The sequence below is a fragment of the Pelobates fuscus genome, chromosome 9 (genome assembly GCF_036172605.1).
Source record: "Pelobates fuscus isolate aPelFus1 chromosome 9, aPelFus1.pri, whole genome shotgun sequence".
NCBI lineage: Eukaryota > Metazoa > Chordata > Amphibia > Anura > Pelobatidae > Pelobates > Pelobates fuscus.
In genome coordinates, this window is record NC_086325.1 from 22878007 (window position 1) to 23022185 (window position 144179).

At 41.0% G+C, this 144179-nt stretch overlaps 2 protein-coding genes across 2 annotated transcripts; one reads left to right on the top strand and one right to left on the bottom strand.

Annotated features, from left to right (window-relative positions):
- The first annotated feature begins 22176 nt into the window (after window positions 1-22176).
- On the top strand, window positions 22177-108687 carry LOC134572499 (tenascin-X-like). The gene is made up of 28 exons (XM_063431498.1): window positions 22177-22589; window positions 30778-31005; window positions 62676-65051; window positions 66368-66492; window positions 70087-70237; window positions 70666-70929; window positions 72240-74783; window positions 76715-76807; window positions 78096-78386; window positions 83446-83730; window positions 84037-84309; window positions 84512-84784; window positions 88739-89023; window positions 89330-89602; window positions 89805-90077; window positions 92561-92869; window positions 93106-93408; window positions 93584-93706; window positions 93933-94070; window positions 95577-95696; window positions 96159-96302; window positions 96609-96739; window positions 97115-97247; window positions 100196-100347; window positions 106809-106905; window positions 107093-107254; window positions 107513-107676; window positions 107763-108687. The coding sequence occupies exons 2-28, from the start codon at window positions 30807-30809 to the stop codon at window positions 107859-107861; spliced, it is 9780 nt and encodes a 3259-aa protein (XP_063287568.1). The 5' UTR covers window positions 22177-22589; window positions 30778-30806; the 3' UTR covers window positions 107862-108687.
- A 14506-nt stretch (window positions 108688-123193) lies between these two features.
- Window positions 123194-144044, bottom strand: LOC134573506 (steroid 21-hydroxylase). The gene is made up of 10 exons (XM_063433279.1): window positions 143810-144044; window positions 141803-141892; window positions 132343-132497; window positions 131752-131847; window positions 131295-131405; window positions 129965-130051; window positions 129609-129818; window positions 125985-126154; window positions 123750-123853; window positions 123194-123486 (listed from the first exon to the last, which is right to left on the bottom strand). Exons 1-10 carry the CDS (start codon window positions 144042-144044, stop codon window positions 123215-123217), a joined length of 1530 nt encoding a protein of 509 aa, XP_063289349.1. The 3' UTR covers window positions 123194-123214.
- Between the last annotated feature and the right edge of the window lie 135 nt (window positions 144045-144179).

Here is a 144179-nt window from a genome sequence, read left to right on the forward strand (position 1 = left end):
AAGTGTCTTTGAAGATCCTAAACATTGACACTGGAGCATCACGTGTGCTGGTGCCATCTTCAGAATTTTATACTTAGTTTCGTAGCTCATGATTGGTATTAGACTTGTATTCTGTAGACTTCTCTTTAGTTATTTAATGTACAAAACACTGCTATATATTTATCCCCATGTTTTATGTCCCTGCCCAAAGACAGCTGACAAATCTCCTTCTTGGCATTGACACTTTCCATACAGTGAATCACACAGCCCATGGGACATAGTGGCCAACACCAGAAGCATGGGTCCTGCTATACCAGGCATGAGAATGAAGTCAGACACTACTGTTCGGCAAGTAACAGGGAACCAGAAGTTACAGAAGTTTGGATGAAATTCATATGATGACTCTGCTGCACACATGGTGTCACAAACACAGTAACGGTCACGCTATGTCTCGCATGCACAATGCGTCAAACCCTCCTGGAAACTACTATAAACTTTTAATAAGGCTAGACTAGTTGGATGGGAGGAAGAGAAAAACAAGCAGGAAATATGGGCAAGAAGATCACCAGCGATGAGGAGAAGAAAGCAAATATAGGACAAAATGAGAAGAATGGACTAGAGATTTAAAAAAAAAAAAAAGAAAACTTGAAGAATGGAGACAACAAAAAAAGGAACAAATAAATCAATTGAGATGTAGTTGAAAATGCTGGTAGATTAGTAGAAAACTCAAATGGATTCTGAGCTAAATAGAAAAATGTGAGATTTTTGACATGGATGGAACTCCTGAGGGATTTTTCTGGTGGGAGAGGGGTGAAGGCCTGGCAGGGGCTGAAATGCCGAGTTGGGATTCTGAAAAGCACCGGATCTAATTTTTGGCACAATTTTACTGCTAGCCCAAAGTCCCATGTAATACCGAGAGAGAAACGATTATATAATTTGTTACAGTGTCACTTTAATGTTTAATTTTGAAATGAATTATACATCACAGTGTGGGGATATTGCTGTGGATTCTGAGGTTTAAGGCAAAGGGTGCAAGGGTTATTACAGCCAGTCTTGAAATTACTATAGCAGGTGTGGATTGAAAATAATATGGGTTTATGTAATACCCTGAATTTTGTCACAATGTGATGTGGAACACATTAAGGATAACAGTCGGACTCAGGACATTATATAAGGTTTTATGAAGTGCTTAAAGCAACATTGTCACAGTCTGGGCACTTTGCCAAATTCACAAAGTCCCCCAACGTTGACATCACCGCCAATGGTCCGGTGCCTGCGGGGGACAAGTGAAGGTGCGATTACTGATCTGAGTCGTCCCTTGCCGACGCAGATACCTTTCTCGCTCTGCTCTCCTTTAAGTCGATGTCACTGCTGTACTCTTGCGCAAGCACGAGAGTATAGCAAGCACGAGAGTATAGCAAGCACGAGAGTATAGCATTGAGGTCTGTAGGGGATCCGTCAAGACTGTGGGATCCACCATAGACAGAGCCAATGCCTGGTGATGGCTGTCAAGATTGACACTTAGACTCCGCCTTGATTCTAAGAAAGTCAGGTGGAGGAGAAATACAGAGACAAAGGAGTCCCTACTTTGTCTCTATATATCTCTTGACTGGGTTGGACTTTCAGTGAAATGTCAACACAGCCATACTGAGTATTCCATAAAGATTCTATCTTTATGAAATGCTAATTGTTCAGGTAGAGAAGGATGGGGGGGGGGGGTGACATAACATAATAGGAAAAAGAGAAGAATAGAAATGAAAGACAAGATAAGAAAAGAATAAAGCAAAGAGGTAGAATAACAGACAGAACTGTATAGTGTGAGGAGAGAAAAAATGAAAAAAAGAGAAAATAAAGAGAGTAATTTAGGAAAATAATGAGAAAAAGGAAATAAAAAGAATTACGACAGAGAGAAAGAATGATAAAGAGAAAAGAAATGAGAGGGCGTAAGAAGGGGAGGAGATGCGATGTTAAAGAGGAAAAATAAAACAAATTAGAGGAAAAAAGAGAGAGAAAAAATAAAAAATAATGATGCGAAAGAAGAGAGGTGATAAAAGGGAACAGAGGAGAAGGAATAAAAGAATGTTAAATAATAGTTTGGAAAACTGTTTTATAGGATTACGCTGAGGATCGAGGCACACAGAGCACGGGGAGGATGGGATGAGAGGAAGGAATGTATTAGGGAGGGGTGAGGAATGAGTGAATATATCAGCTCTGCAGAGTGATGGAGCCAGCCAGAGACACACAATCTGCCACCCTGCATGCCAAGGGCTGGCGTGTACCTCGCTCATACTATTTTCATATGTGTCAGTTCCCTAAAAAACTCATTCTTTCTAGTCATCTGTCCTTCCACCTATCTGTCCGTCTATCCATCTGTCATGCGTTCATCCATCTGTCTATCCATTGATTCATCCATCTGTCCATCCATTCAACTGCCCATCAGTCAATCTGTCTATCAATCGATTCGTCCATGCATCCATTGGTCGATTTATCTGTCTGTCTATCCCTATGTTTATAAAGGGTACTCAGCCGACCTGCTTTGCTTTGATTTTCTTTTTTTTTCCTTTCTCCCTTATGTTTGCCCTCCCTTTGACCTTTTTCGCTCATCAGCTACTTTTCGGGGATCATGACTTTTCCTTCTGTTGTAATAAAACTTCCCTATTGCTGTAAATCTCCCCCTGCCTATCACCTCTGTATTATCACCCCCTCTCCCCCTTCTATATCTCCATCCCCACTCACTGTCTCTCCCCTTATTACTCCCTCTATGTCTCTCTCACTCCCCCTGCCTTACGGATGGATTTTATTAGGTGTGATAGAAAAACTATTATTATGAAATCATGTTTTATAGCCAGGTTTTTTAACCGTGTCTTTCTGCACATTAAATTGGACTGAATTATCTAAAAAAGGCTGTTTATATAGATCCAGTCCGATGTTATCCAACCTGGGGCTCATTTCTATGTGGATGGACATTAACAGTGCAGAGTGTGTGGCACAGGAATAGCAGAGTGGGCTGCAAGAACAGTACAGGAATAGCAGAGTGGGCTGTAAAAACAGTACAGGAATAGCAGAGTGGGCTGCAAGAACAGTACAGGAATAGCAGAGTGGGCTGCAAGAACAGTACAGGAATAGCAGAGTGGGCTGCAAGAACAGTACAGGAATAGCAGAGTGGGCTGCAAGAACAGTACAGAAATAGCTGAGTGGGCTGCAAGAACAGTACAGGAATAGCAGAGTGGACTGCAAGAACAGTACAGGAATAGCAGAGTGGTCTGTAAAAACAGTACAGGAATAGCAGAGTGGGCTGCAAGAACAGTACAGGAATAGCAGAGTGGGCTGCAAGAACAGTACAGGAATAGCAGAGTGGGCTGCAAGAACAGTACAGGAATAGCAGAGTGGGCTGCAAGAACAGTACAGAAATAGCTGAGTGGGCTGCAAGAACAGTACAGGAATAGCAGAGTGGACTGCAAGAACAGTACAGGAATAGCAGAGTGGTCTGCAAGGCATTGTGCATGTGATATAACACCAGAGTGCAACAGGAAAGGGTGAATGTTCAATAACAATGTGTGTGTGTGTGTGTGTATGTGGTCAGTGCAGGGATAGTAGAGTGTGCTACAGGACAGGGTGAATGTCCGCAATATCGGTCTACAAGATATTGCTCTCTCCTTGTGCTACTCCTACTTTTCCCAGCGCTCTTTCAGTGTTTCTTTCTCTGGCTCTGCTTCTTCTCCCCAACTCCTCTCTGTTGGTGTCCCCCAAGGTTCAGTCCTTGGTCCCCTACTGTTCTCCATCTATACTGCCTCCCTTGGTAAACTCATTAACTCCTTTGGCTTCCAATATCATTTCTAGGCAGATGACACACAAATCTACCTGTCCTCTCCTGATCTCTCCCCGTCCCTCTTAACTAGTGTGTCTGACTGCCGCTCTGCTGTTTCTAACTGGATGGCTGCCCATTTCCTTAAACTAAACTTGACCAAAACTGAAATTCTGGTCTTTCCTCCCTCAAGTGTTGTTACTCCTGTGTCTGTCTCCCTCCAAGTCAACGGTGCTACCATCAGCTCCACCACGCAGGCTCGCTACCTAGGTGTTCTCTTTTACGCCGACCTCTCCTTCAAGCCTCATGTTCAATCTGTCGCCAAATCCTGTCATTTCCATCTCAAAAACTGGGCGCACATCCGCCCCTACTTAACGCCAGATGCGACTAAGGTGTTGGTCCATTCCACTGTCCTTTCTCGCCTTGACTACTGTAATCCGCTTCTCAGTGGTCTTACGTGCTCCCAACTTGCGCCGTTACAGTCCATAATGAATGCGCAGCTAGGCTCATCTTCCTGTCCGCCCGCACCTCCCATGCCTCACCCTTCTGTCAGTCCCTACATTGGCTTCCTATAAAATATAGAGCTAAATTTAAAATTCTGGTTCTTGCTTTCAAATCTCTACATAATGCTGCTCCCACCTATCTATCCTCCCTTATACACAAGTATGTCCCGTCCAGGCCCTTACGATCTGCTATCTTCTGTCCGTACTCCCACCTCTGATGCTCGCCCTCAGGATTTCTCAAGGGCTGCACCGTTCCTATGGAACTCGCTTCCCTCCTCCGTTAGATGCTCACCCAGTCTCCACTCCTTCAAAAAAATCCTTAAAAACCCACTTCTTCATAAAAGCGTATCAATTAAACTGTTAATAGCTCCCAACTGATTCCTCTTCTGCAACTGTCACTAGTCTAATACTATCCTTACCTTTTTGTGTCGTTTTACCCCACTCCCTCTAGCATGTAAGCTCATTGAGCAGGGCCCTCAACCCCTCTGTTCCTGTGTGTCCAACTTGTCTGGTTACAACTACAGGTCTGTTCGTCCACCCATTGTAAAGCGCTGCGGAATTTGACGGCGCTCTATAAATATCATAATGATAATAATAATAATAATAATAATGTGCAATAACAGCATACAGTGTGTGTGGTCAGTGCAGGGATAGCAGAGTGTGCAACAGGACAGGGTGAATGCGCAATAACAGCAGACAGTGTGTGTGTGTGGTCTGTGCAGGAATCGTAGAATATGTTGCAGGACAGACTGAATGTACTATAACAATACTATTTGCGTGGTCATCGGGCAGATATAGCAGAGTAGGCTACAGGACAGTGTGAATATCTTGGAATAGGCAGGAATAGCAGAATTGACTGTAGGTCAGGGTGAATGTGCAGTAAGATTACAATGTGAATGCAGATAGTGCGGGAATAGTCGGCAAGACGGCAACAATACAAGGTGACTGTCTAGTATTAGTCCTGTGTGTGACAGAGCAGGAATAGCAGAGTGGCCTGGAAGACAGGGTGAATATTTAGTGACAGTTGTTTAAGTGTGTGTGTGGCAGAGCAGGAATAGCATACTGGGTTTAAGGGCAGGAATAAAGTCTATTAAAAGCTCCCTTACATTGTAAACGTGTTTGAACAGAGCCATTTTGTATCTCTTCACATTAAAAGGACACTCAAACACCATTTAGTATATTTCCCGCCAATGAAAACATGCATGCATTTAATTTTTGTATTTATTAAGGGATAAAAAAAAAACCTGTAGATCTTTTATCTGGAGCCTTTGCAAGCCCTCCCCTTCTAACCCTGCCTAGACTTCCTGTGGCTGTCCAATCACAGATTGCAAGGCACGTGCTCTGTCCAATTGCTGCTTCTTGATTTTAACTCCACTGAGGAACAGGCCCAGGGCCAGATCAAGAGCCCAGTGGGCCTAATGCTGACAATTATGGTGGGGCCTAATTACAGAATCTTATCGACCAAAAACACTAAAACAGTCATACCTCTCAAGCGTCATGTATCAGATGGAGTTGGTGTTGGAGGGAAACTCAAAGGATGCAGCTATAAGAAAACACATACTCTATGCTAATCTCTCTCTAATTTAGGATTTCATCTTTCAAGTAAATCCATACCCCCTAACAGCAGTGTCCATTGAAGCAGAAAGTCAATTGTCGGGGTAAAAGGGAGCGCCACTGACGCGAATCACGTGACCAGAACTGCCAATAGCGGCGAACATGCCCAAAAAGGGGGCATGTCTGTCCAAAGAATTGGAAGACCAGCCTGTTATCAGTGTCCCTATGTATCACAGTGTCAGTGTCCCCATGTTGCCCAGTCTCCTAGTCTCCCAGTGTCTGTGTCCCCATTTCTCCCGGTGTCCCCATGTCTCAGTGTGTCCCGTGTCACTAAGATACTAGGGAACACTGAGAGACATGGGGACACTGAGAGAACCGGGGACACTGAGACCCTTGGGGACACTGGGAGACATGGGGGCACTGAGACATGGGGGCACTTGTGGATACAGACATGGGGACACAGGGAGACATGGAGACACTGGGGGACTTGGGGACACTATGACATTTGGGGACACTGGGAGAAATGGGGTCACAGACACTAGGGACACAGTGACATGGGGAAACAGACACTGGGAGACATAGGGACCCAGACATTTTGGAAAACTAAGACACTAGGGACACTGAGAGACACGGGAACACAGACACTGGGAGACTAGGGGACACTGGAAGACATGGGGACACTGAGACACTAGGGACACTGGCTGGGAGGCATGAGGACACAAACATTTGGGGACACTGGGAGACTTGGGGGCACTTGTGGACATAGACATGGGGACACTGAGACATTTGGGGACACTGGGAGACATGGGGACACTAGGGACACAGAGACATGGTGACACAGACACCGGGAGACATGGGGACACTAGGGACACTGGCTGGGAGACATAGGGACACTGGGAGACACTGAGACACTGGCTGGGAGACATGGGGACACAGAAATTCAGGGAAACACGGAAAGACATGGGGACAGTGGGAGACATGGGGACACAGACACTGGGAGACTAGGGGACACTGGGAGCCATGGGGACACTGAGACACTAGGGACACTGGCTGGGAGACATGGGGACACTGGGAGACATAGAGATGCTGCAGCTCCATCAGCCCCTATGTTAATCCGGCCCTGAACAGGCCAGGTATTTCCACCAAACCAGGAAATAACAGACCAGGCGTCTACTTGAAAGAAGCTTGAAAGTATTGAAAATTGCACTTTTTGTAAAATGAATAATGAGGACACACTTTTCACACACAAAACTAGAGTGTTTAAGGTGTTTGGAATGTCCCTTTAATCTATTTGTCTTATAATTGATGATTTATATTACCATTGTACAACATAACAAGATATATATAATAATAGTAACACTGCATGTTCATGGTCTGTAAAGGAATATTATTGGTTCGTTTTCATAATAATGATATCATGTCCAGCTATCTCAGCGAGCAACACGAGGACCCACTGCTTCGTAATTCTGTTCACATATAAATCTCCCAGCGCTCTTTATTTCTCTTTATTCTTTCTGTACTTTGTTCAACCCTGAACGTTGCTTCCTCCTTGCCCAATTTTTATTCTTCACTTGCATTATTTCTCTTCCTTAAACTCTGTCTAATTAAACACTAATTCTCTCTCTTCCTTTCTAACGTGTGTTCCTTGTGCTGTCTCATTCTTTCTCTCTTTCCTTCTTTCTTTTTTTTTCTGTCTGCACCCCCATTTCTTTCCGTCACCCTCCTCTCTCCCTCGCACCCTCTCTTTGTAATGTTGTAATGTTTTTGCACATCTGTTAATGACACAAGAACGGTTTCTCTGTCCAGCTCCTCTCTCCTCCCTCTGTCTTGCCCATTCTCTCATTCCTCAGTCATTCCTTCCTCACACCTCTCCTCTGATACATTCACATTCACTCCTTCCATCCAAGGGCTGGCAAAGAATAAAGAAACGCAGAAAACAGGGGGGGGGGGGGAGAGAGAAAAGGAGCAGAGGGGAGTGATGGGGCTGGGGGAGAAGATTTAGTGCAAGTAGAAGAAAAATAAACTACCATAGAAGGAGTTATTTTGTTTTGAACACCCCCTTTCCTTTCTCCCCCAGGGTATTTAGGATTGTCCTGAACATGCAGGTGCACAGAATCGTAGAGGTTTGAATGTTCCGCTCTAACTCCCTTGGGTTCCCCTCCTCCGTATTTTGGAGGGTGATGGGGTGAGCGCTCGCTCAGTTTTCTAGTGGCTGATGTCATCCCTCCGCTATGCAAAATGTTTATTTATCTGCTGCAGTTTAAGCATAAACAGGGTCTGGCTCATGACCCCCCTCCTTCCCCTCCCCCCACAGCCCTGACAATGACTTTATCTGTGACCTTAAATAAAATAATATTGGCCTTTGCCCAATTGTTGCCATTCCTAAAAACAGTCAAAGTATGAATCAGTAAACTTGAACGAGCTCCCACCCTTTATCTTGAGACCTGGAATGGACTTTTATCTAAAATGACACCACCACCCTTCAATGTGGCACTAATTGTGGCATATGTGACCGCACTCCCTTTTAATTATATTGTCTGTCTTAATTCTGGGGCTTTATCTGTAATTGTCAGCCATATCTATCCCACCCCAGACCTTATCTACTGTCTGCAAAATAGTCACCACCCATTTTAATTGTCTTTGTGTCTCCGGAGTTAATGCCAAAGATATCCCTCAACTTACAGACCCTCCTGGCACCTTCAAGGGTTAAAACACATGTTTTCCCACTAAAATCCCTGTTACTTTCAGCTCATAAACTTTCTTAACTCTTGACTTGAAGCCTAACTTCTCCCCGCTTCCCGCTCTTTGCTGCTGCTGCATTTATCTATGACCACAAGCAATTAACTAAAGAGAATTTGATGATTGATAATTCCCTCTTGGCTCGCACTCTCTACACTTTCCCTAACTGTTGTTAAACCTCGGATCCTTTTTGATTCAAGCATGTTTTTTTAATACTGAGCGTTTGTCTATCCCAAGAACATCTGAATTCCCCTACGGATTGAGCTCCCCGTCACCCTGGCTGGGTGTTTGTTCTATGAATCACTGTGTCCTGCACTCAATCACTCACATGATGAGACTACGAACAATAGCCACCCACCACCTCTCACCGCGACATTCCCCATTGGCTTTATTCGTGATTTCTGAGACTCATTGCCGGACCTGCTTCTGAATTTATCTATGATCTCAGTCAATTCCTTTCTCCAATCCTCACTGTTCTCTTATGCCGACCCCACCCCTCGCACTGTTTTTGTTTTTCGTATCTTTGTTTACGACCTTGAAGAATTATTGCCCCACAAATCATGCTCTGTCTATGACTGCATCTATGACCTTCAAAACTTATTGATTTTATTTAAACTATGACTAAGCATGACCACCCATATCTGGTAATCACCCGACTGGTTCGGTTTGACTGTTCCAAAGCCCCAGGACCAGTTCCATATTAGGACTTCCTTCCCTAATTTGTCTCTGAATTATTAAACCTATGATTTTGTGTACCATGGCAAAGTGTGCCGTCCTGACCATCCTGTACTCTACCTAGGATTCCATCTATCCTTCAAGACGTCTCGTGCTGTTTTGACTGCTAGAATATATGGCAAACTTCAAACTAATGCTATAGATGGTGTATATTTGGCCATTGTTATCTATGCTTTGCTAAAATAATACCTTGATTTGCTCTGAGGGTTTGATGAATCAGTTCCATTTTTAATCCTTTCTGGAAGGAATCTTTCATGTCAGGATAGAGGTTTCATGTCCTTTGATCTACTATCCCTCAAAGAGATGATACATCTGGTAGAAGCCAAAGTTATCTAATTCTCTCTTGACTGAAGTAGAAATTGTAAGAGAGGTAACAAATGAAACAAATATGTTTCTCTTGAATACTATATGTATGAATATAAAACATTAATAGTATGTGCTTACCCATGATGCTGTTTTTTTGTTTTTTGTGTGTGCCAGATTTGCCATCTTTTGCAAGGTACTTATTGGTAAAGCATTGTTCATGTAATAATACGATATGCCACCAAGTGGTCAAAAAGGTTAATACCTTTAACTAGGGAGCCATCTAATACATTGACAGTTAGTGCTGGGATAAAATGTAACAGAGGACCAGGTACAGGTAACAGAACACATTCAAGGTTAGCAGGTGTTGTTTATCTCTCAGTATTACAGATAACTCAGGGCTAACAATGAAAGGCTGTTACCATTATCATATTTATATTGTGATTGTCTTGATAATTTATATATTTTTTAATTATTTTTTTTTTTCTGTGCAAGAGTTGTACAAGTATGCTTAAAGTGCAACAGCAGCACAGAGAGGTTTATCAACAACGGAAAAAACTGGGCCCATAGAAACAGCACCTTTTCATAAGAACAAGTCGAGATAAGTCAGGAGATAAATGGGCACAAGAAGTAGAAATATCATGTTAAGCTACCTGACAGTATAGGAAGTCGAGAATAGTATTATAGGTCAGAGTTAGTCAGTGTAGTAAAACTTGCTTAACATTAGTTAATATACCACCCGAGTCATTTGTAGTATTAGCATATGCACCAACCTAACACTGTGCACTGTTAATGTAAAAATATCAAAGTAGGGAAACTCAAGAGAGCAAAGATAAAAGTATAATGAACACTATTAAGCATGTCGTGTGTCAGAGAGGTAAACAGTGTCCGCAGTCATCGTGATTTCACAGAAGCAGCATGTTCGGTGCCAGGATAATCCGATCCCCTCTGGGGGTGGAGTGGTTGAGCAGAGAGGAGAGTTCGGGTGGGTGACCATAGAGTTGCACCAGGGCAGGGCTCTCCACCAGTCCCAGGCTTGCGTGAGGGCCTGCATCGTTAGGCCATGGACTTGCAGAGACCAGTCCTTCGCCACTATTTGTTGAGCAGAGGGTATAGACATTGCACACAGACGGCGGCGTGTGATCCTCTGCATGTGTGGGTGATGCAGAAAGGCAAAGTCATTAAGGGCTCTCAGCCCAGGCAGGTGGTCTGTAGAGCATGAACCTGCTTTCGCAGTAGGATTGCCCTGTGGACCCCCCTTCATCCCGAGCAGCATGGTACTTGCTTGATCCTTCTGCTGATCTGGAAGCTGCACCCGTGCTCGCTCTTGTATCCGAGTCAAGAATTGCTGGAATATTTCATCCAGTCAGAGCAAGGTGAGTTCTATAGAGCTGTGAAGCCTTTTGGGAGGGTGTTGTGCAGCAGGTGCAGTATTGCCACCATATTAGATGGTCCGCATAGTGAAGTGTGGCAAGGCAGCATGTTGGAACACCAATTGAAAGCATGACAGGTGTCTCAGGGAAGTCCAGTGGGGACTAGGATAACCCCTGCCGGTCCAAGGGGATGGGGGGGGGGGGGGGGTGGAGAGAGGAGAGAAACAAGCCTGGACCAACGATCCAGGAGCAGGGAAATTGGCTGCCTCTCCCCAACTCCAAAGCCAGTAGGCCACGGCTGTTCCTTTCAAGTCTCCGACTGAGCAAAGGTTCGGGTATGACTTTTTATGTTACTCGTGAGGTCTTCCAATCTAGTGTTGTCTAAGTCTATGTTTGTGTGTCAGCTGGGGTTATTACCCCAATAATCATCTTACATTTTCTGGAGCCCAGGATACATGCGTCTGCTCCTCTCGGATGCCAGACTCCGCCTCATCTTGATAATATTAAGGAACAATAAATATATTATTTTAGTCTCTTCCTCATTAGAACTTTGGAAAATTGTTCAAGTTTATAGTAGAAAATAGGAAAAAATGCCTTGTTTTGTGCTCTTCTTATAAAACGCCAGGCTAACTTTGCTGGTTTGTTTTCAAGGTAGTAAATATGCAAATGTTTTGTGTCTTCAATATTATTCCTTAATAATTATTTTGCTTAAAAGATATAGTCCAAAAAGAGTTCATATAAATATATGTATACCATGTAAATATATATATATATATACCAGGTTTTGAGAGATTTGACTGCAGATTTATTTTCATAGAAGAACTGACCAGACAGAACTTACCTTACAGTAGGATTGGACCATGGATAGATACAGAGAAATGCGTTGTCTAACTTGAGCCAAGGATCCTTGTGTGATGAAGGTAATCTGAATACATATTGAATTCATGGAGATTAGTCCGTTATGACAGAAAATCTCGTAACATAAGGATCGGCATCCAAATTCGGAAATAGTATGGTAATGAAGTAAAGTAATTAAGTGGTTTTTTTTTATTTATTATTTTCGTAGACTGACTGGGAGAATGGATGGATTTGAGTAATATTTTGGAAGAGGAGACAGAACTGGGTGAGCGATTGAATTTGAAGGTTAAAAAGAGGAAACAGCCAGATTCCATCCCTTGTCTTTTTTTATCAATTCTTTATTTTTTACTCAATAGACATAGCAAGAGTACATCAACTTTGGGGCTTACGCAGAAGCCAACTTGAATATCATTTTGGAAACATAATACAGTTCAACAATTACAGTATATGCCCTAACCTTGAAAAACCATTGGCACTTGCCAGTTACTGAGGGTTTTCACATTTTTATATTATTCCCTGTTCTAGTATATTCATTATTTTTCAATAAACATAACTAGTATGCATTCACTTTTGGGCTTATAAAGAGGCCAATTAAATTACATACCATTGCAAGAGAATACAAGTCAGCGTTATCATTGCAAGCCTGTTTCTTACTGTATCTTTGGCACCCGCCGTTTATTGAGGTATCTTATGTTAAATAAAAGAATTGGCCGTTAAGCAGTACAAGTAGCCATTAGATTTGCTAATCATCCTCATAACTTTGCTACATTATTCCTCCGACCGTATGATCTAGCCTGAAAAAATAGTACAAAAACAAAAAAGAAGGAAATAGAGAGAAGGTGAAACAAAGAGATAAAGTAAGAAGAGCTTATTGAAGCAGAAAAGGTAAAAGGGGGCGGGGGGGTTGGCGGGAGGGCGGGGGTTCCACAGCCACTTCGTTGACAGCAAAGTCCCTTCTAGTGGGGGTGTTTACCTTTTTGGTTCGTACTCGGAGGGGGAAGGCCCTCAGACTCCACTCGAGCCAACTACACTATTGCCCCATGGTTCCCAGATTTTTTGGAATGTCGCGATGGTCCCCCTCACCCTTGCCGTTAGATCATCCATAATTCTACATTCTTTGATTCTGGAGATAACCCCTGTGAATTCTGGGCCCTCTGGAGTAAGCCATGCTGTCGCTATTGCTCGGCGCGCACACAGAGTAATCTTGTGCACTAATTTCGGTTCCCGTTTAGTCCATCCGTCCATAGGTCTGTTCAACAAGTATATCCATGGGTCTAGTCTCAGGGGTCTATCAAATGTCTGTTTCAACAGATCCTCCACCGACCTCCAGAATCCGCATAGCTTCGAGCATTCCCACCACATGTGTACATACGTTCCTTGGGCTCCGCACCCTCTCCAGCAATCGTCAGTCTCTCGTTTGTGCATCCTATGCAATTTGACTGGGGTAGTATACCATCTGAACATAGTTTTCCAAGCCTGCTCCTGGAAGGTGACACATATTGAAACTTTAGCATTCGCCTCCCATATCTCCCGCCACTCGACCCCCTCCAGAATCTCCCCAAGGTCAGTCTCCCATTGGTCAGTGTATGTTAATCTTCCCCATTCTCCATTTTCTTCGCTAAGGTGAGCGTATAATAGTGTGATCAACCCCCTGGGGGATACCCCTTCGGAACATATCCTCTCGTAGAAGGTGGGTTTCCCCAAGGCTGCCGTTTTAACATGTGTTTTTTTTTAGCAAAATCACGTATTTGAACGTACCTAAAGAAATCCGCAGGGGTTAGGTGATTACCTGTTTGGATATCTGCAAATTGGACGACCTCTCCATTATGATATAGCTGACGTAGCCGTTGTAGTCCAGTTCTTTCGATGTTGCGAAAATCTCTGGGGGTCATACCAGGTGGGAATTCTCTATTTCTAAGAATTGGGGTCAGAGGGGAAGGGGATGATGCCAGCCCATATTTGGTGTTACACGTGTCCCATATTCGGATCGAGTTGAGTATCGCTGGGCATGTTATCCGTATCGCCGGTCTGTGTTCCTTGGGGACCCATATCGTAAACTGGGGGACATCGACACCCACCATCATAGATTCTATTTCCACCCACCTTCTCTCCTCCGGTGTGGAGTGCCACATGACTATCTGCGTCTATTGTGCCGCTAGGTAGTAGAAGTAGAGGTTCGGAAGGCCCAAGCCCCCTCTATCTTTACGTCTATATAATATCTGTTTGGAGATTCTGTGTCTCTTGTTCTGCCAAATAAAATCTCCTATTGATCTTTGCAGAGGAATCAGTTGCGTCTTCGTGACTTGGATGGGTAGCGCCTGAAAAAGGAATAATATGCGCGGAAGGATGTTCATCTTCACGGAATTTATCCTACCAGTCCAGGATATGGGTTTTTCTGCCCATTTGTCTAGGTCTCCCATCAACTCTCTAGATCTCTTATAACCTATCCGTGTCGGCTTTCGTCAGGCATCCATCCTTTGTCTTAATGGGGTTATAATGGCAATAACATTCAGTCCATTGGTACATTATATGGCTCCTCCCACATATTTTAAATTAAAACCCTCTTAAAACAAACCCTACACAATGCCCCCAGTCCAATCCTAAACCCTTTGTTCTTTAAATCTTATTACGAAACCAAATCTTGGAGTGAATTCAGAGTATTATATGAACTCATATTTGTAAAGTCCACACCTGCTGTATTAAACCCACCATGTTGTATTATCACCTCACCCTCTGCATTGAATATCCTGCACCCACAGCAATGCCCCCACACTGTGCTGTAATATTAACCCCAAATATGGTGCATAAAATGGTATGGCCACTACTCGTATAATTGGAGGTGTAATTTCTCTTTCAGTATTACCCGAGACCTGGGACTAACAATGAAATCGTAGCAAAATTAGGTTCTGAACTTTTCAGGACCCCACTTGGATCGTCTGTGAGCCCGCCTTTCCCTCAGCAAAACAAGGTCTCTATGACCTTCTATGAAGAGTTAGGATGACTGGGGTTAGGGGTGCTTAGGGTTAGGGTTAAGGCTCCCCCTAACACTAGTTCCCTTTCAATACTAAGTCCCCTGAACCCTTAACCCTAGCCGCCCCATCCCAAATTCCCTCTAATGCTAACCTCAACATACTAAATGAACTATTTGTTATTTCAGCCCATTAATTACCTTTTTATGATGTTTAATGACATTGTGATCAAATGATGGCAGAGACATTATGGCTTCGCCATGTTTATAGGGAGCATTTATAAAGGGTAACATTTAAAATGTATTTGAACAGAATCCCTGTGTTTAACTTTTGAGTGTGTGTACGCAAAGATTATTCTTGCTGATTCCTCTTGGGGTGATAGCCAAATTTGCAACATTATTACATCTAAAGCTTAGAACCATAATCTTAACACATACTAGCTGTCAGATCTGATTGTTTTGTGTGAAGTGGCCAGGGATCCTTTTAAAATATATTGGCTTTCTCATGTTTTTAGCTGCAGGCTTAGAAGCTTCCCCTCAGTGCTGCGGGCTGGGAAATTTTTAACAAATTGAACCAGGAGTGTAATTAATTTTCCCAAGTGTAGGGACTATAAGGCATCTCTTACCGTCTCGCAAATTTAAGGTGTGACTAAGAGACATGTGGTGATCAGTAAACCTGTTTGGAAAATGTATCAATGCTGTTATAGAACTCGCCCACCAACTCAGCATCCATTCATTCTGTACCACTCAATCTCTCCGTATAACCCCTCTTAACTTAATAACACCCTTTTATCTGACTTTCATATTTATTTCCCTTTCTGACACCCCTGTACCTCTCTCCTTCCTCTCCTCTGTCCCCCGGCTCTACTCGTTCCTTCTAATTACAATAATTTAAATGTCAAACAACAATCATCTCCTCTTTCTTACAAGACGCACATTTTCCAATACCCCCCCTTGCCTTCCTGGAGATGACAGCGTTGGAGGGCGGGAGGGGTTAATACCTCCCCATTTAGAGGGGGGACACAGGAAAATTCTTGTAGATACTGTATGTATGTCATTTCCATGGCTGCTTGCAGATACCATATGTATGTATGTCATTTCCCGACCAATTATCAGCGTTTATGGTGGACTAAGGACCATCCATGATGCAGTAGGAGAGTGGAAGGGGTCATTAGAAAGAGCCTGTTTTCCCATGGGTACAGGACTGGAACAGGCAGCTGTGTGTGTCTGTATAGGCTGAATGTAATGTGCGCTGGCAATACTCAGTTTATATTTACATTCATTCAGTCCATTTTCTTGGCTGGATTCCTTAAAGGGACAGAGACTGAAATAGAGAGAACTCCTTACAGATAGGACAGGAGATAAGACATAGGAAATAAGTCAGGTATAGAAAGGCTTTGATTAGTGAATATGAGAAATAAAGAGATGGAATTTTAAAAACAGTAAATTAATTAAACTGTGAGATTAGAGGTTATTCCACACATAAAATTATATTAAGTATGGAATGTCATAGACAAACCATAGGAACGTCAAAATTAAACTTGAATAATTTATATGAAATAGGTTTTGGTTAATTCTGAATTTTTTTTTGTAATAATAAACACATATCTACTTTATATATCTACATAAACACAAGTTACTATGTATGTGCCTGTTATTGTGTGTGCATGATATTGTGTGTGCATGTTATTTTTTTTGCATGTTATTCTGTTTGCATGTTATTGCGTGTGCATGTTATTGTGTGTGCATGTTATTGTGTGTGCATGTTATTCTGTTTGCATGTTATTGTGTGTGCATGTTATTGTGTGTGCATGTTATTGTGTGTGCATGTTATTCTGTGTGCATGTTATTATGTGTGCATGTTATTGTGTGTGCATGTTATTCTGTTTGCATGTTATTCTGTGTGCATGTTACTATGTGTGCATGTTACTATGAGTGCATGATATTTTTGGTGCATGTTACTATGTGTGCATGTTACTCTGTGTGCATGTTACTATGTGTGTATGATATTTTGTGTGCATGTTACTATGTGTGCATGTTACTATGTGTGCATGTTATTTTGTGTGCATGTTACTATGTGTGCATGATATTTTGTGTGGATGTTACTATGTGTGCATGTTACTATGTGTGCATGATATTTTGTGTGCATGTTCCTATGTGTGCATGATATTGTGTTTGCATGATATTGTGTGTGCGTGTCATTGTGTTTGCATGTTATTATGTGTGCATGATATTGTGTGTGCGTGTTATTGTTTGTATGTTATTGTGTGTGCATGTTACTATGATTGCATGCTATTTTGTGTGCATGTTACTATGTGTGCATGTAATTGGGTAAATATACATTACAGTGTGTGTGTGTTACTTTATGTGTATGTTATTGTGTGTACATGTGACTTTGTATATTACTATATAACAAGGCACAATATGGCGCACAAAGTTGCTGGACCCAAATAGACCTGATGAGGTGATCAGAGAAACTCTGGGAGAATGTGATTTGCACCTGCAGCAGATAAAGACAATTGTTCCACTCCATTGCAATCTGGTGCTTCTAAATGATTCTGAGCATTGCTGTCGGTTACCAGATGGGTTACTAGAGGTAAAGTGGTCTGCACCCTGCACGCACTACAGGTGTAGACCAGAGGCTCCACCCATCAGGCCACCAGATGTCATGGATTCATGCCCCAATCCTGGCCAAAATACGTGTTTAACTTTACCTTATTGCTTTGGCATAACACAACCAAAAGAATGCCTACTCTTGCTGTATAAGATATAAGAGGCTGGTACAAACTGCAATGAAGGATAGTCATTCCTTCGTCATTACAACTAACACATAAAAGCCACACAACACATGCTAGCTACCAGAAGCTAGGGTTAAGGTAAAAGAACCGCTGGTATCGCTGGGGGGTCTGCTCTGAGCCTGTACTTGACACTGAATCTGCTGTGACATCACTCGACTTTATGACATCAGCACAGACATTGAAGGAGGGAGGGAATGTTTAGTTTTTTCCCTTGAAACCAGCTCAACCTCTGGAATAATGATCCAATAAGATGTCCCCATTCTCTGGATATTTTCTGGCTTGAAGCCCTTTGACACATGCCCCAGCATCTATAGAACCAACATAGATACTATAAGGGATTCTCCTTCTAATACACCACACTGGGAAATGGGGAGTCACACATTCTGTGTTCCAACATCTATAGAGCCAACATAGATACTATAAGGGATTCTCCTTCTAATACACCACCCTGGGAAATGGGGAGTCACACATTCTGTGCTCCAACATCTATAGAACCAACATAGATACTGTAAGAGAATCTCCTTCTAATACACCACACAGGGAAATGGGGAGTCACACATTCTGTGCTCCAACATCTATAGAACCAACATAGATACTATAAGGGATTCTCCTTCTAATACACCACACTGGGAAATGGGGAGTCACACATTCTGTGCTCCAACATCTATAGAACCAACATAGATACTATAAGGGATTCTCCTTCTAATACACCACACTGGGAAATGGGGAGTCACATCTTCTGTGTTCCAACATCTATAGAGCCAACATAGATACTATAAGGGATTCTCATTCTAATACACCACACTGGGAAATGGGGAGTCACACATTCTGTGCTCCAACATCTATAGAACCAACATAGATACTATAAGGGATCCTCCTTCTAATACACCACACTGGGAAATGGGGAGTCACATCTTCTGTGTTCCAAGATCTATAGAACCAACATAGATACTGTAAGAGATTCTCCTTCTAATACACCAGACAGGGAAATGGGGAGTCACACCTTCTGTGTTCCAACATCTATAGAACCAACATAGATACCATAAGGGATTCTCATTCTGATACACCACATGGGAAAATGGGGAGTTAAACCTTCTGTGTTCCAAGATCTATAGAACCAACATAGATACTGTAAGCGATTCTCCTTCTAATACACCACACTGGGGAATGGGGAGTCACACCTTCTGTGTTCCAACATCTATAGAACCAACATAGATACCATAAGGGATTCTCCTTCTAATACGACACACTGGGAAATGGGGAGTCACACCTTCTGTGTTCCAACATCTATAGAACCAACATAGATACCATAAGGGATTCTCCTTCTAATACACCACACCGGGAAATGGGCAGCAACACCTTCTGTGTTCCAACATCTATAGAACCAACATAGATACCATAAGGGATTCTCATTCTGATACACCACATGGGAAAATGGGGAGTTAAACCTTCTGTGTTCCAAGATCTATAGAACCAACATAGACACTGTAAGAGATTCTCCTTCTAATACACCACACTGGGGAATGGGGAGTCACACCTTCTGTGTTCCAACATCTATAGAACCAACATAGATACCATAAGGGATTCTCCTTCTAATACGACACACTGGGAAATGGGGAGTCACACCTTCTGTGTTCCAACATCTATAGAACCAACATAGATACCATAAGGGATTCTCCTTCTATTACACCACACAGGGAAATGGGCAGTCAAACCTTCTGTGTTCCAACATCTATAGAGCCAACATAGATACTATAAGGGATTCTCCTTCTAATACAACACATGGGGAAATGGGGAGTCAATCCTTCTGTGTTCCCACATCTATAGAACTAACATAGATACTGTAAGAGATTATCCTTCTAATACACCACACAGGGAAATGGGGAGTCACACATTCTGTGCTCCAACATCTATAGAACCAACATAGATACTATAAAGGATTCTCCTTCTAATACACCACACTGGGAAATGGGGAGTCACATCTTCTGTGTTCCAACATCTATAGAGCCAACATAGATACTATAAGGGATTCTCATTCTAATACACCACACTGGGAAATGGGGAGTCACACATTCTGTACTCCAACATCTATAGAACCAACATAGATACTATAAGGGATTCTCCTTCTAGTACACCACACTGGGAAATAGGAAGTCACATCTTCTGTGTTCCAACATCTATAGAGCCAACATAGATACTATAAGGGATTCTCATTCTAATACACCACACTGGGAAATGGGGAGTCACACATTCTGTACTCCAACATCTATAGAACCAACATAGATACTATAAGGGATTCTCCTTCTAGTACACCACACTGGGAAATAGGAAGTCACATCTTCTGTGTTCCAACATCTATAGAGCCAACATAGATACTATAAGGGATTCTCATTCTAATACACCACACTGGGAAATGGGGAGTCACACATTCTGTGTTCCAAGATCTATAGAACCAACATATATACTGTAAGAGATTCTCCTTCTAATACACCAGACAGGGAAATGGGGAGTCACACCTTCTGTGTTCCAACATCTATAGAGCCAACACAGATACTATAAGGGATTCTCATTCTGATACACCACATGGGAAAATGGGGAGTTAAACCTTCTGTGTTCCAAGATCTATAGAACCAACATATATACTGTAAGAGATTCTCCTTCTAATACACCACACTGGGGAATGGGGAGTCAAACCTTCTGTGTTCCAACATTTATAGAACCAACATAGATACCATAAGGGATTCTCCTTCTAATACGACACACTGGGAAATGGGGAGTCACACCTTCTGTGTTCCAACATCTATAGAACCAACATAGATACCATAAGGGATTCTCCTTCTAATACACCACACTGGGAAATGGGGAGTCACACCTTCTGTGTTCCAACCTCTATATAGCCAACATAGATACTATAAGAGATCCTCCTTCTAATACACCACACTGGGAAATGGGGAGTCAAACCTTCTGTGTTCCAACATCTATAGAACCAACATAGATACTATAAGGGATTCTCATTCTAATACACCACACGGGGAAATGGAAGTCACACCTTCTGTGTTCCAACCTCTATAGAGCCAACATAGATACTATAAGATATCCTCCTTCTAATACACTACACTGGGAAATGGGGAGTCAAACCTTCTGTGTTCCAACATCTATAGAACCAACATAGATACTATAAGGGATTCTCCTTCTAATACACCACACGGGAAAATGGGAGTCAAACCTTCTGTGTTCCAATATCTATAGAACCAACATAGATACCATAAGGGATTCTCCTGCTAATACACCACATGGGGAAATGGGAGTCAAACCTTCTGTATTCCAACATCTATAGAGCCTACATAGATACTATAAGGGATTCTCATTCTAATACACCACACGGGGAAATGGGGAGTCACACCTTCTGTGTTCCAACATATATAGAGCCAACATAGATACTATAAGGGATTCTTATTCTGATACACCACATGGGGAAATGGGGAGTCAATCCTTCTGTGTTCCAAAATCTATACAACCAACATAGATACTATAAGAGATCCTCCTTCTAATACACCACACAGGGAAATGGAGAGTCATACATTCTGTGCTCCAACATCTATAGAACCAACATAGATACTATAAAGGATTCTCCTTCTAATACACCACATGGGGAAATGGGCAGTCAAACCTTCTATGTTCCAACATCTATAGAACCAACATAGATACTATAAGGGATTCTCCTGCTAATACACCGCATGGGGAAATGGGGAGTCAAACCTTCTGTATTCCAACATCTATAGAGCCAACATAGATACTATAAGAGATTATCCTTCTAATACAACACACAGGGAAATGGGGAGTCAAACCTTCTGTGTTCCAACATCCATAGAGCCAACACAGATACTATAAGGGATTCTCATTCTGATACACCACATGGGAAAATGGGGAGTTAAACCTTCTGTGTTCCAACATGCATAGAGCCAACATAGATACTATAAGAGATTATCCTTCTAATACAACACACAGGGAAATGGGGAGTCAAACCTTCTGTGTTCCAACATCCATAGAGCCAACACAGATACTATAAGGGATTCTCATTCTGATACACCACATGGGAAAATGGGGAGTTAAACCTTCTGTGTTCCAACATGCATAGAGCCAACATAGATACTATAAGGGATTCTCATTCTGATACACCACATGGGGAAATGGGGAGTTAAACCGTCTGTGCTCCAACATCTATAGAGCCAATATAGATACTATACGAGATTCTCCTTCTAATACACCACACTGGGGAATGGGGAGTCACACCTTCTGTGTTCTAGCATATATAGAACCAACATAGATACTATAAGGGATTCGCCTTCTAATACACCACACAGATAAATGTGGAGTCACACCTTCTGTGTTTCAGACAGAGAGAACGAAAGAAAGAAAAAGAGAGAAAGGAAAAGAAAAAAGACAGAGAAATAAAGAAAAAAGAGAGAAAGAAAGTAGAAGGACAGGAAGAGAAGGAAAAGAAAGAAAGAAAGAAAAAAAGAGAAAGAAAGAGAGAGAATGAAATTAACAGGGAGAGAGCATGAAGTGCTGAAAGGGGGAAGAAGTGAGAGAACAAGGCAGAGGAGTGCAAGATGAACTGATGTCATTACAGATGTGTATCAGAATGTTGCCATGACATCATCACTTGGACATATCTCTCCCTCCCTTCTCCCTGCCTCTCTCCATCTGTCAGTCACCCAGAGCTACACACTGCTTGGGAGCAAGGACAGACACACAGACATTCACACACAGCAAGCTCTGAGATCCCAGAGAGCAGCAGGTTTACACTTTACAGAAAGGGAACTGGTGGGAAATAACTGATCCAGGAGGACAGGCTGAGAGGAGATCCAGAAGCTGTCCAGAAGGAGGTATACAGGGAGAGTGAGTGGGAGCCAGGCTGCTGCACAGCACAGAGAGTGAGGCTCCTAACCTGCCTTGCTGTCAGTATACCAGGTAAGACACAGCCTGCTTTACTTGTTACAGGAGCTAATGGGAGCAGAGAGGGGGGCAGCCTGATCACAGAGTACACAGTCAGCAAACATGGAGATAGTTACATGAAAATAACTTGCAACATTGAACTGAAATATCTGAAATTACTGATAACGTCAGATCAAAAATCAACAGATAGGAAAATCTAAAAGTAACAATCTGTGAAGGAAACAATGTTTTGTAATTCTTTTACATTTTTGCAATTTTTTTCAAACATAAAGAGTTTTTAAAAAACTTAAGAAGGATAACAGGAAAAAGAAAAGGAAATGGGAACATGGTATTAACAATCTTGGTGAACTTTATGAGGATTACTAGAAATGAAACGTAATTTATCTGAATTTAACCCAATTCTTGACCATGGGTTTATGTTAATCTTCATATCATGATGGTCCTGGCATTCAGGGGTTAATAGCTGGGTTCTAGCACCTGAGAGGATTTTATCAGAAACTTTACTTTTACAGAATACGAAAAATAATGTGTTAAAACATCAGGTGGAGTTTCCTATCTTAAAGCAGTTCAGGAACTTCATTCTTCAAGAGGAGCAAAAGACAGCGTCATTCTTTAGGTTGCTATGGCGACTGCTCCACTTTAACACTTTTAGAACTTGGCCAAACAATTGTGTTTCACACACAGTGCTAAGTATTAAGGGGGGGCAGTTTCCATGGCAACCACTCACCTCTTAGAACTCTGTCCCCAAATGTTACATTTCCATTTTAATAAAAAATATATCCAGATTTAGAAAAAAATATATATTTTTTTACTGAAGTAAAATTGAATTGGCTGATTTGTTATTTGGATTAAACAGACATTTTGCAAAATATAAACTGTAATCACCATTAATGGAAAAAAGGAAAATTTAGCAATTTGGCTTTTGTTTTGTAATTTTTCAATCTGCTGTTAATGGATCTGAATTCAGTGTTTAGTGAATCAACCCTTTTCCCCACTTAATAGAATAAAGCGATAAATGTATAAAATGTGAAACTGTTCCTGCTAATCTCACGTTTCATAACAGCTGTGCAGCAATGTGAATAAATTCTCTATTACTATCATGCCAATATAACATACAGGGTTATTCGGTAAAAAGAGAATAGCTAGGAATTCAGGGGGAATCTCACTAAACCGCAAATGTTCTCAGCTATGAGAGTTAACCCAGAAATCTGTCTGACTATTTTGGACTCAAATTTTATTCACTTTAAAGATTTACCACAGACACCATCGTTTAGTGTAGGCTTCCCTAAACTCCTGTCCTCCAGATGTTGCTGAACTACAACTCCCATGATTCTATGAATGAAATAGATAGGCTGAGAATAATGGGAGTTGTAGTTCGGCAACATCTGGAGGGCGGGAGTTTGGGGAAGCCTGATAGTGTTTTTTGTGTCTGAAGTTGCTTTTTAACCCCTTAAGGACCTAACTTCTGGAATAAAAGGGAATCATGACATGTCACACATGTCATGTGTCCTTAAGGGGTTAAACTCGCTCTGAAATCCCGGCAATTCGTATTTTATTGAATACCCCTGCTAGCAATTTAAAAGAAATTCTGAACTCACTTTATTCTTTGATCATTATATGACATTATATGACATCTATTTTATAGAATAGATTTTTGCAGGTTGTAAAAAGTTCACCCCAAAAGCTACACGTCTCACTTTTTATGGTGATGCTGGTTAAACACGAACGGCGTTATAACTTTAAATAATATAAAGATGGTTGTCTAAATAAGTAACCGTCTAGTAAAGAGCAAGACACTGTATATACAGTTAATGGGCAAAGGACGTTTTAATCTCACAATTTGTATCGTAGGCGCATTTCTACGTTTTAATAAAATTTTCCATAGTCTCTTAAAGGAATCCGGTATAAAAATATTATTGTCGTCAAAGTGACAAGTTTACTGCAACATTTTAATGTCTCTGCATTCCAGGGAACACTGCGTTAATACAATGCTGCGTGTAATGACGCACTTTTTGACTGTCAGCTATAACCTTCCACGAACACCAGAGAGGCTGTGGACTGTAACACTCATCACTCTCACTGTGTATGATTTACATGTTTTATTATATGCAGATGTACAGCTAACCATAATGAGGATAATGAACATGCCCTAGACTTTCACTTACATCACTCTCAGCCAGCCAGGTGAATATTTGCTGTGAGTAATGGGAGTTACAATCTACTATATGTTGCGGGCAGGAATATCTTTGTAACAGCCATTGTGGGTAATCCACATCAGTTAGGTAATATCATCGCCATTAACCCTATGTAACTCAAGTCCCAGCTATTGGAGCACGTTAACGCTTCCTACGATATTAGAAAGAGCTCTCTTGTGAATGGCCCTGTAATAATTTCGCATTTTTATATTTGTAATGCTATTGGACCTGTGGCATTCCATTGATAATATTCTAATTGCTAATTTTTTTTATCCAATATTTTTTTACAAAATATGATTTATAAAGAGTTTTCGGTAGTCCTTGGTTTAATGCGGAACATTGTGATTAGTCTGGGAAAATAGTCCTTAACCTTTTATTTGACAGGGACTCAAATGATGTACATGGCATTATCTTGGAGACTTACAGCATTATTTACTAAGGTGAGAATTCAAAGTGACATTTAGCTCAGAGTAGTGGAACTAATAGCTAGCTGAATTTTCACGTTTGGCTATTTTGACCTTAAATTTTAAATTCACTTAAAATTTTCACTTGAAAAAATAACTGTCATTCTTAATCGGTAACATTATGTACATGACCCACGCTGCAGCTGTAATGTAAAATATGACATCCTGCATTCTACAGGGGGAAAGGGGAGAAGAGGGCTCTGTTCCACCGGGGGTTGGGTTCAGTGCTGCTGCACTAAACTGTTTACTAATGTGATGTGCCAGCTTCAAACATTGGGGGACACCGAAATGGCATTACGACCCCCCAATTTTGTGTAGAACTAGGCTTCCAGTTCAGATATTTTGGTCCAAAATTTGAATTCACAACAATTGTTACTTCAGTAAATAACCCTGAGAGAGACAGTTAAAAAAACTCTTTTTTTTAATTTTTTTTTTATATATATGTGTGCTCATGGCTACTATAATATATTTAAACCGCAGAATTTTGCAATTAGATTTTCAATTTACTGTTGAATGAATATTCCTGCACGTGTTGGAATGTGTTACGGGCAGTGAACACAAAGTGTGTACCACCAGGAAAATAATGAAAACAACACTTTCCAATTTCTTGACACTCAACAAATTAAAGGGACATGCATCACTTGGCAATTTATTTAAACCAGCAAGCCAACAACTGTTAAATACACGAACTTTGAAAAGTATGTAACAAATGTTTAAATACTTACTATAAACTTGGTCAGATTGCATTGTTAGGCATGCCTCTCAGCTAGGGAGTTTCTCCAGCCCCCCACACCCCTTTAACCGGCATCTCAATCTTTTGCACCCTGTTTTTTGCTGTCCCTAAGTTTAAGGTTTACGAATCGATCGTCTAGGGTTGCTATATCTCTCGTGTGGAGAGAGCCGGGCTGCATTTTGGATTTGGACTGCCCTATTCTCTCTGGGTTTTTTTGCTCTTCGTTGCCATTATGTTAAATAGGTAGCCAATGCAGGTGTCGCATTCAGTGAAATACAATAGAATTGATCAGAGTTTCAGAAACCAGCAGAATATTTATATTAAACAAATGCAGACAGAAAAAAAGCAGGTTTATATGACATTTTCATATTTACTTGCTTCTTCTTTCTCATGGTTTCCACAACCACTCCAAGAGAGACACTGATCTAACCAATCAGTATCCTATCCCTAGGAATGCTGTAAAGGTGCATTTGGCATGCCTGACAGATTTACACATGTGGAGTTGGAAGATTTCTTCACTTTGCAACATCCTGACAGGGGGAGAAAAGAGAGAGTCTGATCAGGTAGATCATGCAGAGCAGGCTCACGTGTCGGGTTTCTACCCACTGATAGTGCACTGTTTCTGGCATTAGTTGACTGGTCTGAAACTGAGACCTTGGAGTGGGTGTGGTAAGAGAATAGGGTAGTCCGGATCTGAAATGCAGGCCGGCTCTCTCTACACGAGACACAAGACAACCCTAGATGATCATTTCGTAAATCTTAAACTTAGAGACAGCAAAAAAACAGGGTTCAAAAGTACAACTTAAGCTAAAACCAGCTGAGATCTGAAAGGAGACCCACCAAAGGGCAGGATACTTGAGCAGTTATCTGTTCTCATGCACCTTTTTTTTGTCTCCAAAAGTTTAAAGGGTAATCCAGAAAAGGACCTCTTGCTTATGTTGCCTGGGAAGGTATTGGCTATACCTCACCAATGAGGCCTAACAATGCCAACATGATCGTCTGGTGTTGTTGTATCTCTCTGTAATAGCACAAGATGAGCTAAAACCAGCAAGAGATTTGCGTGAGGACCCACTGAAGTACACGCTACTTGAGCTGTTATCCGTTCTCAGTACTCTCTTGCATCTTGTTTTGTTGTTTTAATGGCAATAAAGCAGCAATCTGTTCGTAGCCTCCCCTATGGTGTCATATCCCAGAGTGCTCTGTTTCTATCTACAGGAATGGGAAATGGAGGGACCTTATTGCACTAATCAGTTGGTGAAGTTTTAAGATGTGGAGTGCCAGACTCCACCCACATAATTAGACTTCACCCCCCCCCCCCCCCCCCCCCACTCTGGAAACCTCTCCTCTTGCTATATTGAGAAGATATAGACTTTATTGGTGTAACCTTTCCAGTGCCAGTAAATATATTATTTTACTTGAATCAACATATAATAAAGTAAACTATTCAAAATAAGGCCAATCACTAAATATATAAAAAATAATATACATGTGATAACTTCATGAGACTTGTGAAAACATAATTTGCACAAAAAAAAACCATCACAAAGCAAGGATTGAAATTGCAACCCCGACTGTCATGTGCACAGAATGAGCAGAAAAACTAAGTCCTTACCAGACGAGAATTGAACATTGCTTTACAAGCTCAATGCATTACTTCTCAGCCTGTTCATTCACTAGCCAGTCAACTCAGATGCCCGGCTGGAGATTAAATGGTTCACTTAAAAAAAAATAAAATAATCGCCTCTTGGGGAATATAGAGCATGTCTGAAGTGCTTTCTGACCGGACAAATTTAAAAAACGACCCAGATTCTACACATGCCCAGTTGCCTTCAACAGCTTATCCAGATAGTCATCATTCATTATGCCATCATTTATTACCAGTGAGTCAGTTTGTGCTGTAGTGAAAGAATGGGAGGGCAAATTATAGCACTGCGGTTTATTGTGCATGTTTACCATTTATATTAAAAATGTGCAAATCTATCCTTTCCCAAAGTGACACAGTGTCAGTAATTCTGTCTGTCACCACAGACAATATGTATATATTCTCGTTATTATGACCTCCATTATCTGGTAGGGTGCTAGTGCTACCCTATGGATGTGTCACCACATGAGTGTTTTGTGGAGCCCTATAACATGATCATTTTGTTACCTCACTGAGTGACGGTCAGAGCTCCATATAACTCCTATCGCGCTCATCCAGCTATAGCTGTTGGAGTGGCTGGATTTGTTTTTCGTGCCAGACACAGTGTGCAAAACAAGAAGTTAGGGAAAGAAGCTTGCCCGATGGACATAAAACAAACAGTGAGTTTATTAAGAATCAGCAACAAGTTCCCAATGGAGAATGATCTCAGGCCAAGAGAGCCTCTGGAATCCTTATCGTTAACATATTCAGTGATGTCTACAGAAAATACTCATCTTGCTCAATCCCTGGGGTATAAACAGGAACTCTACACCCTACAGCCTGAATGCTCTCCGATTGACAACGTGGTAGGATTAGGGCCAATTTAAAAAGTTTCCAATTATCAGCTAGGACAGACAACACCCAGCTGTTGAGTAATTTAGTAGCTAGGATATAAGGGCATTTGGAGAATCACTTAGACTGGAAGAATTTATCCTGTCTTGGATTTCTTTATTACATACTACCTAGAGTCCTAGACAATCTACGTGGCCAGTCCTTCCGAAGCCACCAGGTTGAGGCTTATTACTCCAGCTACTCATTGTTTCTATCGATACCTTTATTTATGTAACAAAATAGTGTTCTTGTCCAGACCCCTTTACGTAGACTAGTAATAATACAATTACAATCATCAATTATTATTATTATTATTGCCATTTATATAGCGCCAACAGATTCCGTAGCGCTTTACAATATTTTGAGAGGGGGGATGTAACAATAAATAAGACAATTACAAGAAAACTTACAGGAACATTCGGTTGAAGAGAACCCTGCTCAAATGAGCTTACAGTCTATAGGAGGTGGGGTATTAGAAACATTAGGATAGGAAATATCAGGTAGGAGTGAAGCAGAGCTGGAGAAGAGAGCAAAGCACTATCCCATAGGAGAGAGCAAGAGACAGGTATGTAAGGGAGAGATTACTCTGGGAGGCCATACGCTTTCCTGAAGAGATGGGTTTTAAGGCCCTTCTTAAATGATTGAAGACTAGGGGAGAGTCTGATGGCAGTAGGCAAGTTATTCCAAAGGAGAGGAGCCGCCCGTGAGAGGTCCTGCAAGCGCGAGTTGGCCGTACGGGTGCGAGCAGCGGTCAGGAGGTGGTCGCGGGCAGAGCGGAGGGTACGAGGAGGGGCATACCTCTGGATCAGTGAAGAGATATAAGAGGGGCTGGAATTGTTCAGTGCTTTAAATGTATGGGTTAGCACTTTGAATTGACTCTGATAGGATACAGGGAGCCAATGTAAGGACTGGCAGAGGGGCGAGGTGTGAGAGGACCGACTGGATAGGAAAATCAGTCTAGCTGCAGCATTCATTACAGATTGTAGCGGGGCAGTACGGCTTTTGGGGAGACCAATCAGGAGAGAGTTACAGTAATCCATGCGGGAAATTACTAGAGCATGGACAAACTCCTTGGTAGCATCTTGCGTAAGAAAGGGGCGGATGCGGGCTATGTTTTTGAGTTGGAACCTACAGGACTATTAATACATTGAGAACCCAATGGCAAAGTAAATATAACCCAACATAAAACATTATAGAGATTATCAAATCAAAACAAATGTGTGGATAGATGGAGTTAAATGAGAAGAAAAGGTCAGGGGGGTGTGATAATGGGAGTAGGAAGAGTAGTCGAAGAGTTAGGATGGAAGATCACTGTATGTTTATGTGGAAGGTGTCTGTAAAGGATTTGTGAAAGAGAAGTAGACAATTGGATGTTGAAATGGAGTTTATTCAAGTTATAGGTGTTTTGTTTTCGGGGTACTGTGGACGAGCATCTGAAATGTCAGGACAAATGTGTCCAAGATGGCAGCCTTCATTATAAGTTTGTAAACTAAAAAGAGGCCCAGGACATGACAGAAGTTTAGAAAATACTTCACCTTTTATTGAGGTCTTGCAGCAAGCAACCTTTTGACCTAAGGAAATGCTGTGTTGTTAAGTCATAACATTGCGGTGGGATCTCAATAAAATCTGAAGGGTTCTGTGGTTTGGCAGATAACTGTAAAAAAAAAAAAAAGCTCACAAAATATGACAATGAGAAACACATCCTGGAACATGCATTATTAAATAACATAACAGCTGCATGGACATGAAGACATGCACCGGACGGCGTATTCACTATCAATGGTCAAGAATTGTGAGAGTGAATTCAAAGTGAATTTCAAACATTTGGCCAAAATTGTCAAATGGAAAACCGAGCTGACTTGAGGATTTTCTTTACTACTATGACCACAAATTTGAAATTCACTTTGAATCCCTAACAGTTTACATGTTAGCTAATAACCCTGTGAGAATTGTGGAACGTAGACCAGGAAATCACCAATGTCTGGCTAAAGTCACTGATCAGGAAATATCAATGAGTTCAGAATTTCACCAATTCACCTACTCTGCCAAATATTATTAAATCCCTCATTCATTTATTTTCCACATTTCCTTTTATTTCCGTAACCCCTAGGTGCAATGCTCTGCATACTCTCCCTGGGAGTAATGCTCTGCAGTGTCAGCCTTGGAATGCTACTTGCACTGATGTTAGTATACCAATAAAAACATATGGATTTCATGAATAAGATGTGTATGCTAATCGCCTGAAATTAACCCTTTCCCTGCTGGTCTCTTTTTGTCTCCTCTGTTTGCATGATGCCAGGTGATTCGTGCCCTGTTCCCTCTCTTACAATGTCCTCCCCCCTCACTCTGTACCTGCTCGTCTTGTGTTTTGGGGTCTCCCTCCCTGCCCCACCGTCCACCACAACTCAATGCGCAGATGCTGGGGTCCAATCTCTCCTCAAGCGCCTGGAAATTTTGGAAAAGTTGGTAAGAGACATAAAGGGACAATGCACCCCTCCCTGCTGTGCGAATTCACAGACCGGTGCTGGTAAGTGAACATAAATCCAATAATCAGTACATAGAGCTGCCAAATGTCAATATATAGATATATCAATTGTCAATATATATTTCTACAAATTACTCTGTACATATATATATATATATATATATATATATATATACAAAGTAAATGAAAGAGCACTCCATAGGATTTATTCAAAGGTATAATGTGAAATCAATGTTTCGGCCCTCCTGGGTCTTTATCAAGATTATTATTACTTTATGTTTGATGTTATGGTGAGTGCCACAAAGTGGACTTTTTTGGATATATATATATATATATATATATATATATATATTTATTTACTCATATTATTTAGAGTGCAGAGTTGTCACTACCAGTGTATAGACATTCACCATATTTAAAGGAGCAGTGTGTTCATTATTAAAAGGACATTCTAGGCACCATAACCATTTCATCTCATAGAAGTGATTTTAGTGCTTGGAGTCCCCTGGCATTGTTTTGAAACACTGCACATCCAGAGATATTTTTAATTGTAAGCTGGGGCAAGTTGCACCCCCAGCACACGTGACTAAGGTAGCCTGGAACTCTGTTCTGGGATGCTTAATGTCAATTCTGTGCATAGTTTACATCTGTCGGCAGCGTGCAGTACGCGCGGCCGACAAACATAGCCAGAGAAGCACTACCACTCACAGGGTAGCCCTCCTCCCAAACCCATCCGTTATTTTTCTTCTTTTAAATATAGTCTCCTCCTTTACTGTGTTGATTCCCTTTATGTATTTAAATGTTTCTATCATATCCCCCCTGTCTCGTCTTTCCTCCAAGCTATACATGTATACATGTATAGTGATGGTGAGTATCTATACATTAATAATGGACACACTGCCCTGTATAGTGATATTGAGTATCTATACATTAATAATGGACACACTGCCCTGTATAGTGATGGTGAGTATCTATACATTAATAATGGACACACTGCCCTGTATAGTGATAGTGAGTATCTATACATTAATAATGGGCACACTGCCCTGTATAGTGATGGTGAGTATCTATACATTAATAATGGGCACACTGCCCTGTATAGTGATGGTGAGTATCTATACATTAATAATGGACACACTGCCCTGTATAGTGATGGTGAGTATCTATACATTAATAATGGACACACTGCCCTGTATAGTGATAATGAGAATCTATACATTAACAATGGACACACTGCCCTGTATAGTGATGGTGAGTATCTATACATTAATTCTGGACACACTGCACTGTATTGTGATGGTGAGTATCTATACATTAATAATGGACACACTGCCCTGTATAGTGATGGTGAGTATCTATACATTAATCATGGGCACACTGTCCTGTATAGTGATAGTGAGTATCTATACATTAATAATGGACACACTGCCCTGTATAGTGATGGTGAGTATCTATACATTAATAATGGACACACTGCACTGTATTGTGATGGTGAGTATCTATACATTAATAATGGGCACACTGCCCTGTATAGTGATGTGAGTATCTATACATTAATAATGGGCACACTGCACTGTATAGTGATAATGAGTATCTATACATTAATAATGGACACACTGCCCTGTATAGTGATGGTGAGTATCTATACATTAATAATGGACACACTGCCCTGTATAGTGATGGTGAGTATCTATACATTAATAATGGGCACACTGCCCTGTATAGTGATAATGAGTATCTATACATTAATAATGGACACACTGCCCTGTATAGTGATAATGAGTATCTATACATTAATAATGGACACACTGCCCTGTATAGTGATGAAGTAGCTATACATTAATAATGGACACACTGCCCTGTATAGTGATGGTGAGTATCTATACATTAATAATGGACACACTGCCCTGTATAGTGATAATGAGTATCTATACATTAATAATGGACACACTGCCTGTATAGTGATAGTGAGTATCTATACATTAATAATGGGCACACTGCCCTGTATAGTGATGGTGAGTATCTATACATTAATAATGGACACACTGCCCTGTATAGTGATGGTGAGTATCTATACATTAATGTATAGATACTCACCATCACAATACAGTGCAGTGTGTCCATTATTAATGTATAGATACTCATATCACTATACAGTGCAGTGTGCCCATTATTAATGTATAGATACTCAATATCACTATACAGGGCAGTGTGTCCATTATTAATGTATAGATACTCACCATCACTATACAGGGCAGTGTGCCCATTATTAATGTATAGATACTCACCATCACTATACAGGGCAGTGTGCCCATTATTAATGTATAGATACTCACCATCACTATACAGGGCAGTGTGCCCATTATTAATGTATAGATACTCACCATCACAATACAGTGCAGTGTGTCCATTATTAATGTATAGATACTCACCATCACTATACAGGGCAGTGTGTCCATTATTAATGTATAGATACTCACTATCACTATACAGGACAGTGTGCCCATGATTAATGTATAGATACTCACCATCACTATACAGGGCAGTGTGTCCATTATTAATGTATAGATACTCACCATCACAATACAGTGCAGTGTGTCCAGAATTAATGTATAGATACTCACCATCACTATACAGGGCAGTGTGTCCATTGTTAATGTATAGATTCTCATTATCACTATACAGGGCAGTGTGTCCATTATTAATGTATAGATACTCACCATCACTATACAGGGCAGTGTGTCCATTATTAATGTATAGATACTCAATATCACTATACAGGGCAGTGTGTCCATTATTAATGTATAGATACTCACCATCACTATACAGGGCAGTGTGTCCATTATTAATGTATAGATACTCACCATCACTATACAGGGCAGTGTGCCCATTATTAATGTATAGATACTCACCATCACTATACAGGGCAGTGTGCCCATTATTAATGTATAGCTACTCACCATCACTATACAGGGCAGTGTGTCCATTATTAATGTATAGATACTCACTATCACTATACAGGGCAGTGTGTCCATTATTAATGTATAGATACTCAGCATCACTATACAGGGCAGTGTGCCCATTATTAATGTATAGATACTCACCATCACTATACAGGGCAGTGTGCCCATTATTAATGTATAGATACTCACCTCACTATACAGGGCAGTGTGCCCATTATTAATGTAAAGATACTCACCATCACTATACAGGGCAGTGTGGCCATTATTAATGTATAGCTACTCACCATCACTATACAGGGCAGTGTGTCCATTATTAATGTATAGATACTCATTATCACTATACAGTGCAGTGTGCCCATTATTAATGTATAGATACTCACCATCACTATACAGGGCAGTGTGTCCATTATTAATGTATAGATACTCATTATCACTATACAGTGCAGTGTGCCTAATGTATAGATACTCACCATCACTATACAGGGCAGTGTGGCCATTATTAATGTATAGCTACTCACCATCACTATACAGGGCAGTGTGTCCATTATTAATGTATAGATACTCATTATCACTATACAGTGCAGTGTGCCCATTATTAATGTATAGATACTCACCATCACTATACAGGACAGTGTGGCCATTATTAATGTATAGATACTCACCATCACTATACAGGGCAGTGTGTCCATTATTAATGTATAGATACTCATTATCACTATACAGGGCAGTGTGTCCATTATTAATGTATAGATACTCACCATCACTATACAGGGCAGTGTGCCCATTGTTAATGTATAGATACTCACCATCACTATACAGGGCAGTGTGTCCATTATTAATGTATAGATACTCACCATCACTATACAGGGCAGTGTGCCCATTATTAATGTATAGATACTCACCATCACTATACAGGGCAGTGTGCCCATTATTAATGTATAGATACTCACTATCACTATACAGGGCAGTGTGTCCATTATTAATGTATAGATACTCAATATCACTATACAGGGCAGTGTGTCCATTATTAATGTATAGATACTCACCATCACTATACAGGGCAGTGTGCCCATTGTTAATGTATAGATACTCACCATCACTATACAGGGCAGTGTGTCCATTATTAATGTATAGATACTCACCATTACTATACAGGGCAGTGTGCCCATTATTAATGTATAGATACTCACCATCACTATACAGGACAGTGTGGCCATTATTAATGTATAGATACTCACCATCACTATACAGGGCAGTGTGTCCATTATTAATGTATAGATACTCATTATCACTATACAGGGCAGTGTGCCCATTATTAATGTATAGATACTCACCATCACTATACAGGGCAGTGTGTCCATTATTAATGTATAGATACTCACCATCACTATACAGGGCAGTGTGCCCATTATTAATGTATAGATACTCACTATCACTATACAGGCAGTGTGTCCATTATTAATGTATAGATACTCATTATCACTATACAGGGCAGTGTGTCCATTATTAATGTATAGATACTCACCATCACTATACAGGGCAGTGTGTCCATTATTAATGTATAGCTACTTCATCACTATACAGGGCAGTGTGTCCATTATTAATGTATAGATACTCATTATCACTATACAGGGCAGTGTGTCCATTATTAATGTATAGATACTCATTATCACTATACAGGGCAGTGTGCCCATTATTAATGTATAGATACTCACCATCACTATACAGGGCAGTGTGTCCATTATTAATGTATAGATACTCACCATCACTATACAGGGCAGTGTGTCCATTATTAATGTATAGATACTCATTATCACTATACAGTGCAGTGTGCCCATTATTAATGTATAGATACTCACATCACTATACAGGGCAGTGTGCCCATTATTAATGTATAGATACTCACCATCACAATACAGTGCAGTGTGTCCATTATTAATGTATAGATACTCACCATCACTATACAGGGCAGTGTGTCCATTATTAATGTATAGATACTCACTATCACTATACAGGACAGTGTGCCCATGATTAATGTATAGATACTCACCATCACTATACAGGGCAGTGTGTCCATTATTAATGTATAGATACTCACCATCACAATACAGTGCAGTGTGTCCAGAATTAATGTATAGATACTCACCATCACTATACAGGGCAGTGTGTCCATTGTTAATGTATAGATTCTCATTATCACTATACAGGGCAGTGTGTCCATTATTAATGTATAGATACTCACCATCACTATACAGGGCAGTGTGTCCATTATTAATGTATAGATACTCACCATCACTATACAGGGCAGTGTGCCCATTATTAATGTATAGATACTCACCATCACTATACAGGGCAGTGTGCCCATTATTAATGTATAGATACTCACCATCACTATACAGGGCAGTGTGTCCATTATTAATGTATAGATACTCACCATCACTATACAGGGCAGTGTGTCCATTATTAATGTATAGATACTCAATATCACTATACAGGGCAGTGTGTCCATTATTAATGTATAGATACTCACCATCACTATACATGTATACATGTATAGCTTGGAGGAAAGACGAGACAGGGGGGATATGATAGAAACATTTAAATACATAAAGGGAATCAACACAGTAAAGGAGGAGACTATATTTAAAAGAAGAAAAACTACCACAACAAGAGGACATAGTCTTAAATTAGAGGGACAAAGGTTTAAAAATAATATCAGGAAGTATTACTTTACTGAGAGGGTAGTGGATGCATGGAATAGCCTTCCAGCTGAAGTGGTAGAGGTTAACACAGTAAAGGAGTTTAAGCATGCGTGGGATAGGCATAAGGCTATCCTAACTATAAGATAAGGCCAGGGACTAATGAAAGTATTTAGAAAACTGGGCAGACTAGACGGGCCGAATGGTTCTTATCTGCCATAACATTCTATGTTTCTATGTTTCTATGTTTCTATACAGGGCAGTGTGTCCATTATTAATGTATAGATACTCACTATCACTATACAGGGCAGTGTGTCCATTATTAATGTATAGATACTCACCATCACTATACAGGGCAGTGTGCCCATTATTAATGTATAGATACTCACCATCACTATACAGGGCAGTGTGCCCATTATTAATGTATAGCTACTCACCATCACTATACAGGGCAGTGTGTCCATTATTAATGTATAGATACTCACTATCACTATACAGGGCAGTGTGTCCATTATTAATGTATAGATACTCAGCATCACTATACAGGGCAGTGTGCCCATTATTAATGTATAGATACTCACCATCACTATACAGGGCAGTGTGCCCATTATTAATGTATAGATACTCACCTCACTATACAGGGCAGTGTGCCCATTATTAATGTATAGATACTCACCATCACTATACAGGGCAGTGTGGCCATTATTAATGTATAGCTACTCACCATCACTATACAGGGCAGTGTGTCCATTATTAATGTATAGATACTCATTATCACTATACAGTGCAGTGTGCCCATTATTAATGTATAGATACTCACCATCACTATACAGGGCAGTGTGTCCATTATTAATGTATAGATACTCATTATCACTATACAGTGCAGTGTGCCTAATGTATAGATACTCACCATCACTATACAGGGCAGTGTGGCCATTATTAATGTATAGCTACTCACCATCACTATACAGGGCAGTGTGTCCATTATTAATGTATAGATACTCATTATCACTATACAGTGCAGTGTGCCCATTATTAATGTATAGATACTCACCATCACTATACAGGACAGTGTGGCCATTATTAATGTATAGATACTCACCATCACTATACAGGGCAGTGTGTCCATTATTAATGTATAGATACTCATTATCACTATACAGGGCAGTGTGTCCATTATTAATGTATAGATACTCACCATCACTATACAGGGCAGTGTGCCCATTGTTAATGTATAGATACTCACCATCACTATACAGGGCAGTGTGTCCATTATTAATGTATAGATACTCACCATCACTATACAGGGCAGTGTGCCCATTATTAATGTATAGATACTCACCATCACTATACAGGGCAGTGTGCCCATTATTAATGTATAGATACTCACCATCACTATACAGGGCAGTGTGTCCATTATTAATGTATAGATACTCAATATCACTATACAGGGCAGTGTGTCCATTATTAATGTATAGATACTCACCATCACTATACAGGGCAGTGTGCCCATTGTTAATGTATAGATACTCACCATCACTATACAGGGCAGTGTGTCCATTATTAATGTATAGATACTCACCATTACTATACAGGGCAGTGTGCCCATTATTAATGTATAGATACTCACCATCACTATACAGGACAGCGTGGCCATTATTAATGTATAGATACTCACCATCACTATACAGGGCAGTGTGTCCATTATTAATGTATAGATACTCATTATCACTATACAGGGCAGTGTGCCCATTATTAATGTATAGATACTCACCATCACTATACAGGGCAGTGTGTCCATTATTAATGTATAGATACTCACCATCACTATACAGGGCAGTGTGCCCATTATTAATGTATAGATACTCACTATCACTATACAGGCAGTCTGTCCATTATTAATGTATAGATACTCATTATCACTATACAGGGCAGTGTGTCCATTATTAATGTATAGATACTCACCATCACTATACAGGGCAGTGTGTCCATTATTAATGTATAGCTACTTCATCACTATACAGGGCAGTGTGTCCATTATTAATGTATAGATACTCATTATCACTATACAGGGCAGTGTGTCCATTATTAATGTATAGATACTCATTATCACTATACAGGGCAGTGTGCCCATTATTAATGCATAGATACTCACCATCACTATACAGGGCAGTGTGTCCATTATTAATGTATAGATACTCACCATCACTATACAGGGCAGTGTGTCCATTATTAATGTATAGATACTCATTATCACTATACAGTGCAGTGTGCCCATTATTAATGTATAGATACTCACATCACTATACAGGGCAGTGTGTCCATTATTAAAGTATAGATACTCATTATCACTATACAGTGCAGTGTGCCCATTATTAATGTATAGATACTCACATCACTATACAGGGCAGTGTGTCCATTATTAATGTATAGATACTCATTATCACTATACAGGGCAGTGTGCCCATTATTAATGTATAGATACTCACCATCACTATACAGGGCAGTGTGTCCATTATTAATGTATAGATACTCACCATCACTATACAGGGCAGTGTGTCCATTGTTAATGTATAGATACTCACCATCACTATACAGGGCAGTGTGCCCATTATTAATGTATAGATACTCACCATCACTATACAGTGCAGTGTGTCCATTATTAATGTATAGATACTCACCATCACTATACAGGGCAGTGTGTCCATTATTAATGTATAGATACTCATTATCACTATACAGGGCAGTGTGTCCATTATTAATGTATAGATACTCATTATCACTATACAGGGCAGTGTGCCCATTATTAATGTATAGATACTCACCATCACTATACAGGGCAGTGTGTCCATTATTTATGTATAGATACTCACCATCACTATACAGGACAGTGTGCCCATTATTAATGTATAGATACTCACCATCAGTATACAGGACAGTGTGCCCATTATTAATGTATAGATACTCACCTCACTATACAGGGCAGTGTGCCCATTATTAATGTATAGATACTCACCATCACTATACAGGGCAGTGTGCCCATTATTAATGTATAGATACTCACCATCACTATACAGGGCAGTGTGTCCATTGTTAATGTATAGATACTCACCATCACTATACAGGGCAGTGTGCCCATTATTAATGTATAGATACTCACCATCACTATACAGGGCAGTGTGCCCATTATTAATGTATAGATACTCACCATCACTATACAGTGCAGTGTGTCCATTATTAATGTATAGATACTCGCCATCACTATACAGGGCAGTGTGTCCATTATTAATGTATAGATACTCACTATCACTATACAGGACAGTGTGCCCATGATTAATGTATAGATACTCACCATCACTATACAGGGCAGTGTGTCCATTATTAATGTATAGATACTCACCATCACAATACAGTGCAGTGTGTCCAGAATTAATGTATAGATACTCACCATCACTATACAGGGCAGTGTGTCCATGATTAATGTATAGATACTCACCATCACTATACAGGGCAGTGTGTCCATTGTTAATGTATAGATTCTCATTATCACTATACAGGGCAGTGTGTCCATTATTAATGTATAGATACTCATTATCACTATACAGGGCAGTGTGTCCATTATTAATGTATAGATACTCACCATCACTATACAGGGCAGTGTGTCCATTATTAATGTATAGCTACTTCATCACTATACAGGGCAGTGTGTCCATTATTAATGTATAGATACTCATTATCACTATACAGGGCAGTGTGTCCATTATTAATGTATAGATACTCATTATCACTATACAGGGCAGTGTGCCCATTATTAATGCATAGATACTCACATCACTATACAGGGCAGTGTGTCCATTATTAATGTATAGATACTCACCATCACTATACAGGGCAGTGTGTCCATTATTAATGTATAGATACTCATTATCACTATACAGTGCAGTGTGCCCATTATTAATGTATAGATACTCACATCACTATACAGGGCAGTGTGTCCATTATTAAAGTATAGATACTCATTATCACTATACAGTGCAGTGTGCCCATTATTAATGTATAGATACTCACATCACTATACAGGGCAGTGTGTCCATTATTAATGTATAGATACTCATTATCACTATACAGGGCAGTGTGCCCATTATTAATGTATAGATACTCACCATCACTATACAGGGCAGTGTGTCCATTATTAATGTATAGATACTCACCATCACTATACAGGGCAGTGTGTCCATTGTTAATGTATAGATACTCACCATCACTATACAGGGCAGTGTGCCCATTATTAATGTATAGATACTCACCATCACTATACAGTGCAGTGTGTCCATTATTAATGTATAGATACTCACCATCACTATACAGGGCAGTGTGTCCATTATTAATGTATAGATACTCATTATCACTATACAGGGCAGTGTGTCCATTATTAATGTATAGATACTCATTATCACTATACAGGGCAGTGTGCCCATTATTAATGTATAGATACTCACCATCACTATACAGGGCAGTGTGTCCATTATTTATGTATAGATACTCACCATCACTATACAGGACAGTGTGCCCATTATTAATGTATAGATACTCACCATCAGTATACAGGACAGTGTGCCCATTATTAATGTATAGATACTCACCTCACTATACAGGGCAGTGTGCCCATTATTAATGTATAGATACTCACCATCACTATACAGGGCAGTGTGCCCATTATTAATGTATAGATACTCACCATCACTATACAGGGCAGTGTGTCCATTGTTAATGTATAGATACTCACCATCACTATACAGGGCAGTGTGCCCATTATTAATGTATAGATACTCACCATCACTATACAGGGCAGTGTGCCCATTATTAATGTATAGATACTCACCATCACTATACAGTGCAGTGTGTCCATTATTAATGTATAGATACTCGCCATCACTATACAGGGCAGTGTGTCCATTATTAATGTATAGATACTCACTATCACTATACAGGACAGTGTGCCCATGATTAATGTATAGATACTCACCATCACTATACAGGGCAGTGTGTCCATTATTAATGTATAGATACTCACCATCACAATACAGTGCAGTGTGTCCAGAATTAATGTATAGATACTCACCATCACTATACAGGGCAGTGTGTCCATGATTAATGTATAGATACTCACCATCACTATACAGGGCAGTGTGTCCATTGTAAATGTATAGATTCTCATTATCACTATACAGGGCAGTGTGTCCATTATTAATGTATAGATACTCACCATCACTATACAGGGCAGTGTGTCCATTATTAATGTATAGATACTCAATATCACTATACAGGGCAGTGTGTCCATTATTAATGTATAGATACTCAATATCACTATACAGGGCAGTGTGTCCATTATTAATGTATAGATACTCACCATCACTATACATGTATACATGTATAGCTTGGAGGAAAGACGAGACAGGGGGGATATGATAGAAACATTTAAATACATAAAGGGAATCAACACAGTAAAGGAGGAGACTATATTTAAAAGAAGAAAAACTACCACAACAAGAGGACATAGTCTTAAATTAGAGGGACAAAGGTTTAAAAATAATATCAGGAAGTATTACTTTACTGAGAGGGTAGTGGATGCATGGAATAGCCTTCCAGCTGAAGTGGTAGAGGTTAACACAGCAAAGGAGTTTAAGCATGCGTGGGATAGCCATAAGGCTATCCTAACTATAAGATAAGGCCAGGGACTAATGAAAGTATTTAGAAAACTGGGCAGACTAGATGGGCCGAATGGTTCTTATCTGCCGTCACATTCTATGTTTCTATGTTTCTATGTTTCTATACAGGGCAGTGTGTCCATTATTAATGTATAGATACTCACTATCACTATACAGGGCAGTGTGTCCATTATTAATGTATAGATACTCACCATCACTATACAGGGCAGTGTGCCCATTATTAATGTATAGATACTCACCATCACTATACAGGGCAGTGTGCCCATTATTAATGTATAGATACTCACCTCACTATACAGGGCAGTGTGCCCATTATTAATGTATAGCTACTCACCATCACTATACAGGGCAGTGTGTCCATTATTAATGTATAGATACTCACTATCACTATACAGGGCAGTGTGTCCATTATTAATGTATAGATACTCACCATCACTATACAGGGCAGTGTGCCCATTATTAATGTATAGATACTCACCATCACTATACAGGGCAGTGTGCCCATTATTAATGTATAGATACTCACCATCACTATACAGGGCAGTGTGCCCATTATTAATGTATAGATACTCACCATCACTATACAGTGCAGTGTGGCCATTATTAATGTATAGCTACTCACCTTCACTATACAGGGCAGTGTGTCCATTATTAATGTATAGATACTCATATCACTATACAGTGCAGTGTGCCCATTATTAATGTATAGATACTCACCATCACTATACAGGGCAGTGTGTCCATTATTAATGTATAGATACTCACTATCACTATACAGGCAGTGTGTCCATTATTAATGTATAGATACTCATTATCACTATACAGGGCAGTGTGTCCATTATTAATGTATAGATACTCACCATCACTATACAGGGCAGTGTGCCGATTATTAATGTATAGATACTCACCATCACTATACAGGGCAGTGTGCCCATTATTAATGTATAGATACTCACCATCACTATACAGGGCAGTGTGCCCATTGTTAATGTATAGATACTCACCATCACTATACAGGGCAGTGTGTCCATTATTAATGTATAGATACTGTGATAAAGTGAAGGCAGAGAAGCCATTTAACCCCAGGGGGAGTATATGTAGTTTGTGTTTTGTACAACACAAAGCGTTGTTTAGTTATGGGCCCCTGGGGTGGAGTATTTGGAGAGAAGGGAGGGCCAATGCTCCACTCCACAGTTTAGTGGTTTTCATGGGAGACATAGATCCAGGCCAGGGTTTTTGGACTGTCTCCAGCCCACTGCTCAGCTGCTGATAATCAGCTGTAGTAGTGGGAATAAACCACTCCCTGCTAGGCAGGTAGAGGGGGATTGCTGGCTTCCTCTCAGGAAGCAGGTAGGAGAGAGGGTGTTCTCTCCAGTAAGAGAATCAAGGAGACCAGGCACTGGGAGTGCTGGCTTGGAGCAATAGGAGTGCTGGCTTGAGGCACTGGGAGTGCTGGCTTGGAGCACTAGGAGTGCGGAAGGAAGCAGTCAATGCTGGCTTGGAGCACTAGGAGTGCTGAGAGTGGACAAAGACTGTAGGTTGGTGAATCCAATATTGTTTTGTTTAGTTTAACCCCTGAGAGATAGGGAACCTGATATTAGTTAGTGCTCAGACGAGCTAGGTTTTTGTTTAAAGGGATTTATATTTTCATTTACTGCTGTCTCCTGTGTGGATTTACAATAAAGTTGCCTGGATTATATAAAAGCCAAAGGACTGTGCATGTTTTTGCCCTAGAGGACCGTGCTATCTACAGACAAGGATCACAATATGGTGGAGAATGCGGGCACAGTAGCACATTGAGGGTCTGTGGGTGTGCCAGTCATCCGTTGGTCTGCTTATTGAGGACTTTTATTTTGTCAGACCTGCTAATCAAATAAGTAGCACTGTACCTTTAAGACTGTTACCTGCTTGGTGCTATAATGGAGGACCTGCTGAAGGCTCTGGTACAGGCAACCGCTGTACAACAAGAGGCCACTGCTATACAACAAGACACCAACCATTTCCTGGCTGCACAGGTTAAGAACCAGAGGGAGGCTCAGCAGGAGAATAGAGCTGCCCTTACTGAGGTTTTGCAGATTGCCCCCTGCAGGGAGCGTGGGGACAAGGGACCCCGTAACCAAGCTACTGACATCCTGCATAAGATGACAGAGGCAGTAGAAGAAGTCTTTCGCAAGCTGAAAAGCATGGAGGCAGCAAAGCGTGATATTGAGAAACCCACAGAAAAGAGAGAACAGGAATTAGAAGGCAAGAAGGATAAAATTGAGCCTGGAAGTAGTGATAATGTGGAAGAGGGTGAAAAGGCAGCTGGATCCTCCAAGGAACAAAAAGCAAAAGAAAAAAAGGTAGTAATGAGACCAGCAAAACTAAAGGACAAAGCGGAATTGTCAAGAGGCAGTGATGGTGACACTGATGACATGCGCCAAAGTAGGAAAGGTCAGAGGATTCCGAAGGGAGAACAAGACAAACTGATTACTGAAGTTGACAAGTGTTTATATGAAAATCAAAACATTGCAGCTTCACGTGAAAGCCTCAAACTTGCTCTGAGTGACATCACAACATATGAAGTCTTAGAAAAAGAGTTGGAAACTAAAACATTTTCAAGCTCAGACACTGAATCTTGCATGTTTCAAGAGAAAGCTGGAAAGGCATTTGGAAACAGAAAGGTACTGAGAAATCTTCCCAAGGCAACGAAAGGAGAAAGAAAGACTGTGACTGAGGCCAGCAGTGTAAAGTCGGTTTGTGCTATAAAGCATGAGACAAGTAAAAATACACCATGTAAAGGTGATAAGACCAAAGCATGCAGAAACATCCTAAAGAAAACTGCAAAGATGAGAAATAAATGTACGCAAGGCCAAGTGTTGGTCGTAAGCAAAACCCACCAGGAAGGTGCAAGTGAAGCTAGTGGATACAGCCAGGGAAAGAAAAATGAAGCAGAAGCCGCTGATGTTCACCCAAGTGAACAAGTTAAAGGCATGAGAAGCAGACTGACTTGGGGAGCCAGAGAAGACAACAGCGAAGGAGCTGAGCTCAATAGAGAGAAGCAAAGCACCCCAGTTGAGCTAAAAAATACTGTGCACTGTTTAGTAGAAGAGGCTACCCAAAAAGTGCAACCAGCTGTTGGACAGTTTGGCAGAGAAAAGCAAGGCAGAGAAGTAGTGGCAAAACGAAGTCAAAATAAGAAAGGCAAAGTAGCCGCTTCTGATCTAAGTCAAGAGAGAGCGACAGTTACAGAACCAAGCTGTGGTGACAAGATGGGTATGTCTGCACCTAAGCCCAACCAAGTCGAAAGTGACAATGTAGATGACATTGGCATAGCAGAATTAAATATTTCTGAGACACCTGCTGCTGCTACAAGGCCTGGGTGCACTGACTACCTGGAACAGCTGCCAGATTCTGGGAACACAGCCATGGAATTAAAGGCGGAGCTCGGAATGCCTGACTGGCTGTTTGATACCGGGGCTGTCATGACCCAGCGAGAGGCCATGACTGCGTCTCTGCACACCCCCGAGGGAGCAGGGAGACCACCAGACAGCCCAGAGGAAAGCTTTGCTGACATCGAGAGGTGGCCACTCAAGGCCGAGCAAGCAGAGGATACCCCTGGGAAGGAAACCAGGCAAAGGAAAGAGGAGCTAAGCTGGGAGTCTGGGCCTCCGGCAGAAGAACAGTGCTCCATACCAGGCCAGGCCGAGCATGATGGCATGGAGCTGAGATCAAAGGCTGCATTCATGCAGGAGGAAGTTGCTCTAGACAGCCTCCATGGCCAACCCTCTGAGGATATAGAGAGGAGACCTGTAGCATTAACAGTAGAGCGCAAGGAAGGCTCCCAGGAATTCACAGAACTGATGGAGGGTATTGTGGAGCCCTTCATGGAGGGACTTGTTCCAGTGAAGGATGAGCTGGTGACAGAAGAGGTTGAGCACCTGGAAAATTCAGCTTTTGAAAGTAACTTGGACGAGTTAAAGGTGGTGTTCAAACCCAAAAGGGATCCAAGACAACTGTCGGTGATGCTGATGTTAGCGCAGAGTAACCCTCAGTTATTTGCTTTGAATGGAACAAAAGCCAACATATATAAGGAGCTTAATCGTATCGAACGCTACAATAAACTGCAAGAGTCCAGTGAAGACCAGCTACTGAGTAATAACCGTGCACTCTGGGAAGAATGGCTTCACAAGTACAGCACTCGGTTGTCAAAAGACCAAGCAACTACTGGGGATAATGATACATTTGTGGCTGAACGTGTGAAAATAATGGACTCTAACAATCCGGCATTTGTGCTCAGAAATTATATTGCTCAAAACGCAATTGATGCAGCTGAGAAGGGAGATTTCAGCGAGGTACAGCGGGTATTGAGAATGTTGGAAAATCCATACGATGTAGAAGTCTCTTTCCAACAATCACCTGATGAGGCAGGCGATGAAGATGATGAGCTTGAAGAAGAAGCTGACTGGATATATAGAAATACTTTTGCAACACCAACAATATCTCAACAGAAAAGCACGGACTACCTGGAACGTGGACAAGTTGGAGCCACCTTCAGCAGGAAGGGTCCAAGCACTATACAGAAGATCAGAGAGGCCCTAAATTTCATGAGGAATCAGCATTTTGGGGTCCCCTTTATTGCATTCTACAGAAAAGAATATGTGGAACCAGAACTTAACATTAATGACTTGTGGCTTGTGTGGCAGTGGGATGAAAAGCGGACCCAGCTGAAGATTCGAAAGCAGAGTCTTATCCGCCATTTCCAGAAGATGCAGGCTTACCAATATGACCAAATATCTGCAGACCCTGACAAGCCTTTAGCTGATAGAAAGAGGCTAATTACACACCAAGCCTTTGTAAAGTTTGCGCTTGAAAGTTACTCCGACGTTGAGAGATTATCAAATCAGAAGCTGCGGATGTGGAAGCAGATGATGATGATTGAGCGGAACTTGGCTGCTAAGGAGCCACACCGTATTGAACTTCAGCCTAGATCCGCTAACAACCATATTAGCGGGGAAACTGGAAAGAAAGGAGAAAACCTGATACTGAGCCTGGGACAATATAAATATGATGGTAGAGTGTACCCAAAAGTCCCATTATGGCTACGAGACCAGACTGAGAAAAAGCTCAGATGCTTCAACTGCCACCTGCAAGGACATATTACATATAACAGTCCTGAGAGTGAAGAGACAATACAATGTGACATAGTATTAAGGGCTCTGCATAGGATTGTATTGACCTGCTTAAAGATGTGTATGGCGACTGGTGGTGATGTTACAGCACAGTTAAAAGTGGTGATGGTGGAAGGGAATTGTGCACAAGCACTAATTGATTCAGGGAGCGAGGCTACTTTGAAAAGTGTTCTGCTTCAGCCAGAGAAATGTGATATAAGACAAATGTTTAATATTGTATGTACACATGGTGACACCCGCACATACCCCAAGGCAGAGGTAGAGTTTGTCACTGAGGTTGTAAATGTTAAATGCCCTGTAGTACATTCAGCTCAAACGCAAGAGCGTATAAGTAAGGCCAGGTATCTGAGTACCTTGGACCTGGTCATAAGGTATTGGCAGGTTCCCCTGACAGAGAAAGCAAAGGTAAGGACAGCGCTTTCTACTACCGAGGGATTATTACAACATAAAGTATGGCCATTCAGGTTGCGTGGTGCACCGGCCCTATTTCTGCATATGGTGAAAAGGATACTTTGGCACCACAGAGAGTATGCAGCTGCCCACCTTGGTGATGTGGTGATTCACGTGGTGGACTGGGTAGCATACCTGATGAAGGTCCAGTTAGTTGTGAGTAATGTAAGGGCTGCCGGTTTGACCGCTAACACTGCTAAGCGTTATCTGGGATTTGAGGTAGCTAACTATTTTGGTTATCCACTTGGGTGGGGGTTCCTTAAACTACAAGGGAGCAAGGTAGCAGCCATCTGCAATAGGCCACGGCCTGTAACTGAAGAGCAAGTCAGGGCTGGTAAAGCCCTAGGTGACGTGAATGTTCACGGTTTGTGTTTTAAGGCCGCTCGACCCGATGGGTCTGAGCTGGGGGGGAGGATATGTGATAAAGTGAAGGCAGAGAAGCCATTTAACCCCAGGGGGAGTATATGTAGTTTGTGTTTTGTACAACACAAAGCGTTGTTTAGTTATGGGCCCCTGGGGTGGAGTATTTGGAGAGAAGGGAGGGCCAATGCTCCACTCCACAGTTTAGTGGTTTTCATGGGAGACATAGATCCAGGCCAGGGTTTTTGGACTGTCTCCAGCCCACTGCTCAGCTGCTGATAATCAGCTGTAGTAGTGGGAATAAACCACTCCCTGCTAGGCAGGTAGAGGGGGATTGCTGGCTTCCTCTCAGGAAGCAGGTAGGAGAGAGGGTGTTCTCTCCAGTAAGAGAATCAAGGAGACCAGGCACTGGGAGTGCTGGCTTGGAGCACTAGGAGTGCTGGCTTGAGGCACTGGGAGTGCTGGCTTGGAGCACTAGGAGTGCGGAAGGAAGCAGTCAATGCTGGCTTGGAGCACTAGGAGTGCTGAGAGTGGACAAAGACTGTAGGTTGGTGAATCCAATATTGTTTTGTTTAGTTTAACCCCTGAGAGATAGGGAACCTGATATTAGTTAGTGCTCAGACGAGCTAGGTTTTTGTTTAAAGGGATTTATATTTTCATTTACTGCTGTCTCCTGTGTGGATTTACAATAAAGTTGCCTGGATTATATAAAAGCCAAAGGACTGTGCATGTTTTTGCCCTAGAGGACCGTGCTATCTACAGACAAGGATCACAATACTCACCATCACTATACATGGCAGTGTGCCCATTATTAATGTATAGATACTCACCATCACTATACAGGACAGTGTGGCCATTATTAATGTATAGATACTCACCATCACTATACAGGGCAGTGTGTCCATTATTAATGTATAGATACTCACCATCACTATACAGGGCAGTGTGTCCATTATTAATGTATAGATACTCACCATCACTATACAGGGCAGTGTGTCCATTATTAATGTATAGATACTCACCATCACTATACAGGGTAGTGTGTCCATTATTAATGTATAGATACTCACTATCACTATACAGGCAGTGTGTCCATTATTAATGTATAGATACTCATTATCACTATACAGGGCAGTGTGTCCATTATTAATGTATAGATACTCACCATCACTATACAGGGAAGTGTGTCCATTATTAATGTATAGATACTCACCATCACTATACAGGGCAGTGTGTCCATTATTAATGTATAGATACTCATTATCACTATACAGGGCAGTGTGTCCATTATTAATGTATAGATACTCATTATCACTATACAGGGCAGTGTGCCCATTATTAATGTATAGATACTCACATCACTATACAGGGCAGTGTGTCCATTATTAATGTATAGATACTCATTATCACTATACAGGGCAGTGTGCCCATTATTAATGTATAGATACTCACCATCACTATACAGGGCAGTGTGTTCATTATTAATGTATAGATACTCACCATCACTATACAGGGCAGTGTGTCCATTATTAATGTATAGATACTCACCATCATTATACAGGGCAGTGTGTCCATTATTAATGTATAGATACTCATTATCACTATACAGGGCAGTGTGTCCATTATTAATGTATAGATACTCATTATCACTATACAGGGCAGTGTGCCCATTATTAATGTATAGATACTCACCATCACTATACAGGGCAGTGTGTCCATGATTAATGTATAGATACTCACCATCACTATACAGGACAGTGTGCCCATGATTAATGTATAGATACTCACCATCAGTATACAGGACAGTGTGCCCATTATTAATGTATAGATACTCACCTCACTATACAGGGCAGTGTGCCCATTATTAATGTATAGATACTCACCATCACTATACAGGGCAGTGTGCCCATTATTAATGTATAGATACTCACCATCACTATACAGGGCAGTGTGTCCATTGTTAATGTATAGATACTCACCATCACTATACAGGGCAGTGTGCCCATTATTAATGTATAGATACTCACCATCACTATACAGGGCAGTGTGGCCATTGTTAATGTATAGATACTCATTATCACTATACAGGGCAGTGTGCCCATTGTTAATGTATAGATACTCATTATCACTATACAGGGCAGTGTGCCCATTATTAATGTATAGATACTCACCATCACTATACAGGGCAGTGTGTCCATTATTAATGTATAGATACTCACAATCACTATACAGTGCAGTGTGTCCATTATTAATGTATAGATACTCACCATCACTATACAGGACAGTGTGCCCATTATTAATGTATAAATACTCACCATCACTATACAGGGCAGTGTGGCCATTATTAATGTATAGATACTCGCCATCACTATACAGGGCAGTGTGCCCATTATTAATGTATAGATACTCACCATCACTATACAGGGCAGTGTGTCCATTGTTAATATATAGATACTCACCATCACTATACAGGGCAGTGTGCCCATTATTAATGTATAGATACTCACCATCACTATACAGGGCAGTGTGGCCATTGTTAATGTATAGATACTCATTATCACTATACAGGGCAGTGTGCCCATTGTTAATGTATAGATACTCATTATCACTATACAGGGCAGTGTGCCCATTATTAATGTATAGATACTCACCATCACTATACAGTGCAGTGTGTCCATTATTAATGTATAGATACTCACCATCACTATACAGGGCAGTGTGCCCATTGTTAATGTATAGATAATCACCATCACTATACAGGGCAGTGTGCCCATTGTTAATGTGTAGATACTCACCATCACTATACAGGGCAGTGTGCCCATTGTTAATGTATAGATACTCACCATCACTATACAGGGCAGTGTGCCCATTGTTAATGTGTAGATACTCACCATCACTATACAGGGCAGTGTGCCCATTGTTAATGTGTAGATACTCACCATCACTATACAGGGCAGTGTGCCCAATGTTAATGTATAGATACTCACCATCACTATACAGGGCAGTGTGCCCATTGTTAATGTATAGATACTCACCATCACTATACAGGGCAGTGTGCCCATTGTTAATGTATAGATACTCACCATCACTATACAGGGCAGTGTGTCCATTATTAATGTATAGATACTCACTATCACTATACAGGACAGTGTGTCCATTATTAATGTATAGATACTCACCATCACTATACAGGGCAGTGTGTCCATTATTAATGTATAGATACTCACTATCACTATACAGGCAGTGTGTCCATTATTAATGTATAGATACTCATTATCACTATACAGGGAAGTGTGTCCATTATTAATGTATAGATACTCACCATCACTATACAGGGCAGTGTGTCCATTATTAATGTATAGATACTCACCATCACTATACAGGGCAGTGTGTCCATTATTAATGTATAGATACTCATTATCACTATACAGGGCAGTGTGTCCATTATTAATGTATAGATACTCATTATCACTATACAGGGCAGTGTGCCCATTATTAATGTATAGATACTCACATCACTATACAGGGCAGTGTGTCCATTATTAATGTATAGATACTCATTATCACTATACAGGGCAGTGTGCCCATTATTAATGTATAGATACTCACCATCACTATACAGGGCAGTGTGTTCATTATTAATGTATAGATACTCACCATCACTATACAGGGCAGTGTGTCCATTATTAATGTATAGATACTCACCATCATTATACAGGGCAGTGTGTCCATTATTAATGTATAGATACTCATTATCACTATACAGGGCAGTGTGTCCATTATTAATGTATAGATACTCATTATCACTATACAGGGCAGTGTGCCCATTATTAATGTATAGATACTCACCATCACTATACAGGGCAGTGTGTCCATGATTAATGTATAGATACTCACCATCACTATACAGGACAGTGTGCCCATTATTAATGTATAGATACTCACCATCACTATACAGGGCAGTGTGCCCATTGTTAATGTATAGATACTCATTATCACTATACAGGGCAGTGTGCCCATTGTTAATGTATAGATACTCATTATCACTATACAGGGCAGTGTGCCCATTATTAATGTATAGATACTCACCATCACTATACAGGGCAGTGTGTCCATTATTAATGTATAGATACTCACAATCACTATACAGTGCAGTGTGTCCATTATTAATGTATAGATACTCACCATCACTATACAGGACAGTGTGCCCATTATTAATGTATAAATACTCACCATCACTATACAGGGCAGTGTGGCCATTATTAATGTATAGATACTCGCCATCACTATACAGGGCAGTGTGCCCATTATTAATGTATAGATACTCACCATCACTATACAGGGCAGTGTGTCCATTGTTAATATATAGATACTCACCATCACTATACAGGGCAGTGTGCCCATTATTAATGTATAGATACTCACCATCACTATACAGGGCAGTGTGGCCATTGTTAATGTATAGATACTCATTATCACTATACAGGGCAGTGTGCCCATTGTTAATGTATAGATACTCATTATCACTATACAGGGCAGTGTGCCCATTATTTGTATAGATACTCACCATCACTATACAGTGCAGTGTGTCCATTATTAATGTATAGATACTCACCATCACTATACAGGGCAGTGTGCCCATTGTTAATGTATAGATAATCACCATCACTATACAGGGCAGTGTGCCCATTGTTAATGTATAGATAATCACCATCACTATACAGGGCAGTGTGCCCATTGTTAATGTGTAGATACTCACCATCACTATACAGGGCAGTGTGCCCATTGTTAATGTATAGATACTCACCATCACTATACAGGGCAGTGTGCCCATTGTTAATGTGTAGATACTCACTATCACTATACAGGGCAGTGTGCCCATTGTTAATGTGTAGATACTCACCATCACTATACAGGGCAGTGTGCCCAATGTTAATGTATAGATACTCACCATCACTATACAGGGCAGTGTGCCCATTGTTAATGTATAGATACTCACCATCACTATACAGGGCAGTGTGCCCATTGTTAATGTATAGATACTCACCATCACTATACAGGGCAGTGTGCCCATTATTAATGTATAGATACTCATTATCACTATACAGGGCAGTGTGCCCATTGTTAATGTATAGATACTCATTATCACTATACAGGGCAGTGTGTCCATTATTTGTATAGATACTCACCATCACTATACAGTGCAGTGTGTCCATTATTAATGTATAGATACTCACCATCACTATACAGGGCAGTGTGCCCATTGTTAATGTATAGATAATCACCATCACTATACAGGGCAGTGTGCCCATTGTTAATGTGTAGATACTCACCATCACTATACAGGGCAGTGTGCCCATTGTTAATGTATAGATACTCACCATCACTATACAGGGCAGTGTGCCCATTGTTAATGTGTAGATACTCACTATCACTATACAGGGCAGTGTGCCCATTGTTAATGTGTAGATACTCACCATCACTATACAGGGCAGTGTGCCCAATGTTAATGTATAGATACTCACCATCACTATACAGGGCAGTGTGCCCATTGTTAATGTATAGATACTCACCATCACTATACAGGGCAGTGTGCCCATTGTTAATGTATAGATACTCACCATCACTATACAGGGCAGTGTGCCCATTATTAATGTATAGATACTCACCATCACTATACAGGGCAGTGTGCCCATTGTTAATGTATAGATAATCACCATCACTATACAGGGCAGTGTGCCCATTGTTAATGTATAGATACTCACCATCACTTTACAGGGCAGTGTGCCCATTGTTAATGTATAGATACTCACCATCACTATACAGGGCAGTGTGCCCTTTATTAATGTATAGATACTCACCATCACTATACAGGGCAGTGTGTCCATAATTAATGTATAGATACTCACTATCACTATACAGGGCAGTGTGTCCATTATTAATGTATAGATACTCACCATCACTATACAGGGCAGTGTGCCCATTATTAATGTATAGATACTCACCATCACTATACAGGACAGTGTGCCCATTATTAATGTATAGATACTCACCATCACTATACAGGGCAGTGTGTCCATAATTAATGTATAGATACTCACTATCACTATACAGGGCAGTGTGTCCATTATTAATGTATAGATACTCACCATCACTATACAGGGCAGTGTGCCCATTGTTAATGTATAGATACTCACCATCACTATACAGGGCAGTGTGTCCATTATTAATGTATAGATACTCACCATCACTATACAGGACAGTGTGCCCATTATTAATGTATAGATACTCACCATCACTATACAGGACAGTGTGCCCATTATTAATGTATAGATACTCACCATCACTATACAGTGCAGTGTGTCCATTATTAATGTATAGATACTCACCATCACTATACAGGACAGTGTGCCCATTATTAATGTATAGATACTCACCATCACTATACAGGGCAGTGTGCCCATTATTAATGTATAGATACTCACCATCACTATACAGGGCAGTGTGCCCATTATTAATGTATAGATACTCACCATCACTATACAGCGCAGTGTGTCCATTATTAATGTATAGATACTCACCATCACTATACAGGGCAGTGTGCCCATTATTAATGTATAGATACTCACCATCACTATACAGCGCAGTGTGTCCATTATTAATGTATAGATACTCACCATCACTATACAGGGCAGTGTGCCCATTGTTAATGTATAGATAATCACCATCATTATACAGGGCAGTGTGCCCATTGTTAATGTATAGATACTCACCATCACTATACAGGGCAGTGTGCCCATTGTTAATGTATAGATACTCACCATCACTATACAGGGCAGTGTGCCCAATGTTAATGTATAGATACTCTGTATCACTATACAGGGCAGTGTGTCCATTGTTAATGTATAGATACTCACCATCACTATACAGGGCAGTGTGTCCATTATTAATGTATAGATACTCACCATCACTATACAGGGCAGTGTGCCCATTGTTAATGTATAGATAATCACCATCACTATACAGGGCAGTGTGCCCATTGTTAATGTATAGATACTCACCATCACTATACAGGGCAGTGTGTCCATTGTTAATGTATAGATACTCACCATCACTATACAGGGCAGTGTGCCCATTATTAATGTATAGATACTCACCATCACTATACAGGGCAGTGTGTCCATTGTTAATGTATAGATACTCACCATCACTATGCAGGGCAGTGTGTTCATTATTAATGTATAGATACTCACCATCACTATACAGGGCAGTGTGCCCATTATTAATGTATAGACACTAACCATCACTATACAGGGCAGTGTGCCCATTATTAATGTATAGATACTCATTATCACTATACAGGGCAGTGTGCCCATTATTAATGTATAGATACTCATTATCACTATACAGGGCAGTGTGTTCATTATTAATGTATAGATACTCACCATCACTATACAGGGCAGTGTGCCCATTATTAATGTATAGATACTCACCATCACTATACAGGGCAGTGTGCCCATTATTAATGTATAGACACTAACCATCACTATACAGGGCAGTGTGCCCATTATTAATGTATAGATACTCACCATCACTATACAGTGCAGTGTGTCCATTATTAATGTATAGATACTCACCATCACTATACAGGACAGTGTGCCCATTATTAATGTATAGATACTCACCATCACTATACAGGGCAGTGTGCCCATTATTAATGTATAGATACTCACCATCACTATACAGGGCAGTGTGCCCATTATTAATGTATAGATACTCACCATCACTATACAGCGCAGTGTGTCCATTATTAATGTATAGATACTCACCATCACTATACAGGGCAGTGTGCCCATTGTTAATGTATAGATAATCACCATCATTATACAGGGCAGTGTGCCCATTGTTAATGTATAGATACTCATCATCACTATACAGGGCAGTGTGCCCATTTTTAATGTATAGATACTCACCATCACTATACAGGGCAGTGTGCCCATTATTAATGTATAGATACTCACCATCACTATACAGGGCAGTGTGCCCATTATTAATGTATAGATACTCACCATCACTATACAGCGCAGTGTGTCCATTATTAATGTATAGATACTCACCATCACTATACAGGGCAGTGTGCCCATTGTTAATGTATAGATAATCACCATCATTATACAGGGCAGTGTGCCCATTGTTAATGTATAGATACTCACCATCACTATACAGGGCAGTGTGCCCATTGTTAATGTATAGATACTCACCATCACTATACAGGGCAGTGTGCCCAATGTTAATGTATAGATACTCTGTATCACTATACAGGGCAGTGTGTCCATTGTTAATGTATAGATACTCACCATCACTATACAGGGCAGTGTGTCCATTATTAATGTATAGATACTCACCATCACTATACAGGGCAGTGTGCCCATTGTTAATGTATAGATAATCACCATCACTATACAGGGCAGTGTGCCCATTGTTAATGTATAGATACTCACCATCACTATACAGGGCAGTGTGTCCATTGTTAATGTATAGATACTCAACATCACTATACAGGGCAGTGTGCCCATTATTAATGTATAGATACTCACCATCACTATACAGGGCAGTGTGTCCATTGTTAATGTATAGATACTCACCATCACTATGCAGGGCAGTGTGTTCATTATTAATGTATAGATACTCACCATCACTATACAGGGCAGTGTGCCCATTATTAATGTATAGACACTAACCATCACTATACAGGGCAGTGTGCCCATTATTAATGTATAGATACTCATTATCACTATACAGGGCAGTGTGCCCATTATTAATGTATAGATACTCATTATCACTATACAGGGCAGTGTGTTCATTATTAATGTATAGATACTCACCATCACTATACAGGGCAGTGTGCCCATTATTAATGTATAGATACTCACCATCACTATACAGGGCAGTGTGCCCATTATTATTGTATAGACACTAACCATCACTATACAGGGCAGTGTGCCCATTATTAATGTATAGATACTCATTATCACTATACAGGGCAGTGTGTCCATTATTAATGTATAGATACTCATTATCACTATACAGTGCAGTGTGCCCATTATTAATGTATAGATACTCACCATCACTATACAGGGCAGTGTGTCCATTGTTAATGTATAAATACTCACCATCACTATACAGGGCAGTGTGTCCATTATTAATGTATAGATACTCACTATCACTATACAGGGCAGTGTGTCCATTATTAATGTATAGATACTCATTATCACTATACAGGGCAGTGTGTCCATTATTAATGTATAGATACTCATTATCACTATACAGGGCAGTGTGTCCATTATTAATGTATAGATACTCACTATCACTATACAGGGCAGTGTGTCCATTATTAATGTATAGCTACTCACTATCACTATACAGGGCAGTGTGTCCATTATTAATGTATAGATACTCACCATCACTATACAGGGCAGTGTGCCCATTATTAATGTATAGATACTCACCATCACTATACAGGGCAGTGTGTCCATTATTAATGTATAGATACTCACCATCACTATACAGCGCAGTGTGCCCATTATTAATGTATAGATACTCACAATCACTATAGAGGGCAGAGTGTTCATTGCCAGCATATAAATGGTAAGTATACCTTGTTCTCTGTCATTTAGTGCAATGCCGATTTAAACCTGATCGTTGTACTTTGAAGCTTTTTGTTGGGCTATAACCAGGGCATGTTTAGTAAAATCCTGGCACTTCACTTACAATCTCTCTTTCCCATTGGACCCGTAAAACACTGTTTATCTAGAATCTCAGAGTGAAGGAGAAAAACTCTCCAAACTGGACACAATTCAGGGATTTTTGCAGTGGGAGGATGAGATAAAACCAAATTCTTCCATCTGCGCCAGTTCTGATCGGCCTCAGCGTTTTGATTTATTTTCCCCAGATGCAGACTGTATGGCCATGTTTGTATGTCCCACTATTGTAATTACTATGCGCATTCTTATGTAGTGATTTATCGGCATGTAGGATTGAAATCAGAAAGATAACTTTACTAAAGTGGCTTTTTAAAGTTGCTCATTCATCAAGCGAGCATTCTTTGTAAACATGAAAGGATTGATGTCAAATATATATATATATATATATATACACTACACGATCTGCCTGTTTATACTTGCAAATTAGAGAAATCTCAATGTATCCTTCCTGGTAAAACATTTTATCAATAAATAAATAATTTTGAGCGAAAGATCATGTTTTCATATCCCATATCGCAATAGTGGGTGACATTAAAAACAATATTTTCAGTTTGTCTATGACACTGTGATTGGCAGGAAACTGTAATGCCAAAACATGTACTAGCCTGCCCCTGACTGATGGGAGTTTTAAGAATTAAGGGTATTTTTTAGTGACAGGAAAACAAAGCCGTTTTCCTGGCACTTGTATGTATAGAATCCAACAGTGCCCCCTCCCTCCAGCACCGATGTCCCTCGTCCGATGTCAGCCGGTGGGGGAGACCTAATGCGCATGCGCTCGCTTTGGGATTTCCCCATAGGAAATTTAAATTTGCTTTATTATGGGGAAAAATCTGATGCTGGAGGTCCTCATGCAGAGCGTGAGGACGTCCAGCATCAGATAACAGACCAAAGGTCCGTTTTAAATCAGGAAGCCCTCTAGTGGTGGAGTTATTTATTCCTGGATAGTAATTATTGCAGTTTCTCAATAACGGCATTAAAGGGACACTATAGTCACCTGAACAACTTTAGCTTAATGAAGCAGTTTTGGTGTATAGAACCTGCCCCTGCAGCCTCACTGCTCAATCCTCTGCCATTTAGGAGTTAAATCCCTTTGTTTATGAACCCTAGTCACACCTCCCTGCATGTGACTTGCACGGCCTTCCATAAACACTTCCTGTAAAGAGAGCCCTATTTAGGCTTTCTTTATTGCAAGTTCTGTTTAATTAAGATTTTCTTATCCCCTGCTATGTTAATAGTTTGCTAGACCCTGCAAGAGCCTCCTGTATGTGATTAAAGTTCAATTTAGAGATTGAGATACAATTATTTAAGGTAAATTACATCTGTTTGAAAGTGAAACCAGTTTTTTTTTTCATGCAGGCTCTGTCAATCATAGCCAGAGGAGGTGTGGCTAGGGTTGCATAAACAGAAACAAAGTGATTTAACTCCTAAATAACAGTGAATTGAGCAGTGAAATTTCAGGGGAATGATCTATACACTAAAACTGCTTTATTTAGCTAATGTAATTTAAGTGACTATAGTGTTCCTTTAATTAATATTGCAGGGTTAAGGGACATGGGGCATTGCACCCAGACCACTTCAATGAGCTGAAGTGGTTTGGGTGCCTACAGTGTCCCTTTAAGTTCTATTACTCTTGTGCCTAGAGAGAGGTTGTGCAGAGAGATACATTGCCTTTCTCTCTTAACAGCCCCTAGTAGTAGTCAGGCATGTAAGTAATGGGAGAGGACTGAATTCATGGTGGTTGTATTTTATGAAAATGTAAACTCTTTTTTTATTTATTATGATGTCTTCAAAACCTGTTGATGACATTGATTCCCCACAATGCATGCCATATATATATTTCTTTAATAAACCGCAGGTAGTGGGGTATTGACAGTTCATATACAAAATATAACCCACATGAAGATGGTGTAAATTTGACTTTCAACGTACTCATCCCACGTTGCTGTTTAGTGGATAAGCCCCCATTCGCTGTTCACACATCAGTAAGCTTTGACCTGCCAAACTACTGCATAGTTACGACATTAGTAATGTTTGTTTGTTTTTAATGCCAGAGCTGTATTAAGTTGAACTTTTCCTAGATTCCCATCTTTCTTAATCCAAAAACAAAACAATGTGGCAAAAAAAAACACCTGCAGAAACCTTCCTACCTTCCGGGCAATGTGATCTTAAAGAGATTTATTTGAACATATTTTGCAAAGACTCGCGATGGTGACTTTGCTGCTTGGAAGGAGATGTGAGTTTTACCCAGAGCGTTCGCTTGCAGCTGCCGCCATCTTCTGTGGGATCCTCTTCAGCTCCTTGCGTTTATTCTGTCACGAGTCGATGTAACTGCTGTACTCCAGTGCATGCGCAAGAGTCCAACAGTCATGCCTATGGAGGATCCCGAGAGTCCTTGGAATTCTTCACAGACAAAGACTTTTCTCTTGACAAAGCTTTGCAGCAATAGCTACGCCTTTAAGTCAAGTGTAGGAAAAAGAAATAATTCAAAGTAGCCCATATTTCGTCTTATAAAGTTAACCCTGTACGATGTATTATCTAATGTCTTGTCATATTCTTTGTTCTGCTGATGGCTAAATTTGAGTTAATGTTTTGTATATCTATTAATCCCATGTAGTACATTTTTCTGCTACAGCAAATTAGACGGTATAAAAGCTGCTCTCTGATGGAAATTTAAAATTTTCCTTTGAGAACTACATCTCCCTTAATCCCCAGCCAACTGTCCTATTTGGAAATGGCATATTCTACATATTTAGAACATTTTATGCCACACACAGTATAATTTAAACAGAGAATTATTTACGGGTCACAAAGGACCTGCACATTTTAGAAAAGTATAACTGAATTAGAAAAATGCTGTCAATCAGTTACTTTTCCTGCTCGGCTAGTTTGACTGAAAATTATTATCCTTGTGAATTCTTCACAATTCTCCGTATAGCGAATCACCCCAAATATTTCTATGAGTCAGCGAGCCAGCCAGCCGCCCCCCTGCCTCACTGACACCTGTTGAAGACATTACAATGATTTATTTTCAATATGGCAACTTTATTGCTCCTAAAAATGATACAACAAGTATTCCTGTGCTTAAAGAGGAAGTGTCACTTTTCAGGTTTTGTCATATTATGTATATGCATCCTTTTTGTTAGAAAGAAATGTATCACTGAAAAATAAAATGAAACATAGAAATACACGCCTGTTTATTCTGCATCTGGGCCCCTTCATCTTGTCTTTCTGTCAATCATTGTTCTATGCTCAGCCGTTAACACCTGGCAGTCAGCAAAGGGAAGCATTCACAGACATGAACAGAAACGAAACAATCTTTCTATTTTTCCTTTACTTGTACTGTTTGACTTGGCTATGCCCTGTCTAAAATATATTATGATGTCATTGGCTACGTTTTTAATATATATTTAAGGGAAAACAGACTCTCTCATGAAAATAGGTTTACACAAGTTTTAGGTGATTTTTATTCAAAGGTTTAAATTCCAGAGAAGTTACAGTTCCCCTTTAACCCCTTAAGGACACATGACATGTGTGACATGTCTTGATTCCCTTTATTACAGAAGTTTGGTCCTTAAGGGGTTAAAGGCATAATCCGAACTCCCATAACTGCTACAGCCCACTGTAGTTCTTATAATGACTGGTGCGTCCTGGCCACCTCCTAGTTGTAGTAGTCGAATTGTTTGAGAGTGGTTTGACAGCTTAGCTGGGGTCTGTCAGTTCCTGATTGTAAGGAGCGTCTATTATCGCCTCTGGGCTAAACTCAGCCATGCAGGGCGCAGTCACTGGCAAATGAGCTAAGTTCTGCGCTGCAGGCCGCCAGGACTAGTTCAGCATGGAGGGTCTCCAGGGGACACCGGAGGAGGTGACTGGACCCCAGATAAGTTGCCAAACTGTTTACAAATGGTTTGATTACTGGGAGTGCAGCAGGGCACACCCCCTAGAGGGCTGTAGTGGTTATGGTACCTGTATTGTTCCTTTAAACTGTAATAAAGAAGTAAAATTAATCCTGATAGTGTTTATTGAGGCCCAAATAGTGGTTATTGGCATGGACTGCCAGTGACCCTTAAAAGGCTAATGTTAAAAACATATCATTGAAATTATTTTTTTTAAGGCTACTCCTACAACCTCCTAAATTCACTCAAAATTAGATTTTTTTTTTATAACAAACAATCTACAGTTTTCCTACTTGCTTTCTCACGAGCTGTCTGATTAGCTGTTCATATACTGCCTCCAAGAACACTTTGCTATTTCTGTACTTTCTTAAATCTCCCAGGATGTTTTTTTGCAATGCAGCCATTATAAGATGCTCACGGCATCTGTTCTGTTGTATTACGATATTTATAAATTAACAATTTTTTTTCTGTCCCATCCTGAATTCTTGAAATCTCACCGTTTCCATTTTTTACCTTTCCTTTGTATACTTTATTTTTCCTGTGCCTGCCTTTTAATATAATTTCACTGTCTTCACTGTCCCCTCCCCACTATTTCTCTATCACTATCCAGTTCATACTATTTTAATTCTGTTCTACAACTATTTCTTACTCGTCTTCAATCTCCATGTTTTTGTTTCTCTCAGATGACCCTTCAAGTCTCAAATCGCCCCCATGTCCACAGGACCTTGAAGACTGTCCAGGTGGTTGTGGCGGAGATTCACAAGGAGTGTGTGTTGATGGGCAGTGCCAGTGCAAGGAGGGCTATATGGGTGACAGATGCCAATTACGGACATGTCCTGAGGATTGCAATGACCAGGGTCGCTGTGTGGATGGACGATGCTACTGTTTTGAGGGCTACTTTGGCTTGAATTGTGGCTCAAAAGGCTGCCTAAATAACTGTCAAAACCATGGCCAGTGTGAAGATGGAGTTTGTGTTTGTGACTCTGGTTTTCTTGGTGAAGATTGTAGCATTAAAACTTGCCCCAGTAATTGTCTTAGTCGTGGGAAATGTGAAAATGGAGTTTGCGTATGTGCTTCTGGTTTCACCGGTGTGGATTGTGGAATAAGAACCTGTCCCAGGAACTGTCATAATCGTGGCAGATGTCAAAATGGAGTCTGTATTTGTCGTACAGGATTTACTGGTGCGGATTGCGGCTCCAGACTCTGCCCTAATAATTGCCAGCAGCGTGGCCACTGTGAAGATGGAGTTTGTACATGCAATCCTGGATTTACCGGTGTTGACTGCAGCTCAAAAACATGCCCCAATGACTGTCAAAACAACGGCAGATGTGAGAATGGTGTCTGTATCTGCGATTTTGGATTTTCTGGAGTTGATTGTAGCTCAAGGCCATGCCCAGAGGATTGCAATGAACAGGGTCAATGTGTATCAGGAGTGTGTGTGTGTGACACTGGCTTTATTGGAGAGGACTGTGGAACTAGGATTTGCTCAGAAGAGTGTGAGAGGAATGGGCGATGCGAAGATGGGGAGTGTGTCTGTGATCCTGGCTACACTGGGACAGACTGTGAGATTAGGACATGTCCCAATGATTGCCACAGCCGGGGAAGGTGTGATGATGGAAAATGTGTCTGTGATTCTGGATATACTGGACTAGATTGTGGGTCAAGAACCTGTCCTAACAAATGTCACAACCGGGGTAGATGTGAAGATGGAACCTGCATTTGTAATTCTGGATTTTCTGGACCAGACTGTGGATCTAAAATGTGCCCTAAGAATTGTAGTGGGAATGGCCAGTGTGTGAATGGTAAGTGCGTGTGCGATGCTGGGTTCGTTGGACCCGTTTGTGGGACCAGGACCTGTCCTGTTGGATGTGCTAGACATGGTCGATGTGTGAGGGGAATGTGTGTCTGCTCTCCTGGGTACACAGGACCAGACTGTGGATCAAGAACCTGCCCTAAAAACTGTCTAAACCAAGGAACTTGTGAAGACGGAACATGTGTTTGTGATTCTGGATATACAGGTTTAGATTGTGGAACTAGAACTTGTCCCAATGACTGCCACAACCAGGGCCAGTGTGAGGATGGGACTTGTGTCTGTGACGATGGATACACAGGTGTTGATTGTGAACTCAAATCATGTCCCAATGACTGCTACAAACAGGGACAGTGTAAAGACGGGGTGTGCATTTGTGATTCTGGGTATACTGGTTTGAATTGTGAATTAAAAACATGTCCAAATGACTGCCACAATCATGGGGAGTGTAAAGACGGAGTTTGTATCTGTGATTCTGGATACACTGGTCTAGATTGTGAATCTAAAACCTGTCCCAATAACTGTAACAACCGTGGACGATGTGAAGATGGTGAATGCATTTGTGATTCGGGTTACACTGATCTAGACTGTGGATCCAGAACATGCCCAAATGACTGTCAAAACCATGGAAGATGTGATGATGGAGAGTGTATCTGTGATTCTGGATATAGTGGTCCAGATTGTGGTTTAAGGACATGTCCCAGTGACTGTAACAACAGAGGCAATTGTGTTGACGGACTTTGCGTATGTATTTCTGGATACTATGGCCCAGATTGTGGATTCAAAGCTTGCCTTAATGACTGTAACAATCGTGGGCTGTGCGAAGATGGAGTGTGTATATGTGATTCTTGGTACACTGGTCTAGATTGTGGCTCTAGGTCTTGCCCAAATAACTGTCAGAACAGGGGCAGGTGTGATGATGGAACATGTGTCTGTGATGCTGGTTTTGCCGGTTCGGACTGTTCATCTACAGCGTGCCCAGACAATTGCCACATAAATGGCCGCTGTGAGGATGGAGTCTGCATTTGTCGTCCTGGATACACTGGCCTGGACTGTGGATCCAAGGCTTGTCCTAAAAACTGTAATGACAATGGTCAGTGTGTCAACGGGAAATGTGTCTGCAACCTAGGATTTTCGGGACCCGTTTGTGGAGCCAGGTCTTGCCCTAGAAACTGTGCAGGACGTGGGAAGTGTATCAACGGGATCTGTGTGTGCAAGAAAGGATATGGAGGTGTAGACTGCGGAGAGGGTGAGTGGAACCGCATTTGCTTTCATCAAATTCAAAGAACTGCAAAGTGTGTGTGGCTATTTTGGGGAGGGTCCACTGTCCACTGGTGGAAATCAATATTCAAGAACCATACATGTCTTTAACCTGCGTATTACAGTGGAGAAGTCCTTCACTTGATGGGGTGTACAAATGACATTAATTACGGTTATCCCTATGGGTTTTAAATTATGTCCCTTACCCAGAGAGGATTCATGTGGATAGCCCATCCAAAAAGAGAACATAATTACATAGATTGACATATGTTTGAGATAATATCCAGGTACGACTGCATATTTAACTCGTCACTCCCTAAGAAAAAAAGTGTTAGTCTATTTTAAACCTTTTGCTAGAGTAAGGGAACTCCCTGAACAAGAAAAAAATCTGAGGGTTCCTGGCAGCTGGAGCCGTTTTAGCAATTCCCTGGTTTCCCAGCTAGTCTGCGGATATCTTGGGGGCAATAGTGATCATGTAACATGTTTCTTTTACATATTGCAATAAAAGAAAGTCTATATTATGTGACTCGCTGTCAGCCATAGATTAACCCCTTAAGGACACATGACATGTGTGACATGTCATAATTCCCTTTTATTCCAGAAGTTTGGTCCTTAAGGGGTTAAACAGGGACAGTTTCCCAGTGCCCACCCTAAAGCCAGCCTCCTCGTCTGTACCAGCGTTAGCTATTAGCTGGGCATTTGTCAAGATATAAATAAGCAATTACAGTTTATTATTATTTATTTAAATACAGACAAACAAGTTTGCATTGCTAGATCTATATTTGACAGCCATAAACAAATAGGAGCATTTGGTTTTAAGAGCCAACAAGTTTACAATCTAGATCAAGGTATACAGAAATTATAGGAACGGCAATCCCCGTCCTACTTTATCATGGGGGCTGTAGGTACTCCACTATCCATCATGGCAGTTGAAGCCCCTCTAGATCAGGGGTGCCCAAAAGGTAGATCCCCAGATGTTTAAAAATTTCAGCTTCCATGATGCTTTGTCATTTGAAAGGCATTCTAAATGCGTGCAAGGCATCATGGGAGTTGTAGTTCTACAACATCTGGGGATCCACCTTTTGGGCACCCCTGCTCTATATGTTGTAGAGGTCAACACCTAAGACACTTTGCCAACCTTAAATGCCATGACATTTGCATATTCTGTGCAAAATGTCCAAACCTTTTACAGCCTGCAACGAAACGCAGTTAAAGTCTTAGGTCATGGGGATCACTGCTGTTGTCCCGAGCATAGCTGTACGTGCAATGTGATCACGATGTGCTTAGTCTGTCTCTATTTTGCAGTAGTAACAGAAATCACGGCTGTCACTGGATTACAAGTGACATCTCAGGAAGAGTCTGCAGTGACCCTTGAGTGGGACCAGCCACAGTCTACCCCCGATTCATACGAAATCTCATTCAAAGCCGAGGTATGTACATGAATACAAATAAACAGAAAACATAATAAATATAGTATACTCTAGAGCTTGCTGTATGTTTCTTATCCACATTAACCTAGCATTAATAAAGCTTAAATCTTTTGGGGTTTCTTTTTTTTTTCTAAACTTTCTTTAAGTTGTCCATCAAACATAAGCAAGGCCACAAGGCCCATAGACAAAGGCAACCATATATAGCTTTGTTTTAGAAACACAATTAAAAGAAAAAAGTGGAAGAAGAGAAAGTTATGTAACTTCAGTGACTTCATACCCCCCGTACCCTCCACCACAATCAAGCTCTAAAGACCAGACTTCCTGAAATGAAGCCACTGAGCTTCTAAATCTGACTGTGGTGCTATCCATAAAGCAGTCCAAAACACTTGGGACATGCCTTGTGGAAGATTGTGCTACCCCTACAATTATCCCAACATAAATCCAAATGTATAGCTCCTATATGGTGAGAGTATGATGTACCATATCATCAACATCTAGAGACAAAATTCATCAACCAACAAAGACCTTAGCAGCAATCTCCTCCGATTCATTCGCTGTGGTATTTGTTGGCGCTTTATAAAAAATTATTATATAAGAATATTTCGCTTCCTACTGGGGATTCTTGTTTCCATCAGGAGACATACAGAAATGGTGAGTCCCATGATCCTGAGGAGCAAAAATATTGGTATAAGGTGAATATGAGTCGCTCTCCATATTCACCAATTAGGCACTGAATTCTACCAGTCAAGGGTCCTAGAAGCTGGTATTACAACTTGAATCATTCCTGCACAAAATTACACACCTGTATATATTTGAAGTATCACCTCGGAGTAAGGTGTGAATATTATTTGAGGGAGTGGAGAAAGATTACCCTTCTTCCATCACACAAGCCATGAGACCTCTGAATTCTTGCATCCTGAGATCCTTAGAAATGAGGGGCCACCATTCCTGGTGAAACGTTTCTTAGAACTGAAGACATGGTAGAGGATAGTGTTTGAGTCTGCTCCAGATAGGCAAGTCATTAAGAAATCGTAAGCATTTAACTCGTAGAAGGAGTCTATGAATGCACCCAACTTTGTGCTAAAACAGAGACAAACCATGACTGGACTTGGGCCAGTCTTGGCAGCATAGTAATAGTACATTTTAAGGCAAGGCAGCCCCAGACCTCAAACCCTGGGGTTATAAATAATAGGTTTGGCTACCCTTGGCCTCTTTCTACCCAGTACAATTTGGAGAATTGCCTCTGCCTGCAAATTGACGTTGGCAAGGTACAAAGATATATATAAAATTTAGCTTAAAATCCACTTTGTCAATCATGCATTTGTCCCAAATCTTCACATTTAATTTCAGACCATAGGGGAACATAATTAATATTATACAGGTGCTGGGGGCCTGCTGTTACTTTAATTCTAAAGCAACAATATTATATTATTTTAATAAGGGTCAAATGAATTACGCTTTACATGCAAAAGTGAGGATTCTTGTTCTGCTTTGGCTTCTTATCTATCCACACTACCCATTGGATTCGCCCCTCACCCCAAATATGAACTCACATTGCTAGTCTGGTGGGATCATATATCAGGTACCAGAGTGGCTTTGTTCCACGAAGTATCGGACTTTGAACTGTTTGTCCCACTGACATACACAGTGATTTGGTTGGTTCCTGCTAAGGGCTGATACAGTACACTTTGTAGGTGTTTGTGTATTATTTGTAGTGAGTCTATCTATTTCTGGTTAATTGAACTGCTGTGAAATACCACAATTTATGCTTTTTATTTTGTTTTTTATGAAAACTCTTTTATATAATGTGGTCACCTATAGTGTAGGTTTAGTATGAAAAAATAAACCTATATATTTTGTGTTTTATGTACGTTTAGCTGTTTGGCTCCCCCCTTTTAAGATAAAAGACATATATGTGGCACCCAGTAGCACCCAGCAGCACCCTATAATGTATGCATGTTCACTTGAGCGCAGCCCAAGCCATCCTTGGTTTCATTTATATAGATATAAATATTCATATTATATTTAACCCCTTAAGGACCAAACTTCTGGAATAAAAGGGAATCATGACATGTCACACATGTCATGTGTCCTTAAGGGGATATACTTTTTTTGTTGGACAGCCTCCCACCTGGTTTCCTACACGCAGGTCAATGCATAGCCCAAAATCAGAATTGCCCCACCAAAAACTGCCCTGTTTACTTGTGTAAAGTTGTTTAGGTGACATGTAACTGTTCAGTGTACTTTTAAGTTTCATTTGTGCTTATTTCACTAATGCAATGATGAGTAGGTGCCCTACATGTTTCTAAACTACATCTCCATTGATGCTCAGATAAACTATAGCTTTATGTATGTGGGTAGTTATGGACTGTGTTCCTGGTTGGAGAGTCAATACTCAAATTCAAAACAATATAGATATTTAATTTTATGTAGCACTTCAACACTCAGATGATATATGCCAAGTGACTTTTCCACCATCACACACGTATCCAGGAATGTTTGGACCTAAAATTCAGTGGGTCCACTTTTTATGGTAGAATGAAGTAACTTGGCCCTGGTTTCTTTCACTGAATTACGCGGCATTTAGGGTTCAGCTAGCTGTGAATGGTAGAAAATATAGTTCACAATCACATGGAAGGCCATGACTAGGCCTAAGTGTTTTAGGTTCTACTGGTGATCCTGGTTAATTCAGGACCTTTCCATCTGCGTTGCCTCGTTGTTCTTTATGGCCAGCAACCAAACAGACTTCTCTCTACTCAGACCAGCAGAGCTTTAAATACTGGGACCACATAACTGTTTTTAATGTAACATTATGTTTTTTGTTTTATTTTAATATAGCAGGATATTAAATGTTATTTTTTTTGTGTATTACGCTATGCTCCCAACACGCTCTACTGTTTTGCATCCTAGTACTTCATGCCTTTTGGCTTGTGTTTCTTCATATTCTTGTTTCCCTCCCCACAGATTGGATCCAGATTATTTGGCTATTATTGAAATTTATAAATATTTGTAGGACTGGCCACCCTAGAGAAGGGTAATAAATTGTGTAGCAGGAGCTTTTGTTTTGACTCTTCGTCATTGTTGACCCTTACTGGCAGTATCGGGGAAAAAAATCTGGCCGATGTTTGAAATTTTGTTTGGTGACTAAGTATCTATGAAATCATATTTTCCCTTAAAATTAAATTGTGATTCACTCTTAGCCTCAAGTGTATTATACTACCATTCCACAACATCTTGCATCAATAGATAGATAGGTGGCTAGGTAGATAGACAGATAGATGGGTGGGTGGGTGGATGGATAGACAGACAAAAAACACACACATGTATCAAAAGATTATACTACATTCAGCCTTATAGATAATTCACAATACTGATATTGATGGGACGTACTGTACTGAAAATCAGATGCATTTAGATGGGCCTTAGAATGTGACAAAATGTTTGGCCACAATTAGGTCTTATTATAATTTTGACTAAGATGTTTTTGTAAACCAAATACTGCAGTAGAAGACAGATTCTAAACAATATATAGAATATTTGGCTGTTGGGATTCTTGTATGGAACTAACTGCTTGACTAACTTCCTGCTTCACAGAAGGAGAATGGTTTAATACAAACCACAATTGATGGTTCTCTCACCACATACCGTCAGATTGGCCTGGCTCCTGGGGAGGAGTACATTGTGACCATTCAGCCTCGCAAAGATCAGACTTTGGGTCCTGATACATCCATAAATGCAACTACAAGTGAGTCACTATGTGTATATCCAGCCTGCTGCCCTCAGGCGTGTAGTACCACAGGATGGAATATTTGGGATATACCTAAAGTATGAGAAACAATGTATCCAGATGGCCTTGTCATGTTTTCTCCAAATATAAAGTTACCAAGTCACATTTCTTGTGGCAATCCTGATGTAATGTTGGATTATATAGATCTGTTCAGTACTGTAGATACCACAATACAATTTGTAACTCAAATGACCTTACACTTCTTGCCTTATAATATATGCAACATATATTGTGTATTATACTGGGGCATCACTAACATAACATGTGTTAACCTGTTTTTTCATCTCTATGGAGGCCCAAGTATATTCTCCCTCTAGGAGCCTTCCTCATGAAGGCTATCCTCTGTCCACTGCCCTTAATGGGCAATTTTATGATTTCTTCACCAGGAATTGAAGCCCCTCATGGTCTCAGAGTAACAGATATCACCACATCCTCCTTCCTCTTGAGATGGGATCGACCACAGAACCTTCCTGACAGATACATTATTACATTGGTGACTCCCAGTGGGAAGGAAAGGAAGTTGAAAGTCCCTGGAAAAGGAGACAAAGCAAGACTTACAGGACTGGAAGAAGGGACAAAATACAGAGTCCTCTTGAAAGCGGAGAAGGGGCAGGAGCAAAGTGAAGCAGTGGAGACCCTTGTAAATACAGGTAAAACTGATATAATCAGATGGTAGATATGGGAGAAAGCAGAAAACTGGAGTACATTAGACTCCAAGAGATTTATTTAAATACGAGAAAGGATGAGGCATGGAAACAAAAAATTTTTGAAGACACTGTAGAATGTAACTGACAAGTAATGAATGGGAAAAAAATAGAATATATATATTTTTGAATAATATATCAAAAGTTAAAGGACATTTATAAAAAGCGAAAATGAATAACCTTTTGTTTAGTTAAACCTCTCCTACCATCACGGTGTATGTTTTGAGTAGTTAAAGTTGTATAAATATATATATTAATATTTACTAATAGAAAAACAATGAGTTACTGGCAGCTGCCATCTTGTTTTTCAACCAGCTCTCAACGTTATTGTTTAAGATATAGCTTGTAAAATGTTGTCATAAACCAAAATCTTAGTGACTTTCTAAATGTAACGCTTTACAAATCGTTGGCACGCTCCGAAAGCTGCTCCTAGAAGCTTATCCTACATTAGAAACACACGACAGATGAATTAGGGAAGATCATGCACACTTATATGTGGTTACAGGTCCTCTTTAAAATGTACTTTGTTATTGGGATAAAGGTAACACTCTATGCCTTTTTATTTCTTCTCTTTTTTTTTTTAGCTACAGTCCTGCAAGAGATCCATGGCATAATATAAAAAATATATTATTTTACCTCAAAATAACTTGAAACCTTTCTTTTTTTTCAGTTTTTCAACATTGGATAAACATACTAACCCCCTCTTGTTTAGCTGTTTTTTCTTTCAGAGTTTGGAAAAGATTAAACAAATATTACTTGGGAGTTTTCTGTTCGGAATCCTTTGATCACAAAATATCAATTTCACTTTTTAGCTTATAAGCCAAATACTTACCATTATCGTGCTCCAAAATCTGTGTACATTAAGAACACAGTATATAAAAATGCTACAAAAAGATGTCATTCGAAATGTCCCATCATTTATGTATGTCCATTTATTAAAGAATGTAGTCAGTGGAAATCTTTGCTGTGATTATGTACTTTAGGCTATGACCTTGAAAAGGCTGTCAATAGCAAAGGAATATTTTACCATGGTACACAATCTCCATACAGAATCATACTTGTTTCTAAAGGTGTTCTGAAGTGAACAACTTGTGGATTCTTGTCCAAGAAACTGGTAGTATTCACTTTCGAAAATCATGTTTTTATATTATCTTGGGATTGAAATTCTGAATCTGATTTTAAATGATTGTTTTAGTCTCTTAACAAAGACAAAGCATGAATGGGTAACTCTCCTTTTAATCTGATACTTTTGTTAGCTTTTGGCAAGGAAAGAAAACGTCTGGATGTAGTGGATGAGCACAGGGTACAAGAACCAGAGGTGACATCTCAAAGTAATAATAGACTCGAAAAAACTCTACCCTCACAACAAAAAACAAAACACCATCCCGCATCACCTAGATCGACTGTCTCTAGTGGGGAGGTTGGAGAAGATAGTTTAAACACAGATGAAAGTAAAGAGATCATTGCAGAAGAACAAAACCAAAAGGGGGGTAAAACCATACATACCACAAGGAGACAGACACATACTATCACTACCTTCATTAATAGGTACTATACAATTTACCATGAAAATGGAAGTGTGTCTGTTCTCAAGAAAGCTGAAGAATTTGATGAGAAGAAACCTCTACACAAACTTGTTAATGGAGAAGACCAAGAAGTGATGACCAGTGTGGTTGAAGAGGGAGATGTAGAAGATGGACCATTGACTCATATAAGAGAGAAGATACCTGGCAGCAAAGTGGGTGGATGGGTTGTCACAAGAAACATTACACATTTTGGATCCCCTCAAAAGGTGAACCCTCATACTCAATATCCTGAAACGGAAAATAGTGGACTGATAATAACATCTGCTACTACTTCTGAAGAAGGGTTACTTGGTGTGGGGTCGTCTGCAAAGGAGACTACATCAACTTCTGGGGAGGTTGGAATAAGGGTCAAACCTTATAAAAAGCCTTCATCCCAACATAATTTGCAGTATCCTAAAATCGAGAAGCAAGTAGATGAATTATCTAAAGAAGTTGAACCAGGAACAATATTTGGAATTAAACATGAACTTGCACAATCTGGAGTCGAAAGCCAAACAAATGCCACTGATGACCCAAAATATAGCACCAAATCTAGACAGAACAATAAGATTTTTCATAGAGTAGTTAGCATTTCAAAAAAGGTTGAACGGTATGAGAATGGGAAACTCCAAAATGAGACAAAAGTTCAAGAAGACCCTGATAAGGTAGTAACAGGAATAAAATATAAAAACCAAACTAAGAAATTACCATTTTTTGCAGGATCAAGCATGAAAGCAGTTATTGAAAACCTACCAGAAAAACTCTCTCCATTCAATGGAACTTTTATCCAACGCTTAGAGAGTTACTTGCGAGCCACTTCCTATCCATTAAGGCCCAATCAGACAGTGGAATCTGTGGCTCAAGCTATATTTCTGTATCTTGTGAAATGGAAGCCCCATAACTTTACAGGAATGGTGTATGATCGCCTCCCTCAAAAAACTCCAGGTGCATCAGGGAACCCAGAACCTGCTGGGACTTCAAGATTGCAAGGGAATGTTGGGAGGGTAGTGATGGAGAGTGATGTTGACAGTTTGGGAAATGCTACAGACAGGATACACGAGACATCAGCGTTAGTTCAAAAAGGCAAAAAAATAAAGACCCCAGAAAACACACCACAACCCTTTATGGATATAGAAACCCTAGGAAGAGTAGAAGCTGTAGGTGAGGTAGGCACACCGACTTTGTTAAATGCACAAACACATAGTTCTTCAGAAGGAAATGAAGATGGAGTAATAGTGAAAACCACCCTTGATGTACATGATAGACAGATGTATGAAGAAGACATCTCAAAGTCTGGTTCCTCCAAAACAGTATTAGATAAAAAACATACCAAGAAACCCTATAATAATATGCCAGTTCCAAAAAATGCCACAAGTGCACAAAAAAAACAGCAGGTGGATGAAACGAAAACAAAAAAAACAGCAATAAAACACGAGAAAGAATCAGATAAACCTGAAACTGAGAAAAGTGTTACACCTGGAATTGGCACATTGGAGAGTTCATCTTATCATATCCCTGAGATTAGAGAGGAAGAAAAAGGTAACAGTCTTACACATTCTTCACATCTTAAAAATAAATCAAGATCTATAACGGGGGGAACCATAGAAGAACATTCTAACTATAATATTAAGGAGAAAATTCTGCTGGAAGATAAAAGGGACCACTTGCCAGTTGTAACGGAAAAGGACCCCAACATTCACAGCAAAGTAATACCATTGAGGCAAGAATCTGGGAAGGACATATTAACAGAGGAAGAGGAGGATTTGAGAAACATACACCTTATAGATGACAGCTTGTTAAGTAGTGAAACTAACAAAAAAAAATTACCTTTCGAGAAAAGAGAAGAAAGAAAGAAGGAAACGGGCCAAACAAAACTGGTGGTGAACAAAATTGAAGGGTTCATAGAAGAGCAAGAAAAAAACAAGCCAACAAAAAGCCCATATGCAGTCAAAGTGCATGGCCCTGGTCGTCAAGGCAGACCCACCATTTTACAAAGAAATTCCACCACCCTTGTAATTTCTCTAGAAGGTTTAGGTATTGTCTGGGAAAAAGTGCTGGTTCTCTATCATCCACTGCATTCAACTACTAAGATTGCTCCAAGCAAACTGGAGGTGGAAAGAGGTGTCAGAGAGGTGGAGATCGGGGGTTTAGAACCAGGAACCAGCTACCGATTTGATCTTCATGGGATAGTGAAAGGCCGCTCCTCAAAATCCTTCTCACTGGTGACTGACACAGGTACCAACTGGTTCAAAAACACTGGTAGGGAAGGGCCTAGATGTAAATTGGTTTTCTACTGGCTGTTCACTGCCTTCCCTTGCTTTTCACCGCCACCCTGACCCAAAGCTATTTGCAAATGGGGTAATTCAGGACTTTATCTGCCCTTTCACTGTGAGAGAAAAGAGTGAGATCTAAATTGCAGGGGGGAGAAATGGTGGACTCACTGTCTCTTCTTCTCATTTTTGTAGGATGGTTTATCATTGGAAGTCTCCTATCTTTGTTTATTTATTATTATTATTATTTTTTCTATCACACACTTTTGTATTTCTGTTTGTTTGTCATTTCAGTTCTGCCACCTCTGTTTTCTAGAAATTCTCTTTTTTATCTGTAACTCTTTATTTGTCTATACCTTCTGGTTACTCAATGTCACTTTACCTATCTTACCCCTAATCCCATCTTATTGACTGCTTTGACTTTCCTCTTCTTCTTTTGATTTTCTCTTCCCAGTCCTTTACCATCTTTGTCCACGTTACCTACTTTTTTTTATTTCATACCTGTGTTCGTCCCTCTCTCTCTCTCTCTCTTCCACTCCATCTCCCTGTTTTTGTGTATTTTTTTTTCCTTTTACAAATTTTTACCGATCTCAGTCCCTGTATGCCAATTGTCACATTCTCTCCAATCTCAATCTTTCTGTCCATCTATATATGTATTCTCTTATTTTTCTCTTTTAAAATGTTTCCGTCCTTCTCCTTCTCACAAATGAATAATCCCACAGTTTTACCTCACAGGCATCTCTCTCCCTTTGCTGCTCGTTCTCCACACCGTTTGGCAATAAGTCACCGCGTCTGACCTGCTGATAACACCTTTACCCTCCAGGCAATGTGACTGCAAACATATATATATATCATAGTGTGAGAGAATGTTTTAAATATGTGGAATGCATGTGTGTGCATGATATATTGAGTATATTTGTCTGTGTATGCTTATGTATATGCTGTGGTCTAAATAGAATGTAGCCACTACTGATAATGCCCATTATCATAAGTACAAGCCAAATAAAGTCTTGGCAGTTCATGGAATATACTTGCTGTATGCCACTAATATGAAGTCACATCAAAACAAAAAAAACAAACTAAAATTATGTTCTTGAAAACTGGTTCCATGCTTATTAACACGTCAACCAATGGGAAGGCCATTGATATAATAGTTAATTTAATTGGCCATGTTTAATTGTGCCCACAAGGTATATACATACATATGTACACAAATACAAAGATGTGTACATTTCTATTTGTGTCCTGTATGGTGATAAGTCAATACTTGAAGAAAGAATCGAGTGTGTACACGTGTTTGTATGTTTATGATATATATATTAATGACAGATCTATATGTATCTGTGCTTCCTACGCTAGACTGTCATTTATGGCTATATGTGTATATTACAGAATATATATACAGTATATATAAATATATTTATATATGAATATACACATTTCAATATTTACATATATTTTATATGTATAAAAGCTGCATATACTTTCTCATGTAAAATATTAGTATATATTTGTATACGTATGAGTAACATATATGGATATATAATAAGCACACAAATGATACTCCGATACATACTCACAGCTTTAAAGCATGTCATTGAGCACACACGTTCTGCATGTGAGAGCATGTAATTAGAATTGAAGATGGTGCTGTCATTTTGGAAGGCAATGGTTAGGATAGAAAGGTATAGATAAAATAAAATGTTGTGGGAAACAAAAGCTGAGGCAATGAAATTGTGGGGGGTTTGGGAGGAAGAGAAAGACATTGAGCATTCCGGCTAGTTGGATTTGTTGGCTTAGCCATTAAGTTGGTTAGTTAGTAATTATTGTTTGTTTTTAGTCTGAGTCCTGGATAAACACAATTAATGCTCATTTTCTCTTCAACCTCGTTAACAGATGTGGTGCCGACAACAGTCCAACCAGAAGTCGAGACGACCACTCAATCAACCACTCCACCACCAGAAGTGGTCATTAGCACAGCAGCTCCAGGTAATGCCACCCAAGCTCAAAATGATAATATTGATTTTTTTTAAAATAAAAATTGTTTCCAATTATGTCTCCTACTGCCAGAGCAGTCTAATCAATAAAATGTACCAGTTCTCATTAGAGCGAATACTCGTGTATGAGAAGGTGGAGGTGGCATTCATGACTTATTAGGAGTGCAGCGCTTATATTTGGACACCATTATCTTCTATTTTAATAGGACCCATATTAATTTAGGCCCTTCCTTTAGCCTTTAAAAAATGCCTGTTAGTGCTGTTGATCCAAACTAAGATAAGATAGCTTCATGTAGATTTCAGTATGGAAAAGAGATTTCTTTATGGATCAACTTGTTATTAATTATCCAAACAATTAGAGACTCATATAACTAGCGCTGCTATTAAACAAAAACATTGAGCTCAAGGTTAAATTCAAATTTCACATTAATAGCTTTCTATCTCTAAATTTCAAATTCGTACCATGCAAACTATCCGTAAATCCTTCGACAGTCTGATGCAATAAGGGAAATCTCATTAAATCTCAAATGATGTCCATTTTCTTTGCAGAACACTGTTAATCAGTAGGTCACTCAAGAGCAACTTGTAAGATGCTGTTTTCTTGTGTCACAAGTGAAATCTTTCTCTTCTTTCTTCAAACAAAATTCTTGTATTACCCCTTTTAATTTTGTAGCCAGCCTTGTGTTTTTGCCAGTTCTGTGTTGTCCTTCTTAAAAACCCCAGAATTGCACTTAATATTCAAGGTGCTAGCTAACAGTTTAAAAATATATTTGATACTGTAGTTAAGTCTGCTATCTGCCTTTATTTCCTTGTGATCCTTTACTAATTAAATGTAATTAAAGTGTAGTGGTTTTTAATAATCTGTTAAATCCCCCAAATAGTTGTCATGCTCCCGTAACATTATTTTGCTTCGATTTTTATAATTTTTAAATGTGGACATCACATCTGTTTCATGCCACTCCAATGGTACAATGTGTAAAAAACCTGGAATAATAAAACGAATAGCCCCTTTCTAGACTAAGCTCCTTAAGTAACTTTGGGTGTGTACCCAAAACTAGAGGTTTAATCCACTTTAACCATATTTAACTGATTTAGTTTTATTCATTTATAGCTTAGGTGTCCATTTATTACAGAACAGTTTCTTACCAAGAGGTGGGACAGATTTATTTCTATAACAATATCTTATTCTATAAACGGAAGTTAACAGCACCCCTGTGGAAAGAGAGTGTCCTCTTGCATATCACATGTAACTGTTTGAATATAAATTCTTCTCTCATCAGTCACTCAAAAGCCCGTCGGGATAGTGGCTCAGATGGGGGCCCTACAAGTGCGAGAAGTTACGAGTGAAACTGTTACTCTAGTTTGGAAAGCCAGACCTGGAGTATATGAAACCTTCTTGATACGATATGAAGATGTAACGGATATCTCAAAACCACAAGAAACATCTGTTCCTGGAGACCAACGAGAGGTGACACTGAGTGACCTGAGTCAGAACACCAGATACTCCGTGTCGGTTTATGGAGTGAGAAATGGAAAGCTATCAAGACCCTTGAAAGTGGAGGTGACAACAGGTATGGATCAAGCTTGTATAGCGACGTAGATAATTATGCCACAATTAGATGCATCTTTCCTAACCTGGTAAAAAAAAAACCAACAAACTAAAAAGCGGATTTAGTCAAATTCATTCTATTTTGTCTGAAAAGCAAGTTGAATAAAAAAAGGAATTAATGACTTCATGCCCACATTTTCTAGAATACCATCCAATCTATTATACTACCTGTCAGGACCTATTAGACTTTATTGCCGTTACAGTAAGAATATAAAAAAAAACATTTTAATCAATTTATTTTTTCCTCTCTTTCACCTCCCTCTACACTGTACATGATCATGCTGAGTATATGATACCGTTATCTTACGGAGCTTATACTCTTTATATACTTGTTCTATGTACTGGTGTTTTCTTTGTTCAATCTAGCAAATTTCCATACAAATATTAAAAAAATAAAACCCTGATTTCTTTTTTTTCAACTAGAGATAAAAAAAAAAAAAAACCTCATATCTTAAAGGACCACTCTAGACACCCAGACCACTTCAGCTTAATGAAGTGGTCTGGGTGCCTGGTCCCTCTAGGATTAACCCTTTTTTTTAATAAAAAATAGAGAAACTGCTATGTTTATACTGAGGGTTAATCCAGCCTCCAGAGCCTCTAGTGGCTGTCTCATTGACATTGAAAATCACAGTGAGAAGACGCCAGCGCATGCGCATTCAGCCGATGACGTCGCGAGGAAGGAGGAGAGGAGGAGGAAAGCTCCCCGTCCGGCGCTGGAGAAAGGTAAGTGTTTAACCCCTTCCACCCCCTAGAGCCCGGCAGGAGTGGGACCCTGAGGGTGGGGGCACCCTTAGGACACTATAGTGCCAGGAAAATGAGTATGTTTTCCTGGCACTATAGTAGTCCTTTAAGTTATAATCTATATCTTAATCTATCAGCTATTGGACCTTAAGCACCAAAGACACTTCATCCTAATGAATTGATTTTGCAAATAAAAATAGTCCAAGTCTGGACTATTCTCATAGTAGATCGTAGTGCTTACTGCACAAGAGCAGGGGGTCCACAATGCTTCTCCAAAAGAATCATTTAATTTGTGAGTTTAACGGTGTTTTAGCTTTTTTTCCTTTGTTTTTTTAAAAAAACAGGCCCAAAAAAATCAAGATTGCTAGATGGAAGTTCCTTTAACATGTTTAGCCTGACAAAAGTAGGGTTAATAGAAAAATAATTCTGAAGACTTTTAAAGTTGGCGTTATCCAATAAATGAAATATATAAAATACACTTGAATATATGGTGGCAGTGTGGCTGCAGTTTAATTTGGAGTACAGAACATTTTGACTCTGGCTTTGGTCTGTTTCCCATGCCTCCATTAATATTGTTTTACTCCAAATGGTTTTTTATCAATCAAGTGATATTTAGACACTTGAGATGTTTTAAGCAAAATATTTTTTCCCCATTTATTTTAATAAATTGCAGTGCATGGGAAAATCATTTGTTAAATAAAAAGTAATTCATTTTATAAACAGATAGTGATTTATTTACTAAACATCACATTGCAGTGACTTAAAAAAGTGCAGAATTTGCCCAATTTAGCACTTTTTGCAAATTGATTCCCTATTCACCATCACAATCTAGCATGCCTTCAAACTTGATGGTACATATAGCATCCCGATGATATTGTCAGTTCTGAATGGGCTTAGATCTTCAGCCATTTGTATAAACTGACAATTCCATGAGACTTGTCAATCAGGCAGGATTCCAAGCTGCCTGTATCAGCTTTGTCCAATTTATGTACAACTTTTCTCTCCTTTTTCAATTAGACTGCAGCTCTGCCAATCAGTGCACATGTCCCGGTTTACTAAACATCGAACTAGGCTGCTGTACACTGTGGTCTGACAGCTGTCAGTTTAGAGAGCAGCTTCATCCATTCTAAGCTTGACCCCCTTCAGTCTGGATTCCGCGCTGGTCACTCTGTCGAAACTGCTGTGACCAAAGTATCCAACTATTTAATTGCTGCTAAATCTCACGGCCAATACTCTATCCTAATTCTCCCTGATCTTTCTGCCCCATTTGACACTGTTGATCATCAACAGCTTCTTCACATTCTTCGTAACTTTGGTCTTCGGGATACTGCTCTCTCCTGGTGCTCCTCCTAACTCTCCCAGCGCTCTTTCAGGGTTTCTTTCTCTGGTTCTGCCTCTTCTTCCCAACCCCTCTCTGTCGGCGTCCCCCAAGGTTCTGTCCTCGGCCCCCTATTGTTCTCTATCTATACTGCCTCCCTTGGTAAACTCATCAGCTCCTTTGGCTTCCAATATCATTTATATGCAGATGACACGCAAATCTACCTGTCCTCCCCTGATCTCTCTCTGCCCACCTTGACTCGTGTTTCTGACTGCCTCTCTGCTATTTCCAACTGGATGGCTGCTCACTTCCTTAAACTCAACCTGTCCAAAACAGAACTTCTAGTTCTTCCTCCCTCAAGTGCTGCTACTCCTGTTGTCTCCATCCAAGTCAACGGCGCTACTATTACCTCTACCTCGCAGGCTCGCTGCCTAGGGGTTCTATTCGATTCTGACCTCTCTTTTACTCCCCATGTCCAATCGATAGTCAAATCCTGTCGCTTCCAACTCAAGAACAGAGCGCGCATCCCCCCATATCTAACGCCAGATGCGGCTAAGATACTGGTTCATGCTGTTGTTCTCTCTTGCCTTGACTATTGCAATCCCCTTCTCACCGGTCTTACATGTTCCCAGCTTGCACCGCTGCAATCTATAATGAATGCGGCTGCGAGGCTTATTTTCCTGTCCGGTCGCACCTCCCACGCCTCCACGCTCTGTCAGTCCCTGCATTGGCTTCCAGTTAGATATAGGGCCCAATTCAAAATTCTGGTGCTTGCTTACAAATTAATAGTAAAAAAGGCAAGTGAACGGTAGTGAGACCCAAGTGCAGGCAAGCCTCTGTATACAGGTCACTCCAACCTTAAACAAAACATGCAAACAAAAAGTAGAAAGTACAGGGCGCCACAGTCACTATCAGGGTAATCTGATGAATGGGGTTAAGAAGGAGTAAAAAAGTAGGGTAGATAAAATAAAAATGTATTGAAAATGTATACAATACCAGCACACAATATGTGCAATAGATAAAAGATAAAAAAGAGCCACAATGGGCTACAGGTCCCTTAAGTATAGCAGCTCAATACAATAAAGTACAATGGTGCATACACATTCTGAAAAGTGCAAACGCTAAAGTGCAGAATCAACAAAGTGAAGAGGCAAAAAACCCAATCACTGATAAAGATTAAAAACAGCACTTAATCAAATACAGATGCAGCACAACAAGTAATAACCAAAGTACATAAAAAAGAGACTGCTAATACCAAAATACAGGGTCCCACATTCTACAAAATATATAAAAATAAATGTGTTGATACTTGATTTTGGCAAAAAATACATTTTCTAAAATCTAAAAATAGATCATTTAAAAAATGTTCCCTATTCATTTCTCTGATAAATATCATAGGATTATCTGTATGCTTAAAAATCACTTTTTACATGTGAATGTCTTGATTTATACTGCCTGGCCTGAATCTTGCCAAATTCTGCTGATTTTAAATTATGTGTGTGTCATCTTGGCCTGGACAAGAGAGCGTTAATAATCCAACAGAATGTGTAGCAGAATATGCTAAGTTTATGGATAGGGCTAGGGTTCCTTTACTTATGCCAGTAGAGGAACGTAGATGTCCCGGCCTGCCCACTAATGGTGGAAGTTACAATCATCGCTTTTTATGGTTGATATCTTTAATTTAGCCTCTTTTCCATGACTGAAATGTCAGAAAAGGGGTTGGGAGACAGAGACATTGTGTATTGTTTTCCCTCTGGAATATAAAGGACACCAATGGAAGAGAGACTGAATTCATGACGAAGCTGTCCATGAGTGGAACTCCAACCAATATTAGCCACGCCAAGACATGTATGTCCCCATACTGCCATGAGATCTGCACCACCATTCAATATGTGTTTTGTTACACTGTGCAAAAAAAAGGTCATGCAATATACATGCACACACACATATATAAATATAAGTATATACATATACATGGACGTCTGCCAAGATAAAATGATGAAAACCGTTGGTTAGGTCATCTCCGGAGGAAAACACCCTCCTTCAGGCACATAATCAGCAAAATGATTTTTAAAAATTTCTTGCTCAGAAATCTGCCGTGACCCATACAGAGACCGTTTTTAGCTGGCAATTCTGCAGTGGTCTGCTACCAATTACTGCAGGTACTCTAGAGGATTCATAAAATGCTGAAATAAAGACGGCTATAAATAGAATTTAGAAAAAAACTAAACAACTAAGACAAAACCCAGATACGCTCATTAGGTAGAAAGTGTAAAGTTAAATTAAAGCCTTGTTTTATAGCAGATGTGGGTGATTTGAATGTTTACGATATGACTGCAGTGAATAATGGACGTTACTCACTGCCTCAGTCCTGTTACTTGATATCGGTGATAGACCTTGGCTTGCCCAAAATGTCTTCACAGAGTGCCACATTAACGGGTGGATTATTCAAATTATTTGTTCTTGTCCTTTGTCTAGGTCATGAATGTGAATGAGGAGAGTCTCAAGGTGGTTAGAGAACAAATATATTTTGATAAGATCTAGAATCCTTGGATTTTTGACAAACGTGTCATGTTTTGTTAATATCTTCAAGTATGGTGACATGTGATTTGTGAATTGGGACATCATTAATTAGTTTAGAGTATTTTGTTTAACAGGTTTTAATTTCTTTGCGTAACATTTTGTTTCCCAGTATACTGAATTGAAGTCCTTTTCTCAGACTAATTAAAAAATGTTCATGTTGTTAAAATTAATAATTTATGATGAACTCTCTTTTTTTTACAGTTAAGTTTTATTTTCCATTCATAAATGCAAGCTATGGTCATCTTTAAGACAGCTGACAAATTATAATTTAGTAGTAAAACACAGTGATATGGTCATTGAAATGATTTAATGATTTGATTTATTTATGATGTATTATGGAAATGTCCACGTTAACATATTGTTTAATGCCCTTTTACAGACTCTGATCCAGACAGAGGCACTTCGCCTAGGCTCTCCCCGATTGCTGTGTCAGAAATCCAGCCAGACTCTTTCCTTATGTCATGGGAACCCCTGGATGGAGATTTTGATTCCTATATAATTCAGTATTTCCCTCCTGGAGGTCCAAGGCAAGAAATTACTCTACGAGGTGATGAGACATCTTATCGGATCACTGAGCTGATTACCAAGGTCAATTACACAGTAGAGATCCGTGGAATATGGGGAGACAAGTACAGTGAGGTAGAAACCGTCTACGTATCAACAGGTAAGTGATTCTGTAGTCAAGTAAATGCAGAGCAAGATTAGTCATAAAGTGGCTTTAGAAGGTTGCCTAGAGGATTAGACAAGGGCTTCAAAGCGCTGAAATTGCTCATTCAACAGAGGACACTAAGGGTGCTTTTTACCAATGATGCTTGACTGCTATTACTAATTTACATTATTCCCATTACTTAGAAACTCGCAGGTCAACTTTTCAAAGATTTATATTTGAAACATCTCTCTATGAATTTTAGTTTTTATCTGTTTACATTTTTATCTGTCTCATTTACAAGCTTCATTTTTATCTCTATAGAAAAGCCTCTGCCTCCCCGGATGGAGTCTCTCTCCTTGTCTGATGTCCAGAGTGATTCTGTCCGCCTCACCTGGGAGGTCCAGGGTGGAGAATTTGATTCTTTTCTCCTTTATTACCGGGATGGAGAAGGAAAACCTCAGGAGATTCCATTGGATCGGGTTCTCAGAACATTCACAATCAGTGACCTGAAGCCAGGAAAGAAGTATAAGTTTGTGGTGTATGGAATTGAAGATGAAAAAAGAAGCAAGCCAGTAACAGTGGAAGCCATTACAGGTGACCAGGATAAGAAATAGCTAGGTTGGAAAAGGAGGTTCAGTAAATGCAGTAATTATACAATGTATGCATGTTAACAAGTGTATTTTTAATTTTATTTCTTTTTAACTAATTTAAGCGGAAAAAGATTTCATCTCTAGAACTTAAAACCCAAACCTAATTTTCTACACCTCTCTCTAACTTTGAATGTCATCACTCACAGAGAAGCTTCAACCACCTCGACTGGAGTCCTTCTCTGTATCTGATATCTACACTGAATCCGTTCGCCTCAGTTGGAAAGTTCACAGCGGTGAATTTGACTTCTTCCTTCTTTATTATCGTGATGCGGAGGGAAAACCCAAGGAAGTAACTCTTGAGAGTGAACTTCGCATGGTTGAAGTTGATGACTTGAGACCTGGAAAGAAGTATAAATTTGTTCTTCATGGTGTCTCGGGTGGAAAGAAGGGCAAGGGAGTGATAGTAGAGACCACTACAGGTAAGAGCTACATGTTGTAGCAGTACTTACCCTCTCCAGGGGCCGGCCGCGGTCCTCTCTTCTCGCCGCGCGCGGTCCTGCTCCTGCACGAGCCGCGCGCGGCTCATCCAATGACGAGATCAGGAAGGCGGGCAGTGACCGCGAGAAGCGGTCACGTGTCCCGCCTGACACTAAGAGCGCGCCGCGCATCTCGGGCGCGCTCTTAAAGGGACAGTGGAAGACAAAATTAGAATCAGTCTCCCATTGGCCCCTGTCATGCCACGTTCCCCATACACTCACGTTTTGGGGGCGTGGATATAACAGGGGCCAATCAAAGTGAACATTAGGGTATTTATACTCACCTGTTTCCTTTACACCTTGCTCTATCGTGGTTTCTGTTCAGTTCCCTTTAGTGCTTGTTTCGTTCAGTTGGTTTTTTGGTGCTTGACCTTGGCTTTGTTCCTGACTCCGTTCTCTCTTTATCCTTGCTTGTTTATCCGCCGGTTTGTCCTCCTGTGTACCAGTCCCCGGCTTGTTCTACTTTACGCTGTCTCTCCATCCCCTTGACCTCGGCTTGTTCTGGACTCTGTCTTTTCTTGTACTTTTCTAAGTCCGGCCATTCTAAGGTCCGGTAAGACGAATCCTGTTTTCTTGTCTCTTGACTATCTGGACTATTCCTGCGTGTTGGGGTATATTACCGTGACATTACGTTAGGGCCATGGACCCCGTAGGTTTAGGACAACAGATGGCCACTCATGAGGCTAGATTCGCAGAACAGGATCACCGTATGGATCAAATGGCTCAAGCCATCCAGACACTGTTAGCCAGAACAGCTCCGGTACCTGTACCTGCGCCTCCTGTAACCCCTGTACCAGACACAGCTAATATGCCTAATGCTTCAGCACATCTAACCCTGCCACCTAGGTATGGAGGGGACGCTAAGACATGTAGGGGTTTCCTTAATCAAGTGGAATTCCACTTTGAAATGTACCCACGTTCATTTCCCACAGAGTTCCTTGTGGGTTGTTGCATCCGTTGCCCATACCCGAGAGGCCTTGGTCCAATCTATCCATGGATTTTATTGTTGAATTACCCCCTTCGAATGGTAAAACTGTCATCCTGATGATAGTGGATCGTTTTTCTAAGATGGCTCATTTTGTGTCTCTTGTCAAACTGCCCTCATCCAAGGAACTTGCCTCTGTCTTCGCCACGGAGGTGTTTCGGTTGCATGGTATTCCCACTTTGATCGTGTCCGATAGGGGTAGCCAGTTTATCTCCAGATTCTGGAAAGCATTTTGTTCAGAGATGGGTATTTCTCTCTCGTTTTTTTCCGCTTACCACCCCCAGTCTAATGGAGCTGCTGAACGTGCCAACCAATCTCTGGAGCAGTATCTTCGTTGTTTCGTGTCCCACCATCAGAACAATTTGGCTGACCTTCTTCCTTGGGCTGAGTTTGCTCATAATAACACTGCTCATGAATCCTCCGGTAACAGCCCTTTTTACGTTATTTATGGCCGGCATCCCGTGGTTCTTCCAGCTGCATTCTCCTTACAGGGCATGCCAGCTCTGGATGAACATTTGTCTGGTTTACGTAATACTTGGGAGCAGGTTCAGTGTTCTTTGGTGGATTCCGCTGCTCGCCAGAAGGTTCAGGCAGACAAGCATCGCAGGGCGGCTCCATCCTATGCTGTGGGGGACCGGGTTTGGCTTTCTACTCGCAATATTCGTCTTCGTGTGCCTTCTATGAAGTTGGCTCCTCGTTTTATTGGTCCTTTTCGTATCTTGCATGTGGTTAATCCTGTTTCATATGCCTTGGATCTTCCTAGGAATCTACGCATTCCTAACGTGTTTCATACCTCCTTGTTAAAACCCCTCCTGTGCAACCGTTATACTCGGCATGTTCCTCCTCCCCCTCCAGTTTCTGTGGAGGGCCATGAGGAATTTTAAGTGGCCGCTATACTCGACTCTCGTTTTCTTCGGGGTCGCCTCCCATATCTGGTACATTGGAAGGGCTATGGGCCTGAGGAACGCAGTTGGATTTTGCTTGTTTCGTTCAGTTGGTTTTTTGGTGCTTGACCTTGGCTTTGTTCCTGACTCCGTTCTCTCTTTATCCTTGCTTGTTTATCCGCCGGTTTGTCCTCCTGTGTACCAGTCCCCGGCTTGTTCTACTTTACGCTGTCTCTCCGTCCCCTTGACCTCGGCTTGTTCTGGACTCTGTCTTTTCTTGTACTCGTCTAAGTCCGGCCATTCTAAGGTCCGGTAAGACGAATCCTGTTTTCTTGTCTCTTGACTATCTGGACTATTCCTGCGTGTTGGGGTATATTACCATGACACATTTTAACATAAAAGAATATAGTTATGTTATAAAATGTTACAATGTCCATACCCTCAGCATGAGAATGGTCTGCCTGGTGAGGGAGGTCTTTGATCTCCCCACACGTTTTAGCTGGAAATTCTGCAGTGGTCTGCTACCAATTACTGCAGGTACTCTAGAGGATTCATAAAATGCTGAAATAAAGACGGCTATAAATAGAATTTAGAAAAAAAATAAACAACTAAGACAAAACCCAGATACGCTCATTAGGTAGAAAGTGTAAAGTTAAATTAAAGCCTTGTTTTATAGCAGATGTGGGTGATTTTAATGTTTACGATATGACTGCAGTGAATAATGGACGTTACTCACTGCCTCAGTCCTCTTACTTTATATCGGTGATAGACCTTGGCTTGCCCAAAATGTCTTCACAGAGTGCCACATTAACGGGTGGATTATTCAAATTATTTGTTCTTGTCCTTTGTCTAGGTCATGAATGTAAATAGGGAGAGTCTCAGGGTGGTTAGAGAACAAACATATTTTGATAAGATCTAGAATCCTTGGATTTTTGACAAACGTGTCATGTTTTGTTAATATCTTCAAGTATGGTGACATGTGATTTGTGAATTGGGACGTCATTAATTAGTTTAGAGTATTTTTTTTTTTTAATTCTTTATTTTGTTGTGCGTAGGTTTTCAAACAAGCACTTTGCTGCCATTTCAGTAGTAACAAGCTTATACATATAATGTTAAACGAGATAAAACATGGCATAAGGTTAAAAGCACATTTTCAGATAAGGCGTAACAGGAATGGGTAACAGTGAAAATTAGTCACAGTGGAGTTGGTCTAGCTGTGTGTGGTAGTTGGTTAAGCAGTCTGTGTGATACGTTGTAGTCTACTATGGGACTAGCTATTTGTGGTACGGCTTGCATGCTGGGCAGTCTGTGTGGTTTACAGGCCCTACAGTAGCTTCTGCCAGCAGTGTAAGGGCTTTGGATAATGTCGTGGTGGTGCGCTCTGCCTCGGCATAGGGACAAGAAACCCCTAACCATGGGGGGGTGGTGAGGGGGTATATGCTTGTTTGGACTATGTGTCCAGTTGGGTTTTTTTTAGGCAACCAGTCTTAGTGGTAGTATAACTCAAGTAGCGTCAGCGGAGTAATCCGTCCTACAGGTAACGATATAGTAACTTAAAATAAAAGGCATAATAAACATAATAAAACATGAGACAGTGGTAGTAGTGTAATATTGGAGACTTTTCCTCCATTGGGACGGGGATGGAGTGAAATATTAGTCCATCTTAATTAAATCTTGTGTTTTATCAAGTTTAGAGTATTTTGTTTAACAGGTTTTAATTTCTTTGCGTAACATTTTGTTCCCCAGTATACTGAATTGAAGTCCTTTTCTCAGACTAATTAAAAAATGTTCATGTTGTTAAAATTAATAATTTATGATGAACTCTTTGTCTTTTTTTTACAGTTAAGTTTTATTTTCCATTCATAAATGCAAGCTACGTATATATGGTCATCTTTAAGACAGCTGACAAATTATAATTTAGTAGTAAAACACAGTGATATGGTCATTGAAATGATTTAATGATTTGATATATTTATGATGTATTATGGAAATGTCCACGTTAACATATTGTTTAATGCCCTTTTACAGACTCTGATCCAGACAGAGGCACTTCGCCTAGGCTCTCCCCGATTGCTGTGTCAGAAATCCAGCCAGACTCTTTCCTTATGTCATGGGAACCCCTGGATGGAGATTTTGATTCCTATATAATTCAGTATTTCCCTCCTGGAGGTCCAAGGCAAGAAATTACTCTACGAGGTGATGAGACATCTTATCGGATCACTGAGCTGATTACCAAGGTCAATTACACAGTAGAGATCCGTGGAATATGGGGAGACAAGTACAGTGAGGTAGAAACCGTCTACGTATCAACAGGTAAGTGATTCTGTAGTCAAGTAAATGCATAGCAAGATTAGTCATAAAGTGGCTTTAGAAGGTTGCCTAGAGGATTAGACAAGGGCTTCAAAGCGCTGAAATTGCTCATTCAACAGAGGACACTAAGGGCGCTTTTGACCAATGATGCTTGACTGCTATTACTAATTTACATTATTCCCATTACTTAGAAACTCGCAGGTCAACTTTTCAAAGATTTATATTTGAAACATCTCTCTATGAATTTTAGTTTTTATCTGTTTACATTTTTATCTGTCTCATTTACAAGCTTCATTTTTATCTCTATAGAAAAGCCTCTGCCTCCCCGGATGGAGTCTCTCTCCTTGTCTGATGTCCAGAGTGATTCTGTCCGCCTTACCTGGGAGGTCCAGGGTGGAGAATTTGATTCTTTTCTCCTTTATTACCGGGATGGAGAAGGAAAACCTCAGGAGATTCCATTGGATCGGGATCTCAGAACATTCACAGTCAGTGACCTGAAGCCAGGAAAGAAGTATAAGTTTGTGGTGTATGGAATTGAAGATGAAAAAAGAAGCAAGCCAGTAACAGTGGAAGCCATTACAGGTGACCAGGATAAGAAATAGCTAGGTTGGAAAAGGAGGTTCAGTAAATGCAGTAATTATACAATGTATGCATGTTAACAAGTGTATTTTGAATTTTATTTCTTTTTAACTGATTTAAGCGGAAAAAGATTTAATGTCTAGAACTTAAAACCCAAACCTAATTTTCTACACCTCTCTCTAACTTTGAATGTCATCACTCACAGAGAAGCTTCAACCACCTCGATTGGAGTCCCTCTCTGTATCTGATATCTACACTGAATCCGTTCGCCTCAGTTGGGAAGTTCACAGCGGTGAATTTGACTCCTTCCTTCTTTATTATCGTGATGCGGAGGGAAAACCCAAGGAAGTAACTCTTGAGAGTGAACTCCGCATGGTTGAAGTTGATGACTTGAGACCTGGAAAGAAGTATAAATTTGTTCTTCATGGTGTCTCGGGTGGAAAGAAGGGCAAGGGAGTGATAGTAGAGACCACTACAGGTAAGAGCTACATGTTAACATAAAATAATATAGTTACGTTATAAAATGTTACAATGTCAATGTCCATACCCTCGGCATGAGAATGGTCTGCCTGGTGAGGGAGGTCTTTGATCTCCCCACACGTCGTGCCACCCCTCTCATACCTGCTGCCCTGAGGCCACAGCCTCGGAACACCACTTCATAAACAAAGTGATTTAACTCCTAAATGGCAGAGAATTGAGCAGTGAGACTGCAGAGGCATGTTCTATAAACCAAAACTGCTTTGTTAAGCTAAAGTTGTTTAGGTGCTAATAGCGTCCTTTTGTTAAGTTGCATTTGTTTCTTTTTTTACTTTTCTAAGGGCAAATCTTAAATTAGTTTTTTTTGTCCATTCCTGGCACCATTACTAGATAGAAATAAACTTTTCACATTCATCTTAAGACAGCCATCCAAATCCTTTCGGTTTGGTTGTAAACAATATAATATCAGTCTACGCAATACACATGTATAAAAGACAAATTATTAATTTGAGCTGCCTTTCAATTACTAACTTTAATCAACACCCCTTTATTATCAGCTTAGAATAAAAAATTGAAGTTTTGTGAAATTGGCTACTTTAAAGCGGCATTGTCGCGGCCGCATCCGTATTTTCTTAACCCCCCCTCCCAACTGCATTACATTTTACTGTCCCACGAGTCATCTCCAATTGCCCCAGGGCCCCCCATTTTACCTTTATTTTTGCAGTGCAGGTAATTACAATCAAGCATGTAATGCCCCGACAGATTTGTCAAGCGTTCTACATGTACATGGGCATGGCATGTAAATACATTGAACTATTTTAAAGTAAAATAAAATGAATAAAGATAAATGGTATAGAAAGAAAAGTATTTCAATGCTATTGTTGCAAGATGAGAGAAAATGCCAGAAGGAAAAACAAGTTAAAGATGCTGACATTTTCGATATACCTAATACCACTGGGCATGAAATATTGAAGAGAAAGAGCAGTTCTCTCACATCAAATCTCACGGTTGGTTATCAGCATGCTCAGCCTATGCCTTTCAGAAGGTGTATACTGAACTGGTAAGAGTGTGTAAGAGAGTCTCTTTCAACTGTACCCCACCAGCACCGAGTCAATATACTGAGCAGGATATCGTGTTCAGAGGACCCGTGGTGAACCGCAAAGAGTACCAGGCACTGGAGTACGTTGCTTGGTTTCTTCAGGGTACGCTGCGTGAGGGCCATGCGACGGAAGGAGTGGTGCATGTGTGGATAGTCCGTGGTGAACTGTAGCCCCTTTGGGACATGTCATCTGCTCACACTAGATAACGCTGTGAAATTTGAACACTTGGGCATTCACTACTTTTGAAATTAGGACAGGAATTTCGGCTACTAATTCATTAATCAGAAATAAGAATGAATAGAATTTTTTTAAACGAAGAACAAAGACTGAATTTCTGTATTTGTTCGTTCGTTTAGTTTATTACAAGAAGGGAATTACCGTCTCGTGGCTCCCTCCTTGTAATATGTGAAAATAGAAGTGGCGGGGATCACTGCTCCCACCCACTTTCTAAACCCCCCATGCCCCTGTCATTCTATGAGGGTCAATATGACCATCATATTAGCATAAGGGAGATTAAAAGCTCCCGAAAGCCCCTACTCACTATGCCATAAGTAGGGAGATGCTGTAGCTGCTCATTGCTGCTCAAGACCCCACCGCAGAGTCCAATAAAGGGGGGCCTAGCACAGATACCCCATGCCCCCATGGTGGGGCATCTATTAAAATAATTAACTGGGGAGAACATAGTGTCCCTTATTTACTATAACTAAGTAATCTTCACTTAGTATTAGTAAAGTTGGCTAAAGACCAATTTTGGTATTTCAGCCTTTGAGTAAATAGCTCCCTATTACTGTGGGAATTAGTAGGCTATCTACTACAAGACACAGCCATGGCACTGACTGGATCATCATTTAAATTATTCGAATGAGATTATGAACCAAACAAAAAGTACAGAACTTCGGCCAAATGTACACATGCTGACGAAATTCGGTAGTTTGGCCGGTGCCCTGTCTAATTGACAGGACGTTTGAACATCGAATGAAGCAACACAAGAACACAGGAGGAGATGTGCATGTTGTGGGAAAATGTCTGTGACCACAGGAAATGGGGCGGACTTAAGTTCCTCCTTTGGTCAAACAAGGTCAAACGTAGGTAAAATACATAAGACAAAGTACTACTTTGTCTTATGTTTTAAAGAAAACTAGATTAGATAGGAAGAAAAGAAGAACGGATCCAGAAAGAGGAAGAGAAGAGGAAACAATAGGAGAAAGGTAAGTTTGGCGTGACAGTGCCACTTTAAGAAAACAATATAAATGTGGATGGTTTAAAGAAATGTCTAGAAAAATGAGAAGTAATTCTCTAAGACACATTTAAATATAAACTGTATTGGTGTAAATATATCCCTTTGCTCCTGTGTTAATACTTTTCGAATGGTCATCATCTGCAGCCCCCAGGGACAAACCAGTGGAACCTTCAAAGGCTCCTCCATCTGCTCCTCGTCTTGTGGACCTACAGGCTTCTGAAGTAGGAAAGGACTCTGTGAAGTTGTCTTGGACTGTGGAGGGCGAGGTGTCGTTTGATTGGATTGTGGTGCAGTACCGGGAACCTGAAGGAGGTGTTAGGGAGGTGCAAGTTCAAGGGCACGACATTAACACTATTATATCTGGACTCCTACCATCCAGAAAATACAAATTCAATGTATACGGGTTGAGAGGGGAGAAGAGGAGCAAACCCCTATCTACTGAGATTGAGACAGGTAATCATTAGCCAGATAATAGTAGTTCATCAATAGCAGGGAAGCTGCAGAATCCCCCTTATCTTTATATACCTCCTCCTTAACATCTGTTCGTACTTGCTCTGTGTGTCTTTCATTCTCCTTTCCAATTGAATAGACCGTGTGTTTTTTTTTGTTTTTTTGTTTTTTCAGTCCTAGTTCATTGTATCTGCCCTATTTTGCTAAATATTTTGACTAAACCCTTCATTCTTTCTCAGGTTATCCTGAGGTCATAGGTCCATCCTCCTCAGTCCTTGATGATCTCTACATCACTCCAAGAGGTCCACATGCCATCCTCGTATCATGGGAGGTTCCTGATAACTCGTTTGACAGTTTCATTGTTCGATATGGGCTCCCAGAACACGTGGCACCCCTAAATGAGATGTTAACCGATGGGTCTGCACGTTCACTGCTTATATCTGGACTAAAACCAGACACACTTTACAATGTCACATTGAGTGGTATCCAAAGTGGAAAGGAGCAGGGAATGTTGAAAGGCAAAGGAAGGACAGGACCACTGGGTAATATGATTTCCCTGTGTGAACACCTTAATTTCCCTAAAAGAAATAAAAAAAATGTCTCTTAAAATTCACAACTGCATCAATAGCACATATAACCATTAACTTCAATTACTCCTAAGCAGGCATGAAAGTAACAATTTCAAAGTCAACATGTTGTAAATTTTTTCCCTTATAGACCTGGAGCCTCCTCAGAACCTGAGATTTGATGAAATTAAGGAGTCATCTGTAGTTGCAAAATGGGATCCTCCAAATGCTGAAACAACCACATTCAAAGTATCTTATCAGCTTGCAGAGGGAGGTGAGACATGCTCTCTTTTTATATACCTAATTCCATATCTCTCTACCTATCTCGTGTGTATCCTCCAAATCATACACCATCTTATCATATCATTCTATCTCCTCCATATTCCAAATCACTCTGTGTTTTGTTTAAAGCACAACCCTCAACTAAGTCTACCATTTTAGTATCTCACGTTCATGGTCACTCTAGTCTCACTCATTAAAGTTTATTTGTTGTGTTTCAGGAGAACCGGAAAGTGTCAACGTAGTTGGAACAAGCACTAGTCTGAAGGACCTGACCCCAGGAGCTCAATACGAGGTTACTGTGGTTTCAGTTCGAGGTTTTGAAGAAAGTCAGCCTTTGTCTGGTTATGTGACCACAGGTATTGATTATTAAATGTGCTTTGACTAAAATAACAGAAACTGTAAATTGCATGGTACATATATGCAGAGATTTTAAAAAGCTAAAAATAATTCATCATTTTTGCATTAACTGCATCTCCAAGTATAAGCAGTGACAAGGCTTATTGGGGAGGGTAGGAGAAGATCTGTATTCTTTAGCATGGATCTAGAACTGAATTACAGGTTAAAAAAATGTAAGATTAAATGTACAGACATGAGAAGGAGAAGTTTAAAGGAGAGATCTCTTCAACCAGTGACTTAACAGAATTTACTACCCTTCTCTAGATCACCTTTCCATTGTCCACCTCCTTCCCCAAAATTTCATGTAAGTGGATGGGCATATGGAAAAGGATTAGCATATATTAGTCTTGTGCACAGTGAGAAATTCGGATCTTCCAAATCATTTCTTCCAAAGATAAAACCTTTATTGGGGACATTCGGGAAACCTCGAACGTTTGGTTGCCATTTCGGTTCTAATGAATGTCAGTCCAGGAAATAAATTGGGAGAACAAGCCAAGAAGAAGGTCCAACACTGGACCAGTCAGTGTGTTGCAAAATATATTCCTAATATATTATTATTTCTATATCTTACCGTACACTGATAATACAATATTCTGTATAGATTTGGCAGTACAATAACCAGAGCATTTTACCGCCATGTGGTTAACAGAGCAAGTGAAAAAAAAAGTAACCGATAGAGGGAAACACATGAGAAGCAGTTAAAAAAAGCTATATTTATATATCTATATGTTATATATTTAATACATATATAAATATACATTTCCGTCACTGCTATTTTTCCTTCTATTGGTCACTTCTCACTTGACCTGTGAATAAAATCAACACATAGTGACTGTCCCCTAGCCCCCAATCATCTCTTTTTTTTTTGTGTCATGGGTGGAATTAGGAATATTGACACCCACACCCGCAAACATGTTCGGTATTGCACTGTTTGTTTAGTCCATAATTCCTATATAATCTTGCTCGGAAATCAGAAATTCGTCTGATCACACAATAGGGCCCGAATTTGACTGGGTGGCATTTTGGTCGGAAACAAATCTCCAAGTCTAGTAGATATCACTAGCAGATAAGGTGTGAAAAAGTACAGTGTCCTGATCGCAGTGGAAAATAGACTCCACTGTATCCGATTCAAAGTTTTTCTAGATTTTCTTTGTAGCTAAAATCTTCCATACCCCCTAATAATTTCTAAACAACCCATAGCCCTTTTCTAGTTTCACAATATGCATCATAAAACTGTGTTCCCATAATAGCACTAGGTATTCATGCTTTACAAAGAAGCAAAAATATGTTATCATCGTGTTACCCTAATAGTCTATACCTTACTGGACCTTGCGGCTGCTAATGGTTGGTGTGTACCGTTGGGATAAGGGTGTACACTAATTATCTAAAAGGAGATGTCAGCCTGTACCATTGTGTACTGTGTGCATGTTTAAAATTGTATCTTATATAAGGAGTTTATTTTGTAGGAGGTGGTGGACCACACTCGCTACGTGTTTTCGATGTGAGTGAAGTGTCCGCTCTTTTACGCTGGGAGCCTCCTCAAGGACATGTGGATAAATATATAGTGATATATAAAGCAGAGAATGGTAAGGAAAAAAACTGTGTCTTACATTCTAAAATTATTTATCTACAGATACATTTTTGAAAATTATTTTTTATTTTTTATTATAAGAAATTAAAGACTGATCCAACCCAGTGAGTGTATTCATATATTTCAAGTATATTATATTTTGTGATATTTCATATTGGATCTAGACAGGGACAGGTGATATAGTTTCCGACGGCAAATATATTTCACACAACTTGAGAAAGGTGTAACGGCAAATCCAAAAATAAGGGAGATAAAAGAGAAGGCGGAAGGAGACATTTTGCAAAGTTTAAGAGTACAAGACCAGGGACACTGACAACATCAGAGACCTGTTTGCACTGCATTATATCTCAGTATAAATTTTGATTTAATATTTGTCTTAACATTTGATCTACATAACTTTTTTTTACTTCTGTTCGTCTCTCAACACTCGTCCTCCTATCCATTTACACTCTCTCAGTTCCCGCAATAACAATGGATGTTCCGGGTGATCGCACAGAGCTCCCCCTCTCCAGCCTCTATCCTCACACTGAATACTTTGCGAGTGTGCAAAGTGTAAGAGAGTCCGGGACAAGCAAACCAACATCCACATCCTTCACCACTAGTAAGTGCCATCACTGGGTCTTCTTATGTTTTAAGTATGAGTCTTCAGGTGATTTTGTGCAATGGCCTAGTCTGCTGGCTGAGGTTGTGAGGGTTGTAGTTTAAAACCAGTTACAACATTCAGCTCTTTATCCAGCATTTATCCCCAGCACAATAAACTGGTTAGACCTTTTCATGTTTTGTATCTTACTATTAATATCAGATAATGATGAGACATTGACCACACAGTGCTCTGGGTCCATTTCACAAAGCCTTCTACATGTAGCGGAAATAGTTAATATAAATAGGACTTCCTTTCTCTCTGTAGGTGCCAACACTCCGAGAGACCTTTCTGCCAGTCAGATTACGGCTCGTAGTGCCCTGCTCACATGGAAAGCACCTCCAACTATTCCTGACGGATATCAGCTGATTTATCAGACACCGGATGGCAGAATGAAGGTTAGGAATCTCCTTACCATTTCCCATTTTCTTTATCCATATCTTGACTTTCTCTCTCTCTCTGTGTCTTACCTGTAGTCCCAAACTTTGTTTCATGCATTAAATACCAGGCTTTCTTCTTGATCAGTTTTCCACTTTGACCTACTGCCCAAATTGCACACACCTCTCTTTGACCTTGTTTATCTCTTTCACAGAAATAGTATATTTATAATTTCATCAACGTTATGCCTGGTAACACTAGACTTCTCTTTTTACAAACTGTTTAACTTAAAATTTCCCTCTCGCATTATCCTGACTCTCCCACGTCTCCATACTTTGTATTCTCCACCTTGAGCTTATTACATCCTTTTAGCTCAATCGATCTTTCTCCTTCAGGAAATAAGTCTCCCTCACAATCTTACAAATTATACTATGAGCCAACTCGACCCTCTGACACAGTACAGAGTCCAGCTCCATTCCATTCATGGTGGTACAAAATCAGCACCCATCTCTACCTCCTTTACTACAGGTGAGACTCCGTTTGTAATGAAGGTATGGCAATAAGAGCTGGAGAGCAAAAATCTAAGATGAGACTTCTTCGTTTACTTTAATGAGTTAATAGAATTAATGAATATTTCTATATATCGGGCCACTGATACGTTCATAACTACTCAGACTAATTTGTGAACTATGAATAAATTGTACATTGCTTCTAGATTTAATAATAGCTTCTAACACGACTTGTTATAGTGGAATATAAATCCATTTTCAAAATACTAGTTCAATCATTATAACCTTGTCAGCAAACACGTTGAGGTGGCAGTCTACCCATTTTATTTGGCAGGTGACGTTCCATTAATCTTTGAAGGTAAATGTATTAAAGAAAATTGTCACTCCCTTGATTTTTCAATATTTGTTTTACTTATTTATTATTTAATGAATATGCATTTGTGAGTTGCGAAAAATAAAATTAAATGTAGAAATTGACACCTCTGTATCCTGGAGCTGGGCGCCTCCATCTTAGCTCCCTGTCAATCATTGCTATAAGCTCCGCCCTTTACACCCAGCAGTCGGCATAGAAACACACAGGAAAGAGGAATGAAACAGTGTTCCTTAGCAACGCTTGCTCTGACATTATCTTATTTTAACTGGATCATGATAATTTGCTAAATCCAATAATGTACATAAATAATATAATATATATATAATATAAATTTAAAAGAAAACGGTGCATCTCATGTAAAAAAGGTTAACACAAGTTACATGTGATTTTCAATGTTTTATTTAATGGTGTAACTCCCAGAGAATGATGGTTCACCTTTAATGTGCTCCTGCTGTGAATATAAATGCACATATAGGTTGAACCAAATCAGTCATGATTTTCCCAATTCTGAAACTTGTAGCCTACCACAATTCTGGCCGGCCACATTCTAAGCACTTCCTAAGCGTGTAACTGGGCTCATCTAAACTGACGTTCTACATTGATGACATCTGGAACAGGTTTTTTTTTTTGGTTTTTTTCCATAACACCATTCTCCATTAGCTTGTGTGATGAATTGGCTTTGAACAAAGAGGAAGATGTCTTAAACAATTTCAGCTTCCTGGAACAGTTTCATTAGGTCTATCCAACGATGATGACATCTAATACACATCTGTAGAGTCACGAGATGATAATTAAACTGGAGAACTTAGCATCAACCACCGCTTTCCTAATAAGAGGCTTATTAGTAAAACCTATGTAGTGTACTTAGCTCTTTGTTTCAAATTCAAATGGAACATTTCTATCAAAATAATTGAGACACAATAAAACACAACATGCTTTTATGGCAGCTGATGTTATTAAAACGTCAATACATAGCTACATGTTAGTGCTATTGTTGACACTCCAATAACACTTGAAGACATTGAGATCCGCTTTGGCACATATCGATATTATTGGTTATACATTACCGTTCTGTTCTATGCTGATGTTAACACTATAATACACAAATAATTGTCAATGGTATTTGCCACTGTTGATAATATTTGTTTCAAGTGCATTTTGTTTTCTGAGCCATTGAGCTTCCTTGACAATATTGGGAGCATTTTGTAAGAACATTGGGGGGAAAGGACAAAAAACTGTTGTCTTGGCTGCCAGTACATAGGCATCTACCCATTTACATGAGATAATGGAGGCAGAAACAAGATGGCTTCCAAGGACGGACACTAGACATTAACAAGCGCTACTAATAACAACAAGGCTTAATAAGACATTTTCTGCAGTTCGGCATCTTGTTTTCTTCTATTAGTATAAACAAATTGTAGTTTAGGATATTAATTCTAGCTAACTACATTTAGTTTTATTGGTTATATGTTTCCGCAATCACAACTACAAAACAAAAGAAATAAATATATATATATAAAATGCTCAAAAGCATAATAAATATGGCAAATGTGGAAATAATACGACTTTTCAATCACCTCATTTATTTATTATACATTTTCTGCAAATCTATTAAGCTAGCCATGAAATATGATTTGCTAATTGAATTTTTTATTTACTGTTACAGTGTTTTTTTGTTTTTTTCCAACCACTTGCTTTCTGCTAAACCAAGTTACGGACATCATTAATACCTTGCATTAATTAGTACAAGCCGGGGCGTATTAAAAATCCACTGAGCTGGTGTTTATCTTTCTTGTTACAAATATAAAGATTGTATTCCATCCAAGCACTTACTGATTCATACGCGTAACTCTGTCTTAGTGTTGGAGCCTATGTCCGCTAATCTAGGCGTGCCACAAACCTCAATTCTCATGGGTATGAACAGTAAATAACATACGTGTTCCCTAAAATGGGCCAGAATTTGTTTAAACGCACCAGAAAACATTTGGAAAAGGCTTAATATAATTTCTGTAAAAAAAAAAGGAAAGGAAATAAATCACAACTTTCTTTTTAAACAGAGAATAAGTGACCTTAATGTTTTATTTCAGCTTTATGTTAAACAGATGTAGATAAAGACATCATATAAAGTGTTTTATATAGATAACACACATATCATATCTCAGTCCATTTCATTTCACAGTAATGTTCTTTTCATACCTCAGGTCAATGTGTTTCACAGTAATACAATTTTTTAAACTCAGCCCAATGCGTTTTACTGTAATACACTTTTCATATCTCAGTCCAATTTGAGTATTTCACAGTTATACATTGCTCATAACCCAGCCCTAGCCATTTCACATTCACCTATTGCTCAAACTCAGCCATACGCATTTCAAAGTAATACAGTGCACATAACTCGACCAATGCATTTCACAATAATACATTTCTCATAATTCAGTCGAGTGCATTAAACAGCACTACATAGTTCATGTGTTAGCCCAACGCATTGCACTGTATAACACTGCAGTTAACATTTTTGTTATTTCTATATATAATCAGTATATATTAATATATTTTTGTAGTAACTGTTTTGATCAGCATATTATTGCTTGCAGTACGAGTGAGGTACCCATTCCCTCGAGATTGCTGGGAGCAGAGGATGAACGGAGAAGTCCATAATGGAATATTCACTATACACCTGGAGGGAGAGAGAGAGGAGACCATGATGGTATACTGCGACATGGAGACTGATGGAGGTGGCTGGATTGTAAGTATATTGAAACGACAAAGCAGTCAGTGGAGATTATCAGGAAATGCCTCTCTCATTAAAGGTCCACTATAGGCCCCCAGACACCTTCATCACAGTGAACGGATCTGGGTGCAGTGGTCCTGTGGTTATGGTCCAGCAATGTAAAATATTTCCATTTTGTAGATACATCGATATTTTCATTACAAGGCTAGACTCACGTCCGGTGGCTGTCTTCCTGACAGCTAGTAGTGGGTGCTTCCACTGCAATAACTGAATCAGACTCGGTAATGTGAAGTTCAATGTCCTCTCTCATTGCATGGGGACTTTGTACTTCCTGTAATGCAGCTCATAAAAAAGCATTGGATTCAATGGTTCTCTATGATTTATGAGTGTGGAGCTCACCGTGAATGCGCTTCTTGTTACCAATGCATCTGTATGAGAACCACTGGATTGGATGAGAAGATGAAGAAGACCCATTAGATTGGATAAGAGGAAGTCTCGCAAGGCACAGGTATTATCATCTGTACCACAAGAAACAAGTCACCCCACACTCAGGTTCCATCCAGTGATCCGGCCATATGCCTGGGAGGTGCTCTGTGAAAATAGCAGGCACCGCAATCTGCAGAAGTTAACGCTCAATAACAAGAAACGAAGGACTACAGATGATAATACTCAATAGCAAGGAACGCAGGCGACACTCCAAGGTCTACTATGGTTTTCTTTATTGGAGGGTAATTCTCCTCAAAATGAAATGCAACGTTTCGGCTTTATCGCCTTAATCATCCATAGTGAGTACAAGCATATACTGGATATATATACCCTTTAAATCAATCAATTAACAGATCACATGGTAATTTTTAATTAACAGTGAATTCCTAAAATCCTGACATGGATTACTCACATTGCTTACATACATATGTGATCACAAAAAAAGTTCTATAAAAACAACATAAAAACATGACATGGAGTATTGTCTATTTAAGGTGAAGGTATTATAGTTTTAACTATTTGATAGACATATACCTCGATTACAGAATTGCTGTATTCTACCATACATGGATATAACTGTTTTTGTTTCCATCTAGCTACCCTGTAAAATACATCAGAATGTTAGCTATATATTTCATTACACTGCATGAGGATTTAAATATTATATTTTTGTATAATCATATTCTGGTGCACATAAAAATCGATCATCTGAATATTAACAATATAATATTGTCTAAATACAATCTCTATGGTCAATACTGTACGAATTAATCTAAGTTGATTTAGATTAATATCCAAGTCATAACCTGCGCCCAGTTGGTCATCTTTCTATTTATAAATCCTATTGCTCATTTAAGATTATCACAGTAAAGATGGACATACTGAGGCTAACTTCCTGATGCTAAAAATTTAAATTATGAACAAGATATCCATTTATGCAAATAAGAGTTAAATCGACAAAAAGGAATATCTCATGTCTTTTAACAATTCACAGATAGAGGTTCACTATTGTAGCGAAATGGACATCTGCACGTTACTCCTTATTCTTTATATTTGCTGTCCGTATCGCCCCCCTCTTATTCCGTGTGTTTTGCCCTATTTATTTCATGTGGTTCTTCTTTGGCCGTTCAGGAGACTTCATACGAACGGAATCCATTCGTCTCCCAAACAAGGACCACCCCTTTGCTCCATTAGAACGTTAACACCAACCACTTAAATACAAAACCGCAAAGGAGGGGGACGGGGCCGGGCCGCCGAGCAGAGCGGCAGCAACCTAAGCCAGCTCCGGCTAAACACACCCCAAAAACCCACTTAAAAACCCTAAATACCCGCTAGAAACCGGGAACAAGCCGGGAACCGAGGGGAGATATGCCCAGGAGCGGAGTACTGATGATCCCGACCCGCTAACAGCACACAACAAGCACGAGGCCCACACGAGGCCCAGGCACACATGGCCCACGATGAGCACAGACAGCGTCGGAGTCAGGGGTCCCGGCCCGGTCCCCCTCCCCCCCCCTTGTATAGGCCGATGGGGGTGATCCAGGCCTGAAAGCCCACACTTTGGAGGCTGGGGGAAGAGCCCCACAAGGCATGGGGCCCGAACCTATCTGAGACCGAGATGGCCAGCGAATAATCCACTCCCGCACAGCAACAAGGCGCACTAGGAAAGCAGGTGACGGGAGCCCACGCTGAGACGCCTTGGTCCCTGGGGCGGCGGGCCTCGCGGCTGGAAGCCCCCGGGTGGCTGACCGGTTGACACAGAGCCGGCCCAGATCTCCGGTTACAGGGGTGGTCCCGGAGACTGTGCCCCCAACTCTGCGAGCCCTGTGACGCTGAGATGCACGGACACCCGGCGGACCGGTGGCCGGGAGGACGTGCCGGCGGCAAGTATGAGACCGGAGGCGGGTGAGGCATGACTGGGCTGGAGCTTCATAGGGGCCCTGCTAGGAATGGGGAGGTGCAGGAGGGGGCGCCATGCGGACTTACCAGAGGGAGAGATGCTGGGAATGCCAACACCTCCGATTAAATAGCCAGGCTGTTGCATTGGGTGACGACTATTAACATGCTTATACCTAGGCATAGAAATGACCATGCTCAGTGAGACACATATATATATTACCAGTCTTGACGATTATACATTCATTTCCAGGCATGCCTATTATGTGAGTAACTAGCCTCTGCTATAATGCTAATAGATAGGATTTATCACTGCATCAAGAGACCTGACTGATGTAATACTCCTGCCATGTATGATCACCGTACCACACGTTTAAGCGGATATATGAGCTAATATACCATGCATACAGTTTTTTGCCTTATTAGTTTTCTTCAAACCTCTCATCAAGGCATATCTGTGTTTAACCCCTTAAGGACCAAACTTCTGGAATAAAAGGGATTCATGACATGTCACACATGTCATGTGTCCTTAAGGGGTTAAGCATAACATGTTACACTAGTTCATTATGTGCAGTCTGTGTTGTAATATATACAAATGCATTTCTGCAAAGTTTATGTATGTTCATATGTTCTGATCAATTCGCCTCTGCACAGGCTATAATCTGCATTTACCCTGTTAAACCAATACTTTAGCCTCTGCGCAGGCGATAATCTGCATTAACCCTGTTAATTCGATACTTTAGCCTCTGCGCAGGCGATAATCTGCATTAACCCTTTTAAACCGATACTTTAGCCTCTGCGCAGGCGACTGTTTGCTTTAATGAAAATCTGTCTGATATGAGAACTTAAGACACAATACCAATAAATATATTTAAAACAAAACCGCAAAGGAAACAATTGATGAGTGTCCTGGGTGGCCACCATTTCGTATAACCGAACACATGGCTGAGAGAATGGTGGCCAACTTGTCTCCCGAACGATGGCAGCGGTACTTGGTCGTTGAGTGCCTGGAACTATTTCCGGCTAGGCACTCGCGTGAACACCGGTAAACTGTTGACTGTCCGTTCCTGCTCCCGACCACCTACACGAACGGCGTACGGGAGATATAAACTACCGAACAGGGGAAGCATTCGTTTCCTGAAAGCGAGAGATTCCCTTGTATGGTTTTCACATGGGAGCCCCACGAACGTAGACCGGCCAAGACACATATTTCCCTGGAACTATTTTGGGCTAGCACCTAATGTCTGGCCGGTCAAAACTTCCACACGATGGCATTCCCGTTCAACCAAGCCGATCTGAGTGATTCATGGATATGTTGGTCACTCAGATCGGGGCTATCAGGGAATGTACTTTTTGTGGGATTCCCAGGTATGGTTGGGCGACTCTTGTGGTACAGGACATTTTTTTTAATTTTTATGTGCCTGGGAAATAATTGAATTAGAGGAGTTTAATCAGGCAATTATTTCTCAGGCACAAGTGATCCTGGGGTTTAAACCCTTGCGTTTTCTGCCTGTGAGACCCCTTTCATGGGAGATGGCATAAAAGCTATGTATGTGGAAATAAAAATCAGTTATACCCCAGAGCTGAGTGTCGTCCAGTTACTGGGGATGAGGTGGGAGATTCCTGGATTACTCTGACTGTTCCATTGGATTGTTTTATTTAGTTCTGACTGTAATTTGGAGTACCAGCGGAGAAGAGTTCCTGCTAGGACTAGGGCTCCGCTACAACTATAAATTCTTTGTGGGGACCCTTTGGGCTCAATGTATCCAACGTGTGGATCCAGTAAGCCTCTCTCTTTTTAAGTTCACCGACATGGTCACCCCCTCTCCTTAATGGTAATACTTGGTCTATAACCTGGAAGCGTAGTTATGATATTATATGTTTTTGTTCTAACAAATGAGTAAGGATGAGTTTGATCTTGTGACGAAAGCAATTCTATCAAATAGTTAAAACTATAATACCTTCACCTTAAATAGACAATACTCCATGTCATGTTTTTATGTTGTTTTTATAGAACTTTTTTTGTGATCACATATGTATGTAAGCAATGTGAGTAATCCATGTCAGGATTGTAGGAATTCACTGTTAATTAAAAATGACCATTTGATTTGTTAATTGATTGATTTAAAGGGTATATATACCCAGTATATGATTGTACTCACTATGCATTATTAAGGCGATAGAGCCGATATAGCTGAAACGTTGCATTTTATTTTGAGGAGAATTACCCTCCAATAAAGAAAACCATAGCAGACCTTGGAGTGTCGCCTGCGTTCCTTGCTATTGAGTATTATCTCATCTGTAGTCCATGAACAGCTTGATTATCACTGTGTGCTAAACTGAGTAATATCCATCTCAAGGAATACTTTGGGCAGGTATACTTTGTGATACTAGGAAAAATATAGTAAACGAAAGCAAGGTGTAGTTGCTCACTATATCTTAAAGGACCACTATAGTGCCCTGAGGGTGCCCCCACCCTCAGGGCCCCCCTCCCGCTGGGCTCTAGGGGGTGGAAGGGGTTACAGTTACCTTTTTTCAGTTATTTTTTTCCAGCGCCGGGCGGGGGACTCTCCTCCTCCTCGTCATCGGCTGAATGCGCATGGCGGCACAAGCCGCGTGCGCATTCAGCCAGTCTATAGGAAAGCATTCTCAACGCTTTCCTATGGACGCTGGCATCTTCTCACTGTGAAAATCACAGTGAGAAGCGCGGAAGCGCCTCTAGCAGCTGTCAATGAGACAGCCACTAGAGGCTGGATTAACCCTCAGTGAAACATAGCAGTTTCTCTGAAACTGCTATGTTTATAGAAAAAAGGGTTAATCCTAGCTGGACCTGGCACCCAGACCACTTCATTAAGCTGAAGTGGTCTGGGTGCGTATAGTGGTCCTTTAAGAGATAGATAGGGGCTGCAGATTATCACACAAGATTTCCGCAACCTTGTGAAAACACAGATAGAACTAAAAAGAAAAAGGAGATAATCTGCGCCAAAGGTTTAGTGAAACCACATGAAAATAAATATATCTACTTATACAACAGGATCTTGTTGGTAGATGGGTCTCTCAAAAAGACAAAAACAGGGATAACAAACAATTTAAATTTAATATTTTTAACTCCAAAAAAGTGAAAAAAATACTACACTTAAATTATTCGTTATCCCTGTTTTTGTCTTTTTGAGAGAACCATCTACCAACAAGATCCTGTTGTATTTATGAATGTAGATATATTTATTTACATGTGGTTTCACTAAACCTTTGGCGCGGATTAGCTCCTTTTTCTTTTTTAGGAAAAATATAGCAAATACATGTTGTGACAGAAGATTATTTAATGCAAAAATCGGAAAATAATGAAAGAAGCCTGAAGGACACAGTCATTCTGACTTTTTTCATAATTTTTCAAAGTTTTCGTACTTTTGTTCAAAAATGTCCCATGTTTTGCACTAATCTCTTGGCACAACCTGTATTTGCTGTATTTTTCTATTTTTTAAAGGACCACTCTAGGCACCCAGACCATTTCAGCTCAATGAAGTAGTCTGGGTGCCAGGTCCATCTAGGGTTAACCCTACAGCTGTAAACACAACAGTTTCAGAGAAACTACTATGTTTACATTGCAGGGTTAATCCAGCCTCTAGTGGCTGTCTCACTGTTAGCCGCTAGAGTCGCTTCTGTGATTTTCACTGTGAATATCACAGTGAGAAGACGCTGGCCGCCCATAAAAAAAAATTGAGAAATGCTTTCCTATGGACTGATTGAATGCGCGCATGGCTCTTGCCGAGCATGCGCATTCAGAGCTGACGTGGGAAGAGGGAGGAGAGTTCCCCAGCGCTGAGGGAGCCCGGCTCTGGAGAAAGGTAATAGCTTAAACCCTTCAGCCCAGCGGGAGTGGGACCCTGAGGGTGGGGGGGACCTAAAAACCCTATAGTGCCAGGAAAACAAGTTTGTTCCTGGCACTATAGTGGTCCTTTAAGTTCTTCAAGGGAAGGGAGATGCCCCTTGTGATCAGTGTCTGCTGCTTATATTTATCTTCTTAGTTGAATTATTAAAGGTTTGTCCTATTGTTTGTATTGTTATATTTTGTGATACGTTGCGTGGTTTCATAGGTCTTCCAGAGACGGATGGATGGAAGTACAGACTTCTACAGAGATTGGAATTCTTACAAAATGGGTTTTGGAAACCTGACTTCAGAGTTCTGGCTGGGTGAGTGATTACTGTAACTGCCATGAGTTTGTCTGCAAACAATGTTTTAGAAATAGAAAGCCTGAATGCTATCTGTAGCAGTGAGCCAACTGGTTTCCACCAAAGTCCTAAATGAAGTGTGAAGTCAGCTTGGCTTATCACATGGAACAGCACCTGCAAAGTCACTGAAAGCCTTTTCTATCTTTAGGTAATATTGCCTTGCACAAGCTCTCCTCCTCAGCCCCCTCCGAGTTACGTGTAGATCTTCGAGCTGGCGATGAGGCTGCATACGCTGTGTATGATGATTTTATTGTGGAGTCTGAAGATCGTCATTTCAGGCTAAGACTGGGAGCCTACAAAGGCACCGCAGGTCAGTAAGGGCACCATCTAGACTGTAAGCTCTTTGCCTACTGTTTCCATATGTCAAACATGTTTTGAGGAATATGCCGGTGCTATATAAATAATTGTAATTTTGTAATTTTATTTGCTATAAAATATATTGAGAAGGTTTGATATTATAAAATGAGTGATGAGGAGTAGGTGGTCATAAGAAGGAAAACGATCAAGATCAAGATTGGCCAGCTATGATTGAGCAGACAGTGATGGCCATTTCATTTGTGTCTTTTAGGGGATTCCCTGTCTTACCACAACAACATGATCTTTTCCACTCGAGATCGAGGTGCACAAAAAAGGATCCTACCTTGTTCTGTGTCCTACCATGGGGCGTGGTGGTACCGCAACTGTCACTTTGCCAACCTCAATGGGTTATACAATAACAACAAAGACCACCAGGTGAGGGGACCTACAGTTACTTTTACCTTCTCCGCTAAAGAAACCCAACAGAACTCTAATAAACCAATTGTTTCTTTATTTCACAGGGTATGAACTGGTACACATGGAAAGGCTTTGAGTTTTCTATACCCTTTACCGAAATGAAAATGCGCCCTAGAGGAGGAGGAAACCAGAACCGTCTCTAGAACCCTGATAGTCGAAAACCACTAAACTGAAAACTGGAAGCAACGTGGCACCTCCTGCAACCTTGTGCACCGTCCTTACAGCCAGGACACACAAATAGGTTGAAAAGTAGACCAAAAAGAACCAAAACAAATTGGATCAATATCAGAATTTAGTGCCATATTATTTGCTTTGCTTATTAGGATCTACAGGTGGATGAAAAGATTCTAGAAAAGGTCTACATCTTACGTAAGCCCAATTTTTAAGGGCACGTCTGTCAAAGGCTTTGTACCTTTGATAAACTCTAGGTAGTTTAAGGCTATAGAAAGCATCAGAACCTGGAACAATGAATGCAAACAATTCTAGAAGCAAGGACACTATAAAGCACCAAATTAGGGAGACAGAGCTAAAACTATGCTACAACTACTTGCATGTAGAGCTACGCAGACTGAAGCTAATGGAAATCCACAAATAATCTAACTGTAACATATAAAAAGAAAACAATAAAATGCTTAAACATGAGAAAATAAATGAGCAAAACTAAAAACAGAACCTCAGTATTATATATCCGCAAGTCACAAGGAAATGTTTTTGCAAGGGTTTTTAAAAGGACATGGGTGATTGGTGAGTGTCACAGTATCAAAAAGGGAACAGAGGTAAATTTAGTACCTAGTGTTACCCTATAACCTCCATCAATAAAAAAAAATATAAATATATATATATATATAGCAAATGGATACACTGTCTATTTTTATAAAAGCACAGCACTGGGAGAGATAGGATGGGGAGGGGATATGATGGAGAAAATGTGTTCTGTAACTGCTTCTAATAAATTCTGATGGGACATGACCATTCTCCGTGTGTTTATCTACTGGGAGGACATGACCAGGCCATCTTTGGAAAACATGAGTGTACGAGTATGTGTCTGTGGAGAATGGATTGTAGACCTGCTGGGAACCAAGAATGACAAAACTATATTTTGTTCCTGGCTATTTATTCCTGTTTAGACCCTGCGTTAATCCCTTATTAAGAATGAATGACAGGTCATTTTGAGACACCACACAACCTACCTATTCTAAAATTCTGAATATCAACTTCTATAACTTAATACTGCAAATCATTAATGTTTTCTAATCTAAAACTCTGTCCAGAAGTAATGCTAATAATTTCATATATTAAACTTTTTTTTTATAGATATAATAATTTCATATATTAAACTATTTATTTTTTTCTAGTGCTGATTTAACCAAAACTGACTCCAATATGTTCATGCCACCTCCACCCCACCACCGGAGGACACTGATCCTTCTACATCAAGCCAACGCTTGACTTTTGTATTCTCTTACAAAGCGAGCAAGATAAAAACCCAAGATCATACTCATAGTCATCACAGTCACAGTTTAATGTAGTGGTACTGGTGTCTATACCATGCCACTGCGGGCTTAGCATTGTAAATACAGCCTTTTCAAATAAAAGTCAGTATTTAAATTGCTGCCCAAGTCCTTCTCTAGTGCGTGTCACTCGGTCAGCCACTAGAGGGACTTCTTAGGTTCGGTCCTGCAGGACCTAAGGTCAGTGTCTCCAAGTTCTGCATGGATGGAGATGCTGAACACTTTCCATAGAGATGCATTAAATCAATGGATCTCTATGAGAAAATGCTGACTGGCGCTCTAGCCTTCCCTTATGGGGAAGCATTAAATTGGCTGAGATTACAAATATTGGTGATCTCGGGCAAGAAGGTGGGGAGGCAGCAGGGAGGCAGGCATGGCAAGAGATAAACGGTAAGTAAAATGTTATTTCTAATGCATCTGAAACGTCACCTAAATAGTTAGCAGAACACTATCTCGTCAGGAATTTATATAGTTTGCTGTGGTGTCCTTTTAATATTGTATTAATATTGGTGGTGATAGTGTTTGTATTGAGACTACAGCCATGCAGTAATAAGAATGTAGCGTTTAATCATAGGATATAATACCACAAACATAATACCATATGATGATAATACCACAAATGTCAGTCCAAATAATCGTTGCAATTTATAACATGTTAAAGCGTAGTCATATCCCTTTTTTATGTCACTGATTCTGTGGTATCTGTGGATAGATTCTGCATGACGTACGTACGGCGTAGAGTTGAACAATATCCATTAAAGGACTTCTATCACCTGAAATTTTATTTTAGTATAATTTCATCGAGTTTTTAAAATAATTTTTTTTTTTAAATTAATTGTATATACCGGTAATATGTTAAAAAACAAAACAAAAAAAAAACAGAGAAAACCCCATCCCTACCTTTAGTATATGACAGGATCCTTCAGTCATATTCATGCACCTTAGGTCAGAAAGTGCTTATGTATATGGCGAAAGGATCCTGTCATATGCTAATGGTAGAAATATACTTCTTTTAAAAAAAATCTATTTTCTTTCAAAACTTTATGAAAGGGTTATTATATTAAAAATAGCTTTGAGGTGATAGTTGTCCTTTAAGTTGGTGAATTTAACTAGAAGATATCGGCTGTTGAGATACAGTTCCTATAAGAAGATATCGGCTGTTGAGATACAGCTCCTATAAGAAGATATCGGCTGTTGAGATACAGTTCCTATAAGAAGATATCGGCTGTTGCGATACAGTTCCTATAAGAAGATATCGGCTGTTGAGATACAGTTCCTATAAGAAGATATCGGCTGTTGTGATACAGTTCCTATAAGAAGATACCGACTGTTGAGATACAGTTCCTATAAGAAGATACCGGCTATTGAGATACAGTTCCTATAAAGAAGATATCGACTGTTGAGATACAGTTCCTATAAGAAGATGTTGTCTGTTGAGATACAGTTCCTAGAAGAATATACCGACTGTTGAGATACAGTTCCTATAAGAAGATATCGGCTGTTGAGATACAGTTCCTATAAGAAGATATCGGCTGTTGAGATACAGTTCCTATAAGAAGATATCGGGTGTTGAGATACAGTTCCTATAAGAAGATACCAGCTGTTGAGACACAGTTCCTATAAGAAGATACCGGCTGTTGAGATACAGTTCCTATAAGAAGATATGGGCTGTTGAGATACAGTTCCTATAAGAAGATACCGGCTGTTGAGATACAGTTCCTATAAGAAGATATCGGCTGTTGAGATACAGTTCCTATAAGAAGATATCGGCTGTTGCGATACAGTTCCTATAAGAAGATACCAGCTGTTGAGACACAGTTCCTATAAGAAGATACCGGCTGTTGAGATACAGTTCCTATAAGAAGATATGGGCTGTTGAGATACAGTTCCTATAAGAAGATACTGGCTGTTGAGATACAGTTCCTATAAGAAGATATCGGCTGTTGAGATACAGTTCCTATAAGAAGATATCGGCTGTTGCGATACAGTTCCTATAAGAAGATACCGACTGTTGAGATACAGTTCCTATAAGAAGATACCGGCTATTGAGATACAGTTCCTATAAAGAAGATATCGACTGTTGAGATACAGTTCCAATAAGAAGATGTTGTCTGTTGAGATACAGTTCCTATAAGAAGATACCGACTGTTGAGATACAGTTCCTATAAGAAAATATCGGCTGTTGAGATACAGTTCCTATAAGAAGATATCGGCTGTTGAGATACAGTTCCTATAAGAAGATATCGGGTGTTGAGATACAGTTCCTATAAGAAGATATGGGCTGTTGAGATACAGTTCCTATAAGAAGATACCGGCTGTTGAGATACAGTTCCTATAAGAAGATACCGACTGTTGAGATACAGTTCCTATAAGAAGATACCGACTGTTGAGATACAGTTCCTATAAGAAGATATCGACTGTTGAGATACAGTTCCTATAAGAAGATCTCGGCTGTTGAGATACAGTTCCTGTAAGAAGATATCGGCTGTTGAGATACAGTTCCTATAAGAAGATACCGGCTGTTGAGATACAGTTCCTATAAGAAGATACCGGCTGTTGAGATACAGTTCCTATAAGAAGATACCGGCTGTTGAGATGCAGTTCCTATAAGAAGATATCGGCTGTTGAGATACAGTTCCTATAAGAAGATACCGGCTGTTGAGATACAGTTCCTATAAGAAGTTATCGGCTGTTGAGATACAGTTCCTATAAGAAGATACCGGCTGTTGAGATACAGTTCCTATAAGAAGATATCGGCTGTTGAGATACAGTTCCTATAAGAAGATATCGACTGTGAAGATGCAGTTCCTATAAGAATATATTTACTTTGTATGAGTTGGTTAAATTGCTGTCTGTGCCTCGGATCCTAAGAAATACACCCAAACTGTCTGAGTCTGAATTGCTTTCCAGTAATAAAGAACCTTTATAGTTACTTATGTTTTGCCAAACTCTCTGACTTCAACACAATCTATACTCACAGGAACCCAGAAAGGTTCTGCAGCTGTTATGTGAAAACGTGCACAGTTCTGGACTCCAAAAATACGACTGATACTTCCGTATTTATTGATTCCCTAAAGAAGTAACAACTGATCCCAAATTCTGTAAATTCTGTATGTTCCCAAAATGTATTAGCTTACATGCAAACACTGGTCTCTCTGTCACCCCTGGACCTCCCTGTGGTCTATCAGTCTGCACCTAGCTGGCACAGGTCTCTGCACAATTGTCCTACTTTGGCAAGTCCTGGTAGCAAGATCAGGTCATGTATGATGTCCATGTCCTCCACTGGATCATTGGTATAAAGAAGAGATGTTTGTGTTGTTAATATTATTATTATTGCCATCTATATAGCACCAACAGATTCCGTAGCGCTTTACAATATTATGAGAGGGGGAATTTAACTGTAAATAGGACAATTACAAGAAAACTTACATGAACGATACGTTGAAGAGGACCCTGCTCAAACGAGCTTACAGTCTATAGGAGGTGGGGTGTAAAACACATTAGGACAGGAAATAGCAATTAAATAAGGTGGGAGTGAAGCACAGCTGGAGGAGAGAGTAGAGTGCTGCCCTTTAGGAGAGAGCAAGAACAGGTATGTGTTGAGATATAACAAACACACGGACACCCGTGGAAAAGTGTAAAAATATGTAAAAACACAGAAAACTTAACTGATAGGTACACAACTTCCCAAGGTTATCTCCCAGCTGACAACCATATAACAAGGTATGTATGATAGATAGGATATTTTGGGATTCTGTAAGTGTACCTATAATAGAGGACAAAACATAGTGCAAATATTGCTTAAAAACTGAAATGAAGCTTCCAATGATTAGAATGCACTCACATATTCCAGGAAAATAAAGCGTGTTATAGGTGCCTCCCCTTGGTGGAAGAAAAAAGGGGGGTATGTTCCTTTAAAAACTCCCTCCTTGAGTGATAGCCAATGGGGTATCCGGGTCAGCCAGGAAATTCACAAACAGCAAACCAAACGAAATACTTCAATGGCAATTTATTCACTTGTAGAAAGGTATATGGTAAAAATCATAAAAGCAAATTAAGATAGCGGTGCTGGTCCTACGCGTTTCGTCCTTGTGCAAAAGGACTTCCTCAGGGACCTCTTTCAATGATTAATAATCAACAGGTACATAAAATCAAAGCAGCATCCTAAACACACTAACATTGAAACATCTTATATAGGGCTAGTCCCTTAAAGTCATTGGTGGAATAGTGGGTGTCTTCCAATCCTGCAGTTCCGATTCGTCAAGGTGTTCTCCTTCAGGTGTGATCGCTTTACCGAGATGAAAAAGCCGGGTCCGTTTCCCTTGTCGGCCACTTCCGCATTCGTCATCTGTGACGCGTGCGTCACGTGTGTAATCACGTGATCCTCATGCGTTCCATGCTCGGACCGAAAAAAATGGCTGTGCGTTCCACAGCATAGAAAACAGCCTAAGGGAGAGTTTTTCTTATACCAGATATTTATATATACGTAACTGCAAAATAGAAGACTGTTAGAAACCATCTTTTCATCTAAAATATAATAAAAAAGGTAATGATGTGTCCTCTATATAAATGAAACAAATAATGAAAAAGTCAGTTTAAGACATAATAAAGCATAAATGAAAGACACAACTTCCTATCTAAGTTGGTCATTCATGATGAATATTTATAACTTTGCAAAAATAATAACAAAAATAATGATGATAATAATAAATGATGATTAAGAGATACTCATACTCATAACCATATTTTAACCTAACAAACCATTAAAGTGACGTGAAAAACACATATCCATTGCAAAATCGTTTTGTGTAAAGTGACATGAATATTTATTTATATATTCAATTGCAAATCCATATTGTATTAAAGTGACATAGCTGATAAAATATTTAATGTTGGTCCAACCATATTTTATAAAGTGACATGACTAATTGAACATTTAATATTCGTTCAATCCTAAACAGTGAAATCAAAATTGTAATTATAACACTCCTTAACCTCTGAACCAGTGTATCTATTATTGAATATTTATTTAATATTTAAAATGTGATATATTGTATGTTTTTCCCAAGACATAACATCTTCTCAATTCATTAATTCAAAAAACAGACAATATCCATATCCACGTTTAAACCCCTTGGTGTAAGAGAACGTAATCTATGGATCCAATAAGATTCTATGGCGGCGATATATCGATGACGTTATTATCATTTGGAGGGGGTCGGATTCTGAATTCATGACTTTTGTTAACCACCTCAACCAGAATGAATATAATTTGAAATTTTCCCCAGTGTGGAATTGTAAAGAGATCAACTTCCTGGATCTGACTTTGTTCTGTGAGGGAAATGAGATAAAATCTAAATGCTTCTTCAAACCCACCGATGGTAATAGCTACGTCCATAGACGCAGCTGTCACCATCAGCCTTGGTTGAAGGGCATTACAAAGGGACAACTTACCCGAGTAAGAAGGAATTGCTCACATACTGGAGACTTTCAGATACAAGCTCAACATATTGCTGACAAGTTGGTTAAAAAGGGTTATAACCAAAAACAGAGAAATAGAGAAATTCATATGATGTCGAAAAGGAATAGAAATGAACTCTTGGTGGACGGCCCTAGCAGAAAGAAAAAAGAGGGAGATTTCAAACAGGCTTTTTTTACTCAATATAATGTAGACCATCCAAAAATCAAAAGGAGTCTACATAAATATTGGCCAATTTTGTTGGGAGATCCCATTTTGGGGGAGCATCTACCCAAAAGGCCAAAATTATTTATAGAAAAAAACAGAACCTTAAGAATCTGTTAGCCCCTAGCTATGCTCTAAAAAATGGTTTCAAAAATAACACAAAAGGGTTTAAAGGTTTTAGGGGTTGCAAAAGTTGTAAAGCCTGTTCACAAGTGAATACGGAGAAAGTTACAAAATTTAGTAGCTCTGTGACAGGGAAACAGTTTTCTATTAAATCAGAGATTGGCTGCCGCTCGACCTGTGTGGTGTATCTCCTTCAGTGCCCATGCGGTAGCCAATATATTGGCCGCACAAAAAGATGTTTGAAAATAAGATTTCTGGAACATATAAATAATATAAAGAAGAAACTGGACACCCATTCAGTTCCCCTCCATTGTAATGGTTGTCCATTATTTAGTTTAAAGGGATTACGTTGTATAGGGATTGAACCACATTGGAGAGGGGGCAATAAAGAGAAAAGGTTGGCCCAGAGAGAATCTTATTGGATCCATAGATTACGTTCTCTTACACCAAGGGGTTTAAACGTGGATATGGATATTGTCTGTTTTTTGAATTAATGAATTGAGAAGATGTTATGTCTTGGGAAAAACATACAATATATCACATTTTAAATATTAAATAAATATTCAATAATAGAAACACTGGTTCAGAGGTTAAGGAGTGTTATAATTACAATTTTGATTTCACTGTTTAGGATTGAACGAATATTAAATGTTCAATTAGTCATGTCACTTTATAAAATATGGTTGGACCAACATTAAATATTTTATAAGCTATGTCACTTTAATACAATATGGATTTGCAATTGAATATATAAATAAATATTCATGTCACTTTACACAAAACGATTTTGCAATGGATATGTGTTTTTCACGTCACTTTAATGGTTTGTTAGGTTAAAATATGGTTATGAGTATGAGTATCTCTTAATCATCATTTATTATTATCATCATTATTTTTGTTATTATTTTTGCAAAGTTATAAATATTCATCATGAATGACCAACTTAGATAGGAAGTTGTGTCTTTCATTTATGCTTTATTATGTCTTAAACTGACTTTTTCATTATTTGTTTCATTTATATAGAGGACACATCATTACCTTTTTTATTATATTTTAGATGAAAAGATGGTTTCTAACAGTCTTCTATTTTGCAGTTACGTATATATAAATATCTGGTATAAGAAAAACTTTCCCTTAGGCTGTTTTCTATGCTGTGGAACGCACAGCCATTTTTTTCGGTCCGAGCATGGAACGCATGAGGATCACGTGATTACACACGTGACGCACGCGTCACAGATGACGAATGCGGAAGTGGCCGACAAGGGAAACGGACCCGGCTTTTTCATCTCGGTAAAGCGATCACACCTGAAGGAGAACACCTTGACGAATCAGAACTGCAGGATTGGAAGACACCCACTATTCCACCAATGACTTTAAGGGACTAGCCCTATATAAGATGTTTCAATGTTAGTGTGTTTAGGATGCTGCTTTGATTTTATGTACCTGTTGATTATTAATCATTGAAAGAGGTCCCTGAGGAAGTCCTTTTGCACAAGGACGAAACGCGTAGGACCAGCACCGCTATCTGTCAGGGTTTCTTTGCTGTTTTAAACAGCAACCCTTTCTGTTTCAGTGATTGAGTTTTCAGCTGCAATTACTATGAGCTGCTTCTGCTTGTTGCCACGGTTACTCACCTGTGAGTAGTAATCAACCCTGCTGCTAATCAGTTCTGCCTATTTAAGCAGCTAAGCCCAGAACCTCCTTGCCCTTGCGTGGTTTCCTGTTTCCCAGAAGTCTCCTTGTTCCTGTGTTTCCTGTTTGCTCCTGGTTCCTGACTCCGCTGCTCTCCGTGCTCCTGATCCTGGCTTGTCCGACTACCCGCTCTGGTGACTGACCCCTGCTTGATTCCTGGACTTTGCTTTTGTTATTTATTAGTTATTTATTAATATTAAAGGTGTGTTTGCATCTACTTCTGTCTCTGTCTGGTTCCAAGTTCCGGACACTATCTTAATTTGCTTTTATGATTTTTACCATATACCTTTCTACAAGTGAATAAATTGCCATTGAAGTATTTCGTTTGGTTTGCTGTTTGTGAATTTCCTGGCTGACCCGGATACCCCATTGGCTATCACTTGAGGAGGGAGTTTTTAAAGGAACATACCCCCCTTTTTTCTTCCACCAAGGGGAGGCACCTATAACACGCTTTATTTTCCTGGAATATGTGAGTGCATTCTAATCATTGGAAGCTTCATTTCAGTTTTTAAGCAATATTTGCACTATGTTTTGTCCTCTATTATAGGTACACTTACAGAATCCCAAAATATCCTATCTATCATACATGTGTTGAGATATAAAGCTTTGCTTTTTCACACAAGACTAAGGAAAATGGGTTCTGGGCCTCTTTAAGCAGAAGAAATCCGTGGGAAAGTGGGTTTAGTAATGATTGACATGAAGAGGCTCTGGAAATATCAGTTTACATGAAGGACAATCGCTTTATTAAACCATCGTATAAACGTATAACTGTTTCCAAAATGTTACCCAAGTGAAAAGATGAAAGAAATATGGCTGATTACAGAAATAGATATAGTGCGTATAAATAAATAACGAGAATGGGCAACATATATAGAAGGGTATATAGTTATATACAGATATAAAAATATTGTTCAATTAAAAAAACAAAAAAAAAAAACTTGTTTCATAATGTAATGTAATTGGACAAAATGCAATAATAGACAATGTGCTTCTTCAGATGCTGACAAATGTAGAAACTCATCCCTATCTTAGTACATGTCAGGATGCATGCGCTATATTTATGCATCTTGGGTCAAACAGTGTTTGAAAATTGATAGTTAGTCTCTATGGTTTTCCCTACTTCACTCCATGTAGAAGCAAGGAAGACCATAGAGACTTGTTTCTCAAACACTGATCCAAGGTGCACATATATGGTTGAAGGACACTGTCATATACTAAAGATAGGGATGATTTTTCCTCATTTTCTTTTACATATACTTCATTTAGAAAAAAAATATATATTCCTTTCAAAACTTTATGAAAGGGTTATTATATTAAAAATAGTTTTGAGGTGACAGTTGTCCTTTAAGTTGGTGAATTTAACTATTTAACTGTTGAGATGCAGTTCCTATAAAAAGATACCGGCTGTTGAGATACAGCTCCTATAAGAAGATATCGGCTGTTGAGATACAGTTCCTATAAAAAGATATCGGCTGTTGAGATACAGTTCCTATAAGAAGATACCGGTTGTTGAGATACAGTTCCTATAAGAAGATACTGACTGTTGAGATACAGTTCCTATAAGAAGATATCGGATGTTGAGATACAGTTCCTATAAGAAGATATCGGCTGTTGAGATACAGTTCCTATAAGAAGATATCGGCTGTTGAGATACAGTTCCTATAAGAAGATATCGGCTGTTGAGATACAGTTCCAATAAGAAGATATCGGCTGTTGAGATACAGTTCCTATAAGAAGATATCGGCTGTTGAGATACAGTTCCTATACGAAGATATCGCATGTTGAGATACAGTTCCTATAAGAAGATATCGACTGTTGAGATACAGTTCCTATAAGAAGATACCGGCTGTTGAGATACAGTTCCTATACGAAGATACCGGCTGTTGAGATACAGTTCCTATAAGAAGATATCGGCTGTTGAGATACAGTTCCTATAAGAAGATACCGACTGTTGAGATACAGTTCCTATAAGAAGATATCGACTGTTGAGATACAGTTCCTATAAGAAGATACCGGCTGTTGAGATACAGTTCCTATACGAAGATACCGGCTGTTGAGATACAGTTCCTATAAGAAGATATCGGCTGTTGAGATACAGTTCCTATAAGAAGATATCGGGTGTTGAGATACAGTTCCTATAAGAAGATACCGACTGTTGAGATACAGTTCCTATAAGAAGATATCGACTGTTGAGATACAGTTCCTATAAGAAGATACCGGCTGTTGAGATACAGTTCCTATACGAAGATACCGGCTGTTGAGATACAGTTCCTATAAGAAGATATTGGCTGTTGAGATACAGTTCCTATAAGAAGATATCGGGTGTTGAGATACAGTTCCTATAAGAAGATATCGGCTGTTGAGATACAGTTCCTATAAGAAGATATCGGCTGTTGAGATACAGTTCCTATAAGAAGATATCGGCTGTTGAGATACAGTTCCTATAAGAAGATATCGGCTGTTGAGATACAGTTCCTATAAGAAGATATCGGCTGTTGAGATACAGTTCCTATAAGAAGATATCGGCTGTTGAGATACAGTTCCTATAAGAAGATACCGGCTGTTGAGATACAGTTCCTATAAGAAGATACCGACTGTTGAGATACAGTTCTTATAAGAAGATACCGACTGTTGAGATACAGTTCCTATAAGAAGATATCGGCTGTTGAGATACAGTTCCTATAAGAAGATACCGGCTGTTGAGATACAGTTCCTATAAGAAGATATCGACTGTTGAGATACAGTTCCTATAAAAAGATACCGGCTGTTGAGATACAGTTCCTATAAGAAGATACCGACTGTTGAGATACAGTTCCTATAAGAAGATATCGGCTGTTGAGATACAGTTCCTATAAGAAGATATCGGCTGTTGAGATACAGTTCCTATAAGAAGATATCGGCTGTTGAGATACAGTTCCTATAAGAAGATATCGGCTGTTGAGATACAGTTCCTATAAGAAGATATCGGCTGTTGAGATACAGTTCCTATAAGAAGATACCGGCTGTTGAGATACAGTTCCTATAAGAAGATACCGGCTGTTGAGATACAGTTCTTATAAGAAGATATCGGCTGTTGAGATACAGTTCCTATAAGAAGATACCGGCTGTTGAGATACAGTTCCTATAAGAAGATATGGGCTGTTGAGATACAGTTCCTATAAGAAGATATCGGCTGTTGAGATACAGTTCCTATAAGAAGATATCGGCTGTTGAGATACAGTTCCTATAAGAAGATATCGGCTGTTGAGATACAGTTCCTATAAGAAGATACCGGCTGTTGAGATACAGTTCTTATAAGAAGATATCGGCTGTTGAGATTCAGTTCCTATAAGAAGATACCGGCTGTTGAGATACAGTTCCTATAAGAAGATATCGACTGTTGAGATACAGTTCCTATAAGAAGATATTGGCTGTTGAGATACAGTTCCTATAAGAAGATATCGGCTGTTGAGATTCAGTTCCTATAAGAAGATATCGGCTGTTGAGATTCAGTTCCTATAAGAAGATATTGGCTGTTGAGATACAGTTCCTATAAGAAGATATCGGCTGTTGAGATACAGTTCATATAAGAAGATATCGGCTGTTGAGATACAGTTCATATAAGAAGATATCGGCTGTTGAGATACAGTTCCTATAATGAGATACCGGCTGTTGAGATACAGTTCCTATAAGAAGATATCGGCTGTTGAGATACAGTTCCTATAAGAAGATATCGGCTGTTGAGATACTGTTCCTATAAGAAGATATCGGCTGTTGAGATACAGTTCCTATAAGAAGATATCGGCTGTTGAGATACAGTTCATATAAGAAGATATCGGCTGTTGAGATACAGTTCCTATAATGAGATACCGGCTGTTGAGATACAGTTCCTATAAGAAGATATCGGCTGTTGAGATACAGTTCATATAAGAAGATATCGGCTGTTGAGATACAGTTCCTATAAGAAGATATCGGCTGTTGAGATACAGTTCCTATAAGAAGATACCGGCTGTTGAGATACAGTTCCTATAAGAAGATATCGGCTGTTGAGATTCAGTTCCTATAAGAAGATATCGGCTGTTGAGATTCAGTTCCTATAAGAAGATATTGGCTGTTGAGATACAGTTCCTATAAGAAGATATCGGCTGTTGAGATACAGTTCATATAAGAAGATATCGGCTGTTGAGATACAGTTCATATAAGAAGATATCGGCTGTTGAGATACAGTTCCTATAATGAGATACCGGCTGTTGAGATACAGTTCCTATAAGAAGATATCGGCTGTTGAGATACAGTTCCTATAAGAAGATATCGGCTGTTGAGATACAGTTCCTATAAGAAGATATCGGCTGTTGAGATACAGTTCCTATAAGAAGATATCGGCTGTTGAGATACAGTTCATATAAGATATCGGCTGTTGAGATACAGTTCCTATAATGAGATACCGGCTGTTGAGATACAGTTCCTATAAGAAGATATCGGCTGTTGAGATACAGTTCCTATAAGAAGATATCGGCTGTTGAGATACAGTTCATATAAGAAGATATCGGCTGTTGAGATACAGTTCCTATAAGAAGATATCGGCTGTTGAGATACAGTTCCTATAAGAAGATACCGGCTGTTGAGATACAGTTCCTATAAGAAGATATCGGCTGTTGAGATACAGTTCCTATAAGAAGATATCGGCTGTTGAGATACAGTTCCTATAAGAAGATATCGGCTGTTGAGATACAGTTCCTATAAGAAGATATCGGGTGTTGAGATACAGTTCCTATAAGAAGATACCTGCTGTTGTGATACAGTTCCTATAAGAAGATATTGGCTGTTGAGATACAGTTCCTATAAGAAGATATTGGCTGTTGAGATACAGTTCCTATAAGAAGATATCGGCTGTTGAGATACAGTTCCTATAAGAAGATATCGGCTGTTGAGATACAGTTCCTATAAGAAGATATCGGGTGTTGAGATACAGTTCCTATAAGAAGATACCGGCTGTTGAGATACAGTTCCTATAAGAAGATACCGGCTGTTGAGATACAGTTCCTATAAGAAGATACCGACTGTTGAGATACAGTTCCTATAAGAAGATATCGGCCGTTGAGATACAGTTCCTATAAGAAGATATCGGCTGTTGAGATACAGTTCCTATAAGAAGATATCGGCTGTTGAGATACAGTTCCTATAAGAAGATACCGGCTGTTGAGATACAGTTCCTATAAGAAGATACCGGCTGTTGAGATACAGTTCCTATAAGAAGATATCGGCTGTTGAGATACAGTTCCTATAAGAAGATATCGGCTGTTGAGATACAGTTCCTATAAGAAGATATCGGCTGTTGAGATACAGTTCCAATAAGAAGATATCGGCTGTTGAGATACAGTTCCTATAAGAAGATACCGACTGTTGAGATACAGTTCCTATAAGAAGATATCGGCTGTTGAGATACAGTTCCTATAAGAAGATATCGGCTGTTGAGATACAGTTCCTATAAGAAGATATCGGCTGTTGAGATACAGTTCCTATAAGAAGATATCGGCTGTTGAGATACAGTTCCTATAAGAAGATATCGGCTGTTGAGATACAGTTCCTATAAGAAGATACCGGCTGTTGAGATACAGTTCCTATAAGAAGATATTGGCTGTTGAGATACAGTTCCTATAAGAAGATATTGGCTGTTGAGATACAGTTCCTATAAGAAGATATTGGCTGTTGAGATACAGTTCCTATAAGAAGATATCGGCTGTTGAGATACAGTTCCTGTAAGAAGATATCGGCTGTTGAGATACAGTTCCTATAACAGACATTTACTTTGTATGTGTTGGTTAAATTGCTGTTTGTGCTTCGGATCCTAAGAAATACACCCAAACCGGCTATGTCTGAATTACTTTCCAATAATATCGGTTACTTATGTTTTGCCAAATGGCGTTTCATACTCTGACATAAACACAATCTATACTCACAGGAATCCAGAAAGATTCTGCAGCTGTTATGTGAAAACGTGCACAGTTCAGGACTCCAAAAATATGACTGATACTTCCGTATTTATTGATTCCCTAAAGAAGTAACAACTGATCCCAAATTCTGTATATTTTGCATTTGTTTCCAAAATGTATTAGTTTACCTACAAACACTGGTCTCTGTGTCATCCCTGGACCTCCCTGTGGTCTGTTAGGGAACTGTCAGTCTGCACCTAGGTGTCACAGACCTTACAAAATGTTACCCAAGGGAAAAGAAGAGAAAAATAATGCTGATTACAGAAATAGATATAGTGTATAAATAAATAATGAGAGTCGGTTACATATAGAGAGGTATTTATATATATATATATAATTAGATATAGAAATAAAAATATTATTCATATTAAAAAAAACTTGTTTCATAAAATGCAATTGAACAAAAATGCAATGATGCTGACAATGTATATGAAGTATACAAATAGGAGAATAAACAAAATAAAAATAAAAAAACAACAAAAACACAGACATATATGTCTAAGTGATTTGGACGCTCAGTGAGTACATGGAGGCACTGGAGGGTTGTTCCGGGGCAGGATGTGGACTAGAAAGGGGTGGCACTTTAGGTTGATGCCAAAGACCCCTCTGAGGTCAGGAAGTAGCGAGGGTGAGATGGGAGAGAGACGAAAGTCTTTCAGGAGATGGGAGAGAAAGATGAAAGCTTCCATGCGAGCCAATGTCTCCCCAATGCAGAGTCTGGCCCCGGCACTAAATGGAACGAGAGAACGGGTGGATGGGCAACATTGAGCGGCAGGCAGGAAGCGCTCTAGGAGTGAGAGAAACTAATTAGAAATAGAGAAACATATACACATTCTTACTGAGCAAGCAGACAGGAATATGTCATGTAAACAAATAACGTAAAAAGCCACACACGTAAATTATATACAAAAAGACAAGGCAAATCTCTAATGAGGCAGAAGTAATTAACTTTATAATGCGAACACGTGGTTACACGGCTGAACTGTTTATCTGAGGCCTAGTTTGTGAGACGTAAACTCCCCATACTTCATCATCATTAGAAACACTTACCAGGGGAAAACTGTGTTGGATTGTCCCAGACGGTTGTATCATGGTGAGCAGCAAAAATATTTGGAATTACAATTGTTCCTTTAGGAATGCAATATCCAGCAACACTAGGTGGGAAATGAATGCTATTAGATGCAAAAACACAGTTACTATAGGTACTACAGTGTTTATTGAGGGTGACAGTGATCGTGGATTATACACTGTGGGAGGAGCATAGAGATAGCAACCAAAAGATTACACACTGTGGGAGGAGCATAGAGATAGCAACCATGAGATTACACACTGTGGGAGGAGCATAGAGACAGCAACCAAGAGATTACACACTGTGGGAGGAGCATAGAAATAGCAACCAAAAGATTACACACTGTGGGAGGAGCATAGAGATAGCAACCAAAAGATTACACACTGTGGGAGGAGCATAGAAACAGCAATCAAGAGATTACACACTGTGGGAGGAGCATAGAAACAGCAAACAAGAGATTACACACTGTGGGAGGAGCATAGAAACAGCAAACAAGAGATTACACACTGTGGGAGGAGCATAGAAACAGCAACCAAGAGATTATACAGCAACCAAGAGATTACACACTGTGGGAGGAGCATAGAAACAGCAATCAAGAGATTACACACTGTGGGAGGAGCATAGAAACAGCAAACAAGAGATTACACACTGTGGGAGGAACATAGAGACTGAGGCCTTAATATTATCCACTGTCCGAGGGGCATAGAAAAAGTGAGAAAGTGACCAATAGATTATCTAGTGTGGGAGGGGCATATATATTGAGATCAAGAGATTACCCACTGTGGGAGGGGCCTTGAGCTGTGACCAGCTGATTAACCACTAGGTGAAAGCTGAGAGATGGAGATATTAACAGGAATAGATTGAAAAACAAAATCCTGATGTTAACCTGCACAACATCAATGATGTCACACACTAACAGTAACGGTTTTTGATTCATGTACAATGTGTGAAGAACACACTTTTTTTCCCATCAAGCTGTTGAATTTGTTGCTTTTGGTTAATGAATGATAATTATTGCAATACACATCCGGGAGTTAAAAGACATCCTTATCAATATATTCTTACTCTTCTGATCAATTTATTAGAGGTAGATCGAGGTAGATAGAGGTTATCTATTTTTAATCCTTTCTAACATAAGATACAATATAAGGCCTCGTTCATGATTTTTCTATCCCCATCTTAGTTCCTGTAACCCCCCCCATCTTAGTTCCTGTAACCCCCCATCTTAGTTCCTGTAACCCCCCCATCTTAGTTCCTGTAACCCCCCCATCTTAGTTCCTGTAACCCCCCATCTTAGTTCCTGTAACCCCCCCATCTTAGTTCCTGTAACCCCCCCATCTTAGTTCCTGTAACCCCCCCATCTTAGTTCCTGTAACCCCCCCATCTTAGTTCCTGTAACCCCCCCATCTTAGTTCCTGTAACCCCCCATCTTAGTTCCTGTAACCCCCCCATCTTAGTTCCTGTAACCCCCCATCTATCTCCCTTGTTCTAACATGTACTGTATCTCTGCATTCCATCCTCCTGACTCTCTGTGCTGTTCTTTGTTTTTGTGTAACTTTACCCCAGCACCGATACATTGAAAGTCCATCGATTACGCTTTATTCACATTTACCTACATTTGTTGTTTTATCTATACGTTTAGTGGTGTTTAACCCATTGTACAGAACTGCGCAATATGTTATAATTCTATAAATAATTCTAATAGGTTGATGGTTAGAAGAAAAAGTGTTGATGAAACAAGTACCAGTCAATATAACCCTAAATGTGCACAGGTATACAGGTCTATACTGTGTGTCACAGGACTAGATGAGGTCTAATGACATCTAGTGGTCTCAGTTGGTATTGCAGGAAGTCCCTCGGCAAAGTGTCTACAAATGTTGGCAAATACTAATGATGGCACTGCATCTGTTCTAGACTGGGTCTTCCATGAAGCTTATTCTGCCGCATAGCTGACTACGTTTTGTAAAATACATAGCCCCAAAGGCTGCAGGACCACAGATTTGCCATCACTGAGATTTAGTTCTATACTGATGTTCAATGCACATTTTAGGAATAGCCAGGACACCAAGGGGCCATAATGTGCATTGCAGCAGATTGATAAAGAAATACTAACATTATTACAGCAATATATAACAATATTAACACAGATAACAGAGCATTATGCCAATTTGGAGACATTGCCCACTATTGGCACACTCTGTAATACTGCGCCTTACCTGGTGTCTCTAGTGGCACAGTGTGGAACAGCAAGAGGTACAACAGGGCGCAGTCTGAGCATCTCAGAAATGGTGGCATTAAGATACGGCAAAGAATTACGGTCTGAATACATGGGGTAATTATCAGGCCCCACCGCACCTATTATCTCTTCATAAATCTTCTCTTGTGTCTGAGAGGTAAAGGTAGGAAGAACACAGTATTTTGTCATTTCCTTTGTTTTATAATAGTGAGAAAAAAAGAGTAAAAAAATGTGTAGGTTCTTCTTTAATACAAACTGGTAGGGGAAGATGTTTGAGGAACGTCATATTGGTGGCAGGTTTGAGGATTTCAAGAAGATTCTACCACAGAAATGTTGTTATAGTTTTTATATGTATATGTATATTTTTTATAGTTTTTTTAAGCAAATAAAGTGTGATAATGGAATAAAGGGCAGGGAGAGTGTAAAAATCCGGAATAGGACGTGTTATTGTAAAACTTGAGCTCAGGACGTGTTATTGTAAAACTTGAAGAGGCCTCCCAATAGTTTTGATTTTGTCAGAAAGTCCAGAATGCTGTCCCACTATCTCAGATTTGTTCCTGGTGTTCTATATTTTGGGAACACCAGAGATCTGTTCCCAAAATGTATTAGTGTCCCTGGCCAGCCCCTTTTCCCGTCGCCCACCGGCAGTGGTGTATCCTGGTTTTGTGCTGCCCTAGGCAGGACAAAACTCAGGCGCCCCCCGCGCCACCCTCACCCAACCCTTCCTCCCCGCCTTCTAAATACATGCACACACATTCACTGACAGATACGCATACACTAGCTAACAAAAACACGCACTCACTAACAGACACACACACTCACAGGCAAACACACTCACACTTACAGACACACACTCACTCACTAGCAGACACACACTCACTAACAGACACACACACTCACACTAACAGGAAAACACACACACAGTCAGACACACACACTAACAGACACACACAGAGTCAGAGACACACACAGTCAGACACACACACACACACACACACTCACACTAACAGGCAAACACACACACAGTCAGAGACACACACACACACTAACAGACACACACACTCACACTAACAGGCAAACACACACACAGTCAGAGACACACACAGTCAGACACACACACACACTCACTAACAGACACACACAGTCAGAGACACACACACACACAGTCAGACACACACACACATTTTTTTTTTTATTTAACCTCCCCCCAGCCTCCTTACCTTTGGGAATGCTGGGGGGGGGGGAAGACACTTACTCCCTGGTGGTCCAGTGGCTGCTGGGCAGGCGGCACTGGCAGGCGGGTGGCTGGAGAGGGAGAGCTCCCCCTGAGCTGTCTGCTCAGCTCCCTCGTGCGCCGCAGAGTGAGGCTGGGAGGCGGAGCCGGAATATGACGTCATATTCCGGCTCCCAGCCTCACTCTGCGGCGTGCGAGGGAGCTGAGCAGACAGCTCATAATGAAGTGCTCCCTCGCCAGCCGCCCACCAGCGCCTCCAGCCCGCCCAGCATGTCTGTTAGCCGTAAGGCTAACAAGGCATTTGCCCTGGGCATTTGGGGGCGACGTTTTTTGCTGCCCCCTGGAAAATGCTGCCCAAGGCAAATGCCTTGTTTGCCTCGCGGCTAAAACGTCCCTGCCCACCGGTGTCCCTTGAAGAATTAGGAGCTATGCTTGAGTGGAAACTTGAGTGAGCGTCGGTTTTATGGAGTGTGTGTTATAGGAGGTGTGGGGAGCTGCAGTGAGCATGCTGCTCAGGTAGTGTGGGTTATAGGAGGTGTGGGGAGCTAGAATGAGCGTGCTGCTCAGGTAGTGTGGGTTATAGGAGGTGTGGGGAGCTAGAATGAGCGTGCTGCTCAGGTAGTGTGGGTTATAGGAGGTGTGGGGAGCTGCAGTGAGCGTGCTGCTCAGGTAGTGTGTGTTATAGGAGGTGTGGGGAGCTGCAGTGAGCGTGCTGCTCAGGTAGTGTGTGTTAAAGGAGGTGTGGGGAACTGCAGTGAGCGTACTGCTCTGGTAGTGTGTGTTATAGTGAGTGTGGGGAGCTGCAGTGAGCGTGCTGCTCAGGTAGTGTGTGTTATAGGAGGTGTGGGGAGCTGCAGTAAGCGTACTGCTCAGGTACTGTGGGTTATAGGAGGTGTGAGGGGTGCAGTGAGTGTGCTGCTCAGGTAGTGTGTGTTATAGGAGGTGTGGGGAGCTGCAGTGAGCGTACTGCTCAGGTACTGTGGATTATAGGAGGTGTGGGGAGCTGCAGTGAGCGTACAGCTCAGGTAGTGTGGGTTATAGGAGTTGTGGGGAGCTGCAGTGAGCATGCTGCTCAGGTAGTGTGGGTTATAGGAGGTGTGGGGAGCTGCAGTGAGCGTGCTGCTCAGGTAGTCTGGGTTATAGGAGGTGTGGAGAGCTGCAGTGAGTGCTGTGCAGGTAGTGTGGGTTATAGGAGGTGTGGGGAGCTGCAGTGAGCGTGCTGCTCAGGTAGTGTGGGTTATAGGAGGTGTGGGGAGCTGCAGTGAGTGATGTGCAGGTAGTGTGGGTTATAGGAGGTGTAGGGAGCTGCAGTGAGTGTGCTGCTCAGGTAGTGTGTGTTATAGGATGTGTGGAGATCTGCAGTGAGCATGCTGCTCAGGTAGTGTGGGTTATAGGAGGTGTGGGGAGCTGCAGTGAGCGTACTGCTCAGGTAGTGTGGGTTATAGGAGGTGTGGGGAGCTGCAGTGAGCGTGCTGGTCAGGTAGTGTGTGTTATAAGAGGTGTGGGGAGCTGCAGTGAGCGTGCTGCTCAGGTAGTGTGTGTTATAGGAGGTGTGGGGACCTGCAGTAAGTGTGCTGCTCAGGTAGTGTGTATTATAGGAGGTGTGGGGAGCTGCAATGAGTGTTGCTCAGGTAGTGTGTGTTATAGGAGGTGTGGGGAACTAGAATGAAAATACTGCTCAGGTAGTGTGTGTTATAGGAGGTGTGGGCAGCTGCAGTGAGTGTGCTGCTCAGGTAGTGTGTGTTATAGGAGGTGTGGGGAGCTGCAGTGAGTGTGCTGCTCAGGTACTGTGGATTATAGGAGTTGTGGGGAGCTGCAGTGAGCGTCCTGCTCAAGTAGTGTGTGTTATAGGAGGTGTGGGCAGCTGCAGTGAGTGTGCTGCTCTGGTAGTGTGTTTTATAGGAGGTGTGGGGAGCTGCAGTGAGCGTACTGCTCAGGTAGTGTGTGTTATATGAGGTGTGGGGAGCTAGAATGAAAATACTGCTCAGGTAGTGTGTGTTATAGGAGGTGTGGGGAGCTGCAATGAGTGTTGCTCAGGTAGTGTGTGTTATAGGAGGTGTAGGGAGCTGCAGTGAGCGTGTTACTCAGGTACTGTGGATTATAGGAGTTGTGGGGAGCTGCAGTGAGCGTGCTGCTCAGGTAGTGTGGGTTATAGGAGGTGTGAGGGCTGCAGTGAGCGTGCTGCTCAGGTAGTGTGGGTTATAGGAGGTGTGAGGGCTGCAGTGAGCGTGCTGCTCAGGTAGTGTGGGTTATAGGAGGTGTGAGGGCTGCAGTGAGCGTCCTGCTCAGGTAGCGTCCTGCTCAGGTGAGTGTGGGGATATGGAGTGAGCTCAGGATTTAGAAGAAAACATTCTGGCCAAATGGTCATACCTCAGGATTATGAAGGAGGTAGGCTACTGTCCATGTTAGTAAGGAGGCCGTGGTCCCCGTGCCTCCTATAAACAGATCGACTACTGACATATGCAGGTGGTCCTCAGAAAGCTCTGTCACCCCATCGCTGTCAGTCTGGCTTTTTTCTTTCAGGAAGTGAATCATGGCATCCAGGATATCTCTCTCAGATTCGCTGGCTGCAGGATGGGACTGGAAGGAATCGGAGATCTGAGATTATTTCAATGATTCAATCCAGTCAGATGGGACGGTGCTCATAATAATATGATAAGTATTTTGTAACCACTGAGCTAACGCTCCAGCTAACCTCGGGTCCATTAACATTTCCATTCACAAACCTTATGCTTTGCCAGCTGCGTCTTCACAAAGCAATTTCTTCTTTCTGTCGCCTCCAGGAGAAGATTTAAGGTTCTGTTTGGCAATTTCTAGGAAGGATAATGATCAAATCAATGGAGGTATAAAGATTTAATGTCACCGAAATAGAGTTAAATAACTGCGTTTGATCTGTGTCACCCTGCAGGGGGAGGAGACTCATAGCTCCCTCTATTTGTGTCACCCTGCAGGGGAGGAGTCATGGCTCCCTCTGTTTGTGTCACCCTGCAGGGGAGGAGTCATGGCTCCCTCTATTTGTGTCACCCTGCAGGGGAGGAGTCAGGGCTCCCTCTGTTTGTGTCACCCTGCAGGGGAGGAGTCATGGCTCCCTCTGTTTGTGTCACCCTGCAGGGGAGGAGTCATGGCTCCCTCTGTTTGTGTCACCCTGCAGGGGAGGAGTCAGGGCTCCCTCTGTTTGTGTCACCCTGCAGGGGAGGAGTCAGGGCTCCCTCTGTTTGTGTCACCCTGCAGGGGAGGAGTCAGGGCTCCCTCTGTTTGTGTCACCCTGCAGGGGAGGAGTCAGGGCTCCCTCTGTTTGTGTCACCCCGCAGGGGAGGAGTCAGGGCTCCCTCTGTTTGTGTCACCCCGCAGGGGAGGAGTCAGGGCTCCCTCTGTTTGTGTCACCCTGCATGAGGAGGAGAGTCAGGGCTCCCTTTATTTGTGTCACCCTGCAGGAGGAAGAGACTCATGGCACCCTCTGTTTGTGTCACCCTGCTGGAGGAGGAGAGTCAGGGCTCCCTCTGTTTGTGTCACCCTGCTGGAGGAGGAGAGTCAGGGCTCCCTCTATTTGTGTCACCCTGCAGGAGGAGGACAGACTCGTAGCTTTGTCTGTTTGTGTCACTCTGTCAACCTGCAGGAGAAGACAGACCCATGGATCCTTCTGTAGACCTCCTAACAGACCCAATTTAGGTGAGAGGTCCAAACTTCAAGGTTATGTCCCACTATCCTGACTTTGTTCCCATTTTTGGGGACACCAGGAAACTACTTTCAAAAAGTGTAAGAGAAAGCATTTTCTTAGACACGTTTGCGCTATGCTCACGGCACTACGGCTGTACAGAGAGCCCTAAAACAGCAATCTCTGCATGGTCTGCCCTTGGCGGGCTGGCCTGTTTGATTGGCAGAAAGCATGGCATGTTCTCACTGGCGTCCCCATTTATCCTTCGCCATTGTTGGGGGATATGCTTGTCTGTGTCACTGTGTCACTCACCGAGACACATCCGTCCTCCATCCATGTCATCTTGTGTGCTGAGGAATGAACTATGGCATTATCTTTTCATTAAGGATACAATGTCTCACCCTGAGAATGGGTATGAAGTCCAAGATAGTGACACGAGGAGACTCCCATAAATTTACTATATCAACAATGCACTTGTGGATTTCCTGGAATGTGGGGTCTGACAGCTCGTACTAAAATAAAAACAATGGAAAATAATGTCAGGTTAATTTTACCACCAAGAAAATGTAATAAGGAGGAGAGAGGAGAGGACATAAGGTGGTGGGTGATGGTTTTTGAGAGGTGATAGTGAGAGACAGGTAGCTGTGTAAGTAAATACCCGAAGAGGAGACCAGTTAAAGAAGGAAGGTATGGGGCAGCGGTGGCTGACGTTGGTGGCTCCACAGTTATTTGTAAACTAAATTAACCAGTCAACATTCATCATGGAAAATTAAGTTCATAAACATATCAGGTGCCAAGGTTGCCCATCATTGGTATGTGGAATGTTAGCAAAGTAGGAGGGTAGAGCCGCTTGTTCACCTTGGTGCCGAATGTCAGCGTGGCTATGATCCTGCACGTGCGCTTAGAGAAGTCTTCAGACACATTGAATGGGGCCCCCTTTGTGTTCATGTAATCCTGGAAGGAGGGAACACAGGGCTTTTATGATTTCGCCATCGTCCAAATATATTAATCTGATCAGATATCACAACCAAGCTCTCCCAAATGTCACTCATTCACAACTTTATTTTATTCTTCATTCACACAGGAACAAACTCGCTATTTCCAGTGTCACCAAAATATCTGCCTGAGAAATAGTGAAGACTCACCTCTCTTGTAAACATGATATGAACTAACAGCAACAACAAACATTAATACAGTACTAATAATATGAATTCACTATTGCATGCACGTTGTTCTCACGCATATTGCACTGTACAGAGAATCTGTCTACATTTAAACTAATGTTTTGCACAATAAACACAATACTCTCCAGACAAAGCAGAGTCTTTACAGAGAACCAACAATCTGTTTGATATTCAAATCCTATTAAATGAGCCGTTTTTGACATGATTCAGCTCCAGCGCATTCTTCACCATCACACGGACATCCAACCACCCTGTATATATTCACTTGGCACATCTCCCTGGCCTCGCCATGCAGCAGAGTCTCCAGGTCTTGACGCACGCGGTTTTGCAAAGAGGAGTGTGTGAGGCGTCTCTGCACCTTCCAGATTGGGGTATAATCTCCCAAAGACAAGTCCTTTCCACCCAGAGATATGAGGTCACCTGTGTGAAGGTAAATTATACAGATATGGTGACACAAACAAACAGTACAGTACCCGAATCAGGCACCCTCCTATGATGTCATGGGTCACACAAATACAGCTTTCTGCCGCCCGTCTCTTGGAGCACAAAGGTGCCGCTAGCCAATAGGAGACATGCCCTTACTATTTAAACTTACCTGTCCCACTGTCATGGGACAGTTTAGGATAGGCATAGTTTAGGATAGCAAGGAACGGACTAAGGAAATATAAACGTCTTACTGGGCCTTAGAGTGGCCAGACTTAACATTAGACTGAGTAAAGCGTAGTCAAAATAGAAGCCGAGGTCAAGGTAACGGAGAGACAGCAAAAACAAGAACTATCCAGAGTCAGGTACACGGTAATACATGGTAATATTCAGAAGGGCAAACAAGACTGGCAAGGGTTAAAGAGAAACCCACGGTCAATACCAGAATACAATACTATATCACAAGGAACGCACTACAGGGTACTGGGAACAGAAACCACAATAGGGCACAGAATCTAGGGTCAGGTAAGTTTAAATACGTTTATTGTTAATTTGATTGGTCTACGTCATACCTGCGCCCCAAAACATGTGTAAATGGGGGCGCCGGAATGACGTGGGCCAATGGGAGCCGACCGCAAGGTTAGGCTTCCTTTTCCTCTTTAAGAACGTACTTGCGGGGGCGTGGCTTGGACACGGAGCGAGCTGGACGCGTTTGCTTAGAGCTCCGCTCCGACCGCGCCGCGAAACAGCTAACAATCGCTTAAAAAACTGCTACCTCGAAGTATAATTGCCCCCAGGGATGGATAAACGGCCCCCCAAGAAGAACCCTAAAAAGGGCCATGAAGCAGGCACCTCCGTGGCGGAGTTCTTCACGGCTCCACGTGCAATGACCCCAGGCTCGCAAGATGGCGGCGGTGGGGAAGATGGAGGAGAGAGGCCTGTTAATAGAAATGGAGCTGCGGGATCGCAGAACACGGCTGACACAGCCCAAATCTTGTCCACCCTGGCAGAGGTAAAGTCTTACCTGGCTGGGGAGATTGACCGCTCCACCAAGCTTCTCCGCAGCGAAATCCAGGCCATAGGTGACCGAACCACAAGGCTTGAAGCGAGGCTGGAGGCCACGACGACGGCGCACAACTTAGCCATCACACAGGTTAACCTACTGACGGCCAGAATGGCGGCTGCCGACCTAGCCATCGAAGATATGGCGAATAGATCGCGCCGCAATAACGTACGCCTCAGAGGCCTCCCAGAGAACGCGGGAGAGGGGCCTGTAGCAGACATAGTGACCACCATATTGAAGCCACTGCTGCCAGATCTCCCAGAACATCTATGGCACATTGAAAGAGCACACAGAGCTCTGCGGGCAAGGAGGTCTGATGCCAACTACCCAAGGGACATTGTAATCAGGTTCCTACATTTCCAAACCACGGACGCCCTCCTCAAGAAAAGCAGGGAGGCCCGGATCACCTTCCAGGGAGCTGACTTATCCATCTTCCAAGACCTGGCACCAGCTACTCTACAGAGGAGGAGGGAGTGGAGGCCCATTACAGAGTCCCTGCGGGATGCAAGTATCCGCTATGCTTGGGGTCACCCCTTCAAGCTCCTAGCATTCAAGGAGGGCAGAACGCACGTTCTCCAGCCAGGAGTGAACCCTCGTCCGTTCTTCGTGGCCCTGGGCCTATCAACACCTGAGAGAATCCCAAGCACGATGTCCGGCTCCGGGGACCTGCAGCCCCTGCCAGGAGAATGGCAGTTGGTCGGAGAGTAAGGTACAGGGGTAAAACCTCCTTCAAGGGACAGCGATTTACCCACACTTGCACTGGGGGACACGGGGGGAGTCCGGTGACTCTGGAGTTGGGAGGGGATTGGGAGACCCGCTCCGGTATCAGGACTGGGGACTTGGCTGTACAGCCGAAAGGGGCTTGGACATCGAGCTATGAGCACACCATGTGGTCCCCTTTGGGAGGGGGGTTAAACGGCTCAAATGGGGAATAACGGGGGGAGAGGCAAACGCAAAAAAAAAAAAAAAAAAAAAAACCAAAAAAATTAAAATAAAGCAATAAGGGGGGGATCGTTATCCCACAGCAAAACCTAATTGGACAAAGTAAACTGTATATGTGTTATAATCCCTGTTTGTAGGCCTTATACGTTAGCATGTGAGGAGGCCCAGGGAGTTATGGCACCGCACCAAGCGCAGACATAGCTCATACCAGATGGCCCCGTGGGCCCTCCCTGAGGGCTCATTACTGTAGAGTTATTATGGCCGGGCTCGGTCATCCCCCAGGGGTATAGTGACTCTCTCGCCGGATCCCCCATTACATCCAATGCACTTGTGCCTAACGGAGTAAGTTCTTGCCCGTCCAACCTTATCATAACGCCACTGCTAAACACCTATTCGACGGGCACAGGACAGTCCAGACAACCCCGGGAGCGTCTGGGTGATCAGTCTAGAGAGGGGATGAGGGCTAAAGGTGTAAAACTGCTGCCTGACCTCCAGGGATTAAACAGGGGGGTGCGGCGAGAGATCAGAGGCAATTTTCTTGTCTCAATTAGGCCTATAGCCTATGGGTCCGGGGGACAAACGCTACTTAACCGGAGGGGATGGGTTCACGGGAAGAAATGGGGATGATATGCCCCAATGGTCATAGGTATGTTTATATGTTCTTGAGATGCATGCCTTTTTCCCACGCATATGTATACCCTGAGTGTCTACGGGCTTACAATCGGTGGCCCTACACCCGGGGGCTGTTGTTGAACGCCCCGGCATCAGATAGACCTCATACCCAGGCGTACTAGTCAGAGGGGGCGGATCCGGGGGAAGTAATGGATGCACTGTACCCTAACTGTGTATCTGTATGAGGGATGCCCATCTTCACGCAATTGCGCTTACCCATATCACAGCTAAACATGCGCAATGCTGCCCCATCACGATAGGAGCGGTAACTGTTTATTGCTTATGTACCAGTGGGGTCAGAGCCATGGGTAGAAATGTATGTAACACACCTCAAATGTGAATTACGTACCGATAACATCTATAGTGAAGGTAATGCGCTCTAATTGTGAATTGCCATGGATGATGTCTTGTTTTTTCCCCCGCATGTGCCCACCCCTATCGCTAGCGAACACGCATGTAGCACTCACGGCATAACAAAAATGGTAGACGGGTGACCCGGCCCTGGAGACTTGTATCGCCTAAAAGGTACGGGTATATATTGCCCACTAACCAGGTGTAACGACCTATGGATAATAATGTATGTAATATACCTTAATGGTGACTATGTATTGGTATTCTCTAATGTGCAGGTCCCACGCCCCACATGTAAACCGTTAATTGCAACGTTTGCTTCTCCCATACAAGCACGGCCTCTTCCTGCCACCCCCCCCCTAGCCCCACAGTGGAAGTCGCGCTCCTACCCCCTCCTTAGTGGTGGTTCTTTTTTCCTAAAGAGGGAGGGCCTCTTCTGGATATACCTGCTACCTCCCATGACCATCTCTAGCTTCACAAAGCCACATAATAATGATGTCCTACCCTGGGACGTATACACACACATTCTTAATGGAACATACATCAGCACGACATATAGCGTCTTACGCGGTGCGGACCCACCACGGCACTGACACCCGTACCCCATACAGAATCCGCTGTAGTGCGGGATATGGACACGGGGACGACACCCCACACAGGACTGGCGCTTGGTAAGTCCAGTCATCTCCTTTCTATCTCTTTAGACTCTTCTCTTTTTTCTTTCTCTCTCTTTCCCCCTCCTTACCCCCCCCCCCTATCCTATGGGACGGGCCCAGCGACGGTAGAGCACTCTAACGAATCAATACTTAGCAGACACGGCAGCAATGGGGAGTTAGGTGGTGATGAGCGAACAAAACTAAGTTGGGTATGGCCCTGAAACTGCTCTCCATAAATGCCAAGGGTTTGAACGCCCCAAGAAAGAGGCGTCTAATGCTTAGGGAGATAAAACGACTTAACCCAGATGTGGCGCTCATACAGGAAACTCACCTCTCTAAGAACACGACACTTCAAATTAGAGACCGTACATATAACACGTCTTATGAAGCCAGATCACACCGGAAAATTAACGGGGTGGCTATCCTAGTGCACAACAGATGCCCGTTTCATATTCGATCCATGGAACTAGACCCTGACGGAAGGTACATTATCCTCTCGGGGACACTATATTCACACCTGCTGCATGTCGTCAACATCTATGCCCCTAACACACCGAACCCAGCATTCTGGGAGACAATGACGGAAAAAATAAAGACCCTTCCCCACGGTCTGATTATCATGGGGGGCGACTTTAACGCCGTACCGTGCCCAGCGGTTGACAGAAGCGCCAAGGCAGGGATGCAGAGGTCACAGGGCAGGGGGGGACAGGATAGGCTACTTCACAGCTTTGTTCAGGGCACTGGTTTGATTGACGTGTGGCGAGCCCAACACCCCGGAGAAGTAGATTATACTTTTTATTCTGCTCCACACGGCACCTATTCGAGGATCGATTACTTCCTGGTGAACAACGCGAGCATGGCAAAAGTAAAGGAGACGACGATCGGATCCATTACGTGGTCAGATCACGCCGACGTTACTTTGATGCTAGACCACCTATGCACGGCGGGACCATGGAATTGGAGGATGAGTGCCCACCTATTGAGAGATGAGGGAACCAAAGCGGAAATACGTGCTGATTTGCAAAATTACTTCGCTGAGAACGACACAGAGGACATAACTCCGCAAACCATATGGGCAGCCCACAAGGCAGTGATCAGGGGCACCTGCATTAAACTGGCAACAAGGAAGAAGGCACAAAAGACCAAAGAGGTTACACGGCTTCTGGAGGAATTGAGAAAGGTGGAGCAAAAACACAAAAACGCCCCCAACCCCCATCTCACGGAGCAAGTACAAGAGATCAGACGATCCATCACCACTTTACTGATGGATGACTCCATCAAGGCACTAAATTGGACGAAGAGAACATACTATGAACATTCGAACAAGATGGATACACTATTGGCCCGAACCCTTCGTCCGCGTCGAAATAGCGCCCCGATCACTACAATCAAACACGGAGACGGAACGGTGAAAAGGACCCCCGCAGAGGTTGCGCAAGTCTTCACAGACTATTATACGCAACTCTACAATCACTCGCCTAGGACACAAGCATCCCAAGAGGAGGCCACCGCACAAATGCAGAAATTCTTACGGGACCTAGAGCTACCGAAACTTCCGACAGCAACGGCACAACTTCTTGATGAGGCAATAACGAGGGAGGAAGTGGACAGGGCTATAGCAGGCCTGAAGGGCAACAGGGCACCGGGACCGGACGGCTTTGATGGGGCGTACTATAAGGCCTTTCGGGAGGAACTTTCCCCGCGACTGGCACGACTCTTTAATGACCTTATGGAGGGAGGTAGCACAGAAAGCAGTATGTCCCTAGCTAACATAATACTCCTGCAGAAACCTGGCAGGGACCCACTACTCCCTGATAATTATAGACCTATATCGCTGATTAATCACGATGTCAAGATACTAGCGAAGATACTTGCAGAACGACTGAACCCCGCACTGAATACTTTGATCCACCCGGACCAGGTGGGATTCGTGCCTGACAGGCAACTCTTTGAGAACACCCGGAGGAACATAGACCTCATCTGGCGCCAAAAGACCTCCGACACACCAACACTCCTGGTATCATTAGATGCCGAGAAGGCCTTCGACAGGGTCGAGTGGCCGTACCTATTCGACCTCCTGCAACATCTGAACTTCCCAGAACGATATGTGACATCAGTTAAGGCCATGTACGACCACGCCTCCGCTCAGGTTAAGATTGCAGGAGCCGGGCCTCAACCTTTTCGGCTAAGGAATGGAACCAGACAGGGCTGCCCCCTTTCCCCCCTTCTGTTTGTACTGTCACTTGAGCCACTGATGCAAGCCATGAGACAACACCCTCTGATCACAGGGATAAAAGTGGCGGGGCAGGAATTTCTTGCCTCTGCCTATGCAGATGACGTAATGCTGACCCTCACGAAACCCAACGAATCCATGGCAGCGCTCAGAGACCTTCTAACACAGTTCGGTGCCTTTTCCGGTTACAAGGCGAACCTGGAAAAATCAAGCGCCCTCCCGATCGGCATGACGGCAGAAGACATAGCAACCATAAGAGATACCCATAACATTCCGATAGTACGAGACCACTTAAAATATTTAGGAATACGCCTACCGGCTGACCCGCAGAGACTTCACCTTTTGAACTACACTCCTCTGATCAGGACACTCATACACGATATGGAAAGATGGCACGACAAACCCATATCTTGGGTAGGGCGCATCCATACGGTAAAGATGAATGTTTTACCGAGAATTCTATTCCTCTTTCAAGCGTTGCCAGTCAAGTTGCTCAAATCCGATCTAGCGCACCTTCAAAAAGCAATAGGTGATTTCATTTGGCAGAACCGCAGACACAGGGTCTCCAGAAATATATTATACAGGCAGAAGCAAAGAGGGGGGTTGGGCTTGCCACACCTTTACTCATACTACTTAGCAGCACAATTAGCACAGGTTGCCATGTGGCATACACCTCTAGAGAGGAGAAGATGGGTAGACCTAGAGTCACTCATGACAGGATCCGACCTCCCACAGTATCATATGTGGGTACGCAGAGAAGATAGACCTATCATGAGAACGGCATGCCCAGCTATCCTGAACTCCCTATCCATCTGGGACGCACATGCTCACAGGTATCATCTAACATCAAAATTATCCCCCTTGACCCCCATACTGAGGAATAGGGCTTTCCTGCCAGGCTTAGCAGCTAGGGAATTCGCTAACTTAGAGACCGCAGGGATCCAGAGGATCTGCCATATGTACGAACATAAGATACTAGTACCCTTTGACCAGCTCCAACAGAGAACACACCTCACCCCCACTGATTTCTTCCGGTATATGCAGCTAAGAGACTATGTCCAGCGGCCAGACGTTAGACAGGCAGCGACCGGCCCTATGACATTTTTTGAGAGAATGTGCCTAAACGAATCCACGCGAAAAGGCTTAATAACGACGATGTACACACACATATGCTCAGAAACAAAGGAATGGGGTCCACTAACATACACAGAGGCGTGGGAAAGGGATCTGGGGGAGGTGCTGGAGGGGGAGGATTGGAGGGACATTTGGGAGGCAAACCACAACGTATCCATCTGTGTAACATTACAGGAACAATCCTACAAAACAATGTTTAGGTGGTACACCACCCCAGTCACACTGCACCGCATGAGACAAACACCCACTGATGAGTGTTGGAGGGGTTGTGGACACAGGGGCACATACCTTCACATGTGGTGGGAATGCCCCAAAGCTCAACGATACTGGTCTCAGATACATCTCGTACTGTTTGGAATTTTCCATAAAGCACCTGACCTTGTCCCATGGACATACCTCCTAAACAGACCCATAGATAACTGGACGAGAGAGGAACAAAAATTAGTACATAAAATCACTCTGGCGGCTAGGAGAGCTATGGCGCACACTTGGCTACAAACGGAATTACCCAACATCCAGAGAGTAATAGGAAACATAAAGGAGGTACACCTAATGGATAGCCTAACGGCTAGACTGAGAGGGACCACATCTAAATTCGACAAATTATGGGAGCCTTGGCATGACTATGTTCTTCTCAATCCCCCCTAGATCAACAGTTTACCAAAAGCTTCACATTAATTGCAAGCCGAGCTGGGACGTGCATGGGACCTCCCCCCCCCCCCTCTCCCTTCCGCTTTTTCTCTCTTTCTTCTCTTCTTTTTCTTCTCTCCCTCTGCGTCTTTCCTTCCCTACAAATTAGGGGTAGGGAGAACGTGGGGATCCTTCTCATAATCTCCAGAACACTAGAGAATAACCACACAACACACTTCAGTGCATAACCTGTACTCAAACTCGAAGTGCCAGACAAATACGCAGGTACACAACAACTGGTGAGGTCCCGAGTGGAGGGACTTGTCGCTCCGGCCCATTGAGTTACGATATGTTCCGTAATGTCATGTTATGTTTTTATTTTTTCTAATGTTTTATAATGGTTACACCTATACAACGCAAAGAAGGAAAATATAAGAAAAAATGCCTTGGCGGACTGTGATGATGATAGCATTATGATATTGGAGGACTTGTCTCAGCATAACTGTACAGCCAGAAATGATGTACTCATGATGAATATGTTTCGTGGCTTCTGCGCAAGCCCATACACTGTTTGAAGCATAACTCTGTCTGCCAAGATGCAAAAAATAAAGTATTTAAAAAAAAAAAAAAAAAGAACGTACTTGCGACGTGAGCAATGTTCCCAATACTGTACAGGCCATGCGCCCGATCAGACTGTTCGGCACGTGGCCCGATCGGAGGACCCCTGCCGGACCGGGTAAGTACCATTACACCTACACATTGTTGCCCTGTTATGGTTCTTGTTTGCCCAATAGTGTGTTCCTTATATTCTCTGACTCACTGGTATTGACCTTTGCCATTGTTGGCATTGATCTCTGTACTCTCATTTATGGTTTGTCTCTGGTTATTCTGATTTCTCCTGCCCGTAACTTGCGCTATTACTCGGAATAATGTATTACATTTAACCCGGCCATTCTAAGGTCCAGTAGTACTGAGTTACTTTTCCTTTACTGTGTAATGGGTTTGTGTGTTTAGGTTCTTATCCTGACATTATCTCCCCAGATGGATAATCAGGGGACATTAAGCTGGTCACGGAATGCTGGTCACTTCTCCCGGAGCTGGACCATTATTAACCAATGGCCACATCCTAGAGAGAAGGACATCCCATAGGACTAAGATAGAACTTACCTTTTACCTGCACCAGATACCATTTGTTCTTGGGCAGTAGTGTTCAATCTCTGATCTCCAGAATTGTGTGAGCTACATTCCCCATGATGCACAAGGGGTCTTTGGGCAAGGCAAGGTTAAACAATGTATTCAAGAACCAATCCTGCATTAAGCTCCATAACACCCAGAGAAATGTGTTCCAATGGGAAATCTACCCTAAACCCAGTGAGTCCAGCCCCAGCTAACTCCTATTCAATAAACTGACCCATCGGCCACGATACAGACTGGCAGAGCTATATTTGAAGGTAAGACGATTGAGTACCTATCCATACAAACAGAAAATAATGAATTCCTTTCCTAAACAATGAAAGATATGCCAGTAATGAGTGCTGCGATTGTGCTCCAGAAAAGTAACCAAATAGTAGTCAGTGCAACAAAAAATCTCCAACCCCTCACCACATACAGTATTTATTACCAATGTAGCTTGGGGGTCTCCCAGCAAAGTCTGCCCATTTCTTAACCAGTGCTTCACGAATCAGAGAGGTTGTGTTCAATACAACAAAGTCTGTAAGGAAAGGAATATGACAAGAAATGTATTATACCACGAATGACCTCTAAAGGGAGAGAGACAGAACAGTAATCAGATGGGGGAGATAAATAAATACTAATTATTATTACTGGCATTTATAAAGCGCCAACATATTCCGCAGCGCTGTACAACTGAGAGGAGTACAATATACCCGACAAATACAAAAGGTAAAGAGGGCCTTAATCGTAGGTGAGTGCAAGGTCACATGACTCGGGATTAAATTGTCCTCCCTACTACCTCAGTTGGAGTTAGCTAATTATCTGCTAAAAATAACGGTTATTATTATGGGAAAACGAATCATTTTTCTTATAGCATTTTAGAAGTTAAGTGTTAAATCCAGCTACATTGTGGTTTGTGGAATAAAAACACGTGTCTGTTTTGACTGGTTATTCAATAACTTGACATTTTCACTGTATCACCCTCACATGCTGTGTACCTTTCATATTAACGTATGCATACCGCAGGGGCGTTGCTAGGTGGCAAAAATATTAGGGTCTTTAGCCTACGGGGTAAACTTTATGGTCCCTCCTTGTACCACAATACAGTACCTAATGTCCAACCCTAACACTGTATAAATCTCATTATGGCACCAAATCTCTCAATGAATTCACAATATTATATCAAATGCACCGGCTGCACAATTCTGTGATCATTCTACTCAACACTAAATACGTTTAGAGAATCCTCCTTTTTATATAATAATATTTACAAACGCATGACATAATTTCACTTTTCGAACATACATTGCACATGGACTATTAGAAGGAAAATAAAGCAAATAAACATTAAAAATGTTTTTTTCCCCCTCGTGACTGACCTTAAATCCCTCATCCTCTCCCACAGTCCCCGCAGCAAGAGACACAAGGGGCTTATTCACTAAACAGCAAAACATGGGGAATGGAAACGGAATTGCGAATGTTCTGCAGAACCTTAGTTTATTTTCTACATTGATTTTGAGGACACACATGTCACTTCGAGGAAAAAACGGACTGCCTGCCTGTTCCAGAGCTCTCAATCTACACAGCCACGGACGGTTTCCGAGAGCCTGCAACTTTTAAAGAAACAGTTATTTTGAAATACATTTAGATTTTACAGCTATGGCATTGATTTTCTAAACCATACACGGTGTTCTTCATTTGTTGTGTTTGTAACTACTTGCTATATTACGCACTAGTTTCTACAAAACATTGATCTACAAAGTAGAAGTATTTGTATTAAAGTTAATGTCTGCTGTTCCTTTAATAGATGCTCCCACTCGTATAGCTCTCTCTATACATTATATATTTGTTGTACGTTTTTCCTGTGTGCATTGCGCAATTTCCATGTACCACTTCATCTTTTTGAGCATGCAAAAAATGTATATTATCTAATAATATTACTAATATTACCTATTACGTGGAAGGATTAATACCTATACACATATTTGACTAATGGTGTAAACGATATCATACATTTACTTTAATGATTTTTTTTTTTTTTTTTACTTTAGATGTTTTGTTTTTCTTGTCCATTATTTACAAAAAGTGTGAATTGTTGGAAATGTCAAATTTAAGGCCAAAATAGTCGAACTAGCAGAATTATCTAACTTAGCTATGCTGCCAACGCGGCTACTTTCGCCATACATTTGAAATTCACTTTGAATTCACTTTGAAGACCCGACAATTCTCAATTGAGTGAATAAGCCTATATATAGCAATCAAAGCAATAGAATTTCTACATTTAGTGCAGATCCCAGTTCTAGTACCATTACACATGACAGGTCTAGATCGTAAATAGGTCCTCCTCATAACCTGGCAACCTTTCATCATTCTCTTAATACATTTGTATGGTCGTTGTACAGCGCTGTAGAACATGTTGGTGCTCTGTAAATAATCAGAATAAATACACACTCACCTTTCTCCCAGAAGCTCAGGCGGTAGATGGGGCCATATTTTTGGGATAGTTGAAGAAAATGAACCGGAAGGTCAGCACGCCCCAAATGAAACAAGTTACCCACAAAAGGGAAAGCTGGGGGACGTGGGGGGTATTGGATGCAAGGCTGGGCAGATCTAGATCTGTGGATTTGGGACCTAAATAAATAGACACAGGACAGGAGGAGAAGCAGAGGTATGAGCAGAATAATGGCCATGGTGAAATGGGGCAAAAGGAGGGGACAGGCATATTTATATAGGAATGGGTATATAACCTTGGGAAGACCAAAAGGGAGGGAGAGCAAAGAAATGTACATAGACGAGGTGGGGCCAGTGCATAGGAAACATTTCAG

Coding starts and splice junctions, on each gene's coding strand:
- LOC134572499 (XM_063431498.1), top strand. CDS start 30,807: ATGTCCTCCCCCCTCACTCTGTACCTGCTCGTCTTGTGTTTTGGGGTC. Junction 76,808..78,095: donor CATTAGCACAGCAGCTCCAG/GTAATGCCACCC, acceptor TTCTCTCATCAG/TCACTCAAAAGCCCGTCGGG. Junction 107,255..107,512: donor AGCCTACAAAGGCACCGCAG/GTCAGTAAGGGC, acceptor TGTGTCTTTTAG/GGGATTCCCTGTCTTACCAC.
- LOC134573506 (XM_063433279.1), bottom strand. CDS start 144,044: ATGGCCATTATTCTGCTCATACCTCTGCTTCTCCTCCTGTCCTGTGTC. Junction 141,893..143,809: donor CCTGAGCTTCTGGGAGAAAG/GTGAGTGTGTAT, acceptor CTTTCCTTACAG/ACTTTGTTGTATTGAACACA. Junction 130,052..131,294: donor ACTTCATACCCATTCTCAGG/GTGAGACATTGT, acceptor TATCCTTCCTAG/AAATTGCCAAACAGAACCTT.